This window comes from Heptranchias perlo, chromosome 20 (assembly GCF_035084215.1).
Source record: "Heptranchias perlo isolate sHepPer1 chromosome 20, sHepPer1.hap1, whole genome shotgun sequence".
Taxonomy (NCBI): Eukaryota; Metazoa; Chordata; class Chondrichthyes; order Hexanchiformes; family Hexanchidae; genus Heptranchias; species Heptranchias perlo.
The window spans coordinates 8,013,976-8,156,560 of record NC_090344.1 but is presented as its reverse complement, the minus strand read 5'-3'; the positions used below and the strand labels follow the sequence as shown (position 1 = coordinate 8,156,560).

General features: G+C 43.8%; 9 non-coding genes and 1 pseudogene across 9 annotated transcripts; all 10 read right to left on the bottom strand.

Annotated features, from left to right (window-relative positions):
• Window positions 1-8,948: 8,948 nt before the first annotated feature.
• Window positions 8,949-9,020, bottom strand: trnac-gca (transfer RNA cysteine (anticodon GCA)). Its single transcript has one exon. It is a non-coding gene; the product is annotated as a tRNA-Cys (tRNA).
• A 2,281-nt stretch (window positions 9,021-11,301) lies between these two features.
• trnac-gca (transfer RNA cysteine (anticodon GCA)) lies at window positions 11,302-11,373 on the bottom strand. The gene has a single exon. It is a non-coding gene; the product is annotated as a tRNA-Cys (tRNA).
• A 2,290-nt stretch (window positions 11,374-13,663) lies between these two features.
• Window positions 13,664-13,735, bottom strand: trnac-gca (transfer RNA cysteine (anticodon GCA)). The gene has a single exon. It is a non-coding gene; the product is annotated as a tRNA-Cys (tRNA).
• Window positions 13,736-16,021: 2,286 nt separating this feature from the next.
• On the bottom strand, window positions 16,022-16,093 carry trnac-gca (transfer RNA cysteine (anticodon GCA)). The gene has a single exon. It is a non-coding gene; the product is annotated as a tRNA-Cys (tRNA).
• A 2,283-nt stretch (window positions 16,094-18,376) lies between these two features.
• trnac-gca (transfer RNA cysteine (anticodon GCA)) lies at window positions 18,377-18,448 on the bottom strand. The gene has a single exon. It is a non-coding gene; the product is annotated as a tRNA-Cys (tRNA).
• Window positions 18,449-20,734: 2,286 nt separating this feature from the next.
• trnac-gca (transfer RNA cysteine (anticodon GCA)) lies at window positions 20,735-20,806 on the bottom strand. The gene has a single exon. It is a non-coding gene; the product is annotated as a tRNA-Cys (tRNA).
• A 7,862-nt stretch (window positions 20,807-28,668) lies between these two features.
• On the bottom strand, window positions 28,669-28,740 carry trnac-gca (transfer RNA cysteine (anticodon GCA)). Its single transcript has one exon. It is a non-coding gene; the product is annotated as a tRNA-Cys (tRNA).
• A 2,275-nt stretch (window positions 28,741-31,015) lies between these two features.
• trnac-gca (transfer RNA cysteine (anticodon GCA)) lies at window positions 31,016-31,087 on the bottom strand. The gene has a single exon. It is a non-coding gene; the product is annotated as a tRNA-Cys (tRNA).
• A 4,518-nt stretch (window positions 31,088-35,605) lies between these two features.
• trnac-gca (transfer RNA cysteine (anticodon GCA)) lies at window positions 35,606-35,677 on the bottom strand. Its single transcript has one exon. It is a non-coding gene; the product is annotated as a tRNA-Cys (tRNA).
• A 27,281-nt stretch (window positions 35,678-62,958) lies between these two features.
• On the bottom strand, window positions 62,959-108,532 carry LOC137336063 (uncharacterized; annotated as a pseudogene).
• Between the last annotated feature and the right edge of the window lie 34,053 nt (window positions 108,533-142,585).

Below are 142,585 nucleotides of genomic sequence, written 5' to 3'. Positions count from 1 at the left end.
CGCTCGAGCATAACGTCCCTGCTCTTATATTCTATGCCTCGGCGAAGAAAGCAAATGCACTCCAAGGTCCCTCACGTCCTCTACCTCTCAGTATCATTCCATTTATTTTGTATTCCATTGCCTTGTTTGCCCTCCCCAAATGCATCACCTCACACCTGTCCGGATTGAAGTCAATTTGTCAATTTTCTACCCACCTGATCAGTCCGTTGATATCTTCCTGCAGTCTACAGGTTTCCTCCTCACTATATATTCATGATTTTAACTTAAATTTATGGGGCATGATAAAGAAGTTTGCAGAGGATACAAAAATTGACCGTCAATTTTTGTATCCTCAGCAAACTTCTTTATCATGCCCGTACATTTAAGTTAAAATCATTAATATATACCAGGAAAAGCAAGGGACCTAATAGTGAGCCATGCGGAACCCGACTGGAAATAGCCTTCCAGTCATAAAAACTCCCGTCGACCATTGCTAGAATCCTTGTGGACGACATCAAATGCACTGCCGTCATTGACAATCCTTGTTACCTCCTCAAAAAATTCAATCAAGTCAGTCAGTCACGACCTTCCCTTATAAATCCATCTTGACTGTCCTTCATTAACCCGTTCCTTTCTACGTGATGTTTTAACGTGTCACTCAGAATTGATTCCAAAAATTTGCCCACCACCGAGGTAAAACTGATTGGCCGATAATAACTCGGTCTATCCTTATCTCCCTTTTCAAACAACGGTAAGACACCAGCAGTCCTCCAATTCTCCAGCACCACGCCTTATCCAGGGAGGATTGGAAAATGATGTTCAGAGTCTCCGTTATTTCCTCCCTTGCTTCTTTTAACAGCCTGGGATACATTTCATCCGGCCCTGGGGACTTATCTACATTCAAAGATGCTAATCTCCTTAATACTTCTTCTCTCAACATGTTTATTCCATCCAATGTTTCACACTCCTCCTCCTTAACTGCAATTTCACTACAAAACATAAAAGATAATTGATAAACTAATCAAACTTAGAGAGGAAAGGACCCCCGGTCAGGATCGATTGCAGCCGCGCATGTTAATAGACATTAGAGAAGAGATAGCGGAGACATTCTTTCATATGTGTAAACATTCATTAGAAAAGGGAATATTGTTAGAGGTCTGATGGACAGCAATCTTATTCCTAAAATAAAACAAGCGAGATAGAACAAGCCCAGGGAGCAACAAAAGAGTGAGTTTATAATCGGTGTTAGTGTAGATAATGGAATGATTACTCTATGATGCAATAGAAAAAATATCTAGAAAACTAAATTATAATAAATAATAGACAGCACGGATTTCAGAAAGGAAGGTCATGCTTGAGCAATCTTATTGAATTCTTTGAAGAAGTAACAGAAAGAATAGACATGGCTGATGTAGTAGTCGTAATAAATTTGGATTTTCAAAAAGCCTTCGATAAGGTTCAGCATTATAAACTCATATCGAAGGTCTGAGGATGTGGAGTCAGTGGACAAGTATCAGAATGGATAGCAAGCTGGCTACAAAACAGAAAACAGAGAGTAAGGGTAAGGGTAGTTCTTCAGACTGACAAAATATGAGAAGTGGTATTCCACAGGGATCCGGGCTGAGACCACGAAGGGATACAATTGAAAAGCAGATGATAAGCAGGAATAGAACCTTGGTTGGACCACACTTGAAGTAATGTGAAAAGTTCTGGTCTCCAGATTATAAGAAGATTAGAGAGGAATTGGCAAAGCAGCAAAAAAGATTCATAAGGACGATAATAGAACTCGGACTTATCAGGAAATACTTATCAGGAAAGGCTCAACAGGTTGGAGCTCTTTTCTCTCGAAAAGAGAAGGCTGGGGGATGACCTGATAAAGATCTTTAAGATAATTAAAGGGTTTGGTAGGGTAGACGTCGTCAGAATGTTTCCATTTGTGAGGGAGACCAAAACGAGAGGTCATAAATATGAGCTAGTCACTAATACATCCAATCGGAATTGAAGATAAACATCTTTACCGAAAGTTTGGTAAGAATGTGAAACTCCCAACAAAAGGAATAGTTCAGGCGAATGGCATAGATGCTTTAAAGGGGAAGCAAGATAAGCAGATGAAGTAAAGGGCAGGGTGATCGGGTGAGATGAAGTAGGGAGGGAGGAGGCTCATGTGGAGCGTAAACATCAGGATGAAACAATCGAGATGAGTGGACTTCTCAACTGCTGTCGGCATAACATAACAGAAGCAACAATCCTGCTTCTGCAGGGAGAGCACACTGACCTTACGAATCCCAATGCAAAGGGGTACCTGGATTTGAACCAAATACCTCTTAATCTGAAGTCAAATGCTCTGCCACTGAACGACACCCCCACAACCAGCCCCGCTTCTTATACACACAAGGTAACGGAGCTCAGTACTTGGCAGTGATCAATGTTGAAAAACCAACATGAAAAGAAGCTTTATCAGTTATTCAGGGAGACAAATCACTCGGGCAATCAGTAATGTTTCATGAATAGAGTGAGTGACACTATTGTGTACAGATGCGATGCACAACCCAATATGGAAAGCATTGTCCCGAAGCTTCAGTGAACACATCCTTACCACAGAACACGGAACATGAAACACCAGACAAACGACACCTGAATTTCAACCAGACTTTTGCCCAGCTGCAGTCAAATGCTCTCTCACTCTGCTCTGCCCCCCGCTCTTTACATCGTTACAGTCAACACAAGAAACACCAGGTTCAATGTGCAGTTTCACAAGATCATGCTCTCAGTGCCATATATTCAAGTGCACAGAATATCGAATCAATGTAATAAATAAACATCCAGCAGGCATTTAGCAAGAGCGGACAGGAGGAGATAGTGTGTGAAGTGACTGTAATATTTGTTAAGTCAATAGATTCATTTACAGGTTACGGAACAGAAGTGGGACTTAACGAAAGGGAAAGTGTGTAAATTGCATCCTGGCCATGAAATAAGAAGCTGTGAGTGTCGAAAGTGTGTCGTCGCCAGGAAATAAAAGTGGAAAATGCTGAAAGCCTCTATTTGGCCCGCGGATGCTCGCAGAGTGCTGGCAATAGGCGTGTGGCCGTCTTTCTCAATTATTATTTTAAACCTTATCACTAGTGCCTCGATATTCGCCTACACTTACTTCTCCGATCTCCTCCGTTTCATTCCCCATTACTAGATCCAGCAGTGTTTCCTCTCTTGTCTGCCTGTCTCTCTTTTGTAATTTTATCACTCCTGCCTGCTCTCCATACCTCCCTCTCGTTCTCACTCATTCAGTCCCTCGCACACTCACGAACACGCTAATTCACTCACTCTATCCATCCCTCATTCCCTCCTTCCCTCACTCCCTCCATCCCTCCCTTACTCACTCACATACTAACTCCCAACCTCAATCCCTCCACCGTAAAAGATTGAGAGAGACATAAGTAAGACAAAGACCAAATTAATAGATTGGAAACAAACTATTTTTGAGGGGGTGAGATTGGAACCTGGGAAGGTGAACTTGGAAAAAATCTTGACAAAGATGGAGAAATGGTTTTGGGAAATATTTGAAACGGTGATCAATAGAGTTCAAGAGAACTATATTCCTCTAAAGAAAACAACAAATAGCCAACAATGAAACATTGTGGATGAATAAAGAGATAAGGGTAAAATTGAAATTAAACAAAGGCATCTTCGAACCACATGGACAATGAAGGAAAGGATGATAAAGGGGAAATGAAGATGTTAGGAAGGATGTCGAAAAGCAATCAGGAAAGCAGAAAGGAAATACAAAATTAAATTATCAAGAAATAGTCAATTATTCCACTGAAACGTCAATAACATCAGGATAGGGATGGGCCAACAAGCGATACACAAGATATACTCACAGGTAATGACAGTGAAATGGCTGGAATATTGAATAGTTACTTTGCCTCAGTATTTATCAGGGAGACTATACATGCTTAACATAACCTCTCCGCTTTTCAATTCTATCCCCCTGGAAATGAACCCCAGTGCTTGGTTTGTTCTTTTTTTGTCGACACCACTTTTAGTGATTTGTGTATCTGCAGTCCTAGATCCTTGGTTAAACCACACTTGGAGCACTGTGAACACTTCTGGTCTCCCTATTATAAAAAGGATATCGAGGAATTGGCGAAGGTGAAAATAATGATGATGCCAGAACTGAAAGATAATACCTTTCAGGATAGATTTTACAGGCTGATGGCTGACATGATAGAGGTCTTTGGATAATGAAAGGGTTTGATTGGGTCGACGTAGAGAAAATGTTTCCACTCGTAGGGTACTCTAAAACTATCGGTTATCAATATAAGATAGTCACTAATAAATCCAATAGAGAATTCATGGGAAACTTCTTTACCAAAGAGTTGCAAGAATGTGGAACTCGCTATCTTAAGGACTAGTTGAGGCAAATAACATCGATACATGAAATGGCGAACGAGATAAACACACGCGGGCGAAAGGAATGGAAGAGTGTGCGGCTGGGGGAAAGTGAAGGAGGGAGGGAGGAGTCTTGTGTGAAGCATAAAGGCTGGCCCGGCCCCATTGGGTCAAATGGCCTGGATCTGTGCGGCAAACTCAATATAAACAACGACAGCGACAGATTACTGATTTTCTGACTCCTCAAAAGAAGCACTTGGAATGTGCAAGGGGCCGCCTGGATTCGGAACCAGTGACCTCTTGATTTGCAATCAATTGATCTACCACTGAGCTACACCCCCTCATCTAGTGACCATTCTTGCACGCACAATGTAATGGAGCTCAGTAGCTGGCAGTCAACAATGTTGATATTACCAACATGAAAAGAAGCTTCATGAGTTATTCCGGGAGACAAATAATTACGGCAATCAGAAATATTTCATGAATGGAGTGAGTCACATTATTGTGTACAGATGCGATGCACAACCCAACTTGGAACGCCTTGTCTCTCGGCTTCAGTGAAGATGTGGAGATGCCGGTGATGGACTGGGGTTGACAATTGTAAACAATTTTACAACACCAAGTTATAGTCCAGCAATTTTATTTTAAATTCACAAGCTTTCGGAGATTTTCTCCTTCCTCAGGCAAATGTTTCAAGATCTCCTTGAGGAGATCTTGAAACATTTGCCTGAGGAAGGAGAAAATCTCCGAAAGCTTGTGAATTTAAAATAAAATTGCTGGACTATAACTTGGTGTTGTAAAATTGTTTACAACAGGCTTCAGTGAACACATCCTTACCACAGAACGCGGAACTCGAAGCACCAGACAAACGACATCAGAATTTCAAACAGAGGTCTTCAGCTGCTGTCAAATGCTCTGTCACTGTGCTCTGCCCCCCAGCTCTTAAGATACTTTCAGTCAACAAATGCAGTGCCAGGTTCAATGCGTGGTTTTCCAAGATCATGCTATCAGTGCCATATATGTAAGTGTACAGAATATAATAAAGATGCCTCCAGCAGGCATGAGGCAAGTGTGGCAGGAGGAGCTAGTGTGTGAAGCAACTGTAGTGAGGAGGCAATGATGGATCTGGTTCTAGGGAATGAGATAGATAATGTGGAGCAAGTGTCCTTGGGGGAGCATTTAGGGAATAGCGAACAGAGTATCATCAGGTTTAGAATAGCAATGTAAAAGGAGAAGGAGTAATCTAGAGTAAAAACACTTAATTGGAAGAGGGTCAATTACAGAGGGTTGAGAACTGATCCGGCCCTGGTAAAATGGAATCAAAACTGTAATCGAGCAATGGGCGGCTTTTGAAGAGGAGGTTGTTCGGGTACAGTCTGTGTACATTCCCACAAGAAGCAACTAAAGCCAGAGATCTCTGGATGACAAAAGAGATATAGTATAAAATGAAGCAGAGGAAGTGGCCGTATGGCAGATGTCAGGTTGATAATACAAGTCAGAACCAGGCTGAGAATGGAAAGTTCAGAGGTGAATTGAAAATGGAAACCACACTTGGAGTAACGTGAACAATTCTGGTCGACAGATTATAAGAAGAATAAAGAGGAATTGGCAAAGCTGAAACAAAGATTCACAAGGATGATAATAGAACTCGGAGCATATACTTCTCAGGAGGACTAAACAGGTTGAAGCTCTTTTCTCCAGAAAAGGGAAGACTGAGGGGTGACCTGATAGACTCTTTCAGATTTTGAAAGGATTCGATTGGGTGACGGAGAAAAAAACGTTTCCATTTGTGAAGGAATTCAGGAGAATCTTCTTTACCCAAAGGGCGGTAAGAATGTGGAACTCGCCACCAAAAGGAATAATTGAGGCAAATGGCATAGATGCTTTCAAGGGGAAGCTAGATAAAGAGATGAAAGAGAAAGGAATGTATGGCTGATAGAACGAGAAGAAATATGGCAGGAGGAGACTCATGTGGTGCATAAATACCGGAAGTGACCAATCGAGATAGCAAACCTGTTTCTCTGCTGAAGCTTCAATGTAAACAACAATCCTGCTGCTACAGGGAATTCAGACTTACTGTATGAATCACAAAATCATTTAGAAAGAAGAGGGAGTATCGGGATTTAAACCAGCGATCGCTTGATTTATATTAAACACTGCAATTAAGCAATGCAGCCACTGACATCGTCCACAGACAAGGGAATGCAACATAGTTCAGTACCTGGCAGTCATCACTGTTGAAAGAACCAATCTGAAAAGAAGCTTCATCAGTTATTCTGGGAGACAAATAATTACAGCAATCAGAAATGATTCATGAACGGATTGAGTCACACTATTGTACACAGATGCGATGCACAACCCAACATGGAAAGCCTTGTCACTAAACTTCAGTGAACACATCCTAACCACAGAACGTGGAACTGGAAGCACCAGACAAACGACACCTGAATTTCAACCAGATGTTTCTCCAGTAGCTATCAAGTGCTCTCTCACTGTGCTCTGCCCCTAGTTCTGTAGATCGTTACAGTTAACACAAGAAACAACAGGTTCAATGTGCAGATTCACAAGATCATGCTCTCAGTACCATATATGCAAGTGCACAGAATATAATAAAGATGCATCCAGCAGGCATTAGGCAAGTGTGGCAGGAGGAGCTGGTGTGTGAAGCAACTGTAGTTAGGAGGCAATGATGGATCTGGTTCTAGGGAATGAGATAGTTAATGTGGAGCAAGTTTCCTTGGGGGAGCATTTAGGGAATAGCGAACAGAGTATCATTAGGTTTAGAATAGCAATGTAAAAGGAGAAGGAGTAATCTCGAGTAAAAACGCTTAATTGTAAGAGGGTCAATTACAGAGGGTTGAGAACTGATCCGGCCCTGGTAAAATGGAATCAAAACTGTAATCGAGCAATGGGCGGCTTTTGAAGAGGAGGTTGTTCGGGTACAGTCTGTGTACATTCCCACAAGAAGCAACTAAAGCCAGAGATCTCTGGATGACGAAAGAGATAGAGTATAAAATGAAGCAGAGGAAGTGGCCGTATGGCAGATGTCAGGTTGATAATACAAGTCAGAACCAGGCTGAGAATGGAAAGTTCAGAGGTGAATTGAAAAAGGAAACCACACTTGGAGAAACGTGAACAATTCTGGTCGACAGATTATAAGAAGAATAAAGAGGAATTGGCAAAGCTGAAAAAAAGATTCACAAGGATGATAATAGAACTCGGAGCATATACTTCTCAGGAGGACTAAACAGGTTGAAGCTCTTTTATCGAGAAAAGGGAAGACTGAGGGGTGACCTGATAGAGGTCTTTAAGATTTTGAAAGGATTCGATTGGGTGACGGAGAACAAAACGTTTCCATTTGTGAAGGAATTCAGGAGAATCTTCTTTACCCAAAGGGCGGTAAGAATGTGGAACTCGCCACCAAAAGGAATAGTTGAGGCAAATGGCGTAGATGCTTTCAAGGGGAAGCTCGATGAAGAGATGAAAGAGAAAGGAATGTATGGCTGATAGAACGAGATGAAATAGGGCAGGAGGAGACTCATGTGGTGCATAAATACCGGAAGTGACCAATCGAGATAGCAAACCTGTTTCTCTGCTGAAGCTTCAATGCAAACAACAATCCTGCTGCTACAGGGAATTCAGACTTACTGTATGAATCACAAAATCATTTGGAAAGAAGAGGGAGTATCGGGATTTAAATCAGCGATCGCTTGATTTATAATTAAACACTGCAATTAAGCAATTCACCCACTGACATCGTCCACAGACAAGGGAATGCAACATAGTTCAGTACCTGGCAGTCATCACTGTTGAAAGAACCAATCTGAAAAGAAGCTTCATCAGTTATTCTGGGAGACAAATAATTACAGCAATCAGAAATGATTCATGAACGGATTGAGTCACACTATTGTGTACAGATGCGATGCACAACCCAACATGGAAAGCCTTGTCACGAAACTTCAGTGAACACATCCTAACCACAGAACGTGCAACTGGAAGCACCAGACAAACGACACCTGAATTTAAACCAGATGTTTCTCCCTATTATCAAAAGGATATCGAGGAATTGGCGAAGGTGAAAATAATGATGATGCCAGAACTGAAAGATAATACCTGTCAGGATAGATTTAACAGGCTGATGGCTGACATGATGGAGGTCTTTGGATAATGAAAGGGTTTGATTGGGTCGACGTAGAGAAAATGATTCCACTCGTAGGGGACTCTAAAACTATCGGTTATCAAAATAAGATAGTCACTAATAAATCCAATAGAGAATTCATGGGAAACTTCTTTACCAAAGAGTTGCAAGAATGTGGAATTCGCTACCTGAAGGAGTAGTTGAGGCAAATAACATCGAGACATGAAATGGCAAACTAGATAAACACACGGGGGCGAAAGGAATGGAAGAGTGTGCGGATGGGAGCAAATGAAGTAGGGAGGGAGGTGTCTTTTGTGAAGCATAAAGTCTGGCACAGACCCGTTGGGTCAAAAGGCCTGGATCTGTGCGGCAAACTCAATTTTAACAACGACAGCGACAGATTACTGATTTTCTGAGTCCCCAAAAGAAGCACTTAGAATGTGCAAGAGGGCGCCTGGATTCGAACCAGAGACCTCTTGATCTGCAGTCAAATGCTCTACCACTGAGCTACACCCCCACATCTGTTGACCATTCTTGCACGCACTATGCAATGGAGCTCAGTAGCTGGCAGTCACCAATGTTGATATTACCAACATGAGAAGAAGCTTCATCAGTTATTCTGGGAGACAAATAAATACAGCAATCAGAAATGAATCATGAACGGAGTGAGTCACACTATTGTGTACAGATTCGATGCACAACCCGACATGGAAAGCCTTGTCACTAAACTTCAGTGAGCACATCCTTACCACAGAACGTGCAACTGGAAGCACCAGACAAACGACACCTGAATTTCAACCAGATGTTTCTCCAGCAGCTGTCAAGTGCTCTCGAACTGTGTTCTGCCCCAATTCTGTAATTCGTTACAGTCAACACAAGAAACAACAGGTTCAACGTGCAGTTTCACAAGGTCATGCACTCAGTGCCATAAATGTAAGTGTACAGAATATCGAATCAATGTGATAAATAAACATCCAGCAGGCATTTGGCAAGAGTGGACAGGAGGAGATAGTGTGTGAAGTGACTGTAATATTTGTTAAGTCAATAGATTCATTTACAGGTTACGGAACTGAAGTGGGACTTAACGAAAGGGAAAGTGTGTAAATTGCATCCTGGCCATGAAATAAGAAGCTGTGAGTGTCGAAAGTGTGACGTCGCCAGGAAATAAAAGTGGAAAATGCTGAAAGCCTCTATTTGACCCGCGGATGCTCGCAGAGAGTGCTGGCAATAGGCGTGTGGCCGTCTTTCTCAATTATTATTTTAAAACTTATCAATCGTGCCTCGATATTCGCCTACACTTACTTCTCCTATCTCCTCCGTTTCATTCCCCATTACTAGATCCAGCAGTGATTCCTCTCTTGTCTGCCTGTCTCTCATTTGTAATTTTATCGCTCCTGCCTGCTCTCCCTGCCTCCCTCTCGCTCTCACTCATTCAGTCACTCGCACACTCACGAACACGCTAATTCACTCACTCTATCCATCCCTCATTCCCTCCTTCCCTCACTCCCTCCCTCACTCACTCACACATCACTCCCTACCTCAATCCCTCCACCGTAAAGATTGAGAGAGACATCAGTAAGACAATGACCAAATTAATAGATTGGAAACAAACTATTTTTGAGGGGATGAGATTGGAACCTGGGAAGGTGAACTTGGAAAAAATCTTGACAAAGATATAGAACAGGTTTTGGGAAATATTTGAAACGGTGATCAATAGAGTTCAAGAGAAATACATTCCTCTAAAAAAAACAACAAATAGTCAATAATGAAACATTGTGGATGAATAAAGAGAAAAGGGTAAAATTGAAATTGAACAAATGCATATTCTAACTACATGGACAATAAAGGAAAGGATGATAAAGGGGAAAATGAAGACGTTAGGAAGGATGCCAACAAGCAATCAGGAAAGAAGAAAGGAAATATAAAATTAAATTATCAAGAAATAGTCAATTATTGCACTGAAATGTCAATAACATCAGGATAGGGATAGGGCCAACAAGGGATACACAAGATATACTCAGAGGTAATAACAGTGAAATGGCTGGAATATTGAATCGTTACTTTGTCTCAGTATTTATCAGGGAGACTATACATGCTTAACATAACTTCTCCGCTTTTCAATTCTATCCCCCTGGAAATGAACCCCAGTGCTTGGCTTGTTTTTTTTTTATGTTGTCACCACTTTTAGTGATTTGTGTATCTGCAGTCCGAGATCCTTGGTTAAACCACACTTGGAGCACTGTGAACACTTCTGGTCTCCCTATTATCAAAAGGATATCGAGGAATTGGCGAAGGTGAAAATAATGATGATGCCAGAACTGAAAGATAATACCTGTCAGGATAGATTTAACAGGCTGATGGCTGACATGATGGAGGACTTTGGATAATGAAAGGGTTTAATTGGGTCGACGTAGAGAAAATGTTTCCACTCGTAGGGGAATCCAAAACTATCGGTTATCAATATAAGATAGTCACTGATAAATCCAATGGAGAATTCATGGGAAACTTCTTTACCAAAGAGTTGCAAGAATGTGGAATTCGCTACCTTAAGGAGCAGTTGAGGCAAATAACATCGATACATGAAATGGCAAACTCGATAAACACACGGGGGCGAAAGGAATGGAAGAGTGTGCGGATGGGGGCAAATGAAGTAGGGAGGTGTTTTGTGTGAAGCATAAAGGCTGGCACAGACCCGTTGGGTCAAAAGGCCTGGACCTGTGCGGCAAACTCAATATGAACAACGACAGCGACAGATGACTGATTTTCTGAGTCCCCAAAAGAAGCACTTAGAATGTGCAAGGGGGCGCCTGGATTCGAACCAGAGACCTCTTAATCTGCAGTCAAATGCTCTACCACTGAGCTACACCCCCACATCTGTTGACCATTCTTGCACGCACAATGTAATGGAGCATCATAGCTGGCAGTCACCAATGTTGACATGACCAACATGAAAAGAAGCTTCATCATTTATTCTGGGAGACAAATAAATACAGCAATCAGAAATGAATCATGAACGGAGTGAGTCACACTATTGTGTACAGATGCGATGCACAACCCGACATGGAAAGCCTTGTCACTAAACTTCAGTGAGCACATCCTTACCACAGAACGCGGAACTGGAAGCACCAGACAAACGACACCTGAATTTCAACCAGATGTTTCTCCAGCAGCTGTCAAGTGCTCTCGAACTGTGCTCTGCCCCTAGCTCTGTCGATCGTTACAGTCAACACAAGAAACAACAGGTTCAATGTGCAGTTTCACAAGATCATGCTCTCAGTGCCATATATGTAAGTGTACAGAATATCGAATCAATGTAATAAATAAAAATCCAGCAGGCATTTGGCAAGAGCGGACAGGCGGAGATAGTGTGTGAAGTGACTGTAATATTTGTTAAGTCAATAGATTCATTTACAGGTTACGGAACTGAAGTGGGACTTAACGAAAGAGAAAGTGTGTAAATTGCATCCTGGCCATGAAATAAGAAGCTGTGAGTGTCGAAAGTGTGACGTCGCCAGGAAATAAAAGTGGAAAATGCTGAAAGCCTCTATTTGACCCGCGGATGCTCGCAGAGAGTGCTGGCAATAGGCGTGTGGCCGTCTTTCTCAATTATTATTTTAAACCTTATCACTAGTGCCTCGATATTCGCCTACACTTACTTCTTCTATCTCCTCCGTTTCATTCCCCATTACTAGATCCAGCAGTGATTCCTCTCTTGTCTGCCTGTCTCTCATTTGTAATTTTATCGCTCCTGCCTGCTCTCCATACCTCCCTCTCGCTCTCACTCATTCAGTCACTCGCACACTCACGAACACGCTAATTCACTCACTCTATCCATCCCTCATTTCCTCCTTCCATCACTCCCTCCCTCACTCACTCACTCACACATCACTCCCTACCTCAATCCCTCCACCGTAAAGATTGAGAGAGACATCAGTAAGACAAAGACCAAATTAATAGATTGGAATCAAAATATTTTTCAGGGGATGAGATTGGAACCTGGGAAGGTGAACTTGGAAAAAATCTTGACAAAGATATAGAACAGGTTTTGGGAAATATTTGAAACGGTGATCAATAGAGTTCAAGAGAAATACATTCCTCTCAGAAAAAAACAACAAATAGTCAATAATGAAACATTGTGGATGAATAAAGAGAAAAGGGTAAAATTGAAATTGAACAAATGCATATTCTAACTAAATGGACAATAAATGAAATGATGATAAAGGGGAAAATGAAGACGTTAGGAAGGATGCCAACAAGCAATCAGGAAAGATGAAAGGAAATACAAAATTAAATTATCAAGAAATAGTCAATTATTGCACTGAAATGTCAATAACTTCAGGATAGGGATAGGGCCAACAAGGGATACACAAGATATCCTCAGAGGTAATAACAGTGAAATGGCTGGAATATTGAATAGTTACTTTGTCTCAGTATTTATCAGGGAGACTATACATGCTTAACATAACTTCTCCGCTTTTCAATTCTATCCCCCTGGAAATGAACCCCAGTGCTTGGCTTGTTTTTTTTTTGTCGTCACTACTTTTAGTGATTTGTGTACCTGTAGTCCGAGATCCTTGGTTAAACCACACTTGAAGCACTGTGAACACTTCTGGTCTCCCTAATATCAAAAGGATATCGAGGAATTGGCGAAGGTGAAAATAATGATGATGCCAGAACTGAAAGATAATACCTGTCAGGATAGATTTAACAGGCTGATGGCTGACATGATGGAGGTCTTTGGATAATGAAAGGGTTTGATTGGGTCGACGTAGAGAAAATGATTCCACTCGTAGGGGACTCTAAAACTATCGGTTATCAATATAAGATAGTCACTGATAAATCCAATGGAGAATTCATGGGAAACTTCTTTACCAAAGAGTTGCAAGAATGTGGAATTCGCTACCTTAAGGAGTAGTTGAGGCAAATAACATCGATACATGAAATGGCAAACTAGATAAACACACGGGGGCGAATGGAATGGAAGAGTGTGCGGATGGGGGCAAATGAAGTAGGGAGGGAGGTGTCTTGTGTGAAGCATAAAGGCTGGCACAGACCCGTTGGGTCAAAAGGCCTGGATCTGTGCGGCAAACTCAATATGAACAACGACAGCGACAGATTACTGATTTTCTGAGTCCCCAAAAGAAGCACTTGGAATGTGCAAGGGGGCGCCTGGATTCGAACCAGAGACCTCTTGATCTGCAGTCAAATGCTCTACCACTGAGCTACACCCCCACATCTGTTGACCATTCTTGCACGCACAATGTAATGGAGCTCAGTAGCTGGCAGTCACCAATGTTGATGTTACCAACATGAAAAGAAGCTTCATCAGTTATTCTGGGAGACAAATAAATACAGCAATCAGAAATTAATCATGAACGGAATGAGTCACACTATTGTGTACAAATGCGATGCACAACCCGACATGGAAAGCCTTGTCACTAAACTTCAGTGAGCACATCCTTACCACAGAACACGGAACTGGAAGCACCAGACAAACGACACCTGAATTTCAACCAGATGTTTATCCAGCAGCTGTCAAGTGCTCTCTAAATGTGCTCTGCCCCTAGCTCTTTAATTCGTTACAGTCAACACAAGAAACAACAGGTTCAATGTGCAGTTTCACAAGATCATGCTCTCAGTGCCATATATGTAAGTGTACAGAATATCGAATCAATGTAATAAATAAACATCCAGCAGGCATTTGGCAAGAGTGGACAGGAGGAGATAGTGTGTGAAGTGACTGTAATATTTGTTAAGTCAATAGATTCATTTACAGGTTACGGAACTGAAGTGGGACTTAACGAAAGGGAAAGTGTGTAAATTGCATCCTGGCCATGAAATAAGAAGCTGTGAGTGTCGAAATTGTGACGTCGCCAGGAAATAAAAGTGGAAAATGCTGAAAGCCTCTATTTGACCCGCGGATGCTCGCAGAGAGTGCTGGCAATAGGCGTGTGGCCGTCTTTCTCAATTATTATATTAAACCTTATCACTTGTGCCTCGATATTCGCCTACACTTACTTTTCCTATCTCCTCCGTTTCATTCCCCATTACTAGATCCAGCAGTGATTCCCCTCTTGTCTGCCTGTCTCTCATTTGTAATTTTATCGCTCCTGCCTGCTCTCCCTGCCTCCCTCTCGCTCTCACTCATTCAGTCACTCGCACACTCACGAACACGCTAATTCACTCACTCTATCCATCCCTCATTCCCTCCTTCCCTCCCTCCCTCCCTCACTCACTCACACATCACTCCCTACCTCAATCCCTCCACCGTAAAGATTGAGACAGACATCAGTAAGACAATGACCAAATTAATAGATTGGAAAAAAACTATTTTTGATGGGATGAGATTGGAACCTGGGAAGGTGAACTTGGAAAAAATCTTGACAAAGATATAGAACAGGTTTTGGGAAATATTTGAAACGGTGATCAATAGAGTTCAAGAGAAATACATTCCTCTAAAAAAAAAAAACAAATAGTCAATAATGAAACATTGTGGATGAATAAAGAGATAAGGGTAAAATTGAAATTGAACAAATGCATATTCTAACTACATGGACAATAAAGGAAAGGATGATAAAGGGGAAAATGAAGACGTTAGGAAGGATGCCAACAAGCAATCAGGAAAGAAGAAAGGAAATATAAAATTAAATTATCAAGAAATAGTCAATTATTGCACTGAAATGTCAATAACATCAGGATAGGGATAGGGCCAACAAGGGATACACAAGATATACTCAGAGGTAATAACAGTGAAATGGCTGGAATATTGAATAGTTACTTTGTCTCAGTATTTATCAGGGAGACTATACATGCTTAACATAACTTCTCCGCTTTTCAATTCTATCCCCCTGGAAATGAACCCCAGTGCTTGGCTTGTTTTTTTTTATGTTGTCACCACTTTTAGTGATTTGTGTATCTGCAGTCCGAGATCCTTGGTTAAACCACACTTGGAGCACTGTGAACACTTCTGGTCTCCCTATTATCAAAAGGATATCGAGGAATTGGCGAAGGTGAAAATAATGATGATGCCAGAACTGAAAGATAATACCTGTCAGGATAGATTTAACAGGCTGATGGCTGACATATTGGAGGTCTTTGGATAATGAAAGGGTTTAATTGGGTCGACGTAGAGAAAATGTTTCCACTCGTAGGGGACTCCAAAACTATCGGTTATCAATATAAGATAGTCACTGATAAATCCAATGGAGAATTCATGGGAAACTTCTTTACCAAAGAGTTGCAAGAATGTGCAATTCGCTACCTTAAGGAGCAGTTGAGGCAAATAACATTGATACATGAAATGGCAAACTCGATAAACACACGGGGGCGAAAGGAATGGAAGAGTGTGCGGATGGGGGCAAATGAAGGAGGGAGGGAGGTGTTTTGTGTGAAGCACAAAGGCTGGCACAGACCCGTTGGGTCAAAAGGCCTGGATCTGTGCGGCAAACTCAATATGAACAACGACAGCGACAGATGACTGATTTTCTGAGTCCCCAAAAGAAGCACTTAGAATGTGCAAGGGGGCGCCTGGATTCGAACCCGAGACCTCTTGATCTGCAGTCAAATGCTCTACTACTGAGCTACACCCCCACATCTGTTGACCATTCTTGCACGCACTATGCAATGGAGCTCAGTAGCTGGCAGTCACCAATGTTGATATTACCAACATGAGAAGAAGCTTCATCAGTTATTCTGGGAGACAAATAAATACAGCAATCAGAAATGAATCATGAACGGAGTGAGTCACACTATTGTGTACAGATGCGATGCACAACCCGACATGGAAAGCCTTGTCACTAAACTTCAGTGAGCACATCCTTACCACAGAACGTGCAACTGGAAGCACCAGACAAACGACACCTGAATTTCAACCAGATGTTTCTCCAGCAGCTGTCAAGTGCTCTCGAACTGTGCTCTGCCCCAATTCTGTAATTCGTTACAGTCAACACAAGAAACAACAGGTTCAACGTGCAGTTTCACAAGGTCATGCACTCAGTGCCATAAATGTAAGTGTACAGAATATCGAATCAATGTAATAAATAAACATCCAGCAGGCATTTGGCAAGAGTGGACAGGAGGAGATAGTGTGTGAAGTGACTGTAATATTTGTTAAGTCAATAGATTCATTTACAGGTTACGGAACTGAAGTGGGACTTAACGAAAGGGAAAGTGTGTAAATTGCATCCTGGCCATGAAATAAGAAGCTGTGAGTGTCGAAATTGTGACGTCGCCAGGAAATAAAAGTGGAAAATGCTGAAAGCCTCTATTTGACCCGCGGATGCTCGCAGAGAGTGCTGTCAATAGGCGTGTGGCCGTCTTTCTCAATTATTATTTTAAACCTTATCACTAGTGCCTCGATATTCGCCTGCACTTACTTCTTCTATCTCCTCCGTTTCATTCCCCATTACTAGATCCAGCAGTGATTCCTCTCTTGTCTGCCTGTCTCTCATTTGTAATTTTATCGCTCCTGCCTGCTCTCCATACCTCCCTCTCGCTCTCACTCATTCAGTCACTCGCACACTCACGAACACGCTAATTCACTCACTCTATCCATCCCTCATTTCCTCCTTCCCTCACTCCCTCCCTCACTCACTCACACATCACTCCCTACCTCAATCCCTCCACCGTAAAGATTGAGAGAGACATCAGTAAGACAAAGACCAAATTAATAGATTGGAATCAAAATATTTTTCAGGGGATGAGATTGGAACCTGGGAAGGTGAACTTGGAAAAAATCTTGACAAAGATATAGAACAGGTTTTGGGAAATATTTGAAACGGTGATCAATAGAGTTCAAGAGAAATACATTCCTCTCAGAAAAAAACAACAAATAGTCAATAATGAAACATTGTGGATGAATAAAGAGAAAAGGGTAAAATTGAAATTGAACAAATGCATATTCTAACTAAATGGACAATAAATGAAATGATGATAAAGGGGAAAATGAAGACGTTAGGAAGGATGCCAACAAGCAATCAGGAAAGATGAAAGGAAATACAAAATTAAATTATCAAGAAATAGTCAATTATTGCACTGAAATGTCAATAACTTCAGGATAGGGATAGGGCCAACAAGGGATACACAAGATATCCTCAGAGGTAATAACAGTGAAATGGCTGGAATATTGAATAGTTACTTTGTCTCAGTATTTATCAGGGAGACTATACATGCTTAACATAACTTCTCCGCTTTTCAATTCTATCCCCCTGGAAATGAACCCCAGTGCTTGGCTTGTTTTTTTTTTTTTTTGTCGTCACTACTTTTAGTGATTTGTGTACCTGTAGTCCGAGATCCTTGGTTAAACCACACTTGAAGCACTGTGAACACTTCTGGTCTCCCTAATATCAAAAGGATATCGAGGAATTGGCGAAGGTGAAAATAATGATGATGCCAGAACTGAAAGATAATACCTGTCAGGATAGATTTAACAGGCTGATGGCTGACATGATGGAGGTCTTTGGATAATGAAAGGGTTTGATTGGGTCGACGTAGAGAAAATGATTCCACTCGTAGGGGACTCTATAACTATCGGTTATCAATATAAGATAGTCACTGATAAATCCAATAGAGAATTCATGGGAAACTTCTTTACCAAAGAGTTGCAAGAATGTGGAATTCGCTACATTCAGGAGTAGTTGAGGCAAATAACATCGATACATGAAATGGCAAACTAGATAAACACACGGGGGCGAAAGGAATGGAAGAGTGTGCGGATGGGGGCAAATGAAGTAGGGAGGGAGGTGTCTTTTGTGTGAAGCAGAAAGGCTGGCACAGACCCGTTGGGTCAAAAGGCCTGGACCTGTGCGCAAACTCAATATGAACAACGACAGCGACAGATTACTGAGTCCCCAAAAGAAGCACTTAGAATGTGCAAGGGGGCGCCTGGATTCGAACCAGAGACCTCTTGATCTGCAGTCAAATGCTCTACCACTGAGCTACACCCCCACATCTGTTGACTATTCTTGCACGCACAATGTAATGGAGCTCAGTAGCTGGCAGTCACCAATGTTGATATTACCAACATGAAAAGAAGCTTCATCAGTTATTCTGGGAGACAAATAAATACAGCAATCAGAAATGAATCATGAACGGAATGAGTCACACTATTGTGTACAAATGCGATGCACAACCCGACATGGAAAGCCTTGTCACTAAACTTCAGTGAGCACATCCTTGCCACAGAACACGGAACTGGAAGCACCAGACAAACGACACCTGAATTTCAACCAGATGTTTATCCAGCAGCTGTCAAGTGCTCTCTAAATGTACTCTGCCCCTAGCTCTGTAGATCGTTACAGTCAACACAAGAAACAACAGGTTCAATGTGCAGTTTCACAAGATCATGCTCTCAGTGCCATATATGTAAGTGTACAGAATATCGAATCAATGTAATAAATAAACATCCAGCAGGCATTTGGCAAGAGTGGACAGGAGGAGATAGTGTGTGAAGTGACTGTAATATTTGTTAAGTCAATAGATTCATTTACAGGTTACGGAACTGAAGTGGGACTTAACGAAAGGGAAAGTGTGTAAATTGCATCCTGGCCATGAAATAAGAAGCTGTGAGTGTCGAAAGTGTGACGTCGCCAGGAAATAAAAGTGGAAAATGATGAAAGTCTCTATTTGGCCCGCGGATGCTCGCAGAGAGTGCTGGCAATAGGCGTGTGGCCGTCTTTCTCAATTATTATTTTAAACCTTATCACTAGTGCCTCGATATTCGCCTACACTTACTTCTCCTATCTCCTCCGTTTCATTCCCCATTACTAGATCCAGCAGTGATTCCTCTCTTGTCTGCCTTTCTCTCATTTGTAATTTTATCGCTCCTGCCTGCTCTCCCTCCCTCCCTCTCGCTCTCACTCATTCAGTCACTCGCACACTCACGAACACGCTAATTCACTCACTCTATCCATCCCTCATTTCCTCCTTCCCTCACTCCCTCCCTCACTCACTCACACATCACTCCCTACCTCAATCCCTCCAACGTAAAGATTGAGAGAGACATCAGTAAGACAAGGACCAAATTAATAGATTGGAAACAAACTATTTTTGAGGGGATGAGATTGGAACCTGGGAAGGTGAACTTGGAAAAAATCTTGACAAAGATATAGAACAGGTTTTGGGAAATATTTGAAACGGTGATCAATAGAGTTCAAGAGAAACACATTCCTCTAAGAAAAAAACAACAAATAGTCAACAATGAAACATTGTGGATGAATAAAGAGATAAGGGTAAAATTGAAATTGAACAAATGCATATTCTAACTAAATGGACAATAAATGAAATGATGATAAAGGGGAAAATGAAGACGTTAGGAATGATGCCAACAAGCAATCAGGAAAGAAGAAAGGAAATACAAAATTAAATTATCAAGAAATAGTCAATTATTGCACTGAAATGTCAATAACATCAGGATAGGGATAGGGCCAACAAGGGATACACAAGATATACTCAGAGGTAATAACAGTGAAATGGCTGGAATATTGAATAGTTACTTTGTCTCAGTATTTATCAGGGAGACTATACATGCTTAACGTAACTTCTCCGCTTTTCAATTCTATCCCCCTGGAAATGAACCCCAGTGCTTGGCTTGTTTTTTTTATGTCGTCACTACTTTTAGTGATTTGTGTACCTGTAGTCCGAGATCCTTGGTTAAACCACACTTGGAGCACTGTGAACACTTCTGGTCTCCCTAATATCAAAAGGATATCGAGGAATTGGCGAAGGTGAAAATAATGATGATGCCAGAACTGAAAGATAATACCTGTCAGGATAGATTTAACAGGCTGATGGCTGACATGATGGAGGTCTTTGGATAATGAAAGGGTTTGATTGGGTCGACGTTGAGAAAATGATTCCACTCGTAGGGGACTCTAAAACTATCGGTTATCAATGTAAGATAGTCACTGATAAATCCAATGGAGAATTCATGGGAAACTTCTTTACCAAAGAGTTGCAAGAATGTGGAATTCGCTACCTTAAGGAGTAGTTGAGGCAAATAACATCGATACATGAAATGGCCAACTAGATAAACACACGGGGGCGAAAGGAATGGAAGATTGTGCGGATGGGGGCAAATGAAGTAGGGAGGGAGGTGTCTTGTGTGAAGCATAAAGGCTGGCACAGACCCGTTGGGTCAAAAGGCCTGGATCTGTGCGGCAAACTCAATATGAACAACGACAGCGACAGATTGCTGATTTTCTGAATCCCCAAAAGAAGCACTTAGAATGTGCAAGGGGGCGCCTGGATTCGAACCAGAGACCTCTTGATCTGCAGTCAAATGCTCTACCACTGAGCTACACCCCCACATCTGTTGACCAGTCTTGCACGCACAATGTAATGGAGCTCAGTAGCTGGCAGTCACCAATGTTGACATGACCAACATGAAAAGAAGCTTCATCAGTTATTCTGGGAGACAAATAAATACAGCAATCAGAAATGAATCATGAACGGAATGAGTCACACTATTGTGTACAGATGCGATGCACAACCCGACATGGAAAGCCTTGTCACTAAACTTCAGTGAGCACATCCTTACCACAGAACACGGAACTGGAAGCACCAGACAAACGACACCTGAATTTCAACCAGATGTTTCTCCAGCAGCTGTCAAGTGCTCTCTAACTGTGCTCTGCCCCAATTCTGTAGATCGTTACAGTCAACACAAGAAACAACAGGTTCAATGTGCAGTTTCACAAGATCATGCTCTCAGTGCCATATATGTAAGTGTACAGAATATCGAATCAATGTAATAAATAAACATCCAGCAGGCATTTGGCAAGAGTGGACAGGAGGAGATAGTGTGCGAAGTGACTGTAATATTTGTTAAGTCAATAGATTCATTTACAGGTTACGGAACTGAAGTGGGACTTGACGAAAGGGAAAGTGTGTAAATTGCATCCTGGCCATGAAATAAGAAGCTGTGAGTGTCGAAATTGTGACGTCGCCAGGAAATAAAAGTGGAAAATGCTGAAAGCCTCTATTTGACCCTCGGATGCTCGCAGAGAGTGCTGGCAATAGGCGTGTGACCGTCTTTCTCAATTATTATTTTAAACCTTATCACTAGTGCCTCGATATTCGCCTACACTTACGTCTCCTATCTCCTCCGTTTCATTCCCCATTACTAGATCCAGCAGTGATTCCTCTCTTGTCTGCCTGTCTCTCATTTGTAATTTTATCGCTCCTGCCTGCTCTCCCTGCCTGCTCTCCCTGCCTCCCTCTCGCTCTCACTCATTCAGTCACTCGCACACTCACGAACACGCTAATTCACTCACTCTATCCATCCCTCATTTCCTCCTTCCCTCACTCCCTCCCTCACTCACTCGCACATCACTCCCTCGGTGTGAGGACAACACAGTGTGCTGAGAGTTCGGTACGTGTGGGAGTTTGGTGAAGTGGGGGAAGGAGGTGCCGCTTTGACTTGCTTTTCCTGCAGAGCGGTGGTGGACCTGAGAGCGGTGAGCGGCAGGAGAGAGCGAGACCAGAGCGGGGATAAAAACAGCGCGGAGATAGCGAGAGTTCAGTCGGTGAGCGGCGGGAGAGAGCGAGACCAGAGCGGGGATATAAACAGCGCGGAGAGAGCGAGAGTCCAGTCGGTGAGCGGCGGGAGAGAGCGAGACCAGAGCGGGGATATAAACAGCGCGGAGAGAGTGAGACCAGAGCGGGGATATTAACAGTGCGGAGAGAGTGAGACCAGAGCGGGGATATTAACAGTGCGGAGAGAGCGAGACCAGAGCGGGGATATTAACAGCGCGGAGAGATCGAGACCAGAGCGGAGATATACACAGCGCGGAGAGAGTGAGACCAGAGCGGAGATATACACAGCGCGGAGAGAGTGAGAGTTCAGTCGGTGAGCGGCGGGAGAGAGCGAGACCAGAGCGGGGATATAAACAGCGCGGAGAGAGCGAGACCAGAGCGGAGATATAAACAGCGCGGAGAGATCGAGACCAGAGCGGGGATATAAACAGCGCGGAGAGAGTGAGACCAGAGCGGGGATATAAACAGCGCGGAGAGAGCGAGACCAGAGCGGGGATATAAACAGCGCGGAGAGAGCGAGACCAGAGCGGGGATATAAACAGCGCGGAGAGAGCGAGACCAGAGCGGGGATATAAACAGCGCGGAGAGAGTGAGACCAGAGCGGGGATATAAACAGTGCGGAGAGAGGGAGACCAGAGCGGGGATATAAACAGTGCGGAGAGAGGGAGACCAGAGCGGGGATATTAACAGTGCGGAGAGAGCGAGACCAGAGCGGGGATATAAACAGTGCGGAGAGAGTGAGACCAGAGCGGGGAAATAAACAGCGCGGAGAGAGTGAGACCAGAGCGGCGATATAAACAGTGCGGAGAGAGCGAGACCAGAGCGGAGATATAAACAGCGCGGAGAGAGTGAGACCAGAGCGGGGATATAAACAGCGCGGAGAGAGTGAGACCAGAGCGGGGATATAAACAGTGCGGAGAGAGCGAGACCAGAGCGGGGATATAAACAGCGCGGAGAGAGTGAGACCAGAGCGGGGATATAAACAGCGCGGAGAGAGTGAGACCGGAGCTTACTCTGAGAGCGAGACTCTGAGATCAGCGGCAGTTCGGGGTGACGTCACCAGTCAGAAAGTGACGCGGCACAGGGGAGGCAGCTGATTGGTGAGTAGGTTCAGGTGAGTATTTCTACCATTTTACTGTAAGTAAAGTAATAAGAAAGGGAAGATCTGCAGGTTTTATAGCAGATAGTGTTTTTTTTTAGTGAACCTAGGTCCCTAGTATAGTTAACATTTTCTAATTTCAACGTAATTTAAAAGGGGTAACTCAGCTAAGGCAAGTCATGGCAGCAGACCTCGCACCCGTGATATGCCCCTCCTGCAAGATGTGGGAAGTCATGGACACGACCAGTGTCCCTGCCGACCATGTGTGCGGGAAGTGTGTCCACCTGCAGCTACTGACCGATCGTATCTCGGAGCTGGAGCTGCGGGTGGACTCACTGTGGAGCATCCGCGATGCAGAGAAACTCGTGGATAGCACGTTTAGCGAGTTGGTCACACCGCAGGTAAAGGGTATACAGGCAGGAAGTGAATGGGTGACCACCAGGAAGAGTAAGAGATGCAGGCAGGTAGTGCAGGGGTCCCCTGTGGCCATCCCCCTCTCAAACAGATATGCCACTTTGGATGCTGTTGGGGGGGATGACTTATCAGGGGAAGGCAGCAGCAGCCAACTTCCTGGCACCACGGGTAGCTCTGCTGCACAGGCTGGGAGGAAAAAGAGTGGCAGAGCTATAGTGATAGGGGACTCAATTGTAAGGGGAATAGACAGGCGTTTCTGCGGCCGCAACCGAGACTCCAGGATGGTGTGTTGCCTCCCTGGTGCAAGGATCAAGGATGTCTCGGAGCGGCTACAGAACATTTTGGAGGGGGAGGGCGAACAGCCAGCTGTCGTGGTGCACATAGGCACCAACGATATAGGTAAAAAAGGGGATGAGGTCCTAAAAGCAGAATATAGGGAGTTAGGAGGTAAATTAAAAAATAGGACCTCAAAGGTAGTAATCTCAGGATTGCTGCCAGTGCCACGTGCTAGTCAGAGTAGAAATAGGAGGATATTTCAAATGAATACGTGGCTAGAGGAATGGTGCAAGGGGGAGGGATTCAAATTCCTGAGACACTGGAAACGGTTCTGGGGGAGGTGGGACCAGTACAAACCGGATGGTCTGCACCTGGGCAGGGCCGGGACCGCTGTCCTAGGAGGAGTGTTTGCTAGTGCTGTTGGGGAGGGTTTAAACTAAAGTGGCAGGGGGTTGGGAACCTGAGCAGGGAGAGAGAGGAAAGCGTAACAGGAAGGGACAGAAGGTATGGAGTAATAGGTAAAGTGTTAAAAAAGGAAAAAGCAGGAACTAAGCGTCACAAAACAGATTTGAAAGTTCTTTATCTGAATGCACGTAGCATTCGTAACAAAATGGACGAGTTAACGGCACAAATAACTACGTATGGGTATGATCTTGTGGCCATTACAGAAACATGGCTGCAGGGTGACAACGACTGGGAATTAAATATGCCAGGGTATTTAACAATCAGGAAGGACAGGCAGGAAGGAAGGGGAGGTGGGGTGGCTGTGTTAATAAAGGAAGGAATCACTGTAATACAGAGAAATGATATTGGGACAAAGCATCAAGATAATGAAACATTTTGGGTGGAGATAAGGAATAATAAGGGAAAAAAAACATTAGTGGGCTTAGTATATAGGCCTCCTAATAGTTGCAACTCTGCTGGAAGAAGTATTAATCAGGAAATAGTCGGGGCATGTAATAAGGGAACAGCCATAATTATGGGGGATTTTAATTATCATATTAACTGGACAAATCAAATTGGACAGAGCAGCCTTGAGGACGAGTTCATTGAGTGCATCAGGGATGGATTTCGTGAGCAGTATGTAACTGATCCTACAAGGGGGCAGGCAACCTTGGACCTGGTCCTGTGTAATGAGTCAGGATTAATTAATAATGTCCTAGTTAAGGATCCCCTTGGAACGAGCGACCACAACATGGTTGAATTCCATATCCAATTAGAGGGTGAGAAGGTTGATTCTCAAACAAGCGTACTGAGCTTGAATAAAGGAGACTATGATGGTATGAGAGCGGAATTGATTAAAGTGGACTGGGAAAATAGATTAAAGGGTAAGACGGTACATGAGCAGTGGTGTTCATTTAGGGAGTTATTTTACAACTTTCAAAATAAATATATTCCACTGAGGAAAAAAGGGTGTAAAAGAAATGACAGCCATCCGTGGCAAAGTAAAGAAATCTAGGATAGTATCCGACTTAAAACAAGGACATATAAGGTAGCCAAACTTAGTGGGAGGATAGAAGATTGGGAATTCTTCAAAAGACAGCAAAAAGTAACTAAAGGATTGATTAAGAAAGGGAAGTTAGATTATGAAAAGAAATTAGCAAAAAATATAAGAACAGATAGCAAGAGTTTCTATAGTTATATAAAAAGAAAAAGGGTGGCTAAGGCAAACATAGGTCCCTTAGAGGATGAGACCGGGAAATTAATGGTGGGAAACATGGAGATGGCAAAAATGCTGAACAAATATTTTGTTTCAGTCTTTACAGTAGAGGACACCAAGAATATCCCAACACTGGACAAACAGGGGACTCTCGGGGGGGAGGAGCTAAATACGATTAAAATCACTCAGGAGATGGTACTCAGTAAAATAATGGGACTCAAGGCGGATAAATCCCCTGGACCTGATGGCTTCCATCCTCGGGTCTTGAGGGAAGTGGCAGTAGGGATTGTGGATGCTTTGGTGATAGTTTTCCAAAATTCCCTGGACTCAGGAGAGGTCCCGGCAGATTGGAAAACTGCTAATGTAACACCGTTATTTAAAAAGGGTAGTAGGCAGATGGCTGGAAATTATAGGCCAGTTAGCTTAACATCTGTGGTGGGTAAAATTTTGGAGTCTATTATTAAGGAGACAGTAACGGAACATTTAGATAAGCATAATTTAATAGGACAAAGTCAGCATGGCTTTATGAAGGGGAAGTCATGTCTGACAAATTTGCTTGAGTTCTTCGAGGATATAACGTATAGGGTGGATAAAGGGGAACCAGTGGACATAGTGTATTTGGACTTCCAGAAGGCATTCGACAAGGTGCCACATAAAAGATTATTACTTAAGATAAGAAATCAGTGGATTGGGGGTAATATTCTGGCATGGGTGGAGGATTGGTTATCGAACAGGAAGCAGAGAGTTGGGATAAATGGTTCATTTTCGGACTGGCAACCAGTAACCAGTGGTGTTCCACAGGGGTCGGTGCTGGGTCCCCAACTCTTTACAATCTATATTAACGATTTGGAAGAGGGGACCGAGTGCAACATATCAAAATTTGCAGATGATACAAAGATGGGAGGGAAAGTAGAGAGTGAGGAGGACATATAAAACCTGCAAGGGGATATAGACAGGCTGGGTGAGTGGGCGGAGATTTGGCAGATGCAATATAATATTGGAAAATGTGAGGTTATGCACTTTGGCAGGAAAAATCAGAGAGCAAGTTATTTTCTTAATGGTGAGAGACTGGAAAGTACTGCAGTACAAAGGGATCTGGGGGTCCTAGTGCAAGAAAATCAAAAAGTTGTTATGCAGGTGCAGCAGGTGATCAAGAAAGCCAACGGAATGTTGGCTTTTATTGCTCGGGGGATAGAATATAAAAACAGGGAGGTATTGCTGCAGTTATATAAGGTATTGGTGAGACCGCACCTGGAATACTGCATACAGTTTTGGTCTCCATACTTTAGAAAAGACGTACTTGCTCTCGAGGCAGTACAAAGAAGGTTCACTCGGTTAATCCCGGGGATGAGGGGGCGGACATATGAGGAGAGGTTGAGTAGATTGGGACTCTACTCATTGGAGTTCAGAAGAATGAGAGGCGATCTTATTGAAACATATAAGATTGTGAAGGGTCTTGATCGGGTGGATGCAGTAAGGATGTTCCCAAAGATGGGTGAAACTAGAACTAGGGGGCATAATCTTAGAATAAGGGGCTGCTCTTTCAAAACTGAGATGAGGAGAAACTTCTTCACTCAGAGGGTGGTGGGTCTGTGGAATTTGCTGCCCCAGGAAGCTGTGGAAGCTACATCATTAGATAAATTTAAAACAGAAATAGACAGTTTCCTAGAAGTAAAGGGAATTAGGGGTTATGGGGAGCGGGCAGGAAATTGGACATGAAGCTGAGTTCGGATCGGTCAATGCCCTGTGGGTGGCGGAGAGGGCCCAGGGGCTGTGTGGCCGGGTCCTGCTCCGACTTCTTGTGTTCTTTAGATTTGTGGTTGGGATCAGATCAGCCATGATCTTATTGAATGGCGGAGCAGGCTCGAGGGGCCGATTGGCCTACTCCTGCTCCAATTTCTTATGTTCTTATGTTCTTATGTACCTCAAACCCTCCAACGTAAAGATTGAGAGAGACATCAGTAAGACAAAGACCAAATTAATAGATTGGAAACAAACTATTTTTGAGGGGATGAGATTGGAACCTGGGAAGGTGAACTTGGAAAAAATATTGACAAAGATATAGAACAGGTTTTGGGAAATATTTGAAACGGTGATCAATAGAGTTCAAGAGAAATACAATCCTCTAAGAAAAAAACAACAAATAGTCAATAATGAAACATTGTGGATGAATAAAGAGATAAGGGTAAAATTGAAATTGAACAAATGCATATTCTAACGAAATGGACAATAAATGAAATGATGATAAAGGGGAAAATGAAGACGTTAGGAAGGATGCCAACAAGCAATCAGGAAAGAAGAAAGGAAATACAAAATTAAATTATCAAGAAATAGTCAATTATTGCACTGAAATGTCAATAACATCAGGATAGGGATAGGGCCAACAAGGGATGCACAAGATATACTCAGAGGTAATAACAGTGAAATGGCTGGAATATTGAATAGTTACTTTGTCTCAATATTTATCAGGTAGACGATACATGCTTAACATAACTTCTCCGCTTTTCAATTCTATCCCCCTGGAAATGAACCCCAGTGCTTGGCTTGTTTTTTGTTATGTCGTCACTACTTTTAGTGATTTGTGTACCTGTAGTCCGAGATCCTTGGTTAAACCACACTTGGCGCACTGTGAACACTTCTGGTCTCCCTAATATCAAAAGGATATCGAGGAATTGGCGAAGGTGAAAATAATGATGATGCCAGAACTGAAAGATAATACCTGTCAGGATAGATTTAACAGGCTGATGGCTGACATGATGGAGGTCTTTGGATAATGAAAGGGTTTGATTGGGTCGACGTAGAGAAAATGATTCCACTCGTAGGGGACTCTCAAACTATCGGTTATCAATGTAAGATAGTCACCGATAAATCCAATGGAGAATTCATGGGAAACTTCTTTACCAAAGAGTTGCAAGAATGTGGAATTCGCTACCTTAAGGAGTAGTTGAGGCAAATAACATCGATACATGAAATGGCAAACTAGATAAACACACGGGGGCGAAAGGAATGGAAGAGTGTGCGGATGGGGGCAAATGAAGTAGGGAGGGAGGTGTCTTGTGTGAAGCATAAAGGCTGGCACAGACCCGTTGGGTCAAAAGGCCTGGATCTGTGCGGCAAACTCAATGCAAACAACGACAGATTACTGATTTTCTGAGTCCCCAAAAGAAACACTTAGAATGTGCAAGGGGGCGCCTGGATTCGAACCAGAGACCTCTTGATCTGCAGTCAAATGCTCTACCACTGAGCTACACCCCCACATCTGTTGACCATTCTTGCACGCACAATGTAATGGAGCTCAGTTGCTGGCAGTCACCAATGTTGATATTACCAACATGAAAAGAAGCTTCATCAGTTATTCTGGGAGACAAATAAATACAGCAATCAGAAATGAATCATGAACGGAATGAGTCACACTATTGTGTACAGATGCGATGCACAACCCGACATGGAAAGCCTTGTCACTAAACTTCAGTGAGCACATCCTTACCACAGAACACGGAACTGGAAGCACCAGACAAACGACACCTGAATTTCAACCAGATGTTTCTCCAGCAGCTGTCAAGTGCTCTCTAACTGTGCTCTGCCCCAATTCTGTAGATCGTTACAGTCAACACAAGAAACAACAGGTTCAATGTGCAGTTTCACAAGATCATGCTCTCAGTGCCATATATGTAAGTTTACAGAATATGGAATCAATGTAATAAATAAACATCCAGCAAGCATTTGGCAAGAGCGGACAGGAGGAGATAGTGTGTGAAGTGACTTTAATATTTGTTAAGTCAATAGATTCATTTACAGGTTACGGAACTGAAGTGGGACTTAACGAAAGGGAAAGTGTGTAAATTGCATCCTGGCCATGAAATAAGAAGCTGTGAGTGTCGAAATTGTGACGTCGCCAGGAAATCAAATTGGAAAATGCTGAAAGCCTCTGTTTGACCCGCGGATGCTCGCAAAGAGAGTGCTGGCAATAGGCTTGTGGCCGTCTTTCTCAATTATTATTTTAAACCTTATCACTAGTGCCTCGATTTTCGCCTACACTTACTTCTCCGATCTCCTCCGTTTCATTCCCCATTACTAGATCCAGCAGTGATTCCTCTGTTGTCTGCCTATCTCTCATTTGTAATTTTATCGCTCCTGCCTGCTCTCCCTGCCTCCCTCTCGCTCTCACTCATTCAGTCACTCGCACACTCACGAACACGCTAATTCACTCACTCTATCCATCCCTTATTCCCTCCTTCCCTCACTCCCTCCCTCACTCACACATCACTCCCTACCTCAATCCCTCCACCGTAAAGATTGAGGGAGACATCAGTAAGACAAAGACCAAATTAATAGATTGGAAACAAACTATTTTTGAGGTGGTGAGATTGGAACCTGGGAAGGTGAACTTGGAAAAAATCTTGACAAAGATATAGAACAGGTTTTGGGAAATATTTGAAACGGTGATCAATAGAGTTCAAGAGAAATACATTCCTCTAAAAAAAACAACAAATAGTCAATAATGAAACATTGTGGATGAATAAAAAGATAAGGGTAAAATTGAAATTGAACAAATGCATATTCTGACTACATGGACAATAAAGGAAAGGATGATAAAGGGGAAAATGAAGACGTTAGGAAGGATGTCAACAAGCAATCAGGAAAGCAGAAAGGAAATACAAAATTAAATTATCAAGAAATAGTCAATTATTGCACTGAAATGTCAATAACATCAGGATAGGGATCGGGCCAACAAGGGATACACCAGATATACTCAGAGGTAATAACAGTGAAATGGCTGGAATATTGAATAGTTACTTTGTCTCAGTATTTATCAGGAGAATATACATGCTCAACATAACTTCTCCGCTTTTCAATTCAATCCCCCTGGAAATGAACCCCAGTGCTTGGCTTGTTTTTTTCTTTGTCGTCACTTCTTTTAGTGATTTGTGTGCTTGCAGTCCGAGATCCTTGGTTAAACCACACTTGGAGCACTCTGAACACTTCTGGTCTCCCTAATATCAAAAGGATATCGAGGAATTGGCGAAGGTGAAAATAATGATGATGCCAGAACTGAAAGATAATACCTGTCAGGATAGATTTAACAGGCTGATGGCTGACATGATGGAGGTCTTTGGATAATGAAAGGGTTTGATTGGGTCGACGTAGAGAAAATGTTTCCACTCGTAGGGGACTCTAAAACTATCGGTTATCAATATAAGATAGTCACTGATAAATCCAATAGAGAATTCATGGGAAACTTCTTTACCAAAGAGTTGCAAGAATGTGGAATTCGCTACCGTCAGGAGTCGTTGAGGCAAATAACATCGATACATGAAATGGCAAACTAGATAAACACACGGGGGCGAAAGGAATGGAAGAGTGTGCGGATGGGGGCAAATGAAGTAGGGAGGGAGGTGTCTTGTGTGAAGCACAAAGGCTGGCACAGACCCGTTGGGTCAAAAGGCCTGGATCTGTGCGGCAAACTCAATGCAAACAACGACAGATTACTGATTTTCTGAGTCCCCAAAAGAAACACTTAGAATGTGCAAGGGGGCGCCTGGATTCGAACCAGAGACCTCTTGATCTGCAGTCAAATGCTCTACCACTGAGCTACACCCCCACATCTGTTGACCATTCTTGCACGCACAATGTAATGGAGCTCAGTTGATGGCAGTCACCAATGTTGATATTACCAACATGAAAAGAAGCTTCATCAGTTATTCTGGGAGACAAATGAATACAGCAATCAGAAATGAATCATGAACGGAGTGAGTCACACTATTGTGTACAGATGCGATGCACAACCCGACATGGAAAGCCTTGTCACTAAACTTCAGTGAGCACATCCTTACCACAGATCGCGGAACTGGAAGCACCAGACAAACGACACCTGAATTTCAACCAGATGTTTCTCCAGCAGCTGTCAAGTGCTCTCGAACTGTGCTCTGCCCCAATTCTGTCGATCGTTACAGTCAACACAAGAAACAACAGGTTCAATGTGCAGTTTCACAAGATCATGCTCTCAGTGCCATATATGTAAGTGTACATAATATCGAATCAATGTAATAAATAAACATCCAGCAGGCATTTAGCAAAAGCGGACAGGAGGTGATCGTGTGTGAAGAGACTGTAATATTTGTTAAGTCAATAGATTCATTTACAGGTTACGGAACAGAAGTGGGACTTAACGAAAGGGAATGTGTGTAAATTGCATCCTGGACATGAAATAAGAAGCTGTGAGTGTCGAAAGTGTGTCGTCGCCAGGAAATAAAAGTGGAAAATGCTGAAAGCCTCTATTTGACCCTCGGATGCTCGCAGAGTGCTGGCAATAGGCGTGTGGCCGTCTTTCTCAATTATTATTTTAAACCTTATCACTGGTGCCTCGATATTCGCCTGCACTTACTTCTCCTATCTCCTCCGTTTCATTTCACATTACTAGATCCAGCAGTGATTCCACTCTTGTCTGCCTGTCTCTCTTTTGTAATTTGATCAATCCTGCCTGCTCTCCCTGCCTCCCTCTCGCTCTCACTCATTCAGTCACTCGCACACTCACGGACACACTAATTCACTCACTCTATCCATCCCTCATTCCCTCCCTCACTCACACATCACTCCCGACCTCAATCCCTCCACCGTAAAGATTGAGAGAGACATCAGTGAGACAAAGAACAAATTAATAGATTGGAATCAAACTATTTTTGAGGGGATGAGATTGGAACCTGGGAAGGTGAACTTGGAAAAAATCTTGACAAAGATATAGAACAGGTTTTGGGAAATATTTGAAACGGTGATTAATAGAGTTCAAGAGAAATACATTCCTCTAAAAAAAAAACAAATCGTCAATAATGAAACATTGTGGATGAATAAAGAGGCAAATAACATCGATACATGAAATGGCAAACTAGATAAACACACGGGGCGAAAGGAATGGAAGAGTGTGCGGATGGGGGCAAATGAAGTAGGGAGGGATGTGTCTTGTGTGAAGCATAAAGGCTGGCACAGACCCGTTGGGTCAAAAGGCCTGGATCTGTGCGGCAAACTCAATATCAACAACGACAGCGACAGATTACTGATTTTCTGAGTCCCCAAAAGAAGCACTTCGAATGTGCAAGGGGCGCCTGGATTCGAACCAGAGACCTCTTGATCTGCAGTCAACAGCTCTATCACTGAGATACACCCCCACATCTGTTCAATATTCTTGCACGCACAATGTAATGGAGCTCAGTAGCTGGCAGTCACCAATGTTGATATTACCAACATGAAAAGAAGCTTCATCATTTATTCTGGGAGACAAATAATTACGGCAATCAGAAATGTTTCATGAATGGAGTGAGTCACATTGTTGTGTGCAGATGCGATGCACAACCCAACTTGGAACGCCTTGTCTCTCGGCTTCAGTGAATACATCCTCACCACAGAACGCGGAACTCGAAGCACCAGACAAACAACATCAGAATTTCAAGCAGAGGTCTTCAGCTGCTTTAAGTCCTCTGTCACTGTGCTCTGCCCCCAGCTCTTTAGATACTTGCAGTCAACAAATGCAGTGCCAGATTCAATGCGTGGTTTTCCAAGATCATGCTATCAGTGTCATATATGTAAGTGTACAGAATATAATAAAGATGCATCCATCAGGCATTAGGCAAGTGTGGCAGGAGGAGCTAGTGTGTGAAGCAACTGTAACCTATTAGTTAGGAGGCAATGCTGGACCTGGTTCTCGGGATTGAGATAGTTAATGTGGAGCAAGTGTCCTTGGGGGAGCATTTCGGGAACAGCGAACAGAGTATCATAAGGATTGGAATAACAATGGAAAAGGAGAAGGATTAATCGAGAGTAAAAATACTTAATTGGAAGAGGGTCAATTACAGAGGGTTGAGAATTGATCCGGCCCTGGTAAAATGGAATCAAAACTGCAATCGAGCAATGGGCGGCTTTTGAAGAGGAGATTGTTCGGGTGCAGTCTGTGTACATTCCCACAAGAGGAAAGGGTAGGGCAACTAAAGCCAGAGCTCTCTGGATGACGAAGGAGATAGAGAATAAAATGAAGCAGAGGAAGTGGCCGTATGGCACATGTCAGGTTGATAATAAAAGTCAGAACCAGGCTGAGAATGGAAAGTTCAGAGGTGAAGTGAAAAAGGAAACCACACTTGGAGTAACGTGAACAATTCTGGTCTCCAGATTATAAGAAGAATAAAGAGGAATTGGCAAAGCTGAAAAAAAGATTCACAAGGATGATAATAGAACTCGGAGCATATACTTCTCAGGAGGACTAAACAGGTTGAAGCTCTTTTCTCTAGAAAAGGGAAGACTGAGGGGTGACCTGATAGAGGTCTTTAAGATTTTGAAAGGGTTCGATAGGGTTGACGTAGAAAAAACTTTTCCATTTGTGAGGGAATTCAGGAGAATCTTCTTTACCCAAAGGGCGGTAAGAATGTGGAACTCGCCACCAAAAGGAATAATTGAGGCAAATGGCATAGATGCTTTAAAGGGGAAGCTCGATGAAGAGATGAAAGAGAAAGGAATGTGTGGCTGATAGAACGAGATGGAATCGGGCAGGAGGAGACTCATGTGGTGCATAAATACGGGAAGTGACCAATCGAGATAGCTAACCTGTTCTCTGCTGAAGCTTCAATGTAAACAACAATCCTGCTGCTACAGGGAATTCAGACTTACTGTATGAATCACAAAATCATTTAGAAAGAAGAGGGAGTATCGGGATTTAAACCAGCGATCGCTTGATTTACAATGAAACACTGCAATTAAGCAATGCACCCACTGATATCGTCCACGGATGAAGTAATGCAACGGAGTTCAGTACCTGGCAGTCATCACTGAAGTGAGAACCAATCTGAAAAGAAGCTTCATCAGTTATTCTGGGACACAAATAATTACAGCAATCAGAAATGATTCATGATCGGAGTGAGTCACACTATTGTGTACAGATGCGATGCACAACCCAACATGGAAAGCCTTGTCACTAAACTTCAGTGAACACATCCTTACCACAGAACGCGGAACTGGAAGCACCAGACAAACGACACCTGAATTTCAACCAGATTTTTCTCCAGCAGCTGTCAAGTGCTCTCTCACTCTGCTCTGCCCCTAGCTCTGTAGATCGTTGCAGTCAACACAAGAAACAACAGGTTCAATGTGCAGTTTCACAAGATCATGCTCTCAGTGCCATATATGTAAGTGTACAGAATATCGCATCAGTTTAATAAATAAGCTTCCAGCAGGTATTAGGCAAGTGTGGACAGGAGGAGATAGTGTGTGAAGCGACTGTAACATGTGTTAAGTCAAAATATTCAGTTACAGGTTACGGAAGAGAAGTTGGTTTATCAAATGGAAAAGTGTCTAAATTGCAGAATTCACATCCTAACCATGAAATAAGAGACCGTGAATGTCCAAAGTGGACAATGCTCAAAAGCCTCTGTTTGACCCTCCGGATTCGAATAGAAATTGCTGGCCACAGGCTTGTGGCTGTGTTTCTCAATCATTATTTTAAATCTTGCCGCTAGTGCCTGGCTATTCTCCTACACTTACTTCTCTTACCTGCACCGTTTCATTTTACATTATTGGATCAAGCAGTGATTCATCTCTTGCCCACCTGTCTCCCTTTTATCATTACATCGTTCCTGCCTGCTCTATCCGTCACCCTCTCGCTTTCACTCATTCATTCACTCAAACGCTCACGAACTCACTCACTCCCTCCCTCCCTCGCTCACTTCCTCCCTCCCTCACTCACTCACACACTCACTCCCTCCCTCAATCCCTCCTCAGTAAAATATTTAGAAATACTTAAGTAAGACAAATAACAAAGTAATTGATTTGAAACAAACTAATTTTGAACGGATTAGAATAGAACTGGGGAAGTTGAAAAAAATTGACAACGAGATAGAACAGGAGTGGGAAATATTTAAGAAGGTGATTAATCTCTCTCTGGCACTCCCTCAAAGTGGAGAGGGGACGGGAATGGAAGGGTTCGATGAACGAGGGAGGAAGAGGGCCTGTGTGGAGAATGGACGCTGGCATCGAACAAGTGGGCAAAATGGCCGACTGTGGACTCAATGTCAATCACAATCCTGCAGCTGCAGGAACAGACTGACTGCATGACTTCCGACAGGGAACAATTAAAAGATAGAGGGGGCGCTTGGATTTGAACCAAAGACCTCTTGATCTGCAGTCAAATGCTCTACCGCTGAGCTACACCCCCACATCTGCATGAAGCGTTAGCACACACAAGTCAATGGAGTCTAGCACCTGGCCATCATCAACATTGATCGCACCATTCTGAAAAGAACCTTCATGAGTTATTCTGATAGGCAAGAATCTGACTCCACCTCCAGAGCCTGACCCGTCCCTCAGAATTTAACTCTTCCCTTCGAGTCTGCATCCGCCCTCAGAATCTGACACGGCACTCAGTGTCGGATCCCCTCCCCCAGCCTTTGACCTCTGCCCCAGACTCTGACCCTTCCCCCAGAGTCTGACCCTACCTCCAGAGTCGGACTCCTCCCCCAGAGTCTGAACCTTGCCCCAGAATCTGTCACCTCCCCCAGAGTCTGACCCGACACCGAGTCTGACGCCTGTCCCAGAGCCTGACTCCTCCCCCAATGACTGACTCCTCCCCCAATGACTGACTCCTACGTCAATGACTGACTCCGCCCGAAGAGCCGGACACCTCCACAGCGTCTGAGTCCTCCCTCAGAGCCTTACTCCTCCCTCAGAGTCTAACTCCTCCCCAGAGCCTTACTCCTCCCTCAGAGTCGGTCCCCTCCCCCGAGTCTGACTGTTCCCCCAGAGCCTGATTCCGCCTACAGAGACTGACTCCTCCCCCAGAGCCTGACTCTTCCCCAGAGCTTTAATCCTGCCTCAGAGCCAGACACCCACCCCGACCCGATAATCTGACTCTTCCCCCAGAAAGTGAACCCGCCCCTGTATCTGACTCCGCCCTCAGGGCCTGACCCTGAAGAGGAGAGATTGGGTTGACTCGGCCTGTATTCACTCGAATTTAGAAGAATGAGAGCTGATCTCATTGAAACAAAAAAATTCTGACAGGACTGGACAGATTGGATACTGGGAGGATGTTTCCGCTGGCCGAGGGGTCCAGAACAAGGGGTCACAGGTACGGGGTAGGACATTTAGGACTGAGATGAGGAGATATTTCTTCACTCAGACGGTGGTGAACCTGTGGAATTCTCTACCACAGAAGGCTGTGGAGGCCAAATCACTGAATATATTGAAGAATGAGAGAGATCGATTTCAAGACGCTGAAGGCATCAAGGGGTATGTGGAGAGAGCGGGAATATGGTATTGAGATAGAGGATCAGCCATGGTCATATTGAATGGCAGAGCAGGCTCGAAGGGCCGAATATGCTCCTATTTTCTATGTTTCTTCGCTGGAGCAGCAGACGAGGGAGAAAAGAACGGAAGGGGAGGGAGATCACGTGAGAGGAAGTCGGGTGGGAGGATGCTTGTGTGGAGCATCAACGATGGCAGAAACCAAACGAGTCGGCCTGTTTCCCTGCTGTCGACTCGATATAAACAACAATTTTACTACTGCAGTGAAGGCAGACTGAGTGCACGATTCCCAAGGTAAGAAGTTAAACGTGCAAGGAGGCGTTTGGATTTGAAACAAAAATCTGCAGTTATATGCTCTAACACTGAGCCACACCTTGACATCTGTGACGATTTCATGCAAATACAACCTGATGAAGCTTCTTTTCAGGTTGGTTATATTAACATTGCTGACTGCCAGGTACTGAGCTCCGTTACGTTTTGTGTGCAAGAAATCATCACAGATGTGGGGGTGTACCTCAGTGGTAGAGCATTTAACTACAAATCATGATGTCGTTGGTGCAAATCCAGATATCCGCTCTCCCTTTTTTAACTGCATCCTGTTGGCAGTCATTCCGTCGGTCTATCTTCCCTGCAGCTGCAGGATTGTTGTATTTGTTGAATAAAATTGAGTCGACAGCAGAGAAACAGGCCACTCGGCCTAACTGGTCTATGCTGGCATTGATGCTCCACAAGAGCCTCCTCACTCCCTACTTCATCTGACCCTATCATCCTATCCTTCTATTCCTTTCTCCCCCATATGTTAATCCAGCTTCCACTAAAATGCATCTACACTATTCCCCTCAACTATTCCTTGTCGTAGCGAGTTCCACATTCTCACCGCTCGCTGGGAAAAGAAGTTTCTCCTGAATTCCCTATTGGATTTATCAGTGACGATCTTATATTGATGACCTATGGTTTTGGACTCCCAACAAGTGGAACCATTTTCTCTGTGACCAAAATGTTCAAAATCTTAAAGACCTCTATCAGGTCACCCCTAAGCCTTCTCTTTTCTAGAGAAAGGAGCCGCAGCCTGTTCAATCTTTCCTGATAGATGTCTCATCTCAGCTCTGGTATCATCCTAGTAAATCTTTTATGCACCTTCTCCAATGCCTCGATATCCTTTTAATAATATTGTGTGATTTTATTATTTTATGTATTGTCTACAGATGGGGATGGGCAACCCAATGGTGTTTCAATATTGACTAGTTTTTTTCTTGAGGAATATATTTCTCCGAAACTCTATTGATCTCCGTTTTGAATATTTGCCTCTGCTGTTCTATCTCTTTGTCTGTCAAAATGTTTTACAGTTTATTTAACGTAGTTCCAATCTCATCCTCTGAAAATTAGCTTTGTTCCAATTTATTATTTTGTCTTACTAATAACTTTCTCAATCTCTTCGGGTAGAGGGATTGTGGCAGTGAGTGAGTGAATGAGTTAGTGTGTGAATGAGTGAGTGTTTGCGTGATTGACTGCGAGAGGGAGGCAGGGAGAGCAGGCTGAAGCGATGAAATGATAAAACAGAGACAGGCAGACAAGAGAGGAATCACTGCTGCATCTAGTAATGGGAAGTGAAACGGAGGAGCTAAGACATGTCAATTTCGGGGAACATCGAGGCAATAGCGATCATAACATAACAAAGTTTAGAATAATGATTGAGAATGACGGCCACAAGCCTGTCGCCACCAATTTTTGCCTCCATCTGACGGACAAAATGAGACCTTTCAGCATTTTCCACTTTCTTTTCCTGGAGGATTCACATGTTGGACACTCACAGCCTCTCATTTCGTGGCCAGGTTGTGAATTCTGCATGTTACACACTTTTCCATTCATTAAGGCCCACTTCTGTTCCGCAACCTGCAAACGAATGTATTGACTTAAAACAACTTACAGTCACTTCACACACTGTCTCCTCCTGTCCACACTTGCCTAATGCCTGCTAGACGATTATTTATTACATTGATGCGATATTCAGTACACTTCCATATATGGCAGACAGAACATGATGATGTGAAACTGCACATTGAACCTGGTGTATTTTGCGTTGACTGCAACGATCTTAAGTGTTGGGGCAGAGCACAGTGAGAGAGCATTTGACTGCAGCTGGAGAAACATCTGGCTGAAATTCAGGTTTAGTTTGGCTGATGCTTCTAGTTCCGCATTCTGTGGTAAGGATGTGTTCACTGAAGCTTAGTCACAAGGCTTTCCATGTTGGGTTGTGCATCGCACCTGTACACATTAGTGTGACTCACTGCATTCAGGAAACATTTCTGATTGTCATAGTTATTTGTCTCCCAGAATAACTTATGAAGCTTCTGTTCAGGTTGGTTATATCAACATTGGTGACTGCCAGATACTGAGCTCCGTTACCTTGTGTGTGCACGAAATCATCACCGAGCATTCAACTGCAGATAAAGAGGTCTCTGGTTCAAATCCAGTTTCCTCCTTTTAAATTCTTAGCTCGGGAATCAGACACTCAGTCCGTCCTTCCCTGCAACAACAGGATTGATGTTTATCTCGAGTCGACAGCAGGGAAACAGGTCACTCATCTCCTTTGGTCCATACCGCTGTTGATGCTCCACACGAGCATCCTCCCTCCCCACTTCATCTCACCCAATCACACTCCCCTTCCGTCCCTGTCCCCCATCCTGTGCTCATCCATCTTCCCCTTTCACCCATCTGTCTTGTTTGCTCCGACTTCTCCTCCTGGTGGCGACTTCCACATTCTCACCACACTGGTGACCATCCGAGAGCGATGACCTCTCGTTCTGGTCTTCCCCACATGATGGAAACATTTCCTCTCTCCCAGTCCACCTTATTAAAGCCATTATTTATTTTAAGGAAAGTGTTTATGATCTGGAATGCGCTGCCTGATCGGACAGTGGAGGCACATGCAATTGCAGCTTTCAAAAAGGTAATTGGATAAACACTTGAAGGGATTAAAATTGCAGGGCTACGGGGAAAGAGCGGAGGAATGGGACTAACTGGATTGCCCTTACAAAGAGCTGGCACGGGTGCGATGGGCCAAATGGCTTCCTTCTGTGTTGTAACCAATCGATGATTCTACAATTCTACGTCTTCACAGTGACTGATCAAAGTCAAAGAAACTGAGGCATTGGGAGAAGTCAGACTCTGGGGGAGGATTCAGCCTCTGGAGGAGGAGTCAGTGTCTGGAGGAGGAGTCAGGCTCAGGATGAGTTATGAGGCTCTGGTGGCGGATTAAGACTCTGTGGGTGGAATCAGACTCTATGGAGGGGTTAGACTCTGGGGCAGGCGTGAGACGCTAGGAGCGGGGTCCGACTCTGGGGTAGCAGTCCAGTCTCTGGGTTAGGAGTCAGGCGCCGAGAGCGGGGTCAGAATCTGGAGGTTTGGTCAGGCAAAAGGGAATAGGAAGAGGTTTGGAAGGATGTAAAAAACAATTCAGAAAACGATGAGAAACTCGGAAATTAATTCTTAAGGAATATAAAAAGAAATAGTAAATTATTCTAAAGACACATCAATAACAAAAGTACCCACTTGAAAGATTATTAGGACCACTAGGGGATACATTAGATCGGGTAAAGGGAGAGAAAATGTTTCCACTTGTGGGGAGTCCATTACTGGAGGTTATCAATATCAGATAATCACTAATAAATCCAATAAGGAATTCAGGAGAAACTTCCTGAAGCAAAAGGTTGCAAGAATGTTGAACTGGCTACCACATGGAATAGTTGAGTTAAATAACTTCGATGCATTTAAGGGGAAACTAACTTAGCACACGAAGGAGAAAGGAATGGAACGGTCGATGGAGAGTTTTAGATGAACGAGTCTGGATGCTAGCACAGAACACTTGAGCCAAATGGTCTGCTGTGAACTCAATGCAACTCAACGTAAATAACAAACCTGCAGCTGCAGGAACAGACTTACTGTATGACTCTCTAGAGAAAACATTTTAAAGATCGAGGGGGCGCCTGAAGTTGAATCAAAGACCGCTTGATCGCAATCCAATGCTATACGACCGAGCTAAACCCCCACACCTAGGCGGTTTTTTTGCACACACAAGGTAATGGAGCTCAGTACCTGGTCATCATCAATATTGATATCGCTATGCTGAAATGAAATGCCATCAGTTATTCTGGGAGACAAATAACTACGGCAATCAAAAATGTTTCATGAATGAAAAGAGTCACAATATTGTGTACAGATGCGATGCACAACCCAACATGGAAAGCCTTGTCACTAAGCTTCAATGAACACATCCTGACCACAGAACGTGGAAATAGAAGCAGCAGACAAACGGAACCTGAATTTGAACCAGAGTTTTCTCCAGCTGCGGTTAAATGCTCTCTCACTGTTCTCTGTCCCAAGCTCTTTAGATCGTTGCAGTCAACACAAGAAACACTAGGTTCAATGGGCCGTTTCTCAGTGCCATATATGTAACTGTACAGAATATCGCATCAATGTAATAAATACGCATCCAGCAGGCATTAGGCAAGTGTGGACAGGAGGAGATAGTGTGTGAAGTGACTGTAATACGTGTCAATTCAATATATTCAGTTACAGGTTACGGAACAGAAGTGTGTCTTAATGAATGGAAAAGCGTGTAAATTGCAGAATTCATATCCTGGCCATGAAATAAGAATCTGTGAGTGTTCAAAGTGTGAATTGTCCATGAAATAAAAGTGGAAAATGCTGAAAGGCTATCTTTGACCCTAAAATGGAGCCAGCAAGTGCTGATGACAAACTTCTGGCCCTCTTCCTCCATCATTCTTATAATCCCTATTATGTTATGATCGCTAGTGCCGACATGTTCCCCTACGATTACTTTTCTTTTCTCATCCGTTTTATTTGCCATGACTAGATCCAGAAACGATGCCTCTCTTGTCTGCCTGTCTCCATTTTGTGATTTCGTTGATCCTGCCAGCCGTCCCAGCCCCTATCACACACTCACTCAATCACTCACTCACTCATTCACAGACTCACTCACATTCACACTCTCTCACTTACAGACTCATTCACTAAGTAACTCACTCATTCACATCCTCACACAGTCACTCCCTCCCTCAATTCCTCCACCGTAAAAGATTGAGAAAGACAGAAGTAAGACAAGGACCAAAGTGATAGATTAGAACAAAGCTCATTTTGAGCGTAATGAGAATGGAACTGGGGAAGATAAACTGCAATAAATGTTGACGGACAAAGAGATAGAACAGGAGAGGCAAATATTTAAAGCGGAGACCAATAGAGTTCAGTAGCAATATATTCCTCTCAACAGAAGAACAATCGGGCCAATAATAAAAGAACACTTGTTTGTGGATCCTCGTCGGTACATAATACATGAGGACACTTTTTTACACAGCGAGTGATTAGGATCTGGAATGCACTGCACTCGGGGCTGATGGAGGCAGATTCAATCATGGCCTTCAAAAGGGAACTGGATAAGTACTTGAAACGAAAAAATGTGTATGGCTACCGGGATTGGGCGGGGGAGTGTGACTCGCTGGATTCCTCTTGAATAGAGCTTGCACGGACTTGATGGGTTGAATGGCCCCCTTCCGTGATGTAACATTTCTATGATTATATTCTAAGTTAGTTGAACACGATTTGCCTTCAACAAATCCGTGCTGGCTTTCCTTTATTAATCCACATTTGTCCAAGTGACGATTAATTCTGTCCTGGATTATTCTTTCTAAAAGCTTCCTCACCACTGCGGTTGAGCTCACTGGCCGAAGGTGCCGGGTTTATCCAAACACCCTTTTTTGAACAAGGGCTTAACATTGGAGATTGTCTTGTGTGGGTTTAGTTCAGCAGTAAAACACTTGACTCTAAAACGTAAAAGTTCTTGGTTCAAAACCATCGACGCACCTTACTAATGGGTCATTTTAGCTTCTTGTGGTGAAGTTGATTTATTACTTTCCCCACTGCGCACATTGTTTGGTGACTTTAGTTCCGACCCATTTCTGATCCGTAACCTGCAAATGAATGTATTGACTTAAGATGTGTTACCATTGCTTTGCCCACGAGCTCCTCCTCTCCGCACTTGCCGAATCCCTGCTGGATGCTTATTTATTAGGCAATTAGGAAAGCAAGTGGCATGTTGGCCTTTATTGCAAGTGGGTTGGAGTAAAAAAAGTAAGGAAGTCTTGCTGCAATAGTGCAGGGCTTTAGTGAGACCTCACCTGGAGTATTGTGTACAGTATTCGTCTCCATGTCTAAGCAAGGATTTACTTGCCTTAGAGGCGGTGCAACGAAGGTTCACTAGATTAATTTCTGGGATGAGAGGGTTGTTCTATGAGGAGAGATTGAGTAGAATGGGCCTATACTCTCTGGAGTTTAGAAGACTGAGGGGTGATCTCATTGAAACATACAAGATTATTGGGGGACTTAACAGTGTAGTTGCTGAGAGGATGTTTCTGGAGAGTCCAGAAGTAGAGGGCATAGTCTGAGGATAAGGGGTCGGCCATTTAAGACTGAGATGAGGAGGAATTTCTTCGCTCAGAGGGTTATGAATCTTTGGAATTCTCTACCACAGAGGGCTGTGGATGCTCAGTCGCTGAGTATATTCAAGGCTCAGATGGATAGATTTTTTGGACTCTCGGGGAATCAAGGGATTTGGAGATAGAAAGCGAAAGTGGAGTTGAGGTCCAAGATCAGCCATGTTCTGATTGAATGGCAGGGCAGGCTGGAGGGGCTGTGTTGCCTACTCCTGCTCTTATTTCTTATGTTCTTATTACATTGATGCGATATGCTGTACACTTACATATATGGCACTGATCGCATGATCTTGTGAAACTGCACATTAAACCTGGTGTTTCTTGTGTAGACGTCAAAGATCTAAAGAGCTGGGGTTGGAGCACAGTGAGAGAGCATTTGACTGCAGTTGGACAAACATTTGGATGAAATTCAGGTGTCGTTTATCTGGTGCTTCTAGTTCCGCGTTCTGTGGTAAGGATGTGTTCACTGAAGCTCAGTGACAAGACTTTCCATGTGCGGTTGAGCATCGCATCTGTACGCAATAGTGTGACTCACTCCATTCATGAATCTTTACTCAAAGATGAAAGAGAAAAATATCTCGAAAACTGAAACATAATAAAGAGTAGTGAGCAGGGATATCAAAAGGGAACGTCATGCTTGACCAAACTTATTGAATCCTTTGACGAAGTAACAGAAAGAGTAGACAAGTGTAAAGCAGTAGATGTAATATATTTGGATTTACAAAAGGCCTTCAATAAGTTACCACATTGTAGACGCATGATTAAGATCAGGGCGTGTGGAGTCAGGGGACAGGTAGCAGAATGCATAGCAAGCTGGCTACAAAACAGAAAACAGAGAGTAGGGGTTAAAGGTGGTTATTCAGACATGCAAAACGTGGGAAGAGATGTTCCACAGGGATCGGTGCTGGGACCACTGTTCTTCGACTCGGAAATCAATAGTACAATTTCAAAATTTGCAGGCATTGCGATATTGGGGAGTGCAGTTAATGCAAAGGAAGGATGGGTTAAATTGCAAGAAGACATTAATAAACTTGCAGAATGGGCGTGAAATTGGCAATTGAATTCCAATGTAAATAAAGGTGAGGTGGTGCATTTTGCTCGGAAGAATAAGGAGGCCACATATTGCTTGGTTAATAAGAGTGTAAATGGGGTGGAGGAGGAAAGGGATCTGGGACTATAGATTCTCAAATTAATAAAATCAGCAACAAAGGTTAAAATGGCCTTAAAAATGCAAACCAAGCACTGGAGTTCATTTCTCGAGTGATAGATTGAAAATTAGGCAAGTTACGTTAAACTTGTATGGAACTTTGTTAAGACCACACTGTGTATCGATCTATTCCACATATTATACAAAGGATATAGAGGCATTGGAGAAGGTGCAAAAAAATATTCACTAGGATGATACCAAAACTAAGAACATATATCTATCAGGAAAGTTTAAACAGGCTGCGGCTCTTTTCTCTGGAAAAGAGACGATCGATGGGTGACCTGACAGAGGTCTTTCAGATAATGAAAGGGTTTGACAGGGTAAAAATAGAGAAAATGTTTCCATTTGTGGGGAGTCCAAAACTGGAGGTTATCAATGTCAGATAGTCACCAATAAATCCAATAAGGAATTCAAGAGAAACTTCCTTACTCAAACAGTTGTAAGAATGTGGAACTCGCAACCACACGGAACATTTGAGGCAGATAACATGGATGCATTGAAGTGGAAACTAGATAAGTACATGAGGGAGAAAGGAATGGAAGGGTATGTGGATAGGGTTAGATGAACGAGGGAGTGAAGAGGCTCGTGTGGAGCATGAACGCTGGCATAGAACAATTGGGCCAAATGGCCGACTGCAGACTCAATATAAATGACAATCCTGAAGCTGCACGAAGGGGGACTGACAGTGCGACTCCCAACAGGAAACACTTAAAAGGTGGAGGGGGCGCCTCTATTTGTACCAACATCCTCTTAATGTACAGTTAAATGCTTTACCACTGAGCTACACCCCCACAGCTATAACGATGTTTGACACACACAAGGTAATGGAGCTCAGTACCTTGTGTGTGATATCGCCATGCTGAAAAGAAGCGTCATCAGTTATTCTTGGAGAAAAATAACTATGTCAATCTGAAATGTTTCATGAGTGGAGTGAGTCACACGACTGTGTACAGATGCGGTGCACAATCCAACACGGAAAGTCTTGTCACTAAGCTTCAGTGAGCACTTCCTTACCACGGAACACGAACGAGAAGCACCAACCAAACCGACACCTGAATTTCAACCAGAGGCTTCTCCAGCTCCAATCAAATGCTCTCTCACTGTGCTCTGACCCAAGCTCTTTCGATCATGCAGTCAACACAAGAAACACGAGGTTCAATGTGCATTTTCACAAGATCATGCTTTCAGTGCCATATATGTAACAGTACAGAATATCACATCAATAGAATAAATAATCATCTAGGACGCATTGGGCAAGTGTGGACAGGAGGAGACAGTGTGTGAAGTGACTGTAACATGTGTTAAGTCAATACATTCAGTTATAGGTTGCGGAACAGAAGTGGGTCTTACCGAATGGAAAAGTGTGTAAAATGCAGAATTCACATTCTGGCCATGCAATGAGAGGCTGTGAGTGTCCAAAGTGTGAATTCTCCAGGAAATGAAAGTGGAAAATGCTGAAAGGCCATCCTTGGTCGTCAAATGCAAGCAGAAATTGCTGATGACAGAATTGTAGCCCTCTTCCTCCATCATTCTTTTAATCCTTATTATGTTATGATTGCTAGTGCCGACATCTTTCCCTACGATTACTTTTCTTATCTGTTCCGGTTTATGTCCCATTACTAAATCCAGCAACGATGCCTCTCTTGCCTGCCTGTCTCCCTTCTGACATTTAATCGATCCTGCCGGCCCTCCCTGCCTCTATCACACACTCACTCAATCACTCACTTACTCATTCACTCACTCACCCATTCACATAGTCACTCATTCACAAACTCACACATTCATTCACTCACACACTCATTGATGAATTCACTCTCATTCACGGACTCACTCACTTGCACACTCTCTCACTCACAGACTCACTCACTAATTCACTCACACACTCACACTCTCATCCACTCCCTCACACACTCACTCGCTCGCTCAATCCCTCCACCGTAAAAGATTGAGAAAGACAGTTTTAAAACAAGGATCAAAATAATAGATTGGAACAAAGCTCATTTTGAGGGGATGAGAATGGAACTGGGGAAGATAATCTGTAATAAATTTTGACAGGCAAAGAGATAGAACAGGAGAGGTAAATATTTGAAATGGAGACCAATAGAGTTCAGGAGAAATATATTCCTCTAAACAGAAGAACAATCGGGCCAATAATGAAAGAACAATTGTTTGTGTATCCTTGTCTGTACATAATACATAAAATTATAAAATATACACAATATTATAAAAAGGATATCGAGGCAATGGAGGTGTTGCAATAACGTTCACAAGGATGATACCAGAACAGAGAGGATATATTTATCAGGAAATATTAAACAGGCTGGGGCTCTTTTCCCGAGAAAAGAGAAGGCTGAGGGGTGACCTGATAAAGATCTTTAAGATAATGAAATTTTTAGACACAGAGAAAATGTTTCCACTCCCAGAATAACTGATGAAGATTATTTTCATTCCAGATTCTAAACACTTGTTGCGTAAAAAAAATTGTTTCCCATGTCACCATTGGTTCTTTTGCCAATCAACTAAATCTGTGTCCTCTGGTTCTTGACCCTTCCGCCAATGGGAACAGTTTCACGTTATTTACTTCATGTAGACCCTTCATGATTTTGAATTCTTCTATCAAATATCCTCTCAACCTTCTCTGTTCCAAGGAGAAAAACCCCAGCTTCTCCAGTCTATCCACGTAACTTATGTCCCTCGTCCCTGGCACCATTCTAGTAAATCTCTTCTGCATCCTCTCGAAGGCCTTCACGTCCTTACTAAAGCGCGGTGTCCAGTGTTGGACAAAATATTTCAGTTGTGGCTGAACCAGTGTTTCATAAAGATTCAGCACAACTTCCTTGCTTTCGTACTCTATGCCTCTATTTTTAAAGCACAGGATCCCGTATGCTTTTTTAACCGCTTTCTCAACCTCTCCTGCCACCTTCAAAGATTTGAGTTCACACAACCCCAGGTTTTTCTGTTCCCGCGCCACCTTTAAAATTGTGTCCTCTAGTTTACATTGCCTCTCCTGTTTCTTCCTGACAAAATGTATCACTTTGCACTTCTTTGTATTAAATTTCATCTGCCGCGTGTCCACCCATGCAACCTTCCTTTCTGTGTCCCCCTGAAGTCTATCACTGTCCTCCTCACTGTTAACTACCCTTCCAAGTTTAGTGTCATCTTCAATTTTTGAGATTATGCCATGTACACCCAAGTCCAAGTCATTACTATATATCAAGAAAGGCAGTGGTCCGAGTACCGACCACTGGGAAACACCAGTGTACCTTCCTCCAGTCCAAAAACAATCGTTCACCACTACTCTCTGTTTCCTGTCACTTAGTCAATTTTGTATCGATGTTGCCACTGTTCCCTTTATTCCATGAGCTTCAATTTTTCTGACAAGCCTGTTACATGGCACTTTATCAAACGTCTTTCGAAAGTCTATGTACACCACATCAACCGCATTGCTGTTTCAGTGGTAGAATTCTCGTCTACCACGCGAGGGGCTGGGTTTCGATTCCCGGCCAATTCAGGAGCATTTTCAATCTGCACTCATGAGATCGCCTGAGTTGGGTTAAATTCACCTTCAGTTTCAATCTGGTCACCGCTGTGAGACATTTTTTTCTCCATGTCTGTTGCATCGACAATGCCTCTGCCTTCTGCCCTGTGGACCTCAAACATGCTCTAGAATTAAATTAATCCCGCCTTCTGCAACGCTGACAAGATGTGAGAAACACATCAGTGAATTTCCACAAAAAATGATACAGGGCTCGTCCGGGATTTGAACACATGACCTCTCGCATATCAATCAGTAAAAGGCGGAAAGGGATAACGACAATCCTAAACCAACGAGCCGTCAGAAACACTGCCAGTCAACCGGTGTAAAATTTCCCTGCTACCCACAGCCGATCGCCCATCATTTCAGACCTCTTCTATCCATCCAATCATAGAATTATAGAATGGTTGCAGCAGAGAAGGAGGCCATTTGGCCCATCGATCCTGTGCTGGGTCTTTGTAGGAGCAATCTAGTTCGTCCCCTTTCCCCGTGGCCCTGCATGTTTTTCCTTCAAGTATTTAACCAATTCCTTTTTGAAAGTCACGATTGAATTTGCTTCTACCACCGTTTCAGACAGCACATTCCAGATCATAACCACTCGCTGCGTAAAAAAAAGATTTTCCTCATTTCGCCGTTGATTCTTTTGCCAATCACTTTACATCTGTGTCCTCTGGTTCTCGACCCTTCCGCCAATGGGAACAGTCTATCTTTATTTACATTACTTAAACGCGTCATGATTTTGAACATTTCGATCAAATCTCCTCTTAACCTTCTCTGTTCTAAGAAGAACAACCCCAGCTTCTCGGGTCTACGTAACTGAAGTCCCTCATCCCTGGAACCATTCTAGTAAATATTTTCTGCATTGGCCCGAAGGCCTTCACATCCTTCCTAAAATGCGGTGTCCAGAATTGGACACAATACACCAGCTGTGGCCGAACCAGTATTTTATGTAGGTTCAACACAACTTTCTTGATTTTGTACTCCATGCCTCTATTTATAAAGCACAGGATCCCGTTCCTTTTTTAACCACTTTCTCAACCTGTCCTGCCACCTTCAATGATTTGTGCACATATACCCCCAGGTCTCTCTGTTCCTGCATTCCTTTAGAATTGTACCATTTAGATTATTTTGCCTCTTCTCATTCTTCTGCTAAGACTTATCACTTCGCACTTCTCTGCGTTACATTTCATCTGCCATGTGTCTGCCCATTCCACCAACCTGTTTATGTCCTCTTGAAGTCTATTATTATCCTCCTCACTGTTTACTACACTTATAAGGTTTGAGTCATCTGCAAATTTTGAAATTGTGCCTCCACACCCAAATCCAAGTAATTAATGTTGGCCAGAGGCTGCAGAAGACTGCTGAGCTGAATTCAAAGAGCTAACAAAGACACTGACCTTTTGAACTGAGGTGACCTGGAGTTCAGTCACTGGTCTGAACTGGCCAGAACCGGTTTGAATTCGTTCCGCTTCTTACAGAGACAAAGGGACGGTGATGCTACCTGACCCCTTGGAACAGAGCCAATCAGGGGATGACGTCGGTCACTCCAGCAACTTTGAGCCAACAGGAGAAGACAGCATCGTTCGAAAAGACAGACTTGGGGAATAAAAACTGAAGAGTTGCTGGCTTGGGCTCAGTGTGTGTCTTTGTTTGTTTGTGAGAGAGAGAGAGAGAGTATGTGTGTGTGTGTGTGTGTGTGTTTTTGTTGGTGTGTCTTTGTTTGTGAAGGAGACTCTGGGAGACTCTGGAAACTAACCCTCGTGGAAGTGAATACCTTACGTCAGGGACGTAAAGACTGCGTCAAGGACGTGGAGACGACGTCGGGAGTAAGAGGGAGAATTGCCTGGCCAGCAACGTCTCTCCTTTCCGGGTAATATAATATCCTTTCTATTCTGGGACCACTCTGGGAGTGTCGTCAGGAAAACCTAGTGCGTGTGCGTTTAAAGCCTAATACTCGTGGAGTATTACTAGAGAAACCTAGTGGGTTTGTGTTTAAAGCCTAATACTCGTGGAGTATTAATAGAGAAACCTAGTGGGTGTGCGTTTAAAGCCAAATACTCGTGGAGTATTAATAGAGAAACCTAGTGGGTTTGTGTTTAAAGCCTAATACTCTGGGCGTATTACTCTGGAAACTTAGTGGGTGTGCGTTTAAATCCTAGTTTGAGTATAAACCTGTATAACCTGCTGTAAACTACATGCCTATATCTAACTAGACGAATAAGCGGTATGTACATGATCTAATAACGTTAATAAAGCGAATTGAGAATTAAGAGAGAATTGACTCTTCCCCTGTGTCCTCAGCCAAAACCGTTAACCGGTGACTTCCGGTCAACATCTTTGGCGTCCCTGGGTGGGCTCGAGGATAAATCTCTCCGTTGCGTCAGTGGGAGCCTCGAGGCGAACCGAATTTGGCAAAGTATACAGAGAACAGGAGTTTGGGTTAATTCATAGTTAATAACGTAAGATGACGAATAAAGGGAAATCACCAAGCCCTGGGGACTTGGACTGTTTTGATTGGAAGGGACTCCTTCAAAACTACGTAACAGGGAAGTGGCCGCAATACGGGGAGTACGCGGGTCACATTGGAGACAAGGGAACGCCTGTTGGGGAGGTCCTTTGGAAAATTGCGCAAACAAAGATGTCAGATAGGAAATTTAAAAAGATACAAAAGTCCGTAGCGATCTGATGTTTACTTGAGGAATGGATAGAATGCCGACAGCAGGCTAGGAGAGAGAGAGAAGCGAATCAGAAAATCCAAGCCGAATTAGAAGTAGAGAATAAAAAACTCCGTGAGGAAATCGCCCGCCTTATTGAGAAGGTAATTGATCGACAGGGACAGAGAAGTGCAGATTTGATGCACATGAACCAATATCAGTTACAGTGCGAAAAATTGACTAATGAAAAGAGTAAGAGTGAGGGAGAAGCCCAAGCAGCTGAAGCTGAGGTGGAGAGATGGAAACAACAATGTAGTGATTTAAAAACTGCTATGAATGTGATTCACAGATCAGCTCAGGAGAAGAGGAGTAGTACTGGCGATCACACAACGTGTCAGAAAGTGATAGGGAGGCTGCAAGATCAGCTCGCCGCACAGAGGGGCATATTGTGTTCTTTTGCACCCGGGAGAGGTGAAGAAAGTGGTCGAGGGGATGTAGATTGGGATGATTTAGCAGACAAGGTGGATAGATACAGCAGCGGTGATAGGGAACCTCCACTAGGGGACCCACAGCCAGCATATGCACCAGAGCAGAAAAAACCGTCTGCCCCAATGGCCCCCCTGGTAACCACCAGAGCACAGATGGGGGAAGATGATCAGGATATGACATATTCCACCCCACTTGGGGTACAGGAACTGAGGGTTATTGCGAAAGATATTGGAACGTGTGCACCTGGGGATGATCCTAGGGAGTTGTTCCAAGCGGTCAGGCAACAGAGAGCGATACACGGCTTAGATGATACTGAGGAAAGGAAATTAATCCTAATGTGCCTACACCCACATATACACTCCGCCCTACCGGAGGAACAAAAACTTGGTAGAGGCACGAATGAAGCCTTAAAGGACCAGGTATTATCTGTCATGGGCGATAACAGGGGGGATCCAGTGGAGGCGCTGATGAGATGCTCTCAAAGGAAAGGTGAACACCCCACTGTATTTTCGGCTCGCATTTGGGCAGTGTTTAAGGGGGTCTATGGTACAGACTTAGACAGGGATGATTTAAAGCGGGAGGTTAGGAACCGATGGTTGAGAACACTAGTGTCGCATGATACTGAGGAGTCGAGGAAGGCACCAGATCAGTTTGACCCCGCTGATGACACACATACGGAACCCTGGATAATTAGGAAGATGGTTAGAGTATGGGAAAGGGAAATACCCAAACGATCCAAGGCATCCAGGGACAGAGCAATGCCTGTTAAAGATCAGGCGATAACATGGAGAAATGAAGGGAGGGGACCTACTCAGGGGGAACCCCCTCCAGCTTATCAGAGAGTGGGAAGAGGTAGAGGCAAAGGAAACTTCTCAGGAACGGGGAGAACTCAGGGCGAGGTGTCCAAATGCTATAACTGTGGCCAAGAGGGACACTTCGCAAGGGACTGCCCGAACCCAAGACGAGAGAATGCAGGTCGGGGAAGAAATCAGAGCCTACCCGTGGAAGGGCCGAATTGACCAAGTCCTCAGTGTGATACGATAGAAATATCACCGAGTTCCGGGTTGTACCCCGAACTGCAATGACGGTCTCAGGCCTCTCCGTTATTGGTGTGTGACGCGCGGTTGGATGACATGGGGAGACCCCTGGTGGGTCAGAGGCCGCCCTCTTACATTCCTTTGGGACACAGTGGGATCTCGAACCACCGTTAACACCACTCAGATCAATGACATAGATTGGAAAATTCAAAATAAAATTATTCTCAGTGGATTCACAGGGCATTCACAAGTGGGATATGTGAGTGTACCGTTGGAAGTCGGTGTGGGAGACATCGTGATAGAGCATTCAGTGGTCCTTATTAAATTACCTAGAGAATAAGAACATATATTAGGGAGTGACTCCATGGCCAAAGCGGGATTCTGCTTCGACCCTGTTAATTGTATGATTCGGCAAATGCCTTTGGGCATGGGCAGTATAAATCACACACTCGTCCCGGTGGATATCGTATCTTCAGGATAGGATATGCACGATCGGGGAAATGTGGATAGAACCAGGAGAAATGAGTAACGATCGTGAAGTACAACAGGTTATTGTACAAAACTCAATAGTATTTGCCCGACATAAAAATGACCGGGAGTGTGTGTATACAAGGTCCAGACCCCAAACCACAGAAGCAGTATGGTTTCCCAAAGCAAGCAGAAGAAGAGATAGAGAAGGTGATAGTCTGCTGCAGCAAGGGATATTGAGACCAATAGCTTCTACTAATAACGCACCTATTTGGCCAGTAAGGAAACCCGACGGTAGCTGGCGACTAACGATAGACTACAGATAATTAAATAAAGTCACCCCGTTAACAGCCCCTACTGTAGCAACTAGCCCAGAGACAGTAGTTCGACAAAATGAGGATGCGCAGTGGTTTACGGTTTTGGACAAAGTAACGGTTTTTGGTCTATTCCACTGGAGAAAGAATGTCAATATAAATTTGCATTTACTTTCCAAGGACAGCAATATAAATGGACCGCCCTGCCGCAGGGGTTTCACAATTCCCCGTCCATATTTCACCAACGGCTGAGGGAAGGGTTAAAAGGATTCTCAAGGCCTGAATGTCTAGTGCAGTATGAAGAGGACTTACTCCTACAAACTGAAACCAAGAAGGAACATTATCAACTGCTAAGTGAATTATTGCAGTTGTTACATGACTTGGGATTAAAGATTAACCCTAAAAAAGCGCAGACCATGAAACAAAAAGTTACTTACTTGGGAATGATTCTGACGCCGGGACAAAGGGACATTGACAAACGAAGGGTAGAGACAGTCGGCAGACTCCCTGTTCCGGGGGATGTAAAAGGGTTAAGGTCCTATTTAGGGTTGGTGGGATATTGCAGGGACCATATTGATGGATTCGCCACAAAGGCGGCCCCACTGATGGAATTATTAAAAAAGAATGTGGCCTGGGAGTGGAAAACAGAACACAGCCAGGCCATGACTGATTTAAAGCAAGCACTAGCTGTTGCGCCTGCTTTAAAAACCCCAAATCCAACGGAACCATTTGCATTGGAGGTGGCTACCACAGACACCACCCTCTCGGCAGTTCTGTTACAGGAGACACATGGGAAATTACGACCAGTAGCGTACGCCTCACGTATGCTCTCACCAGTAGAGCAGGGGTATACGGTATGCTGAAGACACTTGCTAGCTGTCTTTTGGGCAGTGCCGCATTTTACTTATATAGTGGGACTAAATCTACTTACAATATTAACAGAACACACCCCAGTACAGCTACTGTTAGATGGAAGGATTCAGGATGGTTCAGTTAGCCAAAATAGAATTGCTAGATGGACATTGTTGCTGCAAGGGAGAAATATAACTGTAAAGGGGGTAAAAAACACCACTATGTTAGCAGACAACTTAGTTTATCAGGGAGATAAACATGAGTGTCAATTGATGATATCAAATGACCCCAAGGGCCCATTTGTATCAAAACAAAAAGGAGGGGGTACGACGGGGCCTGAAAGCAGAAAGACAAAGGAAACAGGAAAGGAAGAACCCTCTTTTAAAATTTTTGTGGATGGCTCTTCATCAGTACAGGATGGGGAAAGGAGAACTGGCTGTGGGATATACATATACCAGCCCACCTCATTCTTGAGTCCAAAGTTTGCCGGTCCCTATGAGATAGTAGACAAAGCTCGCCCATCTGTATACAGGATATTAACGGCACCAGATAAGAGTGGCAGATACCACATTAATCAGCTAAAGTTGGTCGGAGAACAACAAGATAATCATCATTGGCATGTGCTGCTCGATGCTAACGATGTTCTGAATTCTGAAGGTCAGGGAGATCAAGAACAGGACCAGCTATTGGTCCAAGAGGAGGTGATTGAACACAAATTTGACACTGTCCGTTCGCATGCAGAGGCGAATCCAGGAACAAAACGAAAGGAACACAAAACAAAAAGGGGGAGTAAGTGGGTTAGAAGAAACGGACGGTTAGAATCTGAAACAAATTGGGAACAGGATTTGGACGGTCTGGCTCAGTATATGGAGAGACTGGACTTATGATAGTACCTAAAAGAAACTGTACATAAGAGCAGAAATTACGCTTGTTTATTCCAGGTCCAGCCTAGAATGAAGGGGATGATGCATTTTGTTGCTATCGGATTGATCGTCATCAGAACTGTGGTTGAACCTGCCTCGGAGCCGTCACGACGAATGAACGTGTCTGAAGCAGTGTCGACGACGGAGGGATATCCCGAGACCAGGGACAATTTTGCTCTGCAGAATAAGACAGTCCGAACCAACAAAGGGAAAAGGGAGGATTTAAATTTGTATTATACGGGAGTGAATGGGTTAGCGTGTGTAGGAAAGACTTTGGGTATACCGGAGGGAGCGGGAGTACGGTTTTCATGTAACACAGTTCTCGAGGTGACATTATCGGTAATCCCAGAGGGCAATATTATTAATCAATTTGTGGGTCCATTTATGGAGCGACCATCGGCGAGCGACGGTCGAGGTAAAATTATGGTCCACTGGGACCACACTTATGTAAATATTGACTGGAGTAGTGACTCATAAAGGGACATATTACGTTGGGGCGGTGTTTCATATTCCCCGGCACGGAAGCAATTTGACCTATCCGTTAAAAAGAGTTCATAACGTGGGCAAGTATCATGAGGGTACTTGGATCTCTTTGAGCAATCCACCATCTCATGCTATTGTAATGGACGGTGCTGAGAAAGGGGTAGATTTGTCAAAGTGTCACCAAGGAGGGAATCACTGGGCCTGTGCAGAAGAGATAACGAGACAGAGACTTACTAATTGTGGGTTCAGTACTTATGAAAATTGTTCATTGTCCATTTTGCCAGTTAACAACCAGTCCTTTTTACAATACGCCCTTGTGGGACAAACTTATTACATAGCCACAGCGGCTATGAGCTATAACAAAGGATGGAAACAGTGCCCTCTGGAAGGACACAATGTGATCATTAACAACGTGACCTCAGACTTGGTTGTCGGTGGACAAGTTCTGCCTAAGCCAATAATGAGGATGGTAATAAACGAAAACCTCACAGTCCAACGTACCGATATAGACCAAGATCTGTGGAAATATGTTCCTACCGAACTACCACCCATTCCGCACCTGACTGCAGATTGGATGCAAATAGCAGAGGAAGCTAATGAGATAACTCATCAATGGACTAAACACACTAAAATAATTAAAACGCATGCTGATAACGCAGATGAACTGTTACGGGACCCTGGGTTCTGGAATAAGTTTTGGAATTGGGGATCTAATGTTCAAATACATCCATGTGTCAGGATTTTATCACATGCTGCTGTAATTGTGATTTTATGTGCATTAATACTTGTCATATTCAATGTATATCAGCTTAGAAGGTGGAAAATGAAATTTTGCAACAATTGAGTGTTAGTGCTATAATGAAACAGAAGAAGCGATTATCAACATAAGGACAGTGTATGAAGTATATTTTATACGCTTCCTTTTTGTATTGTTTATATAACCATTTATATTGTTTTTTCTATAATCATATGAAATCGCGGATGTAACATACCCATTGGGGGACAATGACGGCCTCAGGAGTAGTACACATAAAGGGAGAATAATGATCCTAAGATAGGCATCTTTGGATCAAAAGGGGGGAGATGTTGGCCAGAGGCTGCAGAAGACTGCTGAGCTGAATTCGAAGTGCTAACAAAGACACTGATCTTTTGAACTGAGGTGACCTGGAGTTCAGTCACTGGTCTGAACTGGCCAGAACCGGTTTGAATTCGTTCCGCTTCTTACAGAGACAAAGGGACGGTGATGCTACCTGACCCCTTGGAACAGAGCCAATCAGGGGATGACATCGGTCACTCCAGCAACTTTGAGCCAACCGGAGAAGACAGCATCGTTCGAAAAGACAGACTTGGGGAATAAAAACTGAAGAGTTGCTGGCTTGGGCTCAGTGTGTGTCTTTGTTTGTTTGTGAGCAAGAGAGAGAGTGTGTGTGTGTGTGTGTGTGTGTTTTTGTTGGTGTGTCTTTGTTTGTGAAGGAGACTCTGGGAGACTCTGGAGGCTAACCCTCGTGGAAGTGAATACCTTACGTCAGGGACGTAAAGACTGCGTCAAGGATGTGGAGACGACGTCGGGAGTAAGAGGGAGAATTGCCTGGACAGCAGCGTCTCTCCTTTCCGGGCAATATAATATCCTTTCTATTCTGGGACCACTCTGGGAATGTTGTCAGGAAAACCTAGTGGGTGTACGTTTAAAGCCTAATACCCGGGGAGTATTACTAGAGAAACCTAGTGGGTTTGCGTTTAAAGCCTAATACTCGGGGTGTATTCCTCAGGAAACTTAGTGGGTGTGCGTTTAAATCCTAGTTTGAGTATAGACCTGTATAACCTGCTGTAAACTACATGCCTATATCTAACTAGACGTATAAGCGGTATGTGCATGATCTAATAACGTTAATAAAGCGAATTGAGAATTAAGAGAGAATTGACTCTTCCTCTGTGTCCGAAGCCAAAACCGTTAACCGGTGACTTCCGGTCAACAGGATCCTCTACACTTAAGCAAGAGGTGACAGTCCTTCTCTGGTACAAGTAGTTCCCTTTTATGAAGAAATGGAGAGTGTTGATGAGGATGGTGCGACTGATGTTGTGTATATGGACTTGTAAAAGGCATTTGATAAAGTGCCACATAATAGACTTGTTAACAAAATTAAAGCCACGGTATTAAAGGGACACTGGCAGCGTGGTTACAAAATTGGCTAAGGAACAGAAAGCAGAGCGTAGTGAACGGTTGTTTTTCAGACTGGAGGGAATTATACAGTGGTGTTTCCCAATGGCCAGAATTAGGACCACTGCTCTTTTTGATATATATTCATGACCTGGATTTGGGTATACAGATTATAATTTCAAAGTTTGCAGATGACACGAAACTCGGAAATATAGTAATAAATGAGGAGGATGGTAACAGGAGGACCTAGGCAGACTGGTGTAATGAACAGTCACATGGCAGATGAAATTTAATGCAGAGAAGTGTGAAGTGATAGATTTTGGTAGAAACATAAGAGCATACGAAGTCGGAGCAGGAGTAGCTCATACGGCGCCGCGAGCCTGCTCCGCCATTCAATAACCTCATAGCTGATCTACCTCGACTCCAATTTCCCGCCCGATCCCCATATCCCCTGCGTCTAAAAATCTATCGATCTCAATCTTGAATATACTCAACGACGGAGCATCCACAGCCCTCTGGAATAGATAATTTCAAAGTTTCACAACCCTCTGAGTGACGAAATGTTTCCTCATCTCGGTCCTAAGTAGCTGACATCTTATGCTGAGACTATGACCTCTAGTTCTAGACTCTCCAACCAGGCGAAACAGCGTCTCAGCATATACCCTGTCAAGCCCTTTTATATTTTTATGCGTTTCAGTGAGATCACCTCTAATTCTTCTAAACTCCAGAGAATATTGGACCATTCTTCTCAATCTCTCCTCACAGGACAACCAGGAATCAATCTGGTGAACCTTCGTTGCACCCCCTCTAAGGCAAGTACATGCTTCCTTAGGGAAAGGTACCAAAACTGTACACAGTACTCCAGGTTTCGTCTCACCAGAGTCCTATATAATTGCAGCAAGACCCCCTTATTATTATACTCCAAACCCCTTGCAATAAAATACAATTTGCTTTCCTAATTGCTTGCTGTGCCTGCATGTTAATTTTCTGTGATTCGTCGACAAGAACACCCAAATCCCTCTGACTACCAACATTTCTTAGTCTCTCGCCTTTTAACAAATCTTCTGTTTTTGTATTCTTCCTACCAAAATGGATAATTTCACATTTCCCCACATTATACTCCATCTACCACCTTGCCCACTCACTTAACCTGTCTATGTGCTTCTGCAACCCCATTGCATCTTCCTCATAGCTTACTTTCTCACCAAGATTTGTATCGTCAGCAAACTTGGATACATTACGCTCGGTCCCCTCATCTAAGTCATTAATATAGATTGTAAACAGCTGAGGACCAGCATTGTTCCTTGCGGCACCCCACTGGTTACAGCCTGCCAACCCGAAAATGACCCGTTTGTTTGCACGCTCTGTTTTCTCTCCGTTATCCAATCCTCAATCCATGCTAATATAGTACCCTGAATCCCATGAGCCTTAATCTTGTGTAACAGCCTCTTGTGTAGCACCTGATCAAATGCATTTTGAAAATCGAAATCCACTGGTTTCCCTGACCAACCCGAATAGTTACACCGTCAAAAAACTAATAGATATGTCAAACACGATTCCCCTTTCATAAAACCGCGTTGACTCTGCGTAATCATATTATGATTTTCTAAGTGCCCTGTTACTCCGCCTTTAATAATGGATTCTAGTATTTTTCCTACCACCGATGTCAGGCTAACTGGCCTATAGTTCTCTATTTTCTCTCTCCCCTCTTTCTTGAAAGCAAGGCTACATTTGCTATATTTCAATCCACGGGGACAGTTCTCGAATCTCCTGCTACAAACTCTCTAACCCTCCCCCAACCCTTGCTATCAATTTTTACCAGTCCTCTTCCCCAAATCCTCATTAACTTTGCCTGCTCCGCGACTCCCTCTCATTCTCTGCCAGGTCCCTCCACCCCACCCCCACGCCGACTTATTCTCTTCCAACTCCCCGAATCCACCTAATTCTCCACTAGCTACCATGGTCTCCCTTATTTTTTGCCAGCTCCCTGATACCCCCTTATTCACTGCCACATTCCCGAGTTCCGCTCATTCTCTACCAGCTCCCCGGTTCCCTTCAATCTCACTGGACCCCTCTCGTTTCCTGCCAGCTCTCAGTCCCCGCATTCTCTGCTAGCTCCCCGAGTACCCCACATTCTTTGCCAGCTCCACGCACCTCTACTCTCAGTTATCTCCCCGCCCCTCTCCTCCCTGTTAGCTCCCCGCCCCTCTCCCCTCTCTTATCTCCCTGCCCCTCTCCTCTCTGTTATCTCCTCGCCCCTCTCCTCTCTGTTATCTCCTCGCCCCTCTCCTCTCTATTATCTCCCTGCCCCTCTCCTCTCTGTTAGCTCCCCGCCCCTCTCCTCCCTGCCCCTCTCCTCTCTGTTAACTCCTCGCCCCTCTCCTCTCTGTTAGCTCCCCGCCCCTCTCCTCTTTGTTAGCTCCCCGCCCCTCTCCTCTCTGTTATTCCCCGCCCCACTCCTTTCTATTATCTCCCTGCCCCTCTTCGCTCCGTTATCTCCCTGCCCCTCTCCTCTCTGTTATCTCCCCGCCCCTCTCCTCTCCTTTCGCTCCCGCCTCTCTCCTTTCTGTTAGCTTCCCGCTTCTCCATATCTTTGTGATCTCCTCACCTGCTGCATCCTTTTTCATTTTGCTGTGGACAGATTATTCCCCGCAGGAGCATTGAATGGTACAGGTCAGTAAATAACCCCATGTGGTCCCATCTGATGGGAAATTGTGTCTGTAAAATCCCATCTCCCTCCTCACCCATGATTCTCCTGTATTCAATTTCTACCCAGAGATTTATCCAACTGTTGAATTTGTTCATAAAGCGCCCACCTGCCGCCCTCCATTCCATACACTCACCGACCGCAGTATAAGGTAGTTAAATATAGGAGATTAAACAGATTCCCTTGAAGTTTGTGACCAGTTTTGTCCTACCCTCTTGACAGGTTGCCCTCCCAGTACTGCGCCCAACTGCCCATTCTCGGGGTGAGATTTCAGGCAATTAGTGTCAACATCATTTGATCTGATCCTCTCGTTACCCGAAATACACCTAGCGGCAATCATCGGATACCCGTGAGCAACATGAACTCCTGGGCAATTCTCCACAGTTTTGGGCTCCAAGGCCAATAGCATCAGTCCCTGCTCCCATCCATGGCTGAGATCAATTAATTCAGCACAGCGGTGGAACAGAGCCAAGAGTTTAGAGTTCACGTGGCTGAGTTTGCAGTCGCCTTCATCATCTGATCTGTTAATAATATATTCCTGCAAAAATCAGGCACTTACATATAATATAATGAAAATCAAACTTCATTGACTGCTAAATGGAGAACTACATTCGGTGTGAGGATTGAATTAAATGGCGCTCCCATTGTCCCATCACCTTCGAGATGGAAACTGTTCTAACCGAGTTCTGAAATGACTGTGAATCATTGTAAAACTCAGTAAGCTCACTGTAGTTTGCATCCGTTCTGGTGGGATGTACATTTGCACTGCTGGTGGCCAGACACCAATCATTGCTGATCCTCTATCCCCACACCCAGAGGCAGAAGCATTGCACGTTTAAGCCTGGGCAGACCCTTGGTTCTGAAAAATGAGAGTAAACCCTCTGCCATTTATCATGCCTAAGGCAAGTCGTTATACAGAAAAATAATATTTCGGGATAGAGTATATGAATTTTTTGAGACAGGACATGTGGTAAGTGTAACATGCTTGGGAGGGAGAGGTGACGTTTGACCGATGGTTCCCAATGTTTTTCACCACTGGGGTTTTCCTCGCTTCATGTCTGGGTCTGTTGTAAACTCATTGATAGAGAATGATTGCCATGATTCGTAAACAACTCCATTATCGATGTATGATACGGCGACCAGGATGGCAGAAGACGAACTAGATGGACTTTGGTCTTTTTTTCGTCCAGCAATTCCTATGTTCCTATGTTATCACCATGAATAATAGAAACTAAACTGCATTTTGTAACCAAAACTGCTCTCTGTTACAGAACTGTACTGTAGTTTGTTGCAGAATTGAGCCACGCTATTACCAGAAGTAAACCAAACACTATCACGAGAATTGAATCATATTCTACAACCTGCGGCGAGTTGCAGCCGTCTTACCAGACCTGAGCAATCCACTATTAAAGAACTACGCTGCACTGTTAAGAGAATCGAACTGTATTCTGTTACTAGTACTAACCACGCTTTGTTACCAGAATATAGCATTAGTTCTTTTGTCCAGAACTGTGTCATACTCTTATCAGAACCGAACCAAACTGTTACCGGAACTAACCACACTTTGTTACCAGAACTAAGCAGCACGCAGTTATAAAATGCATTTTTTGGAAATAGGCGCCTCTTCATGTCTGAATACATGTGGTGCAGGTGTTATTATCTGGGAACATGGTAACACAGGAACATAGGAACAGGAGTAGGCCATTCAGCCCCTCGTGCATGCTCCGCCATTTGAGACGATCATGGCTGATCTGTGATCTAACTCCATATACCTGCCTTTGGCCCATATCCCTTAATATCTTTGGTTGCCAAAAAGCTATCGATCTCAGATTTAAATTTAGCAATTGAGCTAGTATCAATTGCCGATTGTGGAAGAGAGTTCCAAACTTAAACCACCCTTTGGGTGTAGAAATGTTTTCTAATCTCGCTCCTGAAAGGCCTGGCTCTAATTTTTAGACTGTGCCCCCTACTAGAATCCCCAACCAGCGGAAATAGTTTCTCTCCATCCACCCTATCTGTTCCCCTTAATATCTTATAAACTTCGATCAGATCACCCCTTAACATTCGAAACTCCAGAGAATACAACCCCAATTTGTGTAATCTCTCCTCGTAACTTAACCCTTGAAGTCCAGGTATCATTCTAGTAAACCTACGGTGCACTCCCTCCAAAGCCAATATGTCCTTCCAAAGGTGCGGTGCCCAGAACTGCTCACAGTACTCCAGGTGCGGTCTAACCAGGGTTTTGTATAGCTGCACCATAACTTGTGCCCCCTTATACTCCAGTCCTTTAGATGTATAGGCCAGCATTCCATTAGCCTTCTTGATTATTTTCTGCACCTGTTCATGACACGTCAATGATCTATGTACCTGAACCCCAAGTCCCTTTGGACATCCACTGTTTTTAACTTTTTACCATTTAGAAAGTACCCTGTTCTATTCTTTTTTGATATAAAGTGGATGATCTCACATTTGTGTACATTGAATTCAATTTGCCACAGTTAAAAGCACATCTCATCATTATACTTCCTCAGAAAGACTGTTTGACTCCCGATTTAATGCAGCGAATTTAGGCGACTGAATGAGAAATTATAATTAATCAGAATAATGATCTTCCTTTCAGAACCAACAAAACAAATGGTCCACATTAATGTGTGGACAATGACCAGGGAATCCGAGATGAATGATTCCCAGGGTTTGAGATTACGTGACTGAAACATGTGCTTAGCTGTCGATACGGGGGTTTTGCAACACAAGGCCCAAGTAATCTGCTGAGGATCCTGAGATGACATTTCTGACCGATATAAAGCAAGACACTACATAGCTATCAAAAGGTGAGAAAATGAGACCATGAATCAAGGTGTAGTAATTGGATAAGGCCAAAGTTTTATTTTACATATATAGATTGTTGGAGGCAGGGATTGAGCGAACGCGGTAAAGAGTCCCACAGTTTTCAGTATCTGAGACCAATGAATTAGAACTTGGAGACAGTACGACGATTCATGAATCCAAAGCAATGGGGATACAGGGAGGAGGAAGAGTGTGTCGGATGGAGCATTAGAAGCACACTGAGGGAAGGCTGGGTGTAACACATACAACAGATAGGTAGATATGTGGGAACTTGCTCCATAGGTTGTCCTAGGCAGCTGCAAGTAGCTGCTTCAGTCCTGCTGGAAGCTTAATTAGTCACAGGTTGTCACGGGAACGCAGCGTTAGAAATCTCACCATATTATTATCTCAAGGGAGGCTCTTTCCAAAGTTCTACTGCTGATCAGTTTTAGCTCATGTCCTGTTCGGAGACGCACTGATGGAGATACATCTCATAGAGCTGTGTCTGCAACAGGGAAAAGAGAGCCCTCCTTTTGAATAAAGGAGATCCAGTAGTGAATTTATATCAAACACTGGACTGCCTAGTTGCAATCATTGTCGAGATACAGAGATGTACATACAGAAGGCAAATACAGGACCTGCAAAGGCCAATGCAATGCAAATGTAGATGTACAAATAAACGCTGATCGAGTTTTAAAATCAGTTAACGGGCGGGGAGACAGATTAATTTTACCTTTTTCTGAACCACAACACGTTGGACGTAATCAAGTTTTGCCTCTAGTTTCTTTTTATCCTTCCTCGATAGGGTAGTTTTGGTGCTGAAAAATAGAGACAACAATTCAGCAGAGCCCAAGATGCAATTTGTGGAAGAGCAGTTTCCATTTCTCCTCAATTGTAAACTACCTTTTTTTTACATGTGCAAACTGCAACTACAGAATTCTTCCTAAGAAAACATCAGAGGTATATTGTGTCTCATAATCTTGTGTAATCACCTTAAGCAAATACTTGCATTTACATCCCATCTCTCGGCAGAACATTAGAAGTGAGATTTTTTTTGTGATTAGATCCCAGAAATAACAATCACCAATTGGTATGTTTGCAGTGGTTTTGGGTGACTGTGCAATGTTGGCAATGACGGGAGAACCCGCTGGTCATCTCGCCAAGGCTTCTTCGACAGCACCTCCCAAACCCGCGACCTCTACCACCTAGAAGGACAAGGGCAGCAGGCGCATGGGAACAACACCACCTGCACGTTCCCCTCCAAGTCACACACCATCCCGACTTGGAAATATATCGCCGTTCCTTCATTGTCGCTGGGTCAAAATCCTGGAACTCCCTTCCTAACAGCACTGTGGGAGAACCGTCACCACACGGACTGCAGCGCTTCAAGAAGGCGGCTCACCACCACCTTCTCGAGGGCAACTAGGGATGGGCAATAAATGCCGGCCTTGCCAGCGACGCCCACATCCCGTGAACGAATAAAAAAAAAAAATAGGGTCATGGGGTCTTCAACGTCCACCTGAATCCACTGGGACAGGTAGATGGTTCTCGCTGAAGGCCCGAATTTCTCAGCTGAGATTATGGGCTTGAGCAATGGGACTTCAACAAAGGCCATCTGGTTTGGAGCTGAGGCTATTTCCAACGGAACCACATTGGCTGAGTATAAAGGCTTTCCTTTCACGTGAGGCCCATAAAACTGTTCGGTTTATGATAACTGTCCTCTAAAAATCAACAATATGTATATTTAGAGTGACCAATAAAATGTATAATGTACATAGGAACATAGGAACAGGAGTAGGCCATTCAGCCCCTCGTGCTTGCTCCGCCATTTGATAAGATCATGGCTGATCTCTGATCTAACTCCATATACCTGCCTTTGGCCCATATCCCTTAATACCTTTGGTTGCCAAAAAGCTATCCATCTCACATTTAAATTTAGCAATTGAGCTAGTATCAATGTGTGTAGAAATGTTTTCTAATCTCGCTCCTGAAAGGTCTGGCTCTAATTTTTAGACTGTGCCCCCTACTCCTAGAATCCCTAACCAGCGGAAATAGATTCTCTCTATCCACCCTATCTGTTCCCCTTAATATCTTATAAACTTCGATCAGATCACCCCTTAACATTCGAAACTCCAGAGAATACAACCCCAATTTGTGTAATCTCTCCTCGTAACTTAACCCTTGAAGTCCGGGTATCATTCTAGTAAACCTACGCTGCACTCCCTCCAAGGCCACTATGTCCTTCCGAAGGTGCGGTGCCCAGAATTGCTCACAGTACTCCAGGTGCAGTCTAACCAGGGTTTTGTATACCTGCAGCATAACTTCTGCCCCCTTGTACTCTAGTCCTCCAGATATAAAGGCCAGCATTCCGTTAGCCTTCTTGATTATTTTCTGCACCTGTTCATGACACTTCATTGATCTATGTACACGACCCCTAAGTCCCTTTGGACATCAACTGTTTTTAACTTTTTACCATTTAGAAAGTACCCTGTTCTATACTTTTTTGATCCAAAGTGGATGACCTCATATTTGTCGACACTGAATTCCATTTGCCACAGTTTTGCCCATTCACCTAATCTATCAATATCGCTTTGTAATTTTATGTTTTCATCTACACTGCTTACAATGCCACCAATCTTTGTGTCATCGGCAAAGTTAGGTATGAGACTTTCTATGCCTTAATCTAAGTCGTTAATAAATATTGTGAATAATTTTGGCCCCAAGATAGATCCCTGCGGGACTCCACTAGTCACATCCTGCCAATGTGAGTACCTTCCCATTATCCCTACTCTCTGTGTCCTTTCGCTCAGCCAACTTCCTAACCAAGTCCATACTTTTCCCTCGATTCCATGAGCTTCTATCTTAGCTAACAGTCTCTTATACTTACAGTGACCCTTAAACGTTAAATATATATACCTTTGAGTGATCCTTAAACTGTGTTTTGCATTTACATAAAACGACACTTAAAATGTAGAATGTTTTACCGCACTGTGAATCTTAACCTGTCCAATGTACATATGGTAGAGTGATCCATAAAGCGTACAATGCAAATTCTTATACTGAGCATTAAACTGTATACAGTTATGCCATAATATAATCTCCAAACGCTGCAATGTATTTACTTAGAAGCAACCTTAAACTGTAAAATATATATACCTGGGAGTGATCTCTAAACTTCACAATGAATATATCATAAGCTTACCCATAAACTGTACAGTGTATGTAGAGTTGCCCATCAACTGTACAGAGTATATATAGATATACCCATAAACGGTACAGTGTTTATAAAGTTACCCATGAACTGTACAATACATATAGAGTTACCCATAAACTGTATCGTGTATGTAGAGTAACCCATCAATAGTACAATGTATATATAGTTACCCATAAACTCTACAGTATGTATATAGTTACCCATAAACTGTACAGTACGTATAGAGTTACCCCTTAAGTGCACAATGTACAGAGTTAGCCAAAGGAGTAGTGTTTATAGATTTACCCATAAAGTGTACAATGTGTATAGAGTTACCCAGGAACTGTAGAGTGTAAATAGATTTACCCATCAACTGTAAAGTGTATATAATGTTACCCATAATCTGTACAGTTTAGATAGAGTTACATATGAACTGTACAGTGTATCTAGAGGCCATATCTGAAAAGTGATGAGTGGCCGAGTTGTTTGCAAGGATACACAGAAATCTGCCCCTCTGTGGCATGAGGAGCGAAGGTTCGACTTGTGAGAACAACTGATGTACGGAGCAAGGCAGAATTTGGAGAGGGGAGATGTTAATCTAAAGGCGAGGGAGTCGGAAAATTGTCAGGAAGTTTGTGAGGAAACTAGGCAAGAGTTTCTTTTTCCTCATGGATGGATGGTGAGAATGGGAATGTTGACAGCGGATCAGGGGTGAGTACGGCAAATGAGACTAGAAAGTGTTCAGACTTAACCTTGTTGGTCAGATGTTGAGAGGTCATGAAGGATGTCTCTGTCTCCTTCGGTCTCTTTAAATATATCTCTTTATCTTTCTCTGTGTCTTTTCTGTCTTTCTGTTTCTACCCCTGCCTCTGACTCCCCATCTCTCTCTGAGTGTCTCTGATTCTATACCTGTCTTTCTCTTTCTGTTTTTCGCTCCTAGCTTACATAGTTTATGTTTGAGTGACACGGTATGTTTCTCACAGGGTGGAAATCTCATTCCTAAGTGTGTAACAGTTGTCAGGAGTCAGGAGTAAGAATAATGTTCATATTACCTGGAGTAGGATTTTGAAAGGAACAGCGAAACGAACGTGAATCCAATCAGCAGGATCAGGGCCAGAAGGTAGCTGTCCCCAGTTAGCCAGTTCCAGGTTGTAGATACGCACCACTAGCCAGAAGAGAAGATAAAAAAGTATATTGACCGGGTTGCATACAGAGTAAAGCTCCATCTCCAGTGTGCCATCTAAAAGTCCCAGGACAGGTACAGTACGGGTTAGATACAGAGTAAATCTCCCTCTAAACTGACCTATCAAGCACACCCTGGGCAAGTACAGCACCGTTAAATTCAGAGTTAAGCTCCCTCTTCACTGTCCCATCAGACACTCCCAGGGTAGGTGCAGTACGGGTTAGGTACAGAGTAAAGCGACCTCCACACTGTCCCATCAAACAGTCCAAGGGCATCTACGGCACGGGTTAGATAGAGAGTAAAACTCCCTCCACACTGTCCCATCAAATACTGAGAGGACAGGTGCAGCACATATTAGATATAAAGTAAAGCTCCTATATTGTCCCATCAAACAGTCAGAGGACAGGTACAACACTGGTCAGGTAAAGGGTAGTGCACCTTCCACACTGTCCCATCAAACAGATAGGCCGCTAGCACTGACGGACTCTGACTGTTTATACTCAGGATATTAAAAGAGAGCCATACCGCCCAGATCTGCGAAATGTTGGCCATGTCCTCTCCCATAATATCGTTGAGGCTTTCTCTTGATGTGTTGGAAATGATGAAACTTGTCAGCAGTGAGAGTGGTACGAGGTATGCCAAGGAGCTGAAGAACATTCGCTTGATCCAGGCTGACCTGTTCTTAGATGCTTGTTCACTGAAATGAAAGCTGGAATCACTGTCTTAAGTAACTGGCGGCAAACAGCTTCCTAACCTCCACCAAATTACTGTAATAATGGTCACTTAGCATCGCATGACACCAGAAATCAACACCAGTGACCCGAAACTGGAGCATTTCTTAATATCTGAGTTCATCTGCCCACACTACACCTTCATCTCATTTACACTCAATGGAAGTGGAATTGGACATGGGCAGGGATACAAAACAGGTGGAAACGAATTTTCCGCCCATTATATTCCCCGCGCGATTTTGCCTTTCATTGACTTCCTGGTGTTTAATAGACGGCTAATTCAATATCGTTCATTTTACGCCATCGCCAGAGTTAAAATTATCCAACGCCACACCCACCCTGAATTCTTAATTCCTTAGCAGTCCTACCCTCTCTAACTATTTGTTTATACTTTATATGTACATAAAACCCCTTACTATTTGCGTTCCAATTATCTGCTATCCTTTTTGTAATATTCCATTTTCGCCTTTCCAATCTCCCTTTAAAATCCCCCACTAGCCTTTCTATAATTCCTTATTTTTAATATCGTTAGCCCAAACTTTATCGGATATCTCTGTTTTAAGTTTCAGTTGACTTTTAATGGGGGATAATTTTAATTTTGGCCAATAGTGCAAAATGGGGGCTAACGAAGCGACCGCCCGTTTTCCATCTCTCCTGATTGACTTCAATAGGAATGGAAATAGGGCGGGGCGTAAAACAGGCGGCCGAAACAAACTCACCAGTTTACACTAATGCTCACGGTAAAATTACTCCCTATCTTGATGCACTCCTTTCTCCTTTTAGTAATGTATTTATTTGAACTCTCTACCTCATATATCAATATTCTCACTGCTGACCTATTTACCCTTTTGCCAACTTTCTTGCTCAGGTAGTTTTGGACAGATCCATTTTTATTGATCTGTTGCTGCAGTACCAAGAAGTTTTCTCTACTTTGACCAGGTGTATTACGTTTATTCCCGTCTACCTTGGGATTGCTAAAACGTCCCAATATTAATGACTGGTTGTTATTACATTATCGCTCTGAACTGGTTGCTGTTTCCCCCCCCCCCCCCTCTATCTCATAGGTTTGATGTTTTGTAATTCACATCGAGTTTTGTACCATAGCCCTTCATATTCCTTAAATTTATCCACTTAAATTCTGTCTCATTGCATCGTCTAGGTTATCACTACGTTCTATCGTTATTACAGAATCCTTCGCTAGCACTGCCTCACCACCACCTTTCCCCCTCCATTTCTCAAACTTTAACCATATAGCGCCTTTAACCCAGTAAAATGTCCCAGGGCGCTGCACAGGAGCGTAATCAGACAAAAATTGGCAACGAGCCAACGAAGGAAATATTAGGATAGCTGATCAAAAGTGGTAGCTTTTAAGGAGTGGCTTAAAGGAAGAGAGAGGTGGAGAGGCGGCGAGGATTAGGGAGGGAATTCCAGAGCTTAGGATCTTCACAGCTGAAGACACGGCCGACAATGGTGCGGCGAAGGAGGTGGGACATGCGCAAAAGTGGCAAGTAACATTCACGCCAGAAAAGTGCCAGGCAATGACCATCTCCAACAAGAGAGAGTCTAACCACGTCCCCTTGACATTCAACGGCATTACCATCGCTGAATCCCACACCATCAACATCCCAGGGGTCACCATTGACCAGAAACTTAACTGGACCAGCCATATAAACACTGTGACCACAAGAGCATGCCAAAGGCTGGGTATTCTGCGGAGAGTGACTCACCTCCTCACTCCCCAAAGCCTTTCCACCATTAACAAGGCACAAGTCAGGAGTGTGATGGAATACTCTCCACTTGCCTGGATGAGTGCAGCTCCAACAACACTCAAGAAGGTCGACACCATCCAGGACAAAGCAGCCTACTTGATTGGCACCCCATCCACCACCCTAAACATTCACTCCCTTCACCACCGGCGCACCGTGGCTGCAGTGTGCACCATCCACAGGATGCGATGCAGCAACTCGCCAAGGCTTCTTCGACAGCACCTCCCAAACCCGCGACCTCTACTAGCTAGAAGGACAAGAGCAGCAGGCACATGGGAACAACACCACCTGGACGTTCCCCTCCAAGTCACACACCATCCCGACTTGGAAATATATCGCCGTTCCTTCATCGTCGCTGGGTCAAAATCCTGGAACTCCCTTCCTAAAAGCACTGTGGGAGAACTTTCACCACACGGACTGCAGCGATTCAAGAAGGCGGCTCACCACCACCTTCTCAAGGGCAATTAGGGATGGGCAATAAATGCCGGCCTCGCCAGCGACGCCCACATCCCAAGAAAGAATAAAAAAAAGGGGCCAGAAGGAGGAACACAGAGATCTCGGGGGGTTATAGGGCTGAACGAGGTTACAGAGATAAGGATGAGCGAGGCCATGGAGGGATTTGAACATGAGGATGATAATATTAAAATCGAAGTATTGCTGGACCGGGAGCGAGCACAGGTATAATGGGTTAACGGAACTTGTTACGAGTTAGGATATGGGCAGCAGCGTTTTGCCTGAGCTGAAGTGCATAGACTGTGGATGATCAGAGACCGGCCAGGAGAGCGTTCGAATCGTCGAACCTGGAGGTAAGAAAAGCACGGATGAAGATTTAAGCAGCAGATGGGTGACTCAGGGGCGCAACCTGGAATATTCAGCAATCTGTCCGGTCCAAATCGAAGATATGCTCGCGTAACATTTACATCCAATCCCTCCATAGTTATTAATGCTTCAAAGTCCAATTTTGCTTTGAAAGCTTTGTACATCCACTTACACATAACTCAAACCTGACTCCAGGTTTTACGTCCTCCATGCTTCAATTCTCTTCCTTGGTAACTGAGTTACGTTCTCAATACATTTTGGATAAAAAGTGTCATCCGATTGCTCTTCTTGCTCCTAATTCCCCGATTCTACCTCGTGTGCCTTGGTAAATGAACAGTTCACAATAATTTCTGTCACCTCCCCACATAAACTTGAAATCTTCGATTAAATCACCTTGAAGTATCATATTTTCTGAAGAAAACAAACCCAACTTTCCGAACATGATAAAGAACCCCATGCCGTCCTCAATTATAATATCATTTTTCTGTAACTGTTCCTGACAATGTTGTTTATCCCCATCATTGTTTCCCCAGTCTTACTGCAATTGTCCTGAACACAACACACACTAAAGCCTCACCTGCTCTCTTCGAGTTTGCACCTGCTTGAGTGGATGATCAGCTCGCAGTCCTTCTCCAGCTGGTTCAGCGTGTTCTGAACTCTCTGGTTTATCGCCTTTTCTATTGTCGTGCACACCTCTTGGATCTGATTCACACAACGTGTTGGCTGCCAATCCAATGGACATAAGAGAATCAACTGATTCATTAGTGGCATCTCATACCCAAAGCTACTCTGAGCATTCTCTTATCCACGTTGATGATTGAACTGATAATTCGGCGAGCTCCCTTCCTCCTGACTGTATTGAACTAATGATTAATGGCATTGTTTTCTACTCTAACTGAATGGGGGTAATTTGAACTTTTGGCAATTGTGTGAAAATGGCGACATTGGTTAGATATTGGATGGCTGCCATGGAAAGGAAAGTCAGGAGAGTTGTGCAACGAGCTGCCGATCAGACATCGCCCGTTCTACACGAACGCTCAAATTTAAAATTACCCCAATCTTTCTATGGACGCCAGAATACAAAGGTTCCCGGCCGACATGACCATCCCTTTCGTCCCAGTATCCACTGTTTTTTCAAACCCAAATTTGACGATGTTTGACCATTCCTTATTCTGCTCTACCGCTCTTTTCAACCTCCGTATAATCCTTGTGCCCTCGCCTAGGCTTTTCAATAAAAGCGGAGTTATTTGACATTCTCAATTAGGATACACATACGAATATACGTAAAAGTTGTTTAAAGGTCCTTAGATTGATAAAGCCCACCCCGCAGAGACAGTGCAGCCAACGGACAATATCTACCTCCTCCGAGTCATAGTCTCCTGGGAAAGGCAAAACACAGAAAAAGAACTGATATCAATTTCGGAAAACTCAGTGAAATTCTTCTCTGACCCTCTAAGGTAATCGAGGAAAGCTCCAGGAGACCACAACAATCAATGCGACCCCGTAAATACTCCAGGGATTGAGAACTCTGAGCCCGAATATCTAAAATGAACACTTTGCTGACGTTTTTTATACTCACGATCCATACAACTGAGCAGAATTGAATCTCTTCATCGTTTTAATACCCTCAGTTGTATCTCTACCGAGCTAACATTCCTCTTATGAAAGTCTCTCAAACTTATCTAGCCTACCCCAATAAAAAAGAAGCCCAAGAATGGGTATTGCTTTTATCGCTCTCCTCTGTAACTTCTCCCGGCCTCGATATCCCTCACCATGTGTGGCGAAAAAAACTGGGCACAATATTCCAGGTATCAATGCCTCGGTATAGTGTCCTTAGTTCTATATTGCACTGTTGTAGCAATATAACCTAAATCTCTATTTACCTTCACAATGTCCTTGCAACACTGCTTTTGGACGTTCAATGATTTATTAGTTACGATCCCCACGTTTCCTCCCAACTTCTTAACCGTTCACGTAATCTTGCATTGTATGCACATCTCTAGAGTTTCCCAGGCCCAAATGCCTCACCCCACACTTATCCAAAATCAAGAATATCCGCGACAACGGGACCCAACCCCTCAATCGGCCTGTATTCGACCTAATACCCACCCCTCCACTTTCGGCACAATGCGGCTACTGTATGATCTGCAGGATGTATTGCAGCAACTCAACCAGGAACTTCATCAACACGTTTCTCCTCTGCGAACTCTACCACCAAGAAGGACAAGCACAGCAAAATCATGGGAACTCCATCACCTCCATGTTCCCGTTCATGTCACACATCAGGCTCACAGGGACCTACATCACGATTCCTTCATCTTATTGGGTCAGTATCCCGTAATGGCTCACCTGAAGCCATCTTGGGAGCACCAGTATCACAAGACTTCAAAGAATCAAAGAGATGGCCCACCATCACCTTTCAGGTTAGCTTGGGAGGGACAATGAATACGACCTAGGCAGCACTACCTCCATGTAGAGAATAACTAAAGGAAAATGATTTAAATTCCCAACTCCCACGCGCAAATGTGTGATATGGAACCTTGTTAACACTCCATCAGGTCTCTCTTTCAAATCATTTATGAATTTGGTTTACAGCAGTCAACCAACATCGTGCCCTACATGACTGAAATTGTGATCTGGCTTTATGTGGATCAACCCCTACCTCTGCCTACGAGATTGCAATCAGTTTCTTATCCAGCATGCACATTGCAAACACACGGTTAACCTTCATAGACCGTTGCGTCTGTTAGGTCAGTCTATTTCTGATTAACATTCAGAAAAGACGGCCCTACCCTATTTGGATCTGGGATGTAGATGGTCGGCATATCAAAGCCACACTTGTTCAGCCCGGGTCTCTTGCACAGCTCTTGTACTATCTGCATCATCACTCTCTGAAGAAGAACACAAACATATCCCACTGTAAATTTGAGCACACGTCCGGCCTTTAGGAAACAACATTGGATTAGAAATAAAGAATTGCCATTTTTATAGAGCTTTTCCTATCATCAAAATGTCCCAATGTGCTTCACAACCAATGAAACATATCTAATGTACAGTCACTTTTATTTTACAGGCTAATGCGGTGGAGTATTTGCGCACAGCAAGGTCCTGTGAACAGTATTGAGAAAAATGACAGTTATTTTGTCTTATCGTCGTTCTGGTTAAGGAATTAATGTTGGCCAACATTTCCCTCTTCTTCAAATAGTGCCAGGGGATCTGTTACATCCACCTGAACAGGCGGGCGAGGCGTCAGTTTAACTTCTGATCCAAAAGGCGGTACCTCCGACAGTGCCGCACTCCCCCAGCACTGCACTGCAGTGTCAGCCTAGATTATGGGTCCAAGTTATAGAATGGGGCATGAACCTATGACCTCCTGATTCAGAGGCGAGTGTGCTACTATTTACATTAGGAATAAATGGGAGCCATCTGTGCAATCAGTGTGAAGCTGGTGAAAGCCAATCAGTGCTGCATCCTCTTATATATCTTGTAACGTTAGTGTTGATCTGCAAAATATCAATTATATCTGAATTAATATGGTTTACAAAGACTGCACTTGAAACCTGAAACACAGCAGAGGACTCTGGAGATTCACTGCAGCTCAGTACGTACCTGAATTAGGGAAGACAGTTTACTGTTTTAGATATTTAGGCACTGAATCCAAAATAGTCTTTCACTTTTCTCTTTTAGATCCTGCTGGGAATGAGATTATCTGCTGCTTTATTGTGATGAGATGGAGGGATGAATGGATGATCAAACTGCCGGAGAAGGAGCACGAATGCAACGAAGTGGCATTAATAGCTTGTATCACATCAATTCCCCACCCTCTTTTCACGTTTTTGTACTGCCCTTACAAGCATTTTATTAAATTTGCTCTTGGGACGTAGCTGGAATTATTGCCCATCGTTAGTTACCTTGGGAGCAGTAAGGGTTCAACTCGTCGTGTGGAACTGGAGTTATGTGTTGGAACACACCAGGTAGTAGTGGCAAGCTCCCTTTCCTGAAGGACATTAGGAAACATGTTGGAATTTCAGGACAAACGCCGCATTGAGATAAATGACTAGTTAATCTCTCCTTTGGTGCTGTTGGTTAAGGAATGAATGTTAGCCGATTCCGCTATCCTCTTCAAACCCTGAACCCTGCCTGGGGATCATATATGTCCTCTTGAACTTCAGTAACATTCTCGGTCATTTCTTCTGGTGCAAGTCCACAAATTATCAGATTTTATTGAATTAAATTTCACACTTTCCTGTGGTGGGTTTTGAACTCACGACATCTGGGGTGCTAACCTTTGAATACCCGACCACACATGGAGTCCAGCCTGGTATCTGTTTTGCGCGACATTCCTCTAGTACCATCAAAACATTATTTTAAATGGATTTACTGTGCTGTTAATCTGATCCCAGATCTCTTTTACGTTACTTTGTGTTTGTGCCACTCGACAGATGCTGCTGATGTCGTCAATCTAGACCCGATGCACAGAGTCAGGATTGGAGTACAGTTCGCAATATGGAGCACTTTGTCTGCTATTGCAACAGACTGCAATTGTCAACTGTTAATCATGTTATTACCTACAGTATACTAAAATCTAATGTCTGCGCGTACGTCGTGTGTACAACGCCTAACATCCTGTTGTCACATTTCCGTGTCAATCTTTTTCCTGTTATGAATTCCTTTATCACGTTTATAATGGAAACTACTTAACTATCCTGTAACTATATCCCGCCAGTGTGGTGGCGCTGGACCGTAATCAGGTTTACGTCTCCCCACTCCTGAGCAGAGAAAGTCCAACAAGCTTCAACAAAATCGACTTCCCAAATTGCAGTGAGCTTTGCTACTTAATTATAAGTAACAATATGAAATCAAAGTAGCATATAAAAACAAGGATAGAATATATGACTTTTAAATGGGAATCCATTTGCACACCCTCTTATTTAATTAATGAGTTGGCTTGGGACTTTTAATGGCATAACGCTCTCATTCAAATGGAGTACCTTACTATATGTGTGCGAGGACAAATTGAAGGCGGTGTGAATACAGAATCTCATTGTGCACATGGATTCCACATTGCATCTACCTTTTATTGTCCTTAATTGGTCATTCTTTTCATAGAGCACCGTGATAAAATCTCAGAATTTGGAAATTCATCCAGGAAGGGGATTCTCGGATGCAATAAAGTGAATTGTGTCTGTACCTGTCTGTCACTCTCAAGACCAGCTTCATCGGCTTTGCTCAGATAGAACTTGAGTTTATCGCCGTGTTTTTCGTTGAGCTTTTCCACCACGTTCAGTGTCCGCTTGCACAGGGCCTGGCCCATCGGGTCAAAGAAAACAAAGATCAGATCGGCCTGCTCACCTGCAGACAGAAAACAATTGAAAATTTCGATTATGCACGAAGAGGTATCTCCACGTTCGAAGTAATATGTCCAAAGTGTATCTTAATAATGTACAATGACGTAACACACCGTACTATGTGATTGTTACTTAATGTCATCTGCAGTGATGTAGAAAGACACCCAGTTGTACAATTGCTTCAAAGAGATCCACTTTCTTCGGGCAACTACGGATGGTCGACAAATGTAGTACGGCCCTCATCCTCAGAATAATTGAAACAATTGATCATTTTACACATGAAATTCTGGATTGGAACTCAACCAAACTCTACGACAGACTGAGTAAATCTAATTCCTGAGCCAAGCAAGTTCCGTTCTACTCTAGGATACGCTGAGTGACCAGCCATCTCATTCTTTAATTGGAAGATATGGGGTAGACTGTCGCTGGTGGGCGGTATTTCTCCTACTTCATTTCAGAGGGCCCTGCAGGACAACACAACCTTACCACCGGGTGAACAATCAGTGGGACGTTTACCAGTGATTGGTGTTGGTTTTACCCCAGCATGTGTGGACTTTCTTAGTGGATGTGAACAATGGAGAGTGAATCTGATTGTACAACAGGCAAACTGAAACTCTACCTGAGTGGAATTTCAATTCCTGAAATGATGAAATGTAACGCTGCCAACACTCGTTTAACACATTCATTTTAAATTCCTTCCGCAGCCTCCCATATCCCGTCACACTGTGTCCTGGTCGCCCATCACTCCCATCCTCACTCCCTACGTTGTATCCTTATTCTCCAGGTTCCTTGAATTGAAAACCCTCATCCAGCCTTCAGTTCTCTTTGCAGCTCTTACCCCACCCTATTTCGGGAACCTCCTCCAGTCTCAAATTCCACCCCCACCACGTACTATTCACTTCCCCTTCCGTATACTTCACCCCCTCCCATACTCTTAACACCCTCCCATACTCTTCACCCCCTCCCATACTCTTCACTTCCCCTCCCATAGACTTCACATTCCCCCACACTCTTCACTTCCCCTCCCATACTCTTCACACCCTCCCATACACTTCACATTCCCCCATACTCTTCGCTTCCCCTCCAATACCCTTCACCCCCTCCCATACTCTTCACTTCCCCTCCCATACACTTCACATTCCCCCATACTCTTCGCTTCCCCTCCAATTCCCTTCACCCCCTCCCACACTCTTCACTTCCCCTCCAATTCCCTTCACCCCCTCCCATACTCTTCACTTCCCCTCCAATACACGTCACCCCCTCCCATTCTCTTACCTTCCCCTTCCACACCCTTCACCCCCTCCCATATTCTTCACATCCCCTTCCATAGCATTCACCTCCTCCCATACACTTCACTTCTTCTTCCATACTCATAAATTCCCCTCCCATATCCATCACTTCCACTTTCATTCACTTCAGCCCCTCCCATAACCCACACTTCAACTCCCAATCCCTTTACTTCCCCTTCTATATAGCTCCACCCCCTCCCATACTCTTCACTTCCCCACCCATACCGTTCACCCCCTCCCATATCCTTCACTTTTCCTCCCATACCGTTCATTTATCCTCCCAAATCATTCATCCCCTCCCATACCTTTCAACCCCTCCCTTATCCTTCACCCCTCCCATATCCTTCACTTCCCCTCCCATATCCTTCACTTCCCCTCCCATATCCTTCACTTCCCCTCCCATACCATTCACTTTTACTCCACACACTTCTGCCCTCTGACTTTGACTATCTGTGCATTCCACTTCCTCAGTCCTATCACCAACTTCATTCTCACTCGCTCAAACTCTTTCCTTAAACCTATCACTTTTCTTTCCACATTTAAACAGCGAATTTAATTAAGTTTTTCAACCAAGCCTTCATTCAGTTTCTGAACCCTAAAACCATGGCTCCGAAGGCTGTACTTAGATCTGAACTTAGATTAATTTCTAAAAACTGATGCAAGGTAATAATTTAGAGCAAGAGAATCCCTTGCTCATTTTTGAACAGCTCCCAGGTCTCCCTCAGGTCTCCCTGTTTCCTTTGGCACCTGATTTCCCGATATCTTGGATTAGATACGGTAGTGTAGTGGATATGTTACGGGGCTAGTAATCCAGTACACGATAGTGTAGTGGTTATGTTACAAGACTAGTAATCCAGGGTACGATCATGTACTGGTTATGTTATAGAGCTAGTAATACAGGACACAGAAATGCAGTGGTTATGTTACTGGACTAGTAATCGACGGTACGCTAATGTTGAGTCTGTGACTGAACTAGTAATCCAGAGGCCTATGCTAATACGCGAGATAAAGTATAATCTGGAAATAAAACGTTGTTATCAGTAAACGTGACCATGAAGCTGTCGGATTTTCATTTAAAAAAATAATCGGTTTATTAATGGTCTTTTCGGGAAGGGAAACTGCCATCCTTACTCTGTCTAGCATATATGTGACTCCAGCCCCACAACAACATGGTTAACAACTCCCCTCTGAAGTAGCCTAGCAAGCTAGCAAGCCACTCAGTCAAAGGAAAGGAATCAGCAGTTCAAGAACAACATCCCCTATCATCTTCTCAGGGCAACGAGGGATTGGCGATAAATGCCAAGGTTCCCAGCGACGCCCAGATCCCAAGAATGAATATAAAACAAAATTATAGCAATCTGCCACATCTGAATATTAAAATGTGCTGACGGCAATTTCCAAGTGATAGTGGAGCACTGGTGTGTGTCTCACGGTGCGGGTTGATCTCTTACCCATCTAGATCAGCGCTTTATCCACATCAAATTCATAGGTCATATCTCCATCCACAAGCCCTGGGGTATCGATAAAGGTCACCAGGCTAAACTTCTTCTGTTTGGAGCTGCTGATCTCGGTGGCCAAGTAGTCTGCTATTCCTGTGGGAGCACAGAACGAGCAGTGAGCAGAAGCAGAAGTAAAGGTTCAGCTGCCGGAATGGGACTTTCATTTCATGTCTTTTAAATTGCGAAATGCTTTCGTTGTAGATCAGACTCCTTTTATATTAGATTGTTTTAAATCAAAAGTGATCCCACTATAATATCCTGCATAGAAAATAAGGGCTAGCTATATTATATAAATATAGGAAAAATAATTCTCATGTCTGTACACAGTTCCTGCCTGAATTTTTTCCCCAAGTCAGGTTTCTGTCACACATTTTTGTCAACTTTTTCTGCATTATAAATTCCGATATTCATTTTCATAACAGAAACTGTCTTTGTAAACATCACACTGCAATTGCATCTTCTGTCAGTGGCGGTGCTGTAGTACCTCAGTTTCCTATCACCCAGCTCCTCAACCTTCATTGCACAGAAACGTCCATGCTCCACCTAACTCTAATTCTCTGCTTTGCAAATTGCTCTAAGTTTCGATTCTACTAGTTTCTATTCTCGCTATTTATATTTCATTTGGTTTTTATTCCCCTTGTTTATTCCCCATTTAGTTTCTATTCCCTTGTGTATTTCCCATTTACTTTCTAATCCCCCTATTTATTCACCATTTAACTTTTATTCCCCGTTTATCTCCCATTTAGTTTCTATTTTCCCTGTATATTGCCCATTTAGTTTCTATTCTCCCTGTATATTCCACATTTAGTTTCTATTCTCCTTGTATATTCCCCATTTAATTTCTATTCTCCCTGCATATTCCCCATTTAGTTTCTATTGTCACTGTATATTCCCCATTTAGTTTCTGTTCTCCTTGTATATTAACGATTTAGTTTCTATTCTCCCTGTGTATTCCCCATTTAGTTTCTATTCTCCCTGTATATTCGCCATTTAATTTCTATTCTCCCTCTATATTCCCAATTTAATTTCTATTCTCCTTGTATATTCACCATTTAGTTTCTATTGTCCTTGTATATTCCCCATTTAATTTCTATTCTCCCTGTATATTCCACGTTTAGTTTCCATTCTCCCTGTATATTCCCCATTTAATTTCTATTCTCCTTGTATATTCCCCATTTAGATTCTATTCTCCCTGTATATTCCCCATTTAGTTTCTATTCTCCCTGTATATTCCCCGTTTAGTTTCCATTCTCCCTGTATATTCCCCATTTAATTTCTATTCTCCCTGTATATTCCCCATTTAGTCTCTATCCTCCCTGTATATTCCCCATTTAGTCTCTATCCTCCCTGTATATTCCCGATATAATTTCCATTCTCCCTGTATATTCCACGTTTAATTTCTATTCCTTCTGTTTATAGCCCATTTAATTTCTATTCCCCGTTTATTCCCCATTTACTTTCTATTCCCCTGCTTGTTCCCCATTTAGTTTCTGTTCCCAGTGTATTATCCATTTAGTTTCTATTCCCTTGTTTGTTCTCCATTTAGTTTATATTCCTCGTTTATTTCCCATTTAGTTTCTATTCCCCTGTATATTTCCCATTTAGTTTCTATTCCCCGTGTATTCCCCACTTAGTTCCTAATCTCCCTGTTAATTTCCAATTTAACTTCTATTCCCCCTGTTTATTCCCAATTTAATTTCTATTCCCGTTTTATTCCCCATTTAGTTTATATTTCACTTGCTGATTTCCCATTTAATTTCAATCCCGGTTCTTTATTCACCATTTAGTCCCATTCCCCACTATTCATTTCACTTTTCCGCTTTCATTACCTTGAAACTGCCCACATTAAATGCCATTTGTCATTCTTCAGCCCACCTTCCCAACCCACACAGACCCATTTTATTTGGTTTGTCTTGTCTCTGCTATTTCACACCACTCCATCAGATTTGTCATCATCGTCAAACTCAGACCTATCTGACTCCCATTCATAATTATTCCATGGCCCGTAAACAGCAATTGTACTGGCACTGAGCTATGTAACACCCGCTAGTGAACTCTCACCTTGTCCACAAATATCCCATCACAACCGTGCTTTGCTTTCTTTAGAGCGGACAGTTTTCAATCTCCTACAGAAACCTCCCTTCTATTTCCATCCCTTCCTGTCTTGTGGAATAATCTCTTGTGTGTTATAGGATCACAATCCTGGTTCAAATCAAAATAATTGCAAGTAAAAAAATTCCAATCACTAATCTCAAAACATGTATCCTTGAAAACGATGTTCTACTGTGAAATTTTTAGAGACGGCGAAATTCGCATCACCAGAGAATAAAAGAGAAACATCAACAGATTGGGTGGTTAAATGGAAAACAGAAAACAGCGGAAATACCGAGCAGATCAGTCACCGTTTAGAATAGAAAAGGGAGGTTAAGGTTTCAGCTGGGATACTTCATCAGAACGAGGAGATCCACGTGTATAGATGGGGAGAACAGAAAAACCTTCAGGAAGAGACAGCTAGTGGTCGGTTTAATAGTTGATACATAGAAATAACTCCCATTTATAGAAAGCCATTCACTTCCTCACAGTGTCCCAAATTGTTTCACGGCCAAGAAGGATCAGTCATTATGCACAGCAAGGTCCTTCCCAAGGGCAATTAGGGATGGGTAATAAATGCCGGCCTCGCCAGCGACGCCCACATCCCATTAGCGAATGAAAAAAAACAATGAGATAAATGACCAGATAATCTGTGTTGTTGGTGTTGGTTGAGGGAGCAATATAGAAACATAGAAACATAGAAAATAGGAGCAAGAGTAGGCCATTCGGCCCTTCGGGCCTGCTCGGCCATTCAAAAAGATCATGGCTGATCGTTTAGCTCAGTATCCCGTTATCGCTTTTACCCCATATCCCTTGATCCCGTTAGCATTAAGAAATATATCTATCTCCTTCTTGAATACATCTAATGAATTGGCCTCCAGTGCCTTCTGTGGTAGAGAACTGCACAGGTTCACCACCCTCTGAGTGAAGAAATTTCTCCTCATCTCGGTTCTAAATGGCATACTCCGTATCCTGAAACTGTGACCCCTGGTTCTGGACTCCCCAGCCATCGGGAACATCCTCCCTGCATCTAGTCTGTTTAGTCCTGTTAGAATTTTATATGTTTCGATGAGATCACCTCTCATTCTTCTAAACTCTAGTGAATATAGGCATAGTCGACCCAAACTCTCCCCACACGTCAGTCCTGCCATCCCAGGAATCAGTCTGGTAAACCTTCGTTGCATTCCATCCATGGCAAGGAAATCCTTCCTCAGATAAGGAGACCGAAACTGCACACAATACTCCAGATGTGGTCTCAAAAAGGCCCTGTATAAGTGCAGTAGGACATCCCTGTTCCTGTACTCAAATCCTCTTGCAATGAAGACCAACATACCATTCGCCTTTCCAACTGCTTGCTGCACCTGAATGCTCGCTTTCAGCGACTGGTGTACAAGGACACCCAGGTCTCGTTGCACCTTCCCTTTTCCCAATCTATCACCATTCAGATAAAAATCTGCTTTTCTGTTTTTACAACAAACACATTTATCCACGTTGTACTGCATCTGCCATGTTCCTGCCCACTCACTCAACTTGTCTAAATCAAATTCGAGCCTCTTTGCATCCTCCTCACATCTCACATTCCACCCCAGTTTTGTGTCGTCTGCAAACTTGGAAATGTTACATTTAGTTCCTCATCCAAATCATTGATATATATTGTGAATGGCTGGGGCCCAAGCACTGATCCCTGCGGTACCCACCAGTCAGTGCCTGCCACCCGCAAAAAGACCCGTTTATTCCTACTCTCTGTTTCCTGTCTGTCAACCAATTCTCAATCCATTCAATCCCAATCCCATGTGCTTAAATTTTGCACACTAACCTCTTGTGTGGGACATTATCAAAAGCCTTCTGAAAATCCAAATACACCATATCCACTGGTTCTCCCCTAATTATTCTACTAGTTACCTCCTCAAAAAACTCCAGTAGATTTGTTAAGCCTGATTACCATTTTTAAATCCATTCTGACTTTGTCCAATCCCGTTAATGCGCTCCAAGTGTTCTGTTATCACATCTTTGATAATAGACTCTAGCATTTTCCCCACTAGTTAGGCTAACTGGCCTGTATTTCCCTGTTTTTTCTCTCCCTCGCTTTAACCATTCAAAATATGGCACCTCCCTGAATACTGCACTGAAGTGTCAGCCTGGAATATGTGCTCGAGTTCTGGAAACCTTTAACCTCCTGTATTCTGACTCAGGTGAGAATGCTACCACTGAGCTACGGCTGACACAATCGGCTCTTTTATTCAAACCCACCTTTTTGATGCGTGCTCCAAGCCTTCCAATGCCTTTGTATTACTTGTCTCATGAACACTAACATAATAAAGGTTAAACTACAAATAAAATCCTCAGCATCCCATGTACGTGGAAATAGATACATCCTGACAACAAATAAAGAGAATTGCAGAATTTTACAAAGCAGGAGGAGGCCATTCGGCGCATTGCTCTTGTGCTAGCTCTCTGACAGAATTATCCCATATCTTCCTTTTCCCCGTAATCTTTAATTTTTTTGTTCCTTTGTTAATTATTTATCCCCGTCCCTTTTAAAAGCTATTCTGGATCTGTGTCCCCCACCAGCAGGACTTTCCATATTCCAACAACCAACCGCATGAAAAAACTCTCCTAACCTCTCTATTTAGGTGATAATTTGAAACTTATTCCCTTTAGTTATCGATTCAGCGATCAGTGGCAATGTTCTCGATTCTCCTTCTCAAAACCCCTCATAATTCTGAGCCGCTATCAGATCGTCTGTTAACCTTCTTTGTTCTAATGGAAAATATGTCTCATATGTCTGCTTCTATCTTTCTCTCTCTCACTTCTTACTATCTCTCTTGCTTCCTCACTATCTCTCTTTCTCACTCGCTTATCTCTTCATCACTGCCAAAAGACCAATATCAAAACTTACTCTGGGAAGCGCAATTGGATAAACTGCCTATCAACCCACAATTTCCAACATGACGCAGCCCACACAAAATGACGATCAACTCCCGAGGATGTATTCGAACGGTTTCCCGGCCAATGGAGCACGTTCTCACTGTTTAATGCTGCGTTGCTTTAACACGTCACCTCCTATTTTCAATTCCCAATCCCTCCTCGTAACATATAGGAAGCATCGATTATTCTCGGAGGCATGCTGCTTGTGGAAGGCTCACAGTTCAACAGTTGAAATTTTATTGGATTACGGTGACTGACAAAGTGAGCATTTCCCTTCCTGTTGTCTCTAACTCTGAGAGTCACTGTGTATTTACCTTCGATCTGTTCGAGGGCTTGGAAGTGCGGGTAAAGGTAGAGTGTAGCATTGCCCTGTGAAAATTTAAAAAAAGATTAGAGGCAAAAAACGCTCAATCCTCGTAACTTGTTTATTTTTTTTCATTTTAGAGCACCTATTAGACGAGTATTTCACAGTGTGGTACCGAGATATACAAGTAACGCGCCAGTTTCTCTCACTGGTCCGTGCGACGTTTGCTCTTCTCAACCAGTGATCACAGTAGACCAACCAAATCCATTTGCGCTCGACAGGTATACACTGTCCAGGTTTCCTATCCATTCAGCTATGCTGGAAAATCCATGAGTGCGGACGTTGGATGGGGCACCATAAAGGTGATGCCTCACAAGGTATAATAGCACCTTGGCACTAAGCGGGTGACATCCCTCTTTTGGATAATCTTCCCAAAAACATAGACGTGAATAAAAGTATTTGTAATACAGTTTACTACAGAACACAAGTGCTGGGGACTGGAGTGAAATCCACTGTAAAGCATGAGTGGTGATTAAATAGATATTAGCGTCACTTGCTTTTCGAGGGGAGGGAGTGTACTAACTTAATGTTCCTTGAAGGAGAGGTCAGCAGGTGGCGGTAGAGAGGGCACTGTGGATGTCCTGGGTTTGACAGGCCAAATGAGCCATTGAATGTACATTGCTGCAGAGTGGAAACTACTTTTGGACCAAGAGTCAACATCAAACGTTCTTGGATAAAGTAAAAGATGAAATGGACTCACGCTGATTCCATATAAAATTCGACGGTAGGATAATAGCAATTAAATGCAGAATAATGCTACGTGTCTCTAGAACACTGTTCCATTTATTAGTTTTTCCTGCTCAATGAGTGCCAAGGTCACCTGGTAGGATCCCGAATTCTTGCTGGTTTTGTGGAGCCAACTCAGTCGGGAGTAGGGATTGACCCATGGAGCTCCCTGGTCTGTATGGCGCAGTAGCTGATTGGGTCTTTTAAGCGCCAGTTCATGGGTGAGGAGCCTCATGGAGTAGATGTTCCTCTGCACTGCCTGAGCGTTAAGCCTCGCCTGGACGTAGCGCAGAGAGGAAAATCGGGCGCGAAGGATCACACGTCAAACAGATCCCGCCTGAGTTTCCTTTCAATTGATCCTTAAAGCCTAGGCTGTCAAGCCGAAAATATCTTCCCCTTTCTTAGTCATTAAATGAATGAATTGGTCATAAATGACAGGTCGATAAGAGCTGACATATTTATTAAATAAAAGTTAATTCATGTAATGCGGTTACTTGTTCAGAGGTCACCACAATTCTATGAATTATCTTGGATTGGAAAAAAGGCATAGGAAACGCAGCGACGTACGAGGTCTTTCAGCCATCACACCGGTGTCACTTCAACTGGAGGTGCTTAATGTAATTCCATTGGTCCACTTCCGCCCTGCGTGCTTTTATGTTCTTCCATTTCAAATACGAACCCAATTCCCTTTTATAAGATGTTACAGATTATTCAACTAAAAGATCCCAGGACAGATTGTTTCCTCCAATCCTCAATCCAGAGAAGCAGCGTGACAAATCAGAGGCAGTGGAGGGGTTGAGATAGGTGATATATAAATGCAAATTGTTGTTGCTGGGTATTCTCCGAAGTTACGGAGGAAACTCTACCGGAGTGATTCCTCTCTGTGAAAACAAAAGCGTCTAACTCCCCCATCTAGTGACAATGCTCTGTGTCTGCCTTCATGTTACCGATTCGCCAACTGACGCATCACTTCTAACCCTCTGTAATGCTCTCTGAGGGATGGTTTCCTCTCCTAGTTATAAAACTGCGATAAAGGTTTAGGTTCCCATCGCACCGGGTTTACACACCCTTTTGGAATTCCCATGGGATTTCCAGCGATTCGGAGCGTTTGGGGAGCGGGAGGATGTCCGAGCCCTCACACTTTGGCGCGGGAGTTGATATCCTCTACTCTAGTGTTTGCTGAGAGTCCCACTGTGTTGTACCGAGGGTGCTGTCGTGTTTACTGAAGTTCCTTCTCAGACAGTCAATCAGGAGCACAGAATGAGTCGGAGTTCGGGGTTAATTTGTGGAATTACTCACCGTGAGGGATTCCCTTCTCTTGCCACTGGTGACGAAGGTAAATCCTTGTGTTTCTGTTGCAACTCCTGTTTTCTGTACATGTTCTTCAACGTACCTACAAAACGCAATGAACAGTGGAATAAAACTTAGAGGTTTTGTCTGACTTGATGCTCTCAAAAACTCCCAACAGATAGCCGGATGGGCGACAAGGCGTCTGAGTGGACAGATAAAGAGACAGATAGCTTCTTAAGGACAGAGAAACGAGTAAGAAATGCTTCTCCTAAAATAACAGGGAGGTGAAATGAAAAGGAAGGCTGAAGGCATTTGTACCTATTATCCCACAACAACATTCCAAGCCCTTGTATCTTCCTTTGGCTCTTTTCTTTTCCATTAAATTCAGTTGGAATGGCAAATCGGGCAGTGTATATATTGGGCGCCTGACTCACTATGGGTCAGTTTCAGAAAGGAAAATTGGGCTTTGAAAAATTGGGCTCGTCATTCACTATGAGTCAGCTTCAGAAAGCTAAATCGGGCGGTGAGTAAATTGGGCTCTTGATTCAATATGGGTCAGTTTTAGAAAGGTAAATCGGGCGGTGTATGAATTGGATCCTGATTCATCATGGGTCCGTTTCAGAAAGGTAAATCGGGCGGTGTATAAATTGGATCCTGATTCACTATGGGTCAGTTTGGGAAAGGTAAATCGGGCGGTGTATAAATTGGGCTCTTGATTCACTATGGGTCAGTTTCAGAAAGGTAAATCGGGCGGTGTATAAATTGGATCCTGATTCACTGTGGGTCAGTTTCAGAAAGGTAAATCGGGCGGTGTATAAATTGGACTCTTGATTCACTATGGGTCAGTTTCAGAAAGGTAAATCGGGCGGTGTATAAATTGGGCTCATGATTCACTATGGGTCAGTTTCAGAAAGGTAAATCGGGCGGAGTATAAATTGGATCCTGATTCACTGTGGGTCAGTTTCAGAAAGGTAAATCGGGCGGTGTGTAAATTGGATTCTGATTCATTATGGGTCAGTTTTGGAAAAGGAAATCGGGCGGTGTATAAATTGGGCTCATGATTCACCATGGGTCAGTTTCAGAAAGGTAAATCGGGCGGAGTATAAATTGGATCCTGATTCACTGTGGGTCAGTTTCAGAAAGGTAAATCGGGCGGTGTATAAATTGGGCTCTTGATTCACCATGGGTCAGTTTCAGAAAGGTAAATCGGGCGATGTGTAAATTGGGCTCCTGATTCACTATGGGTCAGTTTCGGAAAGGTAAATCGGGCGGTGTATTAATTGGATCCTGATTCACTATGGGTCAGTTTCGGAAAGGTAAATCGGGCGGTGTATAAATTGGGCTCATGATTCACTATGGGTCAGTTTCGGAAAGGTAAATCGGGCGGTGTATTAATTGGATCCTGATTCACTATGGGTCAGTTTCGGAAAGGTAAATCGGGCGGTGTATAAACTGGATCCTGATTCACTATGGTTCAGTTTTGCCACACACTGTGGGATTATTTAACTTCCAAGTGTCTCATTACTGCTTCATGTCTGATCACAGGAACTGACGGCAAGCCATTCAGTCATGGGGGGCATCATAATGAATCCCCATCCTATCTCCATGCAACATGTATGTAAACGCACTTTTAGATCAGGAGTCTCTGGACCAGGAACAGAGACCCGGCTCATTTTCCCTTGTCTAGTCGACGCGGACCTACTGGTTATGGACCGAGCTGAGATCATGTACGTGAGCACAAACAGCCGATGAATCCAAACTGAGACCATTTTGGTTTGATTGACTCAGTGTTTGAATGAATTCCCATAGCAACACAAATCGGAATCTCACAACTCATTCTGAAATGTGAGCCGTGGAAGAGCCGCAATGCAGGAATGCTGAGTTATGTGCGCTGTGATGCCGCATAAATCAGATATATCAGGATTGGTAATTTATTGAAAATAGAAGCTCTCTGATAATTTAGTCATGGAATGCTTCAAACTTGTAATGCCGGTGTCATTTGGTGTTTTCAATCCATGCAACAGATTCTGGCCATTGGTAGATCCTTCCCAGGCTCAGTGCCATCAGTGGGCCGAATGTTTCACTTTGATGGGTGTTGACTCACACTGTTCGATATCTACTTGTACGATACCAGAACCCATGGGAGTAACAATAGAACCCAACCACGATATGAGCTGAGTAATCGTGTGATTTGATTGGTTAGAATTGTAAACTGTTTTACTGCAAAGCAAGGTGAAGCATACAGAGCAACGAGGATGTTCAGAGCCCTTTAGCTCAATCGATACAACTTCATGGAACAATACAAAATAAAGAATAAACCAAACTATCCCACTTTGGTGGGTTGTCTTACATAATGTACAGAATAAGCCCTCTCCATTCCGCCTGTCTCCATTCCCAGCCTTCTCTTGCTTTATTATCCACTCAGCGTCTTCTTTCCAAAAAACAGACTGTCTTTTTGTTCTCTGTATTCTGATTTTTAAAAGCCAATCTCATTGTGTAAAAAGCCCGTCCGTTTCTGATGGTGATGAAAGGGTTTTCTAATACATTTGGTGAGATGCCGCTTTCCAAATACCCAGACAAACTGGAGATTTGCTTATTGTTTGGTTTATGGGAGAAGTATTTTTTATTCGTTCATGGGATGTGGCGTCACAGGCGAGGCCAGCATTTATTGCCCATCCCTAATTGCCCTCGAGAAGGTGGTGGTGAGCCGCCTTCTTGAACCGCTGCAGTCCGTGTGGTGAAGGTTCTCCCACAGTGCTGTTAGGAAGAGAGTTCCAGGATTTTGACCCAGCGACGATGAAGGAACCGCGACATATTTCCAAGTCGGGATGGTGTGTGACTTGGAAGGGAACGTGCAGGTGGTGTTGTTTCCATGTATCTGCTGCTCTTGTCCTTCTAGTTGGTAGAGGTCGTGGGTTTGGGAGGTGCTGTCGAAGAAGCATTGGCGAGTTGCTGCAGTGCATCCTGTGGATGGTACACACTGCAGCCACAGTGCGCCGGTGATGAAGGGAGTGAATGTTTAGGATGGTGGATGGGGTGCCAATCAAGCGGGCTGCTTTGTCCTGGATGGTGTCGAGCTTCTTGAGTGTTGTTGGAGCTGCACTCATCCAGGCAAGTGTAGAGTATTCCATCATACTCCTGACTTGTGCCTTGTAGATGGTGGAAAGGCTTTGGGGAGTCAGGAGGTGAGTCACTCATCGCAGAATACCCAGCCTCTGACCTGCTCTTGTAGCCACAGTATTTATGTGGCTGGTCCAGTTAAGTATCTGGTCAATGGTGACCCCCAGGATGTTGATGGTGGGGGATTCGGCGATGGTAATGCCGTTGAATGTCAAGGGGAGCCGGTTAGACACTCTCTTGTTGCAGATGGTCATTGCCTGGCACTTGTCTGGAGCGAATGTTACTTGCCACTTATGAGCCCAAGCCTGGATGTTGTCCAGGTCTTGCTGCATGCGGGCTCGGACTGCTTCATTATTTGAGGGTTTGCGAATGGAACTGAACACTGTGCAATCATCAGCGAACATCCACATTTCTGACCTTATGATGGAGGGAAGGTCATTGATGAAGCAGCTGAAGATGGTTGGGCCTTGGACACCGCCCGGAGAAACTCCTGCAGCAATGTCCTGGGGCTGAGATGATTGGCCTCCAACAACCACGACCATCTTCCTTTGTGCTAGGTATGACTCCAGCCACTGTAGAGTGTTCCCCCTGATTCTCATTGACTTCAATTTTATTAGGGCTCCTTGGTGCCACGCTCGTTCAAATGTTGCCTTGATATCAAGGGCAGTCACTCTCACCTCACCTCTGGAATTCAGCTCTTTTGTGCATGTTTGGACCAAGGCTGTGATGAGATCTGGAGCCGAGTGGTCCTGGCGGAACCCAAACTGAGCATCGGTGAGCAGGTTATTGGTGAGTAAATGCCGCTTGATAGCACTGTCGATGACACGTTCCATTACTTTGCTGATGATTGAGAGTAGACTGATGGGGCGGTAATTGGCCGGATTGGATTTGTCTTGCTTTTTGTGGACAGGACATACCTGGGCAATTTTCCACTTTGGAAATAAGTTCCAATGAGCATATTAGCGATCTTTCGTCAAGCCTTTCTCTTCTTAACAAAAATCTAGTCAGAATATGCAAGGCTTTTAAAGCCCCAAGCCCAAGACGTAACTTCTTTTTCAAGTCATTTCAGGTGGATAACATGATCAAATAAAACCGAAATATGACTGTCCCAAACGTTCATCTTTTATTCATTCCCTTTGTTCTTCAATCCATGTTGATAATCGTGCCATTATTGAAAGGGCATTTGAAAAGTTTCCACACTGGGACACTGTGACCACAGGGAAAGACAAGGGTATTGGCAAAACAAATTGAAATGCACATTGAGTATTGCTCCACAGAGCTGTGTGCTGGGACTGCTCGTATTGTCCATATGTAGAAATGTACGTTGAGAGGCGCTACATAGTGCAGTGTGGTGGGACTTCTCGTATTGCCCATATGCAGAATGACCTGGCTGTCTGAATCGAGGGAACAATATTACAATTTGCTGATGACGGCAAAATTGGCTGGAAGTAAAATTGTTCTGAGAACTGTGAAAAGCTGCAGGCAGAAATAGATAGTCAGATCGGGTGGGTAGGGAGGTGCCAGATAAAGCCTATTGTCGCAAAATGCAAAATTTTGGCAATCGGGGGAGAGGGAGCCCGATTCAAGGGAGGTCCAAGATTTACAATCCTTCTCCAAGCCAATCAATCCCCATTTGCCTTAACTCCTTGTTTCCCCTGCGGCAACCAACTGTCTCACTGTCGTGCGATATTTCCTCGAATATCGTTTTCCTTTATTTTTTAACGAGCTTCCTGTCACACAACTTATCAAACGCCTTCGGAAAATTCATGTATATTACCTTTACAGAATGACCTTTTATCAATCGAATTGTTCACTTCTTTTTTGATAAAAAAGGCTACATTTTTAAATATAACTTTCCTTTAACAAATCCGTGCTGCTTGTCTATGATTAACCGATGCCTGTTCTGGCCTAAACATGATTCCAGTCCCACACCCCGTGAGTGTTAATGCCAGCTGGGCAACCAGAGATGGGAATAAGTGTGGCCTTTCTAGCGTTGTCAACGTCCCGGGAGAAAAGAACAAAACGACATACTCACCAGTTGATAAAGGAGCTCTTGCCAGCCGAATGGTTTCCCATTAGCATCACCGTGACCTTCTTCCTTGGAGCCAAGAGGCCGAGACCCAACCGGTTGGCAATGCCCAACAGGCCTGTCAACAACAAAATGGTCTCTCGTCATCTCATTCAAAACAGCAAAGTTGTCGGTTCGGTGTGTGTAGAAATCACACAGAGGGGCGAATTTAACTGTGGGCGATGGTGTAAAACGGGCGAGATCGAATTAGCCGCCTATTTTATACGTGACCTCATTTTCCTTTCGACTGATATCAATGGAAGGCCAATTATATATTCTCAATTTTACATTATTAACAGAAGTTAAAGCCCCCCCCACCCAGAGAACGATAGCCGGATGGAGAAAGTAACTATGTTAAATAGAGGAAGTTAATGTTTGTTTAATGTACATGCAATTTGTTTGTAAGAAAAACACAGAGGCGGTAATTTTAACTCTGGGCAATGGTGTAAAATGGACGATGTATCATTAACCGCCCAAAGTATACCCACCGATTTCCCTGTCTATTGACTTCAGTACAAAGGAAATTCGGGCGTATTGCATAATGGGCGTCTAATTCAATTTCACTCGTTCTACACCATTGCCCGAAATTATAATTACTCCCAGAGAGAGAAGGGGGGCGGAAGTGGGGTTATATGGATTTATCTTCGGCAGCGATAGTGAATTGACAGCCCGCTTCGCTCTCCATCCGATTTACCGTTCCATTCAAGTTAATTTTGAACTAAGGAGACGATAGGTGGACTGGTCTATTGTTAAATGGTTTATCCCTCTCACACTTCTTGCACAAAGGCTACCCTTCAGGCCCACAAACTTATAAATGTAATTTCCATTCTCAAATTCTGTCCATCTCAGTCCGATACCCATCCAATCACTCTGTAAATCTCACTCCCGTTAATTCACCACGTAAATCTCATTCCCATTCCCTCACTGTGTAAATCTCACTCTCATTCCCTCTCTCTGTAAATGTCACTCCCAACCCTTCACTCTGTAAATCTCACTCCCATTCCCTCACTCTGTAAATCTCACTCCCATTCGCTCACTCTGTCCATCGCACTCCTATTCCCAGACTCTGTAAATCACATTCCCATTCGCTCACTCTGCAAATCTCACTCCCATTATCTCACCCTGTAAATTTCACTCTCATTCCCGCACTCTGTAAATCTCACTCCCATTCCTGCACACTGCAAATCTCACTCCTATTCCCACACTCTGTAAATCTCACTCCCATTATCTCATTCTGTAAATGTCATTCCCATTCCTGCACACTTTCAAGTTCACTCCCATCCCTGCACTGTGTAAATCTCATTTCCATTGACTGAATCTGCAAATCTCACTCACATTCCTGCAATCTGTAAATCTCACTCCCATTCCCTCACTCCGGAAATCTCACTCCCATTCCCGCAATCTATCAATCTCACTCCCAATCTCCCAGTCTGCAAATCACCCTCCCATTCCCGGGCACTGTAATTCTCACTCCCATTATCTCACTCTGGAAATCTCACTCCCATTCCCGGACTCTGTAAATCTCACACTCATTTCCGCACTCTGTAAATCTCACTCCCATTCCGGGACTCTCTAAATTTCATTCACAATCCTGCACTCTGTAAATCTCACTCCAATTCCCGCACTCCGTAAATCTCATTTCCATTCCCTCATTCTGTAAATCTTAATCCCATTCCCGCACTCTGTAAATTTCACTCACATTTCTGCACTCTTTAAATCTCACTCCCATTCCCGCACTCTGTAAATCTCACTCCCATTCCCGCACTCTACAAATTTCACTCACATTCACGCACTCTTTAAATCTCACTCCCATTCCCGCACTCTGTAAATTTCACTTACATTCCCGCACTCTTTTAATCTCACTCCCATTTCTGCACTCTGTAAATCTCACTCCCATTCCCGCACTCTAGAATCATAGAATCATAGAAGTTTACAACATGGAAACAGGCCCTTCGGCCCAACATGTCCATGTCGCCCAGTTTATAACACTAAGCTAGTCCCAATTGGCTGCACTTGGCCCATATCCCTCTATACCCATCTTACCCATGTAACTGTCCAAATGCTTTTTAAAAGACAAAATTGTACCCGCCTCTACTACTGCCTCTGGCCGCTCGTTCCAGACACTCACCACCCTTTGAGTGAAAAAAATGCCCCTCTGGACCCTTTTGTATCTCTCCCCTCTCAACTTAAATCTATGTCCCCTCGTTATAGACTCCACTACCTTTGGGAAAAGATTTTGACTATCTAACTTATCGATGCCCCTCATTATTTTATAGACTTCTATAAGATCACCCCGAAACCTCCTACTCTCCAGGGAAAAAAGTCTCAGTCTATCCAACCTCTCCCGAGAAGTCAAACCATCAAGTCCCGGTAGCATCCTAGTAAACCTTTTCTGCACTCTTTCTAGTTTAATAATATCCTTTCTATAATAGGGTGACCAGAACTGTACACAGTATTCCAAGTGTGGCCTTACTAATGTCTTGTACAACTTCAACAAGACATCCCAACTCCTGTATTCAATGTTCTGACCAATGAAACCAAGCATGCTGAATGCCTTCTTCACTACCCTATCCACCTGTGACTCCACTTTCAAGGAGCTATGAATCTGTACTCCTAGATCTCTTTGTTCTATAACTCTCCCCAACGCCCTACCATTAACGGAGTAGGTCCTGGCCCGATTCGATCTCCCAAAATGCATCACCTCACATTTATCTAATTTAAACTCCATCTGCCATTCATCGGCCCACTGGCCCAATTTATCAAGATCCCGTTGCAATCCTAGATAACCTTCTTCACTGTCCACAATGCCACCAATCTTGGTGTCATCTGCAAACTTACTAACCATGCCTCCTAAATTCTCATCCAAATCATTAATATAAATAACAAATAACAGCGGACCCAGCACCGATCCCTGAGGCACACCGCTGGTCACAGGCCTCCAGTTTGAAAAACAACCATCTACAACCACGCTCTGTCTTCTGTCGTCAATCCAATTTTGTATCCAATTGGTTACCTCACCTTGGATCCCGTGAGATTTCACCTTATCTAACAACCTACCATGCGGTACCTTGTCAAAGGCTTTGCTAAAGTCCATGTTGACCACGTCTACTGCACAGCCCTCATCTATCTTCTTGGTTACCCCTTCAAAAAACTCAATCAAATTCGTGAGACATGATTTTCCACTCACAAAACCATGCTGACTGTTCCTAATCAGTCCCTGCCTCTCCAAATGCCTGTAGAACCTGTCTCTCAGAATACCCTCTAACAACTTTCCCACTACAGATGTCAGGCTCACCGGTCTGTAGTTCCCAGGCTTTTCCCTGCCGCCCGTCTTAAACAAAGGCACAACATTTGCTACCCTCCAATCTTCAGGCACCTCACCTGTAGCTGTCGATGATTCAAATATCTCTGCTAGGGGACCCGCAATTTCCTCCCTAACCTCCCATAACGTCCTGGGATACATTTCATCAGGTCCCGGAGATTTATCTACCTTGATGCGCGTTAAGACTTCCAGCACCTCCCTCTCTGTAATATGTACACTCCTCAAGACATCACTATTTATTTCCCCAATTCCCTAACATCCATGCCTTTCTCAACCGTAAATACCGATGTGAAATATTCATTTAGGATCTCACCCATCTCTTGTGGTTCCGCACATAGATGACCTTGTTGATCCTTAAGAGGCCTTACTCTCTCCCTTTATGTATTTGGAGAAGCTCTTTGGATTCTCCTTTGCCTTATCTGCCAAAGCAATCTCATGTCCCTTTTTTGCCCTCCTGATTTCTCTCTTAACTCTACTCCGGCAATCTCTATACTCTTCAAGGGATCCACTTGATCCCAGCTGCCTATGCATGTCATATGCCTCCTTCTTCTTTTTGACTCGGGCCTCAATCCCCCGAGTCATCCAAGGTTCCCTACTTCTACCAGCCTTGTCCGTCACTTTATAAGGAATGTGCTTACCCTGAACCCTGGTTAACACACTTTTGAAAGCCTCCCACTTACCAGACGTCCCTTTGCCTGCCAACAGACTCTCCCAATCAACTTCTGAAAGTTCCTGTCTAATACCATCAAAATTGGCCTTCCCCAATTTAGAATTTTAACTTCTGGGCCAGACCTATCATTCTCCATAGCTATCTTAAAACTAATGGAATTATGATCACTGGTCCCAAAGTGATCCCTCGCTAACACTTCTGTCACCTGCCCTTCCTTATTTCCCAAGTGTAGGTCAAGTTTTGCCCCCTCTCTCGTCCGCCATCCACATACTAAATGAGAAATTCCTCCTGAATACACTCAACAAATTTCTCTCCATCCAAGCCCCTAATGCTACGGCTTTCCCAGTCAATGTTGGGAAAGTTAAAGTCCCCTACTATTACCACTCTGTACATCTTACTCCCATTATCTCACTCTTTAAATCTCAATCCCATTCCTGCGCAATGCAAATCTCACTCCCATTCACACACTGTAAATCACACTCCCATTCACTCATTCTGTAAATGTCATTCCTTTCCTGCACACTTTCAATCTCACTCCCATACCAGCGCTATGTAAATCTCACTCCCATTATCTGAATCTGCAAATCTAACTCACATTCCTGCAATCTATAAATCTGACAACCAATCTCTCAGTCTGCAAGTCACATTCCCATTCTCGCAAACTGTAAATCTCATTCCCATTCTCTCAATCTCTAAATCTCACTCCCATTCCTGCACTCTGTAAATCTCACTCCCATTCCCTCACTCTGTAAATCTCACTCCCATTCACGCACTATAAATCTCACTCCCATTCCTGCACACTGCAAATCTCACTCCTATTCCCACGCTCAGTAAATCTCACACACATTATCTCATTCTGCAAATGTCATTCCCATTCCTGCATACTTTCAACCTCACTCCCATCCCTGCAATCTGTAATTCTCACTCCCATTATCTGAATCTGCAAATCTCACTCACATTCCTGCAATTTGTAAATATCACTCCCATTCCGCCACCCTATTAATGTCACTCCCATTCCCGCACTCTATAAATCTCACTCCCATTCTCTCAGTCTGGAAATCAAAATCCCATTCCCATCTCTGTAACTCTCACTCACATTCCTGCACACTGCAAATCACACTCCCATTATCTCATTCTGTAAATGTCATTCCCATTCCTGCACACTTTCAATCTCACTCCCATCCCTGCACTCTGTAAATCCCACTCAAAATATCCGAATCTGCAAATCTCACTCATACTCCAGCAATCTATAAATCTCCCTCACATTCTCTCATTCTGGAAATCAAAATCCCATTCCCATCTATGTAAATCTCACTCACATTCCCGCACACTGTTACTCTAACTCCCATTATCTCACTCCGTAAATCTCACTCCCATTCGTGCACAATTGAAATCACGCTCCCATTCCTGCACACTGTAAATCTCACTCCCATTCTGTCACTCTGTAAATCTCATTCCCCCTTTCCTACTCTCTCAATCTCACTACTATTCCTGCACACTGTAAATCTCACTCCCATTCCCTCATTCTGTAAATCTCACTCCGGTTCCCGCACTCTGTAAATCTCTTTCCCATTATCTCAATCCGGAAATCTCACTCCAATTCCCGCACTCTGTAAATTTCACTCCAATTCCCGCACTCTGTAAACCTCACTCCCATTCCCTCACTCTGTAAATCACACACCCATCATCTCAGTCTGTAAATCTCACGCCCATTCCTGCACTCTGTAAACCTCACTCCCACTCCTGCAGACTACAAATCTCACTCCCATTCGCACACTTAGTAAATGTCACTCACATTATCTCATTCTGTAAATGTCATTCCCATTCCTGCAAACTTTCAATCTCACTACCATTATCTCAAACTGCACATCTCACTGACATTCTTGCAATCTGTAAATCTCATTCCCATTACCTCACTCTGTAAATCTCACTCCCATTCTTGCACACTGAAAATCTCATTCTCATTATCTCACTCTGTAAATCTCATACCCATTCCTGCACAATGCAACTTTCACTCCAATTATTCTCACTCTGCAAATATCACTTCCATTCATGCACACTGTAAATCACACTCCCATTCCGGCACAATGTAAATCTCACTCCCATTCTCTCATCTTTAAATCTCAGTCCAATTCCTCCACAATGCATACCTCACTCCCAATCCTGAACTCTGTAAATCTCACTCCCATTCCCTCATTATGTAAATCTCACTCCCATTATCTCACTCCGTAAATCTCAAGCCCATTCCCGCAATCTGTAAATCTCACTCACATTCCTGCACACTGCAAATCTCACTCCCATTCACACACTGTAAATCTCACTCCCATTAACTCATTCTGTAAATGTCATTCCTTTCCTGTCCACTTTCAATCTCACTCCCATACCAGCGCTCTGTAAATCTCACTCCCATTATCTCATTATGCAAGTCACACTCCCATTCCCGCAAACTGTAAATCTCAATCCCATTATCTCACTCTTTAAATCACTCCCATTCCCTCATTGTTTGAACCTCACTCCCATTCCTGCACACTGCAAATCTCACTCCTATTCCCACGCTCAGTAATTCTCACACACATTATCTCATTCTGCAAATGTCATTCCCATTCCTGCATAATTTCAATCTCACGTCCATCCCTGCACTCTGTAATTCTCACTCCCATTATCTGAATCTGCAAATCTCACTCACATTCCTGCAATTTGTAAATATCACTCCCATTCCGTCACCCTATTAATGTCACTCCCATTCCCGCACTCAATAAATCTCATTCCCATTCTCTCAGTCTGGAAATCAAAATCCCATTCCCGTCTCTGTAAATCTCACTCCCATTATTAAATTCTGTAAATGTCATTCCGATTCCTGCACACTTTCAATCTCACTCCCATCCCTGCACTCTGTAAATCTCAATCAAATTATCTGAATCTGCAAATCTCACCGATACTCCAACAATCTATAAATCCCAATCCCATTCTCTCGCTCTGCAAATCTCATTCCCCCTTTCCTACTCTGTCATTCTCATTCCCATTATCTCACTCCGGAAATCTCACTCCCATTCCCTCACTCTATAAATCACACTCCCATCATCTCATTCTGTAAATCTCACGCCCATTGCTGCACTCTGTTAACCTCACTCCCACTTCTGCACACTACAAATCTCACTCCCATTCCCACACTCTGCAAATGTCACTCCCATTATCTCATTCTGTAAATGTCAATCCCATTCCTGCACACTTGCATTCTCACTACCATTATCTCAAACTGCACATCTCACTGACATTCTTGCAATGTGTAAATCTCATTCCCATTCGTGAACTCTGTAAATCTCACTCCCATTCCCGCACTCTAGAACTCTAACTCCCATTCTCTCACCCTGAAAATCTCACTCCCATTCCTGCACACTGAAAATCTCACTCTCATTATCTCACTCTGTAAATCTCACTCCCATTCCTGCACAATGCAAATTTCACTCCAATTATTCTCACTCTGCAAATATCGCTCCCATTCATGCGCAGTGTAAATCGCACTCCCATTCCGGCACAATGTAAATCTCACTCCCATTCTCTCATCTTTAAATCTCAGTCCAATTCCTCCACAATGCATATCTCACTCCCAATCCTGAACTCTGTAAATCTCACTCCCATTCCCTCATTATGTAAATCTCACTCCCATTATCTCACTCTGTAAATCTCACGCCCATTCCCGCAATCTGTAAATCTCACTGACATTCCTGCACACTGCAAATCTCACTCCCATTATCTCATTCTTGAAATGTCATTCCCATTCCTGCACACTTTCAATCTCACTCCCATTATCTGAATCTGCACATCTCACTGACATTCTTGCAATCTGTAAAACTTACTCCCATTCGCGCACTCTATAAATCACGCTTCCATTGCTCAACTCTGTAAATCTCACTTCCATTGCCGCAGTCTGTAAATCTCACTCACATTCCCACACTCTCTAAAGCTCACTCCCATTCCTGCACTCTGTAAATCTCGCTCCCATTCCCTCACTATGCAAACCTCACTCCCATTCCCTGTCTTTGTAAATATCACTTACGTGTCCGCATTCTATATGTCTCAATCCCATTCCTGCACTCTGTAAATCTCGCTCTCATTATCTCACTCTGTAAATGTCATTCCCATTCCTGCACACTGTAAATCTTACTCCAATTCCCTCACTCTGAAATTCTCACTATGCTAATCTCACACCCATTCACTTGCTCTGCAAACCTCACACCCATTCTCACAGTCCGTGAATCTCATTCCTTTCTCCCACACTGTAAATCTCACTCCCATTCCCGCAGTCTGTTAATCTCACAACCATTCCGTCGTTATATAAATCTCACTCCCATCCCCTCACTCTGTAAATATCACTCCCGTTATCTCATTCTGTAAATGTCGCTCCCATTATCTCATTCTTTAAATGTCATTCCCATTCCTACAAGCTTTCAATCTCACTCCCATTATCTGAAGCTGCACATCTCACTGACATTCTTGCAATCTGTAAATCTCACTCCCATTCCTGAACTTTATAAATCTCACTCCCATTCCCGCAATCTAACAATCTCAAACCCATTCTCTCAGTCTGGAAATCACACTCCCATTCCCACACACTGTAAATCTCCCTCATTATTATCTCACTCTGCAAATCTCACTCCCATCCCCACATTCTGTAAAATACGCTCCCATTTCCGCAATCTGCAATTCTCACTCCCATTCCCGCACTCTGCAAATCTCACTCCTATTATCACACACTGTAAATCTCACTCCCATTCCTGCACAATGCTAATTCCACTCCAATTATCTCACTCTGCAAATGTCACTCTGATTCCTGCGCACTGTAAATCAGGCACAATTTAAATCTCACTCCTATTCTCTCGCTCTGTAAATCTCACTCCCCTTCCCTCACCCTGTAAACCTCAATCCCACTCCGGCACACTGTAAATCTCACTCCCATTATCTCACTCTGCAATTCTCACTCCTATTCCAGCACAATGTAAATCTCACTCCCATTCTCTCACTCTGTAAATCTCACTCCCATTATCTCACTCTGCAATTCTCACGCCAATTCCCTCAGTCTGCAAATCTCACTCTGCAATTCTCACACCCGTGTTCTCACTCTTTAAATCCAACTTCTATTCGTCCACACTGTCAATCTCACTCACATTCCTGCACATTGCAAATATCACTCACATTCCTGCACACTGTAAATCTAACTTCCATTCACACACTCTGTAAATCTCACTCCCATTTCCTCACTCTGCAACTCACAGTCGGCAAAAAGCAATCTGTAAATATCACTCCCATTCCTGAACTCTGTAAATCTCACTCCCATTCCCGCACTCTATAAATCTCACTCCCATTCCATCACGCTGTAAATCTAACTCCCATTAACTGAATCTGCAAATCTCACTCCCATTATGTCACATTGCAAATCGCACTCCCATTCCGGCACAATGTAAATCTCACTCCCATTCCCTCATTATGTAAATCTCACTCCCATTATCTCACTCTGTAAATCTCACGCCCATTCCCGCAATCTCTAAATCTCACTGACATTCCTGCACACTGCAAATCTCACTCCCATTATCTCATTCTTGAAATGTCATTCCCATTCCTGCACACTTTCAATCTCACTCCCATTATCTGAATCTGCACATCTCACTGAAATTCTTGCAATCTGTAAAACTTACTCCCATTCGCGCACTCTATAAATCACACTTCCATTTCTCAACTCTGTAAATCTCACTCCCATTGCCGCAGTCTGTAAATCTCACTCACATTACCACACTCTCTAAAGCTCACTCCCATTCCTGCACTCTGTAAATCTCGCTCCCATTCCCTCACTCTGCAAACCTCACTCCCATTCCCTGTCTCTGTAAATATCACTTACGTGTCCGCATTCTATATGTCTCAATCCCATTCCTGCACTCTGTAAATCTGGCTCTCATTATCTCACTCTGTAAATGTCATTCCCATTCCTGCACACTGTAAATCTTACTCCAATTCCCTCACTCTGAAATTCTCACTATGCTAATCTCACACCCATTCACTTACTCTGCAAACCTCACTCCCATTCTCACAGTCCGTGAATCTCACTCCTTTCTCCCACACTGTAAATCTCACTCCCATTCCCGCAGTCTGTTAATCTCACAACCATTCCGTCGTTATATAAATCTCACTCCCATCCCCTCACTCTGTAAATATCACTCCCGTTATCTCACTCTGTAAATGTCGCTCCCATTATCTCATTCTTTAAATGTCATTCCCATTCCTACAAGCTTTCAATCTCACTCCCATTATCTGAAGCTGCACATCTCACTGACATTTTTGCAATCTGTAAATCTCACTCCCATTCCTGAACTTTATAAATCTCACTCCCATTCCCGCAATCTAACAATCTCAAACCCATTCTCTCAGTCTGGTAATCACACTCCCATTCCCACACACTGTAAATCTCCCTCATTATTATCTCACTCTGTAAATCTCACTCCCATCCCCACATTCTGTAAAATACGCTCCCATTTCCGCAATCTGCAATTCTCACTCCCATTCCCGCACTCTGCAAACCTCACTCCCATTATCACACACTGTAAATCTCACTCCCATTCCTGCACAATGCTAATTCCACTCCAATTATCTTACTCTGCAAATGTCACTCTCATTCCTGCGCACTTTAAATCCGGCACAATTCAAATCTCACTCCTATTCTCTCGCTCTGTAAATCTCACTCCCCTTCCCTCACCCTGTAAATCTCAATCCCATTCCGGCACACTGTAAATCTCACTCCCATTATCTCACTCTGCAATTCTCACTCCTATTCCAGCACAATGTAAATCTCACTCCCATTCTCTCACTCTGTAAATCTCACTCCCATTATCTCACGCTGCAATTCTCACGCCAATTCCCTCAGTCTGCAAATCTCACTCTGCAAATCTCACACCCGTGTTCTCACTCTTTAAATCCAACTTCTATTCGTCCACACTGTCAATCTCACTCACATTCCTGCACATTGTAAATATCACTCACATTCCTGCACACTGTAAATCTAACTTCCATTCACACACTCTGTAAATCTCACTCCCATTTCCTCACTCTGCAACTCACAGTCGGCGAAAAGCAATCTGTAAATCTCACTCCCATTCCTGAACTCTGTAAATCTCACTGTGCAAATCTCACACCCATGCTCTTCCTCTGCAAACCTCACTAACATTCCCTCATTCTGGAAATCTCACTCCCATTCCCTCACTCTGTAAATCACACTCCCATTGCCGCAGTCGGTAAATCTCACTCACTTTCCCACGCTCTGTAAATCTCACTCCCATTCCTGCACTCTGTAAATCTCACTCCCATTATCTCACTCTGTAAATGTCATTCCCATTCCTGCACACTGTAAATCTCACTCCCATTCCCTCACTCTGTAAATCTCACTCCTATTCTCTCACTTTCCAATTCTTACTCCCATTCCCTCACTCTGCAAATCTCACCATGCAAATCTATCACCCATTCTATTACTCTGCAAAACTCACTCCCATTCTCACAGTCCGTCAATCTCATTCCGATTCCCGCACACTCTAAATCTCACTACCATTCCCGCAGTCTGTCAATCACACTCTCATTCCTGCACTCTGTAAAACTCGCTCCCATTCCCTCACTCTGCAAAGCTCACTCCCATTCCTTGAATTTGTAATTCTCATTCCTATTCTCTCACTCTGCAAATCTCACTCCCTTTCCCTCACTCTGCAAATCTCACTATGGAAATCTAACAACCATTCTCTTAATCTGCAAGCCTCAATCCCTTTCTCACAGTGTGTTAATCTCACTCCCATCCCCTCCCTCTGGAAATCTCACTCTCATTCCTGCAGTCTGTAAATCTCACTTCCATTCCCGCACTCTGTAAATCTCACTCCCATTATCTCACTCTGAAAATGTCATTCCCATTTCTGTGCACTGTAAATCACTCTCCCATTCTCTCACTCTGGAAATCTCACTCCAATTCTCTCACTCTGCAAATCTCACTCCCATTCCCGCAATATGAAAATCTCACCATGGAAATCTCACAACCATTCTCTTACATTGTAAACCTCAACCCCATTCTCACAGTCTGTAAATCTCAATCCTATTCCTGCAGACTGTAAATCTCACTCACATTCCCTCACTCTGTCCATTTCCCTTCCCATTCTCTCACTCTGCAAGTCTCACTCCCGTTAACACACACTATAAATCTCACTCACATCGTTTCACTCTTTAAATGTCATTCCCATTCCTGCACACAGTAAGTCTCAGGCCCATTCCCACACTTTTTAAATCTAACTGGTAGTCTCTCACTCTGCAATTCTCACTCCCATTCCTTCACTCTGCAAATCACACGATGCAAATCTCACACCCATTTTCTTTCTCTCCAAACTCACTCACCCTGCCTCGTTCTGGAAATCTCAAACCCATTCCCTCACTGCGAATCTCACTCCCATTCCCGCAGTCTGTAAATCTCACTCACATTCCCGCACTCTGTAAATCTCACCCCCATTCCCTCACTCTGCAAATCTCATTTCCATTCTCCGACTCTCTGAATCTCACTCCTATTCCTGCACACTGTGAATCTCACTCCCATTCCCTCACTCTGTCAATGTCACTCCCATTCCATCAATCTTCAAATCTCACTCCGCAATTCTCACACCCATTCTCTCACTCTGCAAATCTCATTTCCATTCTCCCACTCTGTATATCTCACTCCCAATTCTCTCAGTCTCAAATCACATTCCAATTCCCGCACACTGTAAATCTCATTCACCTAATCTCACTCTGCAAATCTCACTCCTATCCCCTCACTCTGTAAATTACACTCCCATTTCACACTCTGTAAATCACACTCACATTCGCTCACTCTGTAAATCTCAGTACCATTCCTGCACTCTGTAAACCTCGCTGCCATTCCCGCACTCTGTAAATCACACTCACATTCTCTCACTCTGTAAATTTCACTCACATTCGCTCACTCTGTAAATCTCACTCACATTCCCTCACTCTGCAAATCACACTATGCAAATCTCACAACTATTCTCTTACTCTCCAAAACTCACTCACACACCCTCGTTCTGGAAATCTCAATCCCATTCCCTCACTCTGTAAATCTCACTCCCATTCCCGCAGTCTGTAAATCTCACTCCCATTACTGCACTCTGTAAAACTCGCTCCCATTCCCTCACTCTGCAAATCTCACTCCCATTCCTTGACTCTGTAAATCTCACTCACATTCCCTCACTCTGTAAATCTCAATACCATTCCTGCACACTGTAAATCTCACTCCCCTTCTCTCACTCTGTAAATCTCACTCCTATTCTCTCACTGTGAAAATCCCACTCCCATTCCCTAACTTTGCAAATCTCACTATGCAAACCTCACTCCCATTCTGACGGTCTGTCAATCTCACTCCAATTCCTGCACATTCCAAATCTCACTCCCTTTCCCTCACTCTGTCAATCTCACACCCATTCCATCATTCTGTAAATCACATTCCCATTCCCTCACTCTGTAAATCTCAATCCCATCCCCTCACTCTGTAAATCTCACTCCCATTCCTGCTCTCTATAAATCTCACTCCCATTCCCGCACTCTGTAAACTCACTCCCATTCCCGCACTCTGTAAATCTCACTCCTATTGCCGCTCTCTATCAACTTCACACCCATTCCTGCAATCTGTAAATCTCACTCCTATTCCCGCACTCTATAAATCTCACTCCCATTATCTCACTCTGTAAATTTCATTCCCTTTCCTGCATTCTGTACACCTCACTCCCAATATCTCACATTGTAAATCGCATTCCCATTCCCACACATTAAATCGCTCTCCCATTCCCACACTCTACATATCTCATTCGGCAAATCTCACTCCCATTCTCTCACTCTTTAAATCTCAGTCTAATTCCTCCACAATGCAAATCTCACTCCCATTCCTACATTCTGTAAATCTCACTCCCATTCCCTGACTCTGTAAATCTCACTTCCATTATGTAACTCTGTAAATCTCACGCCCATTCCCGCACTCTGTAAATCTCACTCCCATTCCTGCACACTGTAAATCTCACTCCCATTCCTGCACACTGCAAACCTCACTCCCATTCCCACATTCTGTAAATGTCGCTCTCATTATCTCAATTTTTAAATGTTATTCCCATTCCTGCAAGCTTTCAATCTCGCTCCCATTATCTGAATCTGCACATCTCACTGACATTGTTGCAATCTGTAAATCTCACTCCAATTCCTGAACTCTGTAAATCTCACTCCCATTCCCGCTTTCTATCAATCTCACACCCATTATATCAGTCTGCAAATCACACTCCCATTCCCACACACTGTAAATCTCACTCACATTTCAGCACTCTGTAAATCTCACTCCCATTCCTGCACTCTGTAAAACTCGCTCCCATTCCCTCACTCTGCAAATCTCACTCCCATTCCCTGACTCTGTAAATCTCACTCCTATTCTCTCACTGTGAAAATCCCACTCCCATTCCCTCACTGTGCAAATCTCACTATGCAAACCTCACTCCCATTCTGACGGTCTGTAAATCTCACTCCTATTCCTGCACATTCCAAATCTCACTCCCTTTCCCTCACTCTGTCAATCTCACACCCATTCCATCATTCTGTAAATCACATTCCCATTCCCTCACTCTGTAAATCTCACTCCCATCTCCTCACTCTGTAAATCTCACTCCCATTCTCGCAGCCTGTAAATCTCACTCCCATTCCCGCTCTCTATAAATCTCACTCCCATTCCCGCTCTCTATAAATCTCACTCCCATTCCCGCACTCTGTAAACTCACTCCCATTCCCGCACTCTGCAAACCTCACTCCTATTGCCGCTCTCTATCAATCTCACACCCATTCCCGCACTCTGTAAATCTCACTCCCAATATCTCACACTGTAAATCGCATTCCCATTCCCCACGCTTTAAATCGCTCTCCCATTCCCACACTCTACATATATTATTCGGAAAATCTTACTCCCATCCTCTCACTCTTTAAATCTCAGTCGAATTCCTCCACAATGCAAATCTCACTCCCATTCCTACACTCTGTAAATCTCACTCCCATTCCCTCACTCTGTAAACCTCACTTCCATTATCTCACTCTGTAAATCTCACGCCCATTCCCGCACTCTGTAAATCTCACACCCATTCCTGCACACTGTAAATCTCACTCCCATTCCTGCACACTGCAAACCTCACTCCCATTCCCACATTCTGTAAATGTCGCTCTCATTATCTCAATTTTCTAATGTTATTCCCATTCCTGCAAGCTTTCAATCTCGCTCCCATTATCTGAATCTGCACATCTCACTGGCATTCTTGCAATCTGTAAATCTCGCTCCAATTCCTGAACTCTGTAAATCTCACTCCCATTCCCGCAATCTATCAATCTGACACCCATTATATCAGTCTGCAAATCACACTCCCATTCCCACACACTGTAAATCTCCCTCCCATTATCTCACTCTGTGAATCTCACTCCCATCCCCACATTCTGTAAATTACGCTCCCATTCCCGCCCTCTGTAAACGTCACTCCCATTATCTCAATCTGTAAATCTCACTCCCATTCCCGCACAATGCTAATTTCACTCCAATTATCTCATTCTGCAAATGTCACTCCCAATCCTGCGCACTGTAAATCACACTCCCATTCCGGCACAATTTAAATCTCACTCCCATTCTCTCTCTCTATATTCTCACTCCCATTTCCTCACTCTGTAAATCTCACTCCCATTCCCGCACTCTGTAAATCGCTCTCCCATTCCTGCACTCTGTTTAAATCTCGCTCCTATTCCCGCATTATGTAAATCTCACTCTTATTATCTCACTCTGCAAATTTCATTCCCATTCCTGCACACTGTAAATCTCATTCCCATTCTCTCACTCTGTAAATCTCACTCCTATTTTCTCACTCTGCAAATCTCACTCCCACTCCCTCATTTTTCAAATCTCACTATGCAAATCCCATACCCATTCTCTTGCTCCGCAAACCTCACTCCCATTCTCACGGTCTGCAAATCTCACTTCTATTCCTGCTTAGTCTAAATCGCACTCCCATTCCCTCACTCTGTCAATCTCACTCCCATTCTCTCACTCTGCAAATCTCACTCCCATTCACTCACACTGTAAATCGCACTCCCATTCTCTCACTCTGTAAATCTCAATCCCATTCCATCACTCTGTAAATCTCACTCTGTAAATCTCGCTCCCATTCAGTCACACTGTAAATCGCATTCCCTTTCTCTCACTCTGTAAATCTCACTCTGCAAATCTCGCTCCCATTCAGTCACACTGTAAATCGCATTCCCTTTCTCTCACTCTGAAAATCTCACTCTGCAAATCTCACTCCCATTCCTTCACAATGTAAATCTCCCTCCCATCCTCTCACTCTGAAAATCTCACTCTGCAAATCTCACTCCCATTCTCTCACTCTGTCAATCACACCCCCATTTCCTCACTCTGCAAATCTCACTCCAATTCCCTCACCTTGTAAATCTCACTCCCATTCCCTCGCAATATAAATTTCACTCCGATCCTTCCTCTTTCTACTGCCCTGCAGTACCTGTACCATAGGAGCCAGCGCATTGTAAGCAAAAATAATCCTTAAAGCTGGAGTAAACCACTGAGCTTGCGTTTCCAATATATATTATGGATATATTTAAAACTTGATGTATATATATATACACACACATCTATAGATATAAATATATATAAAACTAAAGCATTATAGATATTTTAAATATGTTTGAAAGAAAAATGTTTCACCCAAACAGATCTCTGAGAGATAGATCTGACAAAGTCACGTTGAAAGTAACATCACAAAGTGAAATCGGTGCCAACTCAGGCTGAGTGAAACCCGAGAGTCAAATGACTCAGAAGCACCGAAATAAACTTGTCAGTTGCTGCCTTTCACATACGCGGGGAGGGACTGGGCTGTGTGCTGTAAACATGTGTAGAAAATACAGCTCTTTACCATCCCTAAAACGCTTACCGTGCTTCGAGTCCGTGTAGAGCAAGTGACATTCCCTGAGGATCTTCTCATTAATGGAGAGGCTCAGACTTTCCAAGGGATTCGTAGAGGATCGCACCTTCAGGCTTCCGGACATTGCTGGGGGCACCACATATTCAATCAGCCTGACCTGAGAAGGGCAAGCTCAGAGCTGACCAGACCAAAATACTGACACGTTTGGTGAAGCAGGAGGAGCTTTAAGTCCATGTGTGACTGACAGAGCATGTGTGCGAGCCTGATCACATCATCTGTTTAATCGCTCAGGGCATCTGTCCAACAGGATCATTAACCCCCGCGCTCCAATCCAGCAGCTGACTGGGGTCAACAGCGTTGGTTTTCTGTTTAATTGAATTTGGTAAAACGAAAGCTGTGGCTGAGCTCTCAATGTTCTGTTTAATACTTGTTGTAACCAAACATTTATTAACCCCTTACTGTCATGTAGAATTCGGTAATTAGGTACATTTGAAGGCTTTGTTAATTTCTCGGTGTCTGATGAAATAGCTAAAATAAATTCCAGGATTAACCCTTAATTTCCCAGTCTCACTAACTATAACAAATATCTTACTAATCCCTTAATGTAGCTCAGTCCTCTGTCTAAAACAGTAACTAGTTATGATCAAACTACAATCAAAATTATGGATAATCCTTAGATGTGCTGGTTTATTCATTTACTAGTTTTAATCAAGTCCCTTGTTTGCCACTTAATGCTATGTTCAGTGCAATAACTAGTGATCCTCTGTTTAATGTTCCAACTCTTCCTTGTGTGCTCCGAGCTCTGGTGATGCCCGAGTTCACTCAGGTAAGTAAAGATGAGGCAGGACATTCGGTCCATCGAGCGCATAAATTCACTTGGATCCACAATTCCATCACCGTCTGTAACTGTTCCTTCAATGATTGAACAGTCTCCCCCTACCCCCGACCAAAATAGAACTTGAAGTTTCAGTCAACCAAGTATGAATTGCCTCCTGGTCTAAATCTGGCCCTTTACTCCTCTTTACCCTTTATCCTACTTCCGATCAACCTTGTTTACTCCCCCCCGCCGCCCCCCCCCCCCCCCCCCCGCAGTGCCTTGCCTAGTTCCACAGGTTCCACGCTCTTAGAGGCCACCTTAATGAGGTATATAAAACAATGAAGAGTGTGTCTGTTGAGAGATTATTTCAGTTTGACAGATGGGGGTGGATCAGGGGACTTGGATTGAAATTATGCTTAAGTAGGAATAGGCTACATGTTAGGGAGCTCTACTTTTCCCGGAGGGTAGTGAGCCTGTGGAATGTGTTGCCAGCTTGTGCGGTGTGTGTTGATTCTCTGCACGCCTTCAATAGGGAGCTGGACTGGTTCTTGACCTGGACAGAGATTGCATCATTTAGAAGGTAAGTAGATGAAGAGTTGATGTACGCTTGGTCCATGTCATCTATTGGACTGTTTTCCATTGCTTGAGGGGGTATGGGAGGAATTTTGCAGCGTTTTCCCCTTAGTGGCCCTATATTTTTTCTGGTATTTAGCTGTCCCAGGAAATGACAAAGCTGCGGAGAGGTAGAAAGTGTTTAGTCGCGATGCTCCTGATAACATGAATGTGGAGCAGGCTTGATGAACCAGCTGGACTTTTCCTGTCAGAATTTTCCTGTTCTTATATGTTCTTGCGCCGCCTCTCACGGTTGAACAAATGTGACATTTCCCTTCACTTCCCTGGTGGACGAGATCTCTTGCACTGGACCTCGGTCTAGTGGTTCCTTTCGACCCCGCTATCAACGGTGGACTCTACCCTTGTACAAGCGTGACCAGAAGTAAGTTCAGTACACAGGGTCAGTCCTGACTGGAGCACTTCACAGCTGCAGTATGAGAGCCTGAAACATCATATTGATTGGGTGATGTAGATCAGTCCTCTGTTTGTTTGGTTGCTCCTCCACAGTGCTCAGTGTACCAGGTCTCCTCATTCACATCACCATTCATTAAATGCTCACTGTAAGGGGTGACCGTCCTGCACATTTCTACAGCAGTTCTGTATTTTATGCTTATCTAAAAAAACTTCCATTATAGCGCCGTTTACGACCTCCAGACGTCCAAAGCGTTTTACAGCCATTTAAGTACTTTTGAAGTGTGGTCACTGTTATAATGTGGGAAACGTGGCTACCAATTTGCACACAGTAAACTCCCACAAACTGCAATGTGATAATGACCGGATAATCTGTTTTAATGATGTTCGTTGAGGGATAAATATTGGCCGGGATGTAGGTGAGAACACCCTTTGCCTTCTTCCACATAGTGCTATGGGATCTTTTACATCCTTCCGGGAGGTCAGACGTCTTAACGTCGGTTTAAGAGCTTTCCAAGATACGGCACCTCCAACAGCCTAGATTCTGTGCTCAAGTCTCTGGAGTGGGACTTAAATCCACAACTTTCTGAGTTAGAGGCGAAAGGGCTACACTGAGCCAAGCCTGACACTGCATTTACTCCAATCATCACGGTGTGAAAGGGCTACACTGAGCCAGGGCTGACACTGTACTTACTCCTATCATCACGGTGTGAAAGGGCTACACTGAGCCAGGGCTGACACTGTATGTACTCCTATCAGCACGGTGTGAAAGGGTTACACTGAGCCAAGCCTGACACTGTATTTACTCCTATCATCACAGTGTGAAAGGGTTACACTGAGCCAGGGCTGACACTGTATTTACTCCTATCATCACAGTGTGAAAGGGCGACACTGAGCCAGGACTGACACTGCATTTACTCCAATCATCACGGTGTGAAAGGGCGACACTGAGCCAGGACTGACACTGTATTTACTCCTATCATCGCGGTCACCATCAGTAATGTTAGATTAGGTTCACCGTGAGAAATTTTAGACTAGGATCACCACCAATAATGTTGGAGTCGGGTCATCACCAGAAATGTTAGAGTAAGGTTACCACAAGTAATGTTAGAGTAGGGTCACCGCCAGTCATGTTAGAGTGGAATCACCACCATTAATGTTGGAGTAGGATCACCACCAGTAATGTCAGTGTGGAATCTGCACAAGTAATTTTAGAGTAGATCACCACCACTAATGTTAGAATATTGTCACCAGCAGTAATATTAGATTAGGTTCACCACCAGTGATTTTAGAGTAGTATCACCAAAAGCAATGTTAGAGTAGGGTAACCACCAGTAATGTTAGAGTCGGATCACCACCGGTAATGTTAGAACAGGGTCACCACCAGTGATGTTAGAGTACGGTCAACACCAGTAATATTAGAGTAGGGTCAACACCAGTAATATTAGAGTAGGGTCAACGCCAGTAATATTAGAGTAGGGTCAACACCAGTAATATTAGAGTAGGGTCAACACCAGTAATATTAGAGCACGGTCAACACCAGTAATATTAGAGTAGGGTCAACGCCAGTAATGTTAGAGTAGGGTCACCACCAATAATGTTAGAGCACGGTCAACACCAGTAATATTAGAGTAGGGTCAACGCCAGTAATGTTAGAGTAGGGTCACCACCAATAATGTTAGAGTAGGGTCACCACCAGTAATGTTAGAGTAGGGTCAACACCAGTAATATTAGAGTAGGGTCAGCGCCAGTAATGATAGAGTAGGATCACCACCAATAATGTTAGAGTACGGTCAACACCAGTAATATTAGTGTAGGGTCAGCACCATTAATGTTATAATAGGAGCACCACGAGTAATGTTAGCGTGGATTCACCACCAATAATGTAGAGTCGACACACGGAAGATTAGATCAGTTTCACCACCAGGAATGTTCGATAAGTTTCACCGCCAGTAATGTTAGAGTAGGGTCACCACCAGTAATGTTAGAGTAGATTCACCTCCTGTAACGAAACAGTAGAGTCACCACCATTAAGGTTCGAGCAGGGTCACCATCATTAATGTTAGAGTAGGGTCACCACCTGTAATGTTCGATTAGGATCATCACCCGTAATGTTAGATCGGAGTCACTACCAGTAATGTCAGAGTTTTGTCATCACCAGTAATGTTAGAGTAGGGTCACCACCAGTAATGTTAGAGTAGAGTCACCACCAATAATATTAGAGTAGGGTCACCACCAATAATGTTAGAGTAAGGTCACCACCAGTAATATTAGAGTAGAGTCACCACCAATAATGTTAGAGCAGGGTCACCACCAATAATGTTAGAGTAGAGTCACCACCAATAATATTAGAGTAGGGTCACCACCAATAATGTTAGAGTAGGGTCACCACCAATAATGATAGTGTAGGGTCGCCACCTGTAATGTTTGATTATAATTGCCAATTGCAATGTTGTAGTAAGGTCACCTAATGTTCGAGCCGAGTCATCATCAGTGATCATCACGATACAAAACACATTTCAATTGTGGAATCGATGAGTGACGATTTTACTGAATTAATATGAGCCATCAATAACATAACGCGGTGTCCAGGAGGGATGTTCCCTTCACAATTCACGGGGCGTGCACAGAGCACATTCACTCGGGGATTACTTTCCGTTCATTGATGTTAATGGACGGAGTTTCATGGACTGAGCTGTAGAATTTCCCCATTGACGTCCCGGGCGCACTCAAGCGAAAAATCTCTCATTGTTTGTTAAGCGACTGTAACTAACGCCAATTATTTTCTCACCGGGGCGCCCATTGTACTATAAAGGGGGAGTATTTACGGATCTCAGATGTTCTCCAGTCGGAACCCTGAGGCCGGACAGAATTCACACATTCTTCGAAAAAATGGAACGGCCAACAATTCTCCGGATAAAGGACATTTATTACCCTGTCCTCGCATCCTTTGGTTTTCCTGGTAAGTCAGTTAATCCTGTTATTTAATAGCTGTTCACGATCTCATTGTTAATGATTATGTAACAGATTCCGAGAATATCCTCATTACCGAGTCACTTATCCACCGGAATAATTTGGTTAATATCAGCGGGAATCCTCGCAGTCTGAGCCGTCGGTGAGGCGCTGCTCTGATCGGTAGATCGTGGGCACCGGGCGATCAATTTTCCTCCCTATACTGAGGGAGGGGGAGACTAATTCCCCAACCCAATTAATAGTACATAGATCACTAAAGGATGTATTGCCCAGTGTCCCTGGTAATCCTTTTAATTGTACCGATGTTCGCTGTCTACTTTCAGTTGATAATTCCTCGGTCTGCAGCCACCTCCACACAACAGGAGGCTTTGAACGATAATTTGCGAATCAATTGCTGTTCAGCGAAGTGCTCCCCTCCCCTCAGCTGCAAATAACTTTCGCGGTTCCACCAATAGCCTCTTTCTTACCGAGCAGCTCCCTCGGGGCGATTATAAATAGAAAAAGCCCAGAGTTTCCACCTAAATTGAAGCTTCTGTCTCAGCTGAATATTTTATTTGAATTCATATCTTTCCAGAAATTATATTTAGTACTGCTGACATCTGATGCAGCTCCCGAGACCCCGCTCGCCAAAGAAACTGAAGGAACGAAATATAAATTTCGATCAATTGTCACATGGGGCCGCAGCAGTAAAGTATAAAATTTAGTCGGTGCATCACATGGGTACAAACCTCATGGCCGGATGGTTTTAGCGCTCAACACTGCATTGAAATATATGTTTGGACGTATGTAAGGAAATCCGTTTATAGAACCATTCAATGTTTCCCTTTTAGGCGCTTTTATCTGCACCTGTACCGTCCCTGCGAGGTGCTCCAGCTTAGCCTGGACCGCACAGTTATAGTGTGAGTGGAACCTCAATCTAGTGTTAGTGGCGATAGAGATGGAAATGAAATTCGGGACAGATGTATGACGGACGGATGGTCCGATGTCGCCTGTTTCACATTATCGCCCAAAGTCAAAATCCCCCGTTGACTCATAAGTACCTGGGGTGTCGGTAGTCATGGGGTCGCTCTCCGTTACCATTCCCAAGACTGATTCCGAGCGACCCTACCCCCGCTGCATTGACCCGTCTGACTGAAGTAAGCAGGAAGGACGGCGGATTTTCAGTCCCTCTGTTTTGAGTGTTTAATGTTTTGTTTCTTTTAAATGAAGCGTCGTCATCGCTTGCCTATATTAAATAAGAACCCTAAGTCGGAAAATAATGGAACATTTCCCCACAATATGCTGTGAGATTTATCTGAATATCCCCGTTACTTACCTCTTGTCCCTCTTTCTTACAGCGAACTTGGTGACAATTGTGATTCTCTTCAGAGGAAATTGCGGCCTTTCCAAATGTATCTCTATCTATATGGTGGCCATGGCAACAGCAGATCTGCTTGTCATCATCTTCAATGTAATAGAGTATCAAATTTTCAGTAAAATATTCCCACTTTCATTCTTGTCCTACACTGCCGTTTGTAAGTTGATGATGTACATTAATTGTACCAACCTGGATATGTCGGTGTGGTTTACAGTCTCCTTCACATTTGACAGATTTGTATCTATTTGTTGTCAGAAGTTTAAAACAAGATATTGCACAGTGAGAACTGCGGCCGCGGTTATAATGACGGTTTCTGTGCTGATCTATTTGGAAAACTTCCCCTATTGGTTTGCATTTGAACATAAACAAATAATTAACAATGTTCAGTGGGGTTCCCGCCCCAGATTGGCCTTTTTTTCATCGCCTGCAGGTATATTGTACACATGGTTAGAAAGTATTTTAATTACATGGATTCCTTTTCTTTTAATATTACTGTTTAATTGTTTGACAGTCAGACGCATTTTAATGGCCAGCAGAGCCCGCAGTGGCCTCTGTCGTCACAGCAGTGAGAATCAGAGCGATCCAGAGATGGAGAACCGAAGGAAATCTATTATTTTACTGTTCACTGTATCGGGCTGTTTTATAATCTTGTGGCTGACAGCTGCCGTGAATTCTTTAGCTAGCAGTCTGACCGTGTATTACCGACCCAATTATACAGCTCCTGCATTTATCGCCTATGAAATTGGAAACATGCTTATGTATTTGAGTTCCTGTACAAACACGTGCATTTATGCAGTTACCCAAACGAAATTCAGGAACGAGCTGAAAAAGGTGGTGAAATCTCCTTTGACATTTATTCTGATTTTGGTTAAAGAAATGAAAAATCAAACCAAAGCTTCCTGTCCTAACCAGAGCTCAATTACAGTCCGTGTTCCATTTTAAAATGTCCGTCTTTCTGTTACGACGAAAATGGATTGTTATTATGGAAATGAACAGGGATCAGAAAATATTTCTTCCATTGCGTGCCCTGTGTTTGATGTCTGTTGCTTTCCCAGGTGAACAGAATCGTTTCCTGCTAAAACAGCGCACTTCCCGCTCAAAATTCAAAGCCAACAGTCATGATTGAGATTCAGCAGTGGAGTAGAACATGTGGCTTCAGCGTCAACTGTTTTACATCATAGTTACTGGAATGAGACGCGCTAGTTGAATTAATGGATAAAGTTTTCTTTAGTATAGAAACAATGAAGTGTGTTACAATCATGGCTATTTGTAATTATTCTGTAATCTTGGTGTGAATGTTGCAGGCGCTGGTCTCCCCATCAGACACCGCTCCCCATTGTCTCCTGGCCTAATAGAACGAGGCTCTGTCTCCTGATAAGTGACTAATGATGGAGACCGTAGGAACTTGACCGTCGATATGACGTTAGGTATCCCTGTTATCAAATATTTATTAAAATATCAAGTGATCATCAAAATGTCGGTATGTTATAACAGACCATTCGGCCCAACCAGTCGTGGTCGGCGTTTTCCCTCCACTCGAGACAATAGTTCCAATCACTTAACCCGAGCAGTCTCAAAATCCCTTCAAACAATTTTATTCACACATCTGTACAATTTCATCTTGAATATTGACATGATTTCTTCCTCTATATGTTCAAAACTCTCCATGTAAAGATGTTTCTCCTACTCTCCGTTCCAAACCTCTTACATTTATTCTATAATCTATGGCCGTTATTTCTTGATCCATCAAATAAAGGAAGCAGTCTGCTTCTTTCTATCCTGTCCCGTCCCTTCTTATCTTAAATCACCCGGACACGACGAACTAAAAGATATCAATCTGGTATCAGTAAACAATCCAGTGAAAGTCAGGAAAGTGTAGTTAAGATAGTTAATTGATATCTTTCTATTCTGGATGGTTGAGTCCTTTGCTTATACTGAGCAATGGGAAAAATTTATTTGATGCTTGGCCACTACCCGAAACATCGGGACCGTGCAGGGGGAGATTCTAATCAAACACCCCCCGAGCTCACGATCATTTGAGAGAGATCCAGAAAGGGCAGGAATGGCTTGTATCGGATGTCTCGTGCTGCATGATCTTGGGATATCGCTGTGTTTGCAGAAGTGACGTTTTGCCCTTGAAGCAACCAGCATGCGATATGCATGGATGCATTTAAGGGGGTGCTGGATAAACACGTCAGGGAGAAAGAATAGAAAGTAATGCTGATAGTGGTAGATGAAGAGGGTGGAAGGAGTGTCTTGCGAAGCATAAAGAGCGGCATGTGTCATTTGGGTCGAATGGCCTGTTTCTGTGCTGTATATTCTATATAATTCTATATAATTCTGTGATGAAGCTGCGCTGAACAACCGGTCCAAGACAAAGTCAGTCACGCTGACACCACCACTACATGAAATGTTTAATGTGGCACTGGACAGTATGTAAAACCAATGGGTAGAGATCTGTGCAATAGAATAGACAGAGACAGATATATAATGCTGATGAGACATTGTTCAATGTTGGCCTTAAATATTCAAACGCCAACAAAAGGGGCACTGTAAGGAAATGGTAAATCATACTGTCCTGAAGAGTGCTAATGTGATACTGTATTGGTTTCTCCTTACATTGTAGTAATGATAACATTTAGCCTTTGCCTATTAAACAGGGAAGTATACGTCAATTTGAGGTCCCACTGGGCTGTTGGGTCAGGGCTGACCTTTCAGCAATGATCAATTACAGGATGAAGTAATAAGAAACTTAATTAAAGACGGACCATTATATGCTGATTCATAAATTTCAGAGAACTTTAATGATTTGTTAACAGTGTGGGAAAACAGGTAGTTCTTCAAAGGAAAACATTTGGGCTTATATAACCAATTTAATTGGTACGAGTGATACAGAAACAAGAATGGACTTATTGTTCGAGGTAGAATTGCAAGTGTATGGATCAAAGGAGAAACTATCGATGAAACAACGAAGCATGGGAATTAAACGTCTTAGCCCAATAGAAAAAGAGCTCGTTTTGTAAGGAAACTTATCCTTATTGATAAAGGATAAGTCAATTCCATTCTCCTTTTGTGGAGTTGTATTATAACTTCCATATAATTATGTGATCCATAATTGTGTTTATTTCCAGGTACAGAGAGTGAGAAAAATGAATAAAAACTGTCTATTTGTAATAAGTATTCGGATTCGTAAAGTGCTAAGATACTGAGCTCAAAACTGTTAAACGGTTCATTCCCCAACTAACCATCATCAGGTGTGGTTGTAAGTACAACCTTTTAAGTGTATGTTTAAGTACTATTGTATGTATTGTGTGCTTAATAAACTCATGACAACTCACTTCAATGTTCAAGAACCTTATTGAAAATCTTTCGCGAACAATACCCTTAGTACTTTAATTGTGAATGGCCTTCATGTATTAATTGTGATTAAGTGGCCTCTTTGCCCATCTTTAACGTTCCACTTAATCATGACGTTCTCCAAAAAAACAAACTCCAAATGGGTGCAGGTCTCCGTGGATCACAGGCTGTGCCTATCCGGCTGGCATCGATCTTCTGGGGAAATGGTGGTGGGTTGTGGGCAGTTCCATATAATACGCACATTCCCATTTAACTGCATTCAGACGACCAACTGTATTTACGGCACGAGTGCAGCAGCAGGCAGAGTTTTTAATTTAATCGGTCAGCGATGTATCTGCACCCAGCTACAATCGGGGGAGGCCGATGTGAAATCAACCACATCATCCAAAATCAACAGGTTAAATAGAAAGCAAAGTCATGATCAAGTAAACCATTGTATTAACGTGTCAAATTCAATCCCACATGGTTGTGATTCGCCGGGGCGGGGAGCGGGGAATCGCAACCTTATGGCTTTGAATCACAAACTGTTGTTTACTTAGAAACTTATTTTCCCTTGAGTTCCCCTATTTCTAATTGAACAGAGCCTGTGTCTCCTCTATATCTAATTCAAGAGATTCAGTTTTCCCGTGTCGCCTACTTCTAAATAAACGGTAGTTGTGTTCCGCTGGTCTCCATTGCTAATTGAAGAGTTGATGTATTCTCCTAATCTTCCCTGTTCTCAACCTTTAATTAAACAGTTACTCATGTCCCCCTATATTCCACTTTGTTCTGTTTCTAATTGAACAATTACTGTCTTCCCCTAAATTCCTCTTTCCTCTAATTCTAATTAAACAGTTGCTAATCACTGAAATTCCACAGTCCTCTATTTCTAATGAAATGGCCACTGCAGTCCCCTAAATTCCCTTGCTGTCCATTACTAATTTAACAGTTATTCTATTCCCCTAAATTCCCATGAATGTTATTTATAATTAATCAGTTACTGTGTTCACCTAAATTCCCCCTTTTCTATTCATAATTAAAGTTACCCTAACCGCTTAAATGCCCCTTTATTTTATTTCTAATTAAGCAGCTCATGTTCTTCTAATTTACTTCATCCTCTATTTCTAATTAAGCAGTTACTGCGTTGCTCTAAATTCCCATATCCTCTAATTTTAATTATACTGATTGGGAAAGGAGCCTGTTGCATCGATCGATCACTCGTTCACTGAAATAATGTTTCTGCAGATTGGTTTTGAATTTAACTCCTTCAAGCCCAGGCCGTGTCCTCTGGTTCTACTGTTCTGGAAAAGGTGAAACAGCTTGTCATTTTTTACATTTTCTGGTGGAGTGACCGTACTGTCTCGCACACACTCAGGTCCTGGATGTTCCTGGGGCATCTCTATGTTAGTTAGAGGATTGTTAACACGAAAAGGGGAATTAAACTGCTGGTGCTAAGGCCAGCTACAATTCAACAGTTTCAGTGCTTTCGATAATATTTTAATTCAGAAACTTTCAGTCACTATCTTAGGCCTGTATATAATAAAAAACAGACTTGACCTGTTAGTGAAATCTCACCATGGAAATCTCACTCACTAACACACTCTACTTCACTACAAGTCACTAAAAATAAATGAAATGCTGCAGGATCCCATTCGATTTAATGTTTGTTGAGTAACTTGTTAGTGGCCCATTCAAATAAGCTAATAGAATGTTGGCCTTTATCTCAAGCGGTCTGGAATACAATGGGAAGCAGTTATGCTTCAGTTGTAGAAAGCCTGGGTCAGACCCCATCAGGAGTACTTCATTCGGTTTTGGGCACTGCAATCAGAAAGGATATATTGGCCTCGGAGGGGGTGCAGCGTGATCATCGCCTTAAATATTCAAAACTAAGGCACTACCAGGAGTAGAACCCGCGCTCTTTGTTGCATAATATTTCGGCTTCCCTGCTTGGCCACTGCGCTGCTTCCATGCACCCTTAGTGACTCTGGACATGATACTCCAGATGTCACACACCATTTGTCCATCATTTTTCAATGTTAATATCTGAATTGACCTTATTTTCTAGCTTCTCCTTAAATATATCTATGCCATTCGCCTGAACTACGCCATGTGGTGGAACGTTCCATATTCAGACTTCTGAAGAAGTTTCTCCTCAATTCCCTATTGGATTTATTCGTGACTATCTTATATTTATGGCCCCTAGTTTTGGATGCCCCCCAATCTGAAAGATTTGCTCTTTGTTTACCCAATCGAGCCCCTTCATGATTTTAAAGAGCTCGATTAGTTCACTCCTCAGGCTTCTCTTTTCCAGAGTAAAGCGCCCAAGCCTGTTCAATCTTTCGTCATTGTTATATCCTGTCAGTTCTGGTATCATCCACCTAAATCTTTTTTGCACCTTATCCAGTGTCTCTACATACTTTTTGTAATATGGAGATCAGAACTGTGCGCAGTATTCTAAGTGCGGTCTGACCAATGTTCTATACACGCTTAACGTAATTTCTATTTAGGTGGCTTCCTAATCCCTCCACCAAAATACAACACCTCGTACTTATTTATGTTGAAATTCATTGTCCATTTTCATTACCATTCTGCAAGTTTGTTAAATTCTTTTTGTATTTTGTGGCAGTCTTCCTTAGTATTAATTATCCCACAATTTGGTGTCAGCCACAACTTTTGATATTGTACTTCTGATTATCGAGCCGAAATAATTTGTGTAAATGGTGAACAACAGTGGTCCAAGTACGGATCCTTGTGGAACACCATTTTCCATCTTCCGCCAGTTTGAGTAACGACCTTTAACCCCTACTCTGCTTTCTGTTTTGTAGCCAGTTTGCTATCCATGCTGTTACTTGCCCTCTGACTCCACATGCACTGACCTTAGTCAGGAGTCTACTACGTGTTATCTTATCAAAGCCCTTTGGAAGGTTCAATGCATTGGGAGAGTCAGTGGATTAGGACAGGCCAGTTATTTGGGAAAGCTAATGGTCAGTTCATATTAAAAGATTTGGAAACTCAGTGGACTGGGATATATCAATTGATTGGGAAACTCAGTGGACTGTGATATCTCAATGGATTGGGAAAATCAATTAACTGGGACATATAAATGGATTAGGAAAGTCAGGGATTGCAAACACCAGTTTCAGAAACAGCAACGGATGGAGAATGTCAATTGACGGAGATATGTAAAAGGATGGAATGATGTCAATGAACTGGGAATGCCAATGGTTTGCAAATTGTCACGAGTTGGGTAAACCGATCGCTGATTTTAACTGACTCTGCCTCTGTCATTGTGTCCTTCATTATATCTGCCTGCCTCTATATCCATCCTTCTCAGCCTCTTTTGTCTGTTGTAAAGTCTGGGTCCTTTGACCCCTCTTTACGTGACGCTGATGCAGGAGATGAGACTATAGGTTGAGGATCAAGGGACACAGGGTCACCGAGTGAACTTAAGACACACACTGTCTCTATCTCTCTAATACCCGAACATTTGCGAGTCAGACTATCATAAGAGCATAAGAACACAAGAAAAAGGAGCAGGAGTAGACCATACCGTCCCTCGAGCCTGCTCCGCCATTCAATAAGATCATGGCTGATCTTCAACCTCAACTCTACTTTCCTGCTCGATCCCCATATTCCTTCATTCCCTTAGTGTCCAAAAATCTCTCGATCTCAGTTTTGAATATACTCAACGACTCAGAATCCACAGTCCTCTGGAGTAAAGAATTCCAAAGATTCACAACCCACTGAGTGAAGAAATTCCTCCTAATTTCGGTCCTAAATAGCCGATCTCCTATCCTGAGACTATGACCCCTGGTTCTGGACTCTTCAGCCAGAGGGAAGCAACCTCTCAGCATTAACCCTGTTAAGCTCTCTAAGAATTTTATTCGTTTCAATGAGATCACCTCTCATTCTTCTAAACAGTTCTGAATAGATTTGTGCCTCTGTCTTGTTTCAAAACCACAAAATGAAGGAATTGCAACCCCGGGGAAAACGGCCTGCAGAATTGTTAAATATTCTAAGTTTGTACGGGAATTTTGATATTGCAACTGAAACGTCTAGAGACAAGGACACGCGCTCTTAAGTTGATCGGGAAAATCATTTCATTTAAGATTTGCGCTCGTAAAGTTGTTCCATAAAGGGGTCAAACCCGAGCTTTTCGGTTGAGAAGGTTTACCCCTTGGCTATCGCATCACATGCCAGCATTGCTAACGACAACTGACTTACTCTTCTTGCAACAGTGCCACTGGGCTCGGTACAACTTTGCATCCGAAGAAACGACACCCCGAAGAGCGCGCCACTGGAGTTCCAGCCAGGATTGTGTGTTCGGTCCTTGGAGTGGGGCTTGAACACTTGGCCTCGTGACTCAAAGGGGAGAGAGTTCCACCACAAAGTTCACCTCAAATGCCTAACATCTTCCTTTACCCACGATTCCCCACCCTGACGGACATATGAGGAGAGGTTGAGTAGATTGGGACTCTACTCATAGGAGTTCAGAAGAATCAGAGGCGATCTTATTGAAACATATAAGATTGTGAAGGGGCTTGATCGGGTGGATGCGGTAAGGATGTTCCCAAGGATGGGTGAAACTAGAACGAGGGGGCATAATCTTAGAATAAGTGGCTGCTCTTTCAAAACTGAGATGAGGAGAAACTTCTTCACTCAGAGTGTAGTAGGTCTGTGGAATTTGCTGCCCCAGGAAGCTGTGGAAGCGACATCATTAAATAAATTTAAAACAGAAATAGAAAGTTTCCTAGAAGTAAAGGGAATTAGGGGTTACGGGGAGCGGGCAGGAAATTGGACATGATTTTAGATTTGAGGTTAGGACCAGATCAGCCATGATCTTATTGAATGGCGGAGCAGGCTCGAGGGGCCGATTGGCCTACTCCAGCTCCTATTTCTTATGTTCTTATGACCCTGCAGAGGCACTTTGAACCTGCAATCTCACAAAAAGTGCCCCCACAGCCCAAATATCTCCCCCTTCTGCTGCTCGTATATTGCCTCTCAGACCCAAATGCGACCGAGTGCTGCAGAACATGCGCCTCCTATCTGCTTATGCCGGTTCTGTATCCTGGGACCCTCCCCGACCCCAGTGAGGAACTGGGGCAGAGAGCGCTGCTTGGACCATTTTCTGTTTGGAGTCAGTTCACTGATACTGTCCCGTCGGTGAGTTCTGCGGCCAGGAGGAACCCGTGTATCACAGATATCTGAAGTGTTAGAGGTTTGAAGCCCCAATTCTGTTATTTTAAGGGACTGCTCCTACATTCTTGGCTCCACTTCAGCCCAACACTACTGATCCTGGGACACCCGGTACATGGAGCAGATCGGAGGAGATCCTCGTGGGTCAAAAACCCCATCGACAGGATATGGGGGGTCCGTGGTGGTTGAGGTTCGCTCCGACTGCCCGCCTCTCTTCCGCTTTATCAACCAGAACAGCACCTCGCGCGTCTGCTTGGGCATTTACTGGTGGGAAATCTGCATTTATCTGCTTCAATTCGACCTTTTTACAATTAGGTTTATATTTGTGCTGTCAAGCGGCAATTACTCACCAATAACCTGCTCACCGATGCTCAGTTTGGGTTCCGCCAGGACCACTCGGCTCCAGACCTCATTACAGCCCTGGTCCAAACATGGACAAAGGAGCTGAATTCCGGAGGTGAGGTGAGAGTGACTGCCCTTGATATCAAGGCAGCATTTGACCGAGTGTGGCACCAAGGAGCCCTCGTAAAATTAAAGTCAATGGGAATCAGGGGGAAAACTCTCCAGTGGCTGGAGTCATACCAAGCGCAAAGGAAGATGGCCGTGGTTGTTGGAGGCCAATCATCTCAGCCCGAGGACATTGCTGCAGGAGTTCCTCAGGGCAGTGTCCGAGGCCCAACCATCTTCAGCTGCTTCATCAGTGACCTTCCCTCCATCATAAGGTCAGAAATGGGGATGTTCGTTGATAATTGCACAGTGTTCAGTTCCATTCGCAACCCCTCAAGTAATGAAGCAATCCGAGCCCGCATGCAGCAAGACCTGGACAACATCCAGGCTTGGGCTCATAAATGGCAAGTAACATTCGTGCCGGACAAGTGCCAGGCAATGACCATCTCCAACAAGAGAGAGTCTAACCACCTCCCCTTGACATTCAACGGCATTACCATCGCTGAATCCCCCACCATCAACATCCTGAGGGTCACCATTGACCAGAAACTTAACTGGATTAGCCATATAAATACTGTGGCTACGAGAGCAGATCAGAGGCCGGGTATTCTGTGGCGAGTGACTCACCGACTGACTTCCCAAAGCCTTTTCACCATCTACAAGGCACAAGTCAGGAGTGTGATGGAATACTCTCCACTTGCTTGGATGAGTGCAGCTCCAACAACACTCAAGAAGCTCGACACTATCCAGGACAAAGCAGCCCGCTTGATTGGTACCCCATCCACCACGCTAAACATTCGCTCCCTTCACCACCGGCGCACTGTGGCTGCAGTGTGTACCATCCACGGGATGCACTGCAGTAACTCGCCAAGGCTTCTTCGACAGCACCTCCTAAACCCGCGACCTCTACCACTAAGAAGGACAAGAGCAGCAGGCACATGGCAACAACACCACCTGCGCGTTCCACTCCAAGTCACACACCATACCGACTTGGAAATATATCGCCGTTCCTTCATCGTCGATGGGTCAAAATCCTGGAACTCCCTTCCTAACTGCACTGTGAGAGAACCGTCACCACACGGACTGCAGCGGTTCAAGAAGGCGGCTCACCACCACCTTCTCAAGGGCAATTAGGGATGGGCAATACATGCCAGCCTCGCCAGCGACGCCCATATCCCATGAACGAATAAGAAAAAAAATTCCCTCAAATAATATGGAACTTTTCCTGATCCCTGTATTTAAAATTTTAAGAAAGATATGAAAGGAAACAGAGAAGGAAATGGACACGTACACAATTTCTCACTCTCTGTCCCTCCCTCCTTCACTCACATATTCCTTTTTTTAGCCAGGGATAGAATATAAAAGTCGGGAGGTTATACAAGAGCTGTATAAAACACTAGTTAGGCCACAGCTTGAGTACTGCGTACAGTTCTGGTCGCCAAATTACAGGAAAGATCTAATTGCACTAGAGAGGGTACAGGGAGGATTACGACGACGCTCCCAGCACTGGAGAATTTTAACTATGAGGAAAGATTGGATAGGCTGGGTTTGTTTTCTTTGGAACAGAGGAGGCTGAGTGGTGATTTAATTGTGGTGCACTAAATTATAAAGGGCCTATATATGGTGGATAGGAAGTATCACATTATAGAAGACTTTTGGACTACCAGGCCGAATATCGAAAGTTCAGAACGGAATGGAAAAAGGAAATAAAAGGAGAATATTGCAGTACCAGAGAAAGAGGATGTCATGTAGGGGTCAAAGACCGAATTTATTTGTTTAGAGTTAAGAAATAAAAGAGGTGCCATTACACTACTGGGTGTATTCTACAGGCCACCAACTAGTGGGAAGGATATAGAGGAGCAAATTTGTAGGGAAATGGCAGAAAGCTGCAAAGGCCATAGAGTAGCGATAACTGGGGACTTCAACTATCCGGGTATGGTAAAATAATGGTTATGTTCCTGGCACTAGCAATCCAGAAGCCCAGACTAATAATCCGTGAATTATGAGTTCAAATCCTGCCACGGCAGGTGGGGAATTTAAATTCCATTAATTAAATAAAATCCAGCATTAAAAAAGTAGTATCAGTAATGGGGGCTATGAACCTACCAGATGCGTGTTAAAAACCAATCTGGTTCACTAATGTCCTTTAGGGAAGGAAAACTGCCGTCCTTACCCGGCCTGGTCTATATGTGATTCCAGACCCAAAGCAATGTGATTGATTCTTAATCGCCCTCTGAAATGGCCAAGCCAGCCACTCAGTTGTACAATCTCCGTACAGAGAATCACCATAAGAATAAAACCAGATGGACCACCGCACACGACAAAGACCAACCAAGCCCAGTCAACCCTGCAAATTCCTCCTCACTGACATCTGGGGACTTGTGCAAAATTGGCAGAGCTGCCCACAGATTAGTCAAGCAACAGCCTGACATAGCCATACTCACAGAATCATACTTTTCAGCCTCCGTCCCAGACTGTTCCATCACGATCCCAGGGTATGTCCTGTCCCACCGGCAGCACAGACCCACCAGAGGTGCCGGTACAGTGATATACAGTCAGGAGGGAGTGACCCTGGGAGTCCTCAACATTGACGCCCGACCCCATGAAATTTCATGACATCAGGTCAAATATGGGCAAGGAAACCTCCTGCTGATGACCACCTACCGCCCTCCCTCAGCTCATGGATCAGACCAGCTCCATGTTGGTAAACACTGAGGGTAGCAAGGGCACAGAATGTACTCTGGGTGGGGGACTTCAATGTCCATAACCAAGAGTGGCTCGGTAACATCACTACTGAGCGAGCTGGCCGAGTCCTGAAAGACACAGCTGACAGACTGGGCCATGTGGCAAGTGGTGAGCCAACCAACAAGAGGGAAAACCTATTTGCCCTCGTCCTCACAAATATACCTATCATAAATGCATCTCTTCAAGACAGTATTGGTCGAAGTGACCATCACACAGTCCTTGTGGAGAAAAAAATCCCGTCTTCACACTGAGCATACCATCCAACGTGTTTTGTGGCACCACCACCGTGCTAAATGGGATAGATTCAGAACATATCCAGCAGCTCAAAACTGCTGTGGACCATCAGCAGCAGCAGAATTGTATTCCAGCACAATCTGTAACCTCAAGGCCCGGCATATTCCTCACTCTACCATTACCAACAAGACAGGGGATCAACCCTCGTTCAATAAGGATTGCAGAAGAGCATGCCAGGAGCAGCATCAAGCATATCTAAAAATGAGGTGCCAACCTGGTGAAGCTATAATACAGGACTACATGCATGCTGAAGAGCGGAAGCAACATGCCATGGACAGAGCTAAGCGATTCCACAAAAAACGGATCAGATCAAGCTCTGCAGTCCTGCCACATCCAGTCGTGAATGGTGGTGGACAATTAAACAACTAACTGGAGGAGGAGGCTCCATGAACATCCCCATCCTCGATGATAGCAGAGTCCAAAATGTGAGTGAAAAAGACAAGGCTGAAGCGTTTGCAACCATCTTCAGCCAGAAGTGCCGAGTTGATACATCTCGGCCTCCTCCCGACATCCCCAACATCACAGAACCAGTCTTCAGCCAATTCGATTCACTCGACGTGATATCAAGAAACGGCTGAATGCACTGGATACAGCAAAGGCTATAGGCCCCGACAAAATCCCGGCTGCAGTGCTGAAGACTTGTGCTAAAGAACTAGCCGGGCCTTTAGCCAAGCTGTTCCAGTACAGCTACAACACTGGCATCTACCCGACAATGTGGAAAATTGCCCAGGTATGTCCTGTCCACAAAAAACAGGACAAATCCAATCCGGCCAATTACCACACCATCAATCTACTCTCAATCATCAGCACAGTGATGGAAGGTCTCGTCGACAGTGCTATCAGGCGGCACTTACTCGCCAATATCCGAATCACTGATGCTCAATTTGGGTTCCGGCAGGACCACTCGCCTCCAGACCTCATTACAGCCTTGGTCCAAAAGTGGACAAAAGAGCTGAATTCCAGAGATGAGGTGAGAATGACTGCCCTTGACATCAAGGCAGCATTTGATCGAGTGTGGCAGCAAGGAGCCCCAGTAAAATTGAAGTTGATGGGAATCAGGGGGAAAACCCTCCAGTGGAGCCATACCTATCGCAAAGGAAGATGGTAGTAGTTTTTGGAGGCCAATCAACTCAGCCCAGGATGCCGCTGCAGGAGTTCCTCAGGGCAGTGTCCTAGGCCCAACCAACTTCAGCTACTTCATCAATGACCTTCACTCCATCATAAGGTCAGAAATGGGGATGTTCGCTGATGACTGCACAGCGTTCAGTTCCATTCGCAACCCCTCAGATAATGAAGCAGTCGATGCCCGCATGCAGTAAGATCAGGACAACATCCAGGCTTAGGATGATAAGTGACAAGTATCTTTCACGGCAATCAAGTGCCAGGCAATGAAAATCTCCAACAAGAGAGAGACTAACCACCTCCCCTTGACATTCAGCGGCATTGCCATCACCGAATCCCCCACCATCAACATCCTGGGGGTCACCATTGGCAAGAAACTGAACTGGACCAGCCACATAAATACTGTGGTTACAAGAGCAGGCCAGAGGCTGGGTATTCTGCGGCGAGGGACTCACTTCCTGACTCCCCAAAGTCTTTACAACATCCAAAAGGCACAATTCTGGAGTGTGATGGAATACTCTCCACTTGCCTTCATGAGTGCAGCTCCAACAACACTCGAAGCTCGGCACCATCCAGGAGAAAGCAGCCCGGTTGATTTGTACCACATCCACCACCCGAAACATTCATTCCATTAACCACCGGCGCACCGTGGCTGCAGCTGTTCAAGAAGACGGCTCACCACCAACTTCTCAAGGGTAATTAGGGACCGGTAATAAATGTTGGCCTTGCCAGCGACGCCCACATCCCATGAACGAATATAAAAACGTCGCCGAACCACGTAATAATTAAATTGGAGAAACATGGACCTCGATTATAACTCCCCACCCACCTGGCGGAAACCAGACCGGGGGCAGTTAAGTAGAGTGGGGGACTTGCCGACTCCTTTCCTGCCCCGATCTGACTGCCTGAAATTTTAAATTTCAGGCCGCAAGGACAACCTTTCCAAACCAGTGGGATCAACTTAAACATGCGGAACAGGCTCCGATGACGTCATCGGTGCCCGTTCTGCAATTTTAACCCAATGCCTAAATGGAGGAGTATTGGAAGATTCTCTTCAAAGCCAAACGTCTGGCAGCTGGATCAAGGGCTCCAAGAGGCCCAAGGTAAGTTTGTTAATGTTTGTTTTGGTTTCTATGTGGGCCAAGAGGAGCAAAAGTGCTCCTTCGTGCTCGATAAGGAAATATTGGACCTCCCTTGAACCATGCTTCCCGTCCTCAAATTGCCGAAATATAACATTTTTCCACATTAAACTGCATCTGCCACTTCCCTACCCATCCTACCTGACTATCTACTTCTGCCAACAGTTTTTCACATTTCTCAGAACAATTTTACTTACTGTCCAATTTGGTGTCATCAGCAAATTGTAATATTGCTCCCTCGATTCAGACAACCAGGTCATTCTGCATATGGGCATTATGAGCAGTTCCAGCGCACAACCCTGTGGAACACCACGAACCGTAAATTTCTACATATGGGCAATACGAGCAGTCCCAACATTCAGCACTGTGGAGCACCACCCACTGTGCATTTCTACATATGGGCAATACGAGCAGTCCCAGCACTCATTTCAGTCTCAAATGGCCGGTCCCTTTTCCTGAAACTATGCCCCCTAGTTCTAGACTCCCCGGCCAGGTGAAACCACCTCTCAGCCTCTACCCTGTCAAGCCCTCTCAGAACATAGAAACATAGAAAATAGGAGCAGGAGTAGGCCATTCGGCCCTTCGAGCCTACTCCGCCATTCAATATGATCATGGCTGATCCCCTTTCTCAATACCATATTCTCGCGCTCTCCCCATACCCCTTGATGCCTTTTGTATCTAAAAATCTATCTAACTCCCTCTTAAATATGTTCAGTGATTGGCCTCCGCAGCCCTCTGTGGTAGAGAATTCCACAGGTTCACCACCCCCTGAGTGAAGAAATTTCAACTCATCTCAGTCCTAAATGTCCTACCCCGTGTCGTGAGACTGTGACGCCTCGTTCCGGGCCTCCCAAACAGGGGAAGCATCCTCCTTGCATCCAGCCTGTCTAGCCCTATCAGAATTTGATACCATTAAATGAGATTCCCTCTCATTCTTCTAAACTCGAGTGAATACAGGCCGAGTCCACCCAATCTCTCCTCATAGACAATCCTGCCATCCCACGCATCAGTCTGGTGAACGTTCGCTGCACTCCCTCTATGGCAAGTATATTCTTTCTTAGTTAAGGAGACCAAAACTGCACACAATATTCCAGGTGTGGTCTCACCAAGGCCCTGTATAACTGCAGTAAGACATCCTTGCTCCTATACTCAAATCCTCTTGCAATTATGGCCAATATACCATTTGCCTTCCTAACCGCTTGCTGCACCTGCATGTTTGCTTTCAGTGACTGGTGTACAAGGACACCCAGGACCCTTTGTACATCAACATTTCCCAATCTATCACCATTTAAATAATATTCTGCCTTTCTGTTTTTCCTTCCGAAGTGCATAACTTCACATTTATCCACATTATCCTGCATCTGCATGTATTTGCCCACTCATTCAACTTGTCTAAATCACCTTGAAGCCTTTTTGTATCCTCCTCACAACTTACGATCCCACCTATTTTTGTGTGGTCAACAAACTTGGAAATATTATATTTGGTTCCCTAATCCAAATCATTGATATACATTTTGAATAGTTGGGGCCCAAGCACTGATTCCTGCGGTACCCCACAAGTCGCAGGTGGTGATTTTATTGAAACCATCTCATCCCAGGAATTAATCTAGTGTACCTTCGTTGCACCACCTCTAAGGCAAGTATATCTTTCCTTCGATAAGGAGACCAAAACTGTACACGATACTCCAGGTGAGATCTCACCAAAGCCCTGTACAATTATAGTAATATTTCCTTACTCTTGCAGTCCGACCCCCTTGCAATAAAGGCCAACGTGTTATTTGCGTTCTTAAATGCTTGCCGTACCTGCATGCTAATTTTTTTTGTGTTTCTTGTACCAAGACACCCAAATCTCTCTGGACACCAACATCTAATAGTTTCTCAGCATTTAAAAAATGTTCTGGTTTTCCATTCTTCCTGCCAAATTACAGTCCATCTGCCAACTTCTTGCCCACTCACTTAACCTGTCTATATCCCTTTGTAACCTCTTTGTGTCCTCCTCAAAACTTACTTTCCCAATTAGCTTTGTATCATCATCAAACTTGGATACATTACAGTCGGCCCCTTCTTCCAAGTCGTTAATATAGATTGTAAACAGCTGAGGCCCAAGCACCGATCCTTATGGTACCCCACCAGTTATAACCTGCCAACATGAAAATGATGTGGAGATGCCGGTGATGGACTGGGGTTGACAATTGTAAACAATTTTACAACACCAAGTTATAGTCCAGCAATTTTATTTTAAATTCACAAGCTTTCGGAGATTTTCTCCTTCCTCAGGCAAATGTTTCAAGAGCTCCTTGAAGCCTACGCATTTATACATATTGAACAATACATGGTGTTTACAGACTGCCCCTGCAACTGCCCGTTGCCAAGGCAATCACCGTGTTCAGACAGAGAGGTGTCATCTGCAGAACCCCCGAATACACATTCAACAAAAAAACAAACAGGGAAAAAAAACAGAGAAAAAAAAACACAGAGAGAGGCAGAAACATCCGGAAGGCAGAGAGAGCCAGCAAATGACCCATTATATTAAAAACAGATAACATTTGTTCGCTGGTGGGGTAACGTGTAGCGTGACATGAACCCAAGATCCCGGTTGAGGCCGTCCTCAGGGGTGCGGAACTTGGCTATCAATTTCTGCTCGACGATTTTGCGTTGTCGTGTGTCTCGAAGGCCGCCTTGGAGTACGCTTACCCGAAGGTCGGTGGATGAATGTCCATGACTGCTGAAGTGTTCCCCGACTGGGAGGGAACCCTCCTGTTTGGCGATTGTTGCGCGGTGTCCGTTCATCCGTTGTCGCAGCGTCTGCATGGTCTCGCCAATGTACCATGCTCTGGGGCATCCTTTCCTGCAACGTATGAGGTAGACAACGTTGGCCGAGTCACAGGAGTATGAACCATGCACCATCACACGAGATGACACCACCCACCAGGTGCATGGTTCATACTCCTGTGACTCGGCCAACGTTGTCTACCTCATACGTTGCAGGAAAGGATGCCCCAGAGCATGGTACATTGGCGAGACCATGCAGACGCTGCGACAACGGATGAACGGACACCGCGCAACAATCGCCAAACAGGAGGGTTCCCTCCCAGTCGGGGAACACTTCAGCAGTCATGGACATTCATCCACCGACCTTCGGGTAAGCGTACTCCAAGGCGGCCTTCGAGACACACGACAACGCAAAATCGTCGAGCAGAAATTGATAGCCAAGTTCCGCACCCATGAGGACGGCCTCAACCGGGATCTTGGGTTCATGTCACGCTACACGTTACCCCACCAGCGAACAAATGTTATCTGTTTTTAATATAATGGGTCATTTGCTGGCTCTCTCTGCCTTCCGGATGTTACTGCCTCTCTCTGTGTTTTTTTTTTTCTCTGTTTTTTTTCCCTGTTTGTTTTTTTGTTGAATGTGTATTCGGGGGTTCTGCAGATGACACCTCTCTGTCTGAACACGGTGATTGCCTTGGCAACGGGCAGTTGCAGGGGCAGTCTGTAAACACCATGTATTGTTCAATATGTATAAATGCGTAGGCTTCAAGGAGCTCTTGAAACATTTGCCTGAGGAAGGAGAAAATCTCCGAAAGCTTGTGAATTTAAAATAAAATTGCTGGACTATAACTTGGTGTTGTAAAATTGTTTACAAACATGAAAATGACCCGTTTATCGCGACTCCGCTATTTGTCCGTTAACCAGTCCTCTATCCATGCTAATGTGTTACCACGAAGCACATGAGCCTTTTGAAAATCCAAATATACTGCACCCACTGGTTCCCCTTTAACTGCCTGCTAGTTATGTCCTCAAAAAACGAAAATAAATTTGTCAATCATGATTTCCCATTCATAAAACCATGTTGACTTTGCTTGATCATATTATGATATTCTAAGTGCCCATTACCACTTCCTTAATAATGGATTCCAGCATTTTCCCGACGACTGGTGTCAGGCTAACTGGTCTATATCTCCCTGTTTTCTCTCTCCCTCCTTTCTTGAAGAGCGGGGTTCCATTTGCTACCTCCCAATCCATTGGGACCGTTCTAGAATCTAGGGAATTTTGGAAGATCATAACCAATTAATCCACTATCTCTGCAGCCACCTCTTTTAGAACCCTCGAATGTAAGCCATCAGGTCCAGGAGCTTTATTGTTTTTTAGTCCCATTAGTTTCTCAAATATTTTTTCTCGACTGATAATAATTACTTCAGGTTCCTCACTCTCATTAGCCCCTTGGTTCCCCACTATTTCTGATAAGCTTTTTGCGTCTTCTTCTGTGAAGGGAACGAGCAATGGTATTACCACTATCACAAGAATCGGTCCCCAAATAATGCCTCTCTGCTTGCAGGCTTCCTGGTGTAATACACCGATCCAAATCTTCGCACCTTACACCAATCCATTTTCCCACCTGATTTCCAAATTTTCAGTTGCCTATGTAATATAAAATTTGGGATCCCCTTGTTTTCTATGGAAGTTAACTACTTTTGAAGCTGTTTCAGCGCATATCCTCCACACATATTACAAGTGATTGCTTTTGTGATCAGCTGTTCGTTGTAAACTTTGTTGTTCTGAATGATTACCATATTAACTTCATCCACAACACTTATGCCAGATCTTGTATTCAAACCATGGATTCTCCTTGTTCTGACATAGCATCCCCTGTCTGCCTCTTTATTCCTCTAAGCGATCCCTTTAGTTTTTGTGCACTACTTCTTCATGTTCCCACATCGTCTCTATATTAATCAATCTAAATATCGTCCCGAATTGTTCTTCGTATAATCGTGTAGCATTTCTCTAACATTACATGTTAAAAGTCTACATACGCTTGATTGCATAAATCGGAAGTCACAGATACATAAGACAAACTTAACAGAGTAACTAGAACTGGGAATTGAAATTCACTATATCAAGTATCACGACAAGTCCGTTCACAGGTCCTTCCAGAAGACTGGGGCACTTAGCTTGCCTTCTCTCTAGTATCGCAGTTCACAGTTTGCAGGTTAGTTCTGCAGGCTCTAAAAGTATTTTCACAGTCGCCAAAGCAGTGCAGGGACGAGAAAGAATAGCATGGACCCACGTCGTGTCGGAACCAACAATTACTAAAGCGTATTTATTTGCCTTTGCCATCTGAGGCTGCTCGCCTGTGTAGTCAATTTGCAATCGTTCCCAAGGTCACTTAGGGAGTTCGCTCAGAAGCAAGGCCCGCTTCTTTCGGGAGGGAGGATTGTATTGTGCACAGGGAGGCAATTAATAAAGTGGGCCTTGATATGGTATTTCCACTGCGGCCACCACCATTGACACGGTCTCGGGGTATGATTCTCGCTTCGAGGGCTGCATTGATTAATATGCGAGAGGCCCAGGATTCCAATCCCCGATGAGCCCTGCTGTCTTACTGCTTTTCGTGAAAAGTCACCAATTGGCTTCTGACATCATTTCGGTGTTGCTGCTGGTAGAATTACATTATCTCCAGAGCATGTTTGATCTCCAGAGGACAGAGTGCGGAAGTTTCCAAGGAGCAACACACGTGAAGTAAATCAAATCCCTCAAGATGATGAGGAGATTGAAGTTGAATGTGAATTTGCCCCAATCCAGGAGGTCTCATTGATATAAGATGATGGGATAGAGAGCGACATATCCAAGTTCGCCCGTGACAGCAGGATGGGCAGCATTGCAAGCAGTGTAGATGGAAGCGCAAAATTACAGTGAGACATTAATATAATCAATGAATGGGCAAAACTGTGGCAAATGGATTTCAATTTAAACAAATGTTAGGCCATCAACTTTGGACCTAAAAGGATGGATCAGAATATGTTCTAAATGGTGAAAAGCACGAAACTGTGGTGTTCCAAAGGGACTTCGGGGTCCATGTACATAAATCATTAAAATGTCATGGACAGGTACAGAAAATAATCAAAATGGTTAATGGAATGCTGGCCTTTCTATCTAGAGGACTAGAATACCAGGGGATAGATTTAAGCTACAACTATACAAAGCTCTGGTTAGACTACACCTGAAGTACTGTGTTCAGTTCTGGGCACAGCACCTTAGGAAGGATACATTGGCCGTGGAGGGAGTGCAGTTTAAATTTATTAGAATAATACCTGGACTCCAAGGTTTAAATTACGAGGAGAGATTACACAAATTACCGTTATATTCACTGGAATTTAGCGGATAAAGGGCTAATTTGATCGAAGTTTTCAAGGTATTAAGGGGAACTGATGGGGCAGGCAGAGAGAAACTATTCCCGCTCGTTGGGGTGTCTAGGACTAGGGGACATAGCCTAGACATTAGAGTCAAGACATTCAGTCGTAAAGTCAGGAAACACTTCGACAAGCAAAGGGAGATTGAAGTTTGGAACTCTCTTCCGCAAACGGCAGTTGATTGTTAATCTTAAACCTGAGATTGATAGTTTTTTATTAAACAAAGGTATTAAGGGACAAGGGCCTCAGGCGGTTATTTGGAGTTAGGTCACAGATGAGCCATGATCTCATTGAATTGCGGAAAAGTCTCGACGGGATAAATGGCCTTCTCCAGTTCTTAAGTTGCTTATTGGTGCAGAATGCAAAACGATCTTGCTTTGGACAGGAATCAAAACCAAATCACACGCATGGCAGCATTCTACCCCTGAACCACCAATGCTAGCACTCCTAAAATTTTCATATGTCCATTTACTCCACTTCACTCTCATAGTGAATGAAAGCACTAATTTGACTAAAGTGTACTTATGGTAGATTGTAAACCATGACGATGCTGAGACCGACGACAATGTCGTTTCAGAACAATTCATCCTGCAAAGTGTTACAAGTCGTACATTCAAAATTTGATAAAGAGAAATTAATATTGTTGATATGAAATAATTAGTGTAGAACCTGATATTGCTCCACCTCATACATCGGACAAGCAAGCGAGATTGGATGGACATAGTGTTCTGAAAGGATGGCGGATCGGCTGCGTGGCAGCGAAATTTTACATTGGCTGCACGGCTCTGTTGCCAGTTGGTCTTTGGATCTGATTCTCGCTCAGGGAATTTCACTGGTTCAAATCCCGGATGAGCCCCGTTGTCTCCCCATTTTTAGTCAAAAATCTACTATTGGCTTCGGCGGTGCAGAAGACAAGTTTGACTTCTCTCCGGCAGAGCATGTTTGAGCACTAGAGGACAGAATGCAGAGGGTTTTTTCACGCAGCAAACGGAGACGAAATTAAGATAATCTTTCAAGAAGTTTTACAGATTGAACCCGGCACATGAATTTATCCCAATTCAGGCAATCTCATAGGTACAGAATACAAAAGGTAAAGGATGCTGCATTGATCTGGAATCAATCCCCTGGTTTCCCGCCAGTAGGCGAGGATTCTACCATTGAACCACCAATGCACATACCGCCACATGCTGCATGTGTAGCGGTGGATACATGTCTAGAGCATGTAGTCCGAGAGACTTACTGTGCTAACGCTACGCAGTCTGCACTCCAGCCGTATAGTACCTGTGGGTTACCGAACGAGTGGGTCAAGCATGGTTTTGAAATTCACTGGGTGTTCGAAATCAGCTCACACCGCTATTGTGAAATGTTCAAATAAATAAGAACTGTTGTTACCAGGCAGTGTTTACTTCTCTCGGAGCTTAAGGGATAATCCAGCCCAATGTTAACCTGTAGGATTTCACGACATGAGGCGGAATTTCCTTTCAGCTGCACCTTAAATTCTGCTTAATCACAGAATTTGGAGGTTTGTACTATTTTCTTCTTTGCATGTATCTCTCTATCTCTGTCTGGATTTCTTCTCTCTCTGTGTTTCCTCTGATGGACTTATCAGGCTTCCTTGAAGGACCAGGTCTGGAAACCCGGGAAGGGACAAGACTGTCGGGCCTTCAGTCCAATTGTTGGATTTCGACGGAATGAGCTTTGCTGTCGTCCGTCACCGTTGTCGGAAATTATAAACCTAGATGGGATTTCCCCTCCTTGGGTCCTGTCACCTCTGGGTAATGGAAATGAACCCGATCTAGCACTCGGTCTAAATATGTGCATTCTCATTGCTTAAGAATAAAATTATGGGGTTACAGCAATTTTCAGGACACATTTTAGAAATTAACACGTTACAGACTAATTCGAAAACTAGAAGCACGTGAGATTAAATGAACGCTGGTAACGTGGGCACGTAATTGGCTAAGGGATAGGAGGCAGAGAGTAGCAGTGAAGGGATGTTTTTTCTGACTGGTGAGAAATATGCAGTTGAATCGCCCAGGGGTAGCTTTAAGACTATTGCTTTTCTTGTTATATAAAAATGACTTGGATGTGGGAATAGGGATACAATTTCGAGGTTTGCGGATGATACAAAACTTGACAACGTAGCAAATAGCGAGGAAGGTAGTGGCAGATTTCTGGAGGACATGGACAGACTGGTGAAATGGGCAGTCACGTGACAAATTTAATGCAGATCAGTGTGAAGTGACGCACATTTGGGAGAAGGACATGGGGAGGCAGTATAATCCAAATGGAACAATTAATGGGGGTTTGCAAGAGCAGAGGGACCTGGGGGAGCTGGGGGAGGTGGGGGGTGGGGTTGAGGCTGTGTGTGGGGGGTGCATATACGCAAAACAGTGCAAGTTGATAGAGTGGTTAAGAAAGCGTATTGGATAATTGGTTTCGTAAATAGGGGCATCGAATACAAAAGCAATGAAGTCACACTAAACCTTTACAAATCACTGGTTAGGTGTCAGCTGGAGTATCTTGTATACAGTTCTGGGCAGTACACCTTAGGAAGGATGGAGAGGCATAGAACGGGATTCAGAGAAGGTTGACCTGGATGATACCAGGGATGAGGACTTCAGTTTTGTGGAGAGATTGGAGAAGCTGGGATTATTCTCCTGACAGCAGAGATGGTTAACTGCAGACCTAATAGAGGTATTCAAAATAATGAGGGGTTTTGAAAGAGCAAGTAGGGAGAAACTGTTTTCTCTGGTAAGTTGGTCGGTAACCAGAGGTCATAGATTTAAAATAATTGCTAAAAGAACGAGAGGGGAATTGAGGAGAATTTTTTTCACACAGAGGTTTTGTTAAGATCAGGAACGCACTTCCTGAAACGGTGGTGGAAGCAGATTCCACAGGATCATTCAAAAAGCAATTGGACATGTACTTGAAGAGGACTAATTTGCAGGGTTATGGGGAAAAATCTGGGGTGTGGGTCCAATTTGGACAGGGATTCGAAAGAGCCAGCACAGGTACGACGGCCGAATGGCCTCCTTCTGTGCGGTAAGATTCTATGATTCTATGATTATCTTCTGAATCATTGCAATTGAATCTATTCAGTGTTGACGAAACAAGAAAGTTATAACTGTGATATTCGGCTTCTCCATTCCCTTATGGATATCGCAGATTATAATGTCCAGGCGGGGGTGGGTCTGAATGGGGGATAGAGTGCGGAGATTGGAATGGAAGCCCAGCAGAATGAACTTGGTCTCATCAGTTTTTGTTATTTTTCCGACCAGTTGCCCGAAGCAGGCGGTGAACCTTCTTCGCGAGAGAGGATGGTCATTTCAGTTCAGAAGGAAAAAGGTATCGAGAAAATCGGGTGACACAGGCACGAAATGATCCGGGTCTTACAGCACATCCCTTTTAAACAGACAGACACGGAATGATCCGGGACTTACAGCACATCCCTTTTAAACAGACACAGACACGGAATGATCCCGGACTTACAGCACATCCCTTTTGAACAGACACAGACACGGAATGATCCGGGACTTACAGCACATCCCTTTTGAACAGACACAGACACGGAATGATCCGGGACTTACAGCACATCCCCTTTAAACAGACACAGACACGGAATGATCCGGGACTTACAGCACATCCCTTTTAAACAGGCAGACACGGAATGATCCGGGACTTACAGCACATCCCTTTTAAACAGACACAGACACGGAATGATCCGGGACTTACAGCACATCCCTTTTAAACAGACACAGACACGGAATGATCCGGACATAAATCATAATTATGACCGATAAGTTTCTCTTACGTTGACCATAAGATAGACTCTTTTTACAAAGAAACCACTGTACACTTTGATACTTCGTGATCTGACAATCTCAACACCTTCGTGGAAGGAACTGTTGCTGATTCCAGCAAACAACCCAAAAACCTCTCTCTGCCGTTTCGAGTAGCATGGGACTGACAACCACAACTTCTGGATGGACTGAATGAGAGAAACAAGAATTGAACACAAAAATAGACGAAGATGGGATCCGAAGCCACGCGTGTAAAGCACAATACATTAATAATCCATCGCCTTAAACTCTCGACCACTTCGTCACATAAGCAACTAATGGAAAACCCTTTTATTCAAAATGAAAATATTGGCTATGTTGCCAATCTGAAACAATAATAGTAAATGCTGGAAATCCTCAGCAGGTCAGGCAGAATCTTCAGATATTGAAACAGAGTTAATGTTTCAGGTCGATGACCTTTCGTCTGAGCTGAATCAGAATAAAAGCGCTTTTATTTTCTTTTTTGAATGTAAAGCCCTGGACTCCGAGGACAAGAAAGTCTGACCGTACAATATGACCTGCCCACGCACCTAAATCGAGAATGTTGAAAATGTCCAGTCAGCTGCTGAAAGCAAACTTCGGTGGAAGAACAGCTTTTGCCACTGGATGCAGCGATGTTAGAAGGACCTAAGACTGTAATGGAGAGCGTGGAGAATTGCCAGGATACCAAGCAGAACGATTCACTCGATATTTTGGCGGAGAGGCCGTTGATGAATTTTAGATGGAACAGCAACATGCTGAAATCCAGTGGGTGTGTGAAAGAAAGCGAGTGCTGATGGAAGGGGCTAGGAGTTCAGCAGTGTGGGACCGTGTGCCGAACCACAGCAGTTAAATCCGATTCCCAATTAGTGAACCGATCCAAATGGTTTGTTTGTTTATTCGTCCATGGGATGTGGGCGTCGCTGGCAAGGCCATCATTTAATGCCCATCCCTAATTGCCCTTGAGAAGGTGGCGGTGAGCCGCCTTCTTCAACCGCTGCAGTCCGTGTGATGACGGTTCTCCTACAATGCTGTTAGGTAGGGAGCTCCAGGATTTTGACCCAGCGACAATGAAGGAACGGGGATATATTTCCAAGTCGGAATGGTGTGTGACTTGGAGGTGGACGTACAGGTGGTGTTGTTCCCATGTGCCTGCTGCCCTTGTCTTTCAAGGTGGTAGAGGTCGCGGGTTTGGGAGGTGCTGCAGTGCATCCTATGGATGGTGCACACTGCAGCCACTGTGCGCCGGTGGTGAAGGGAGTGAATGTTTAGGGTGGTGGATGGGGTGCCAATCAAGCGGGCTGCTTTGTCCTGGATGGTGTTGAGCTTCTTGAGTATTGTTGGAGCTGAACTCATCCAGGCAAGTGGAGAGTATTCCATCACACTCCTGACTTGTGCCTTGTCGATGGTGGAAAGGCCTTGGGGGAGTCAGGAGGTGAGTCACTCGCCGGAGAATATCCAGCCTCTGACCTGCTCTTGTATCCTTAATATTTATATGGCTGGTCCAGTTAAGTTTCTGGTGAATGGTGACACCCAGGATGTTGATGGTGGGGGATTCGGCGATGGTGATGCCGAATCACTCACAGAAGAGATTTACTGGAAAGATTCCAGGGATGAGGGGCTTTAGTTACATGGATAGACTGGAGAAGCTCGGTCTGTTCTTTTTGAAACAGAAACGGTTGCGAGGAGATTAGATAGAGGTGATCGAAATCATGAATGGTCTAGACAGAGTACATAGAGAGAAATTGTTTCCATTGGTGGAAGGGTCAAGGACCAGAGGACAAAGATTTTTAAGGTGCTTGGCAAAAAAAATTATACGGTGACATGAGGAAAAACTTTTTCACACAGCGAGAGGTTGGGATGTGGAATGCACTGCCCGAGGGGGTGGTGGAGGCAGATTCAATCATGGGCTTCAACAGGGAAGTGGATAACTACTTGAAACGAAAATAAATGCAGGGCTGCATGGAATGGGCGCAGGAATGGGTCTAGCTGGATTGCTCTTGCAGAGAGCCGGCACAGACTCGATGTGCTGATTGGCCTCTTTCCGTGCTGTAACCTTTATATGATTCTGTTCTATGTGTCGGAGGCGATGCAAAGCGACAGGAGCGTGACGTATATCGACCAGCTCATGTACTTTCCCTGATAATAAATCCGAGTATGAGGCAAAGAAGAAATACATAATTATGGTACATATTTTTTACCTTATGCTCACCATAAGAGATACCCGCTTTACCAGGGGGCCATTGTGCACTTTGATTGATACTTCACCGAGATCACACTTTACACTCCCAAAACCTCCGTGCAAGAAACAGTTTGGGTGGTAATCAAGACTTTGCTGATTTGAGCAAACAGATGTAAGCCAGCAATGCGGAAAGGCACTTCTGAGGAAAGAAGGGTTTTTGGTGATGAGGCCAAAATAAGCAGCGCCATTAATTCTTACAGCGGTGGGATTTGAACCAATATAATGCAGAGATCAAAATCCAACATTTTCGATAACTAAGCTGCTCTCCCACATGGCAGTCGATTCATTTCGGATGAAAGATGTCATAGAGCTGAAACGTTACCTCTGGTTCTTTCTCCACAGGTGCTGTCTGACCTGCTGAGTGTTTCCAGCATTTTCTGTCTTCATTTTTGTGATTTCACAATGTCTGTTTTCCTGAAAACACCCAATTTGACTCAAGGACGCAGCTCGCACTTCACTTTCCTCACGCGCTTTAAAGTCTGCCGTTTCGGAACAAAATCCCCTCCGTGCCGAACATTCAAAGGACCTTTCGCTCACGGCCAACCTCCTGTAATCGACACTTTTTCGCCAATGCCGCTCTTTGCATTTCTCCTTTTCAATCGGACATTTCCACAGGCCTATTAAGATCAAGCGGAACATTTCCGACCTGACTGCACCGCCCAGATTGCCAAAAGTGCACCTTTCAGCCGTCATTCGCAGCTATGTAGCGCCGCCCGTCTCTCCCGCACATCAACAGCTCGGGGAAAAGCGCCAACGACCATGAAAACAAAACCCAGTTCTTCAGTTAACATCCCCCGTATCACAAGATATCCCATTGAAATTTCACAGAAAAGTCTGCCGCGGTCCTTCCGAATGCCCGCCCTGCTTTCTTAGTGCTTGTCTCTGGAGCAGACACGCAGATCCAAATGTATCGATTGGTTTCAAGGCACAAATGTACATTGATGCGAACGGGACATGTGTCCCCGAGAAACAGCGGTCGATGTAGAGCAAACTTAAAAGCGTAAGAATGTGAAAGTGAGTGTTAGAGTAGGCAAGGCCGCAGTAAAGTCTCAATAAAATGGACCATGTTTGTGGAAGGAAAAAAAAGCTGGAAGAAGCGGCGGGTCTGAATTTTGGATCACCCAGCAGGGACACACGAGAGAACAAAGACAGGATACAGACAAAGGTGCAGAAAGAAAAAGAACGAAATAAGAGGAATGAAAAGAGAGTGAAAGAAAGGATGGGAGAGAAGGCGGTGAAAGAAAGAAAGAAAGAGAGAAAGAAAGAAAGGAGTGAGAAAGTCAACCGTGCAATTGGGCGCTGCTCCCAATCAGCTGCACTTCGCTCCACAGACCCTCGTCCCATTCACACCATCCTACAATACACTTTCAATGCTGTGCAGTGAAACAGAGAATTTAAAGGTATATATATATTTTTTTTTATTCGTTCACGAGATGTGGGCGTCGCTGGCAAGGCCGGCATTTATTGCGCATCCCTAATTGCCCTCGAGAAGGTGGTGCTGAGCCGCATTCTTGAACCGCTGCAGTCCGTGTGGT